The 144,179-nt window shown below is 32.9% G+C and overlaps 9 protein-coding genes across 18 annotated transcripts; 6 read left to right on the top strand and 3 right to left on the bottom strand.

Moving 5' to 3' along the window:
• Positions 1-55,220: 55,220 nt before the first annotated feature.
• Positions 55,221-80,552, top strand: LOC123715700 (proton channel OtopLc-like). 3 transcript variants are annotated; one of them, XM_045670933.1, is made up of 14 exons: positions 55,221-55,278; positions 62,211-62,311; positions 67,387-67,548; positions 68,155-68,316; positions 69,439-69,553; positions 70,233-70,335; positions 71,733-71,843; positions 75,050-75,492; positions 75,988-76,084; positions 76,741-76,913; positions 77,617-77,731; positions 78,135-78,289; positions 79,514-79,660; positions 80,366-80,552. In XM_045670933.1, the coding sequence occupies exons 2-14, from the start codon at positions 62,211-62,213 to the stop codon at positions 80,537-80,539; spliced, it is 2,058 nt and encodes a 685-aa protein (XP_045526889.1). In that variant the 5' UTR covers positions 55,221-55,278; the 3' UTR covers positions 80,540-80,552. The 3 variants fall into 3 exon arrangements, with proteins under 3 accessions (XP_045526889.1, XP_045526886.1, XP_045526888.1); XM_045670930.1 differs by lacking the exon at positions 55,221-55,278 and adding an exon at positions 59,261-59,320; XM_045670932.1 differs by lacking the exon at positions 55,221-55,278 and adding an exon at positions 61,701-61,862.
• A 6,234-nt stretch (positions 80,553-86,786) lies between these two features.
• LOC123715064 (proton channel OtopLc-like) lies at positions 86,787-95,830 on the top strand. Its single transcript, XM_045669881.1, has 10 exons — positions 86,787-86,980; positions 88,471-88,584; positions 89,512-89,629; positions 89,915-90,002; positions 90,256-90,464; positions 91,266-91,613; positions 92,090-92,293; positions 92,369-92,592; positions 95,083-95,278; positions 95,639-95,830. The coding sequence occupies exons 1-10, from the start codon at positions 86,889-86,891 to the stop codon at positions 95,828-95,830; spliced, it is 1,785 nt and encodes a 594-aa protein (XP_045525837.1). The 5' UTR covers positions 86,787-86,888.
• Positions 95,831-96,129: 299 nt separating this feature from the next.
• Positions 96,130-97,645, top strand: LOC123714871 (RING-box protein 1A). Its single transcript, XM_045669499.1, has 5 exons — positions 96,130-96,337; positions 96,448-96,475; positions 96,584-96,705; positions 97,113-97,198; positions 97,481-97,645. Exons 1-5 carry the CDS (start codon positions 96,245-96,247, stop codon positions 97,491-97,493), a joined length of 342 nt encoding a protein of 113 aa, XP_045525455.1. The 5' UTR covers positions 96,130-96,244; the 3' UTR covers positions 97,494-97,645.
• LOC123714869 (histone-lysine N-methyltransferase Suv4-20) lies at positions 97,637-102,259 on the bottom strand. Of its 3 annotated transcripts, none has more exons than XM_045669489.1 (3): positions 101,841-102,259; positions 101,186-101,515; positions 97,637-101,109 (listed from the first exon to the last, which is right to left on the bottom strand). In XM_045669489.1, exons 2-3 carry the CDS (start codon positions 101,504-101,506, stop codon positions 99,370-99,372), a joined length of 2,061 nt encoding a protein of 686 aa, XP_045525445.1. In that variant the 5' UTR covers positions 101,507-101,515; positions 101,841-102,259; the 3' UTR covers positions 97,637-99,369. The 3 variants fall into 3 exon arrangements, with proteins under 3 accessions (XP_045525445.1, XP_045525447.1, XP_045525446.1); XM_045669491.1 differs by having other exon boundaries at positions 101,858-102,259; XM_045669490.1 differs by lacking the exon at positions 101,841-102,259 and having other exon boundaries at positions 101,186-101,824.
• A 164-nt stretch (positions 102,260-102,423) lies between these two features.
• Positions 102,424-108,381, top strand: LOC123714870 (mitochondrial ornithine transporter 1). Of its 6 annotated transcripts, none has more exons than XM_045669497.1 (7): positions 102,424-102,473; positions 102,903-103,026; positions 103,098-103,342; positions 103,981-104,127; positions 104,682-104,814; positions 106,819-107,016; positions 108,212-108,381. In XM_045669497.1, the coding sequence occupies exons 2-7, from the start codon at positions 102,957-102,959 to the stop codon at positions 108,331-108,333; spliced, it is 915 nt and encodes a 304-aa protein (XP_045525453.1). In that variant the 5' UTR covers positions 102,424-102,473; positions 102,903-102,956; the 3' UTR covers positions 108,334-108,381. The 6 variants fall into 6 exon arrangements, with proteins under 6 accessions (XP_045525453.1, XP_045525450.1, XP_045525451.1 ...); XM_045669494.1 differs by lacking the exon at positions 102,424-102,473 and adding an exon at positions 102,564-102,677; XM_045669495.1 differs by lacking the exon at positions 102,424-102,473 and adding an exon at positions 102,564-102,792 and having other exon boundaries at positions 102,929-103,026.
• Positions 108,382-108,995: 614 nt separating this feature from the next.
• On the top strand, positions 108,996-109,908 carry LOC123715063. Its single transcript, XM_045669880.1, has 2 exons — positions 108,996-109,339; positions 109,677-109,908. The coding sequence occupies exons 1-2, from the start codon at positions 109,041-109,043 to the stop codon at positions 109,906-109,908; spliced, it is 531 nt and encodes a 176-aa protein (XP_045525836.1). The 5' UTR covers positions 108,996-109,040.
• A 632-nt stretch (positions 109,909-110,540) lies between these two features.
• LOC123714823 (S-phase kinase-associated protein 1) lies at positions 110,541-112,080 on the bottom strand. The gene is made up of 2 exons (XM_045669387.1): positions 111,881-112,080; positions 110,541-111,795 (listed from the first exon to the last, which is right to left on the bottom strand). Exon 2 carries the CDS (start codon positions 111,793-111,795, stop codon positions 111,307-111,309), a length of 489 nt encoding a protein of 162 aa, XP_045525343.1. The 5' UTR covers positions 111,881-112,080; the 3' UTR covers positions 110,541-111,306.
• Positions 112,081-114,660: 2,580 nt separating this feature from the next.
• On the bottom strand, positions 114,661-116,540 carry LOC123714822 (transmembrane reductase CYB561D2-like). The gene is made up of 2 exons (XM_045669386.1): positions 115,884-116,540; positions 114,661-115,807 (listed from the first exon to the last, which is right to left on the bottom strand). The coding sequence occupies exons 1-2, from the start codon at positions 116,064-116,066 to the stop codon at positions 115,286-115,288; spliced, it is 705 nt and encodes a 234-aa protein (XP_045525342.1). The 5' UTR covers positions 116,067-116,540; the 3' UTR covers positions 114,661-115,285.
• A 1,694-nt stretch (positions 116,541-118,234) lies between these two features.
• Positions 118,235-138,490, top strand: LOC123714821. Its single transcript, XM_045669384.1, has 8 exons — positions 118,235-118,655; positions 125,986-126,198; positions 128,202-128,380; positions 131,698-131,835; positions 134,400-134,535; positions 135,134-135,226; positions 135,615-135,729; positions 136,496-138,490. Exons 1-8 carry the CDS (start codon positions 118,645-118,647, stop codon positions 136,625-136,627), a joined length of 1,017 nt encoding a protein of 338 aa, XP_045525340.1. The 5' UTR covers positions 118,235-118,644; the 3' UTR covers positions 136,628-138,490.
• The last annotated feature ends 5,689 nt before the right edge of the window (positions 138,491-144,179 follow it).

Below are 144,179 nucleotides of genomic sequence, written 5' to 3'. Positions count from 1 at the left end.
GTACAATGTTTTAAAACGATTTTATTGATTTTTTTGCTTACAACAGACAACAAATTTTGTACATATTTTTTCTTTATCAACGCAAAGAATAGGAAATTGATAATAGTGTTATTTTTTACTATAAAAGATATTGTCCGATTATGAATCATTCACCACACAAACAATACTCGCAATTCCTCATATTATTGTCACTACTGAATGTTTTGTGATTTGAAAAATATATAGTGATATGGAAATAGAGACCACTATTTTTAAGACGAAAATATATTATTTCTAAATAACTTCCAACCCTCGTCCTATCTCTATATTATTTGTGATAAAATTTGTGATTTTTACCGCAATAGATTCAATAAATCAAACTGGCTCACTAAAAGCTAAAAGATCTTTACCGGAAGATTCAATATTACGTTAGCTGACGTATTGCCTTACAATTTTGTTATAGCTTCAACTAAACTGCTGTATTGATTTTGATAACATTCTCAGAGGATGCACAACGTATTAAAAAAAAATAACTGGTGACTATGGGCCTCAGATTTTTGTATCTGTTTAATGATCATTTGTCAATCAAATACGCCCCCTGTGTCTGACACACGCGGTCGTCTTTTCGGTCTAGGGCAAGCCGGTTTCAATCACTATTTGAGTGAATAATAAATTTGCACATAGACAGAAGGTCCATTAATGCACAGCCGAGGATCCAACCTACGACCTTAGGGATGAGAGTCGCACGCTGAAGCAACTAGGCCAACACTGCTCTATACACAGACTGTTGTAATACACAATTCTAGGCCTTTGAACGAATATTTCTGCATCAGTGCCATAGTTTTTCGTATAAGTCAAGCAGATTACTACTACCTTTCTTTACCACACACAAAACACATATCGAAAATTTATTTCTAAGAAGTGCTGGTTTCCTTGGGGTCTCCTTCCTCCATCACACATCAATCCTCCAATTAACCTTTTATCAATGAGTCGATTGTCCTTTCAATTGTTGTTAAAATATTATAGCGTGTTTAATAATTAAAAGGATTTTATAATACTAGTCTAAACGAGTAAAAAAACTATATAATTTAATTTATTTTAGTTTAAAGTTGATGTATGTATCAATATGCACTACAAAGAAACAAAAAACGTACTGGAGACGTAATGGGTACGTAAAATTTCATTCACTAACACTTGTTTGTGTAGTTTCTTCCAAGCAATTAGTAAATAAAATACTAAAGTGAAAGTGTAATTGCTGAACACATTATTATAAATATATAATACTCACAAATTAATTTTTTTATGATATTCTTAACCTTAAAATAATTAATTATTGATATATACAAAATTACAACAAATTTAAATAGGTCTCTGTGGCAGTATACCTTTATTCGTTGAGCGTGGAAGCATCAGCACCAGGTTACAATACTTTCTTCTTCTTCAAAGTTCTTATAAAACAAATGTGTCCCAAACTTTTTTGTTCGGTAATTTTTATATTTAATATATGTGTACAAATATCTTTCTTTAGAAATTTTGTATATTTTAGTTGGTGAGTATGAATAAAAAATAGTTGTGTACATTTAACATTAACCCCAAAACTTAACCATGTCAATAACAAAATATCTTTTCACAACCCTCTTTGTTCAACACATGCTCACCTTAATTTGGTTAAATGATCACAGAGTTTCTACTTCAATTGATTTCGTTGTAATTGTTATTTACAATCTTCAAAGACGTGTCTATAACTAACCAAATTGTTTAACAATATAACGCTTTAACATTAAAAAAATCAATAATTTGTTTTGGGTCGATAAATATTATTATTGTTCGCTTAAACCCTCAACATTTAGATAAAACGTTGCCTAAATAGGTAAATACAACCTTTTAGTTGATATATGTACTCTTTTAGGCGTGAATTATCTTTAAATTCCAAAAAATAAATACAGAGACACTTAAAATATATGAAAATTAATAAAAATACCATTTAGCATTGATGGCCAAAGCGTGCGACTCCCAACAGTGGTCATGAGTTCGAGTTTCGACAGTGTGCCAAATTTTTCTATGTGCGTGACAAGTGACACGATAAATATATATCGTATATGACATATATAAAAAACAACATATTAACATGTAACCCGTGTGATAGGACTGGTGACCCCAGAACTGGTACTTTCCTCGCTCAACGAATAAAAATCGCGATACATCGAGGAAACGTAGTCAGAGTTAAAAGTACACTGCCACAGGGACCAAACTTTTTAATTTTCTTTATATTAATTTTTAATTATTATTATGTAGGTTATAAATATTTTATACAATATGATTCGAGGTAGAGTGAGACACTACTCTCATACCTTATACAAGTTCAAAAAGTGTTTGTTTATTATATAGAAGTTATTAATCTCAGAATGACTTCTCAGGCTAGACGGTGATCAAAGATGCGTCGCCGCTCGCCCGGAAAATTGCCCTACCCAATGAATATTATTAGCCTCTTCAATAGTTCCGTGTAGTTTATTCATGGTATGAAAACTTGTTAAAAATTGAAGGTAAATTGTCTCGGCAATTTTATTATTAAACAATACAATAACCCATTTTATACCGCTTCCTAGGTAAAAAAATAATTTATATATTTTAATAGCTGAAAGAAAACAATTTTCTAACCGGATTCAAGCTATTTGTAATAATATAAACTTATAAATACATAAATAAATACAGATAACACAACTTTATCTACAGCTGTGATACTTTTGACATTCAACACTTTTTGTCTTCAGTCACCGTGACCACGCACGCTGTAAAACACGCGAAACGTTGGAAAAATTTTAATTTAACATTATGTAAAATAATTATAAGTTTATAATAATACAAATAGCTTCAATCCGATTAAAAATATTTTTCTTTCAATGTGTAAAAGTTTTGTTAACCAAAGACAATATTATTTTACTAGCTATATAAGGGGATTGAGTTTGATTAATGTTTCTACATTTGTACTACAATCAATTTATAACTAATCTCGTAAATATAAATGAATGAGTCCCACCTAATGTTAATATGTAACATATAGTACTTGAACGACGCTGTATAGGGAAATCATTAACTAATATCCTATAAAAGTCTACGACAAGATGCGCTACTACGACGTAGCATCCCGTAGCACATTAAGCAAATTTCCCTTGATGTTGGCAAAATTATAATTAAGCAAAGGCGCTTTATGAGTTCACCGCTTAATCCGTGAGTGGTATAGCAGGCCACGCTTCGCCGGTCATATTTAGAGATATGTGACGATCCAACGAATGCCCACTGAACCGAGAGAGGATGAGAGTTATTAGGTACACTTTCAGGTGATCTCTCGAGTGAGAGAATCGCCCGGTCTCCATACGACCTGGTTCCCATTGACAATCGTGACGCTATAAAATTACATTTGTATTCGACGGTATTGTTAAAAGTCATAATTTCTATTTATAATATAAAGTTGGGCTGTTAATTCGATTTTTATGGATATTTTTAGTTGCATAGTAATCCGACATGATTCCGAAAGAGACCGAACCTGGCACTGTTTATGTTCAGCGTAATTTCTTCAACGTTTAGCTGAATGTTATGTATTTTTTTTCTTATTACTAAAGAATAATTGTAAACTGTAATTAAATCACATAAGATGTTTAATACATACTAATTTTTTTTTCAAGTTAAAAACAAAGTTTGAATAATATTTTGTTAAACAAGTATTATTTGAGGATTTTAACTACAAAAAACAAGCTTATACAATAAAAAAACACCTTACAACCCTGCGTCTTGGTCTTAGATTTCAGCATCGGTTCGTGACCTGTTTTTTTTTTAAATAGGCAAGTAGGTGATCAGACTTCTGTGCCTAACACACGCGTCTACTTTTTCGGTCTAGTGCATTGCTCACAACGTTTTCCTTCACCGTACGTCACCACATAGACAAAAAAGTCTATTGGAACACAGCCGGTGCTAGAACTTATGACCTCAGAGGTCAATAACCCCCGCTGAAGCCACTATACAAATTCCATCAAATATACCGGTATCGCCGATAATAAAGATTGTCTATTGATTTTTAATAAGCTGATGATTTGCCACATCCATTCAATGAAATCTGTCGGTTCTCAGCTCATCCATTCGTATCGCCCCTGTGATGTTATTCATATCAAACGTTTAGAGGGCATTAACTGATTGTCGTTATGTATATTTTGTTTAACAAGTAGCCATATAAACGCCGTGCTTACACGTAAACCACAGTAGATAGACATTATATCACCGAATTTTAGTTTTAAACAATAGTAGAAATATATAAATAGCTTTCCAGTAGTAGAAAATAGTGGAATGGATAAAAAAATCAGTTGCTTTGTTGAAAGACTTAGATCGTTATTTAAAATATTTCCCTTATTATTAAAGTAATCAGTCAGTATAATTGCACCCTTTTCCCAAATTCTCTTTCATTTCTTTCTTTTCAATTGTGTATACGTCGTGATGGTAAGTGACAGACATATGTAGCGTTTGACAGATTTTTGTTTTATAAATAAAAGGGTTTTCTGAGAAAATGCTAAATTTATGGGAACAGACATTTTCTTAATATTTACAAAGATGCTGTCTGTCATAATTACGTAAAAATCTCAACGATTAAATCTTTCATATTATTATACACAGTTTATTATTATATATTTTAACGCAACCAATCAACTTTTAACAAGTGTATAAAATTCCAAATTATAAAATATCGTAACGGCTGTAGGCTTCCAAATCTTACGAAAAAAGGATTTCCATTTTATATTCAAATTTAAGTTTAAAAGATATTGAAATTAAAAAAAAAAACTTCAAATTAGGTGAGCCACCTGCCAGCTTGCTCTGTGTTCTAGAAAAAAAAGTACATACAAATCCTTAATAATAAAAATTAAGTCCTCTCAATATAAATAATTTTTGTGTATATATGTACTTTCACGTGTTTCATTTAGATGTTTCTTCTAAAACGTACGCATTTGTCTAGCAGTGGTTCTATTACAAACAACAAAACTTAAGGGCTACATGTTAAAAAGACGCTTTAATTTGGCGCCTGTTTAGTACCAGCGATCCTAGAGCTGGTGGCTGACTGGCTTTCCTCGCGTAACGAATAAGTATCTCAATACAGCGATTGTACGAAAACTAAATTTGTTTTAGTTTCCTATGTATCCGTTTTTAATTGTTTTATGTAGGCTAAGAATATTGTATATACTCTATATTTTACTATACAAATTGTAATTAATTATAATTGTCATTTTATATCTAGGTTCGATGTATATTACAAAATTAGCCTAATGAATATGTACGTAGCGAAACAAGCAATTGCGTCGCGTAGTGAAAATTAATTAGTCACATCGTTGTCACAAAGCATGTATCGGAGGCTGCAGCGGAACTAGGCTTCGTTGGCCTTTAAATCAATATCCGGTTGGTCGTGGGCGCGGTTTGCCTTCAGTAGAATAAAATTAACTATGCCCTTAAGGACCTTAGCGTAGTTATTTGCGCGTCACTCTACTGAAAACGCGTCGAAAAAGCAATCTATCTGCATAACTAAAAACTGTGTATATATTTAACAATTTTATGGAAAGAATTGACATCATCACCGTTATAATTATTTCATTTATACGTATCATAGGTTATTCAGATTTGAGAATTTTTTGACATTACAGTCTCGATATGTGTTCCCAACATATTGTTCTTAACGTATAAACGGCCTTTATACGTTATACATTTAGTTTTGTTTGTTGCTTCTATTAAAGTTAAGATCAATTCGGGAACGAGCGCTACTTGTGGTGACTAGTCGTGTCTAAATTAGCAGTGATGTCACTAACTTCAACCAGACCCTTTGTACGTTTGATCGACTTTTGGTCATTCATGAAATTGCATGCCCCATTTTATTGTACTCATTATCTAAATATGTACATTAATATATGTATTAATAATTTGATGATGATAAGAATTGACTATAGGACTGATATGTAATTGTAACTTCCATTCAAAATTCTACGTTCTATGTCTTAAAACTCGTCGAAAGATGACTGAAGACTCATATATTGCTAAATTAATAATATCCTAAATATTAAAGCAACTTTTACAGTCTTAAAAATCGCATACCTTAACTATCGGTTACTTTCGGTGTTTCATTAAAAGTTTTGTACTTAACAGAAGTCAATATTGCGGTTTATATTGAAACTTAAAGTTTGAACTCCAATAACATTTTAGACATCTGTAGTTTTTGCCAATTATTATTATTTTTACAGTTTTATTTCACGTATAAGTTATGAAAACAGACTTTAAAAACACCGAATAAGGAGGCTATGTTGTTTTTAATAAAGATAAAGATGAATTTCTTAATTTTTAACTATTCTCGTAATAATTTTTTTCAACTTTTTTATTATTACATAATTTTTCTTTTCTTCGCAAAGTAACTGTTGTGGATACACGTGTGCACAGCAGGCACAACTATAACGCACACACATTACACACTTAAAATGTACGTTATTCATATTATTTATTATCATATTTTTCTTTTTTTATTATTATTATTTTGTGTATATTCGGTGTGCGCGTTTCGTTAGTTATAAATGTTACGTATATGTCAATTTGTACAGAATAATTAGTTTTTAAAAGTCAACATTTGATACAGATATCTAAAGTATTCTAATTTCAAAATAATATTTTGGAAGATTAATATAACTATATAAAATATCTAATAAATAATTTGCTACACCATGAAGTTGTCGTATATAGTATAAATGTATCGTTACACAAAGTATATACTGTATCAATTTTTATTACATTTGTCATATCACGGAGACAGTCTCGCGATATAAATCGCAACATAGGTGTATAAGTATCCTAAGAAAACTTTACAAGCTTAGAATTATTTAAACGTATAATACTTTTGTTTTAGTGGACTTTAATATCAAAATTTTAAATTAAGATTGTAATCTAATTAAAATATTGTCAAGATCCAACCACTTCGGTAGATATGAAATTAGCGTTACAATTCATCATCTTTTAAGATATGATTTTTCCAAATTTGGTCTGTACCTAGGAGTTCCGGAAACTCTCTTTCGGATTCTTCACGAATTAAACAGTACTTATCCGGGGCTGGATATTCAGTAGAGGATCCATTTTAAAGAAAGCATTGTTAAGTCCTATCTCAACAAAAAACATTTATTTTTTCAATTAAAATTACTAGGATTTTCATTTTATTTTGATTTTCTTATAATTTTTTGTAACACTTGTTTACCCAAATTGTCATACACATGTTTTGTAGATATAGCATTATGTATGATGTGACAAACCTTAATAAATAAAAAAATCTGCTTGTTTTTAATGAGCAGGTTGGGCTAGTGGCTTCGAGCTGTGCACCAATGGACTTACTTTCTATATGCGCATTTAACATTCGCTAGAACGGTTTAGGAAAACTTCGTGAACAAAACCGGCTTGCCTTAGACCTAAAAAGTCAGGCACAGAAGGCTGATTACCTACTTGCCTATAAGATTAACAAATGATCATGAAACAGTTACAGAAATCTGAGGCCTGGACCTAAAAAGGTTGTAGTGCCATTGATTATTCTAATGAGCAGGTACGTAGTTAGGTATCTATTTGTTATTATTTAAGAAAAATAATGATCGTAATAGGTTTCGCCAGACCATAAATAAGTGAGGGAAAGTGTGAAAGCAAGCGACGTGAGAGCATATGTCGGTGTAATGAAGATTTGAGGATAATCGAAAAAGCGGCAGACGATTTATTTGCAGCGCGACCGGTCGGATAATAATGCCTTTAACGGTGCTTCCGGGCGCAAAAGACGTGTTTAATAACGATCCACTACTCTCCTTTGTTTTTATATCTTTTAATTAATATTTCATTTTTAAAATTATATTGCACTGAATAAGATATATGTTGGATATCATTGTAATTATCTTTATGTTTTGTTATAGAAACTAAATTCGAAATTTAAATCAGTTAATTAGAAATAATAATAATAATCATGCTATAGAACAAACTGAATTGAAAATTCAAATTTAGAGCATTCCTTTTCTACTTGTTTGTAATTTGTGATACTTAACCACTGTGACATCTGTATGTCAAAATCTAATACGTTTGACATATGTAGTTTAATCTATAGGTAATTATATCGTTATACTAGATAGACGAAGTCACGTGTGTTAGGGTTTTATAGAACGTAAAGTAAACTAGGCATCACTCGTAACAGTGGTTACGCCTCCGAGTCCTGTTTGCCCCTTGATAGAGTTCAACCCTTAAGTGTTTTCAGATATTTAAATGCATATGATGTTAAATTAAGTCCATAATCATTTGTTTATTTATACAGCATACGTAGTACTAAGGAAATACAAGTAAAAAAACTGTTGAAGACAGACAAAACCATTGGAATTAGTGAATAAGAGTGAATCTTAAGTACTAAACAGTTGTAAGTCGAACAATATAACACAGGAGCAAGTGTCTTCCTCTTAATACAGACTGTAAGTAGTGTTATTGGTCACTTTCTTATGTTAAATATCGTTTAGAAAATTAGATTAGTTTTAAATTACTCATTAGTTAGGCTAGACCTGAGGATCCTTACGTGCGGCCCACGCACTACATTGTGTGTGTATTCGAAAATTTATTAAATTATTTGGAATTACAATTTAAGCTTTTCATTATATGTTTAGTTACTTTATATCATTAACAAGAAAACATATGATTGGTATCATTTATGTTCTATTATATTTTTATTAAATAAATAGTATAATAGGCTAGGAAACATTAGATCGCTTAATTGTGCCTTTGTGTATGCACAAACATATATAAAAGATACTTCATTAAATACAAAAAACCGAAACATAATATCACTAAATTAAAGGTAATAAAAACTTCATATTCATTTAAAAACTACAAATGAAAACAAAAATTCATTTCAATGTTCAATCAACTACCATATTGCTTTCAAACAACACGGTCGCACAGAGAACAATATTTACTCGACGGAATATATTTGAGATCAAAATATTTACATAATTCAAACGGCCGTCGGAATGATTCTAGTTCTGTATTACACAAAATGAACGGATCCCAAGATCCCACTTACAAATTGAACCCGAGGTATTATTCTCAACTTATTTAACTCCGAAAATGAACGATATCTAACTGACCGACTGACAAAAAGACTGAGTGAATAACATTTAAGATAATAATAATAATTTATTTAAATAAGAGAATACTGATACATTTTAGTCAGTACTGTATTTTTGTTAATAAATAAAATTCTGTCTCGTAAGTGTGGACTTATAATTGAATGTAAATTATTTTGGGGAAAATGATGAAAGTAAAATTTTACGATGCGCGCGCACACCGTCCCAAAAAACCCGTCACCCTAAAGCATAACTACACTTTAAAATAAGAAATCTCCATTTCTTTAATTATGTAAAAATATTTTTTTTCTTATATTTAAATAAACTTTATTTAACTATTAAACTCTATATGTATTGAATACCTTTTTTATAGTATTAGTGTCGTTTTATCTACAAACGTAAAATAAGTCGTTATCTCGTTACGTCAAAAAGTATAACTTCTAACGCGTGTACATAAGAAAGTAGTTTTTACTTATATATTTTAAGAACTAATACAAATGACATTTAAACCTATTGCTCAAATTTAAATCTTCTGTAAATCTTAATATTAACTTCACTTCATAATTAAAAAAACGTTACAAAACAGTGAAGTTTTTAAAGAGCCTTCTTCAAAGGTTGCTGTGCATTCTGTAGCTAAAATTAATAATTTATTTCAATTTGATAACACTGTTTCATTTTAGTTAGTAAGTACAACTTAAAGACTAATTTTGGTATCAACATCAACGACAAATAAACATTAAATAAATAAACAGGCAACATTTGCCTCCCAGATCTGACAAGCGTACGCAAAAACAATTTCCAACTGAGTACAGTCATCTATTGTACTGAATGAATCGCAATCTGCGTAAAAGTGAAAGAGTTTTTTACGCCTGATCTCTGGGCAAAAATGCCCGAATCACTGCAAAAACGTCCATCATCCAGAATGTTCTTTTTTTTTAGGTAAGTAAGTAACATATTGATTGGATAATCTTGTCTTATGGTACGATTATAAATAAGTTTACGGGCGAAACAGTTTGAAGCAGTGTTGGCCTAGTGGCCATAATAATTAATAATCACGGCTGTGCATCAATCTACTTTTACGTCTTTATGACATTCGCTCCGCTCATAAGAAATCCGGCCTGAGACTCGAAAAGTCGACGGCGTGTGTCAGACACAGAAGGCTGTTCACCTAATTGCCAATTAGAGAAAATATTATATAACTTCTACACCTGTAGAAATCTGAGGCCTAGAGGTTGTAGCGCCACAGGTTTTTTTAATTGACGAAACACGCCTTAATCCTTAAATTTTGTTTATAAAACAGGGGACAAAGGGACAGGAGGCTCACCTGATGTTAACTGATACCACGGCCCATGGACACTTACACCGAAGAAGGCGGCAAGGCGTTGCCGGCCTTTATCTTTCTATCGTCTTTTGTTTATTTTTATTATTACCGTTTCCTTCAAAAAGAATAGGCTTCACTAGGAAACTTGATTCGAGAAATTACTGATTATACTTTTCTGTATCAATTTGTATCAAAAGTTTTTAATTTAAATTAAATTTACTGAATATCGAAATGTATAGAATAAGGATTCACCGGGCGCTCTGGGCCGTATGGAGCGCGCATACTAATTTGTGGTCGTTCAAGAAGCATTCAAATAGGAGGCAGAGCAAGCTTACGGGATATGTGAGGCGGGACCCAAGATTTAGTTTACAACTTAGATTACGAACGCTACTGTGGTCAAGAATTAAACAAGTCACCTAATGGAACACACGTACAAACAATCCAATTATACCTTTATGGTTGGGATTATAAAACCATTTCAATATATATTGTAACACTATACACAAAAACAGTGGTCCTTCCTGTCGGGACTCCGAGTTCATATTTATATCCCGAGTGTGTCCTTTCGCTCTTACAGGTATACATTATAAAGTGAAACATATGTCAGGCACAGAAGACTGACAGGCTGGTTATAGTATTGTCTTTTGTCAACATAGCTTTTACACATTTAAAGAAAACACTTATTATTTTACATAATTTTAAATTTCACCACGCACGCTCTAAAGCACGCGAAACGTCGGAAACATAGCTAATACATAGCTTCAATCCGGTAAAAAAGTGTTTTCTTTGACTTGTTGGTTTTAAAATAGAAGAGATTTAGAATCATAACCATTATTATTATTATTTAAACTAACGACAATACTCGTACAAACCAAAACATTAACACATTTTTTAATTAGCGCAAGAAAAGACGGATTGCCTCTGGCCAATTTACAAAAATCCTATCCCGAGAATAAATTTGCACTTTAATCTCGGACGACTCCATAAACAAATAATTAGAATTGTAAATTGAGTGATTCATGATTTAGTACGCCCTTTTTATTTGAAAATTTGAGTTTAGATATTATTAAGAAATTAGCGACTCGCCCCAGCAAGGGCTTAATATACTTTTGTCACGTTATCGAATAATAATTATATATACATTATTATAAAATACTGCCATCACCTGTATCATTACATTGGCGGTTTTACGTGAGAATCGGTCGGAATATGTAACACAAAAACATTATCTCAATTCAAACAAATTCCAGACACTATTTTCGAGTAAACTTCACTATATTATTCGAGATATAAACATTCCTCTATACGAATGAAAACAACCCTAAAACTTCGAAAGAATATTCTATGATTATAACAGAAAGCAATACAAACAGATAGATAACTCATTAACGAAGGAAGTACCTGTTGCTACCTCACGCGGCCTACATCCGTGCACGGAAGCTAAAAGCTCATTTTCTTTTTATATGCATTTATGTTTCAGATTAAAAGATCCAATCGCCGCCTGCCGCTGAAGCTCGGTTAAGTCCGGAAGGCTTCGCTGTATAACGACGAATCATTGGTCAACAGCGGAGGGTGTGAGTGATGACGCGCTCGAGGTAAGTTTCCGCGATGGGGATACCAGTTGCGTTCGGAGGGTTGAAGAGTGCAGTCTTGCCACGCTCGCCCTAACGCCGCCTTAGGGGTAAGTGAAAATTTTATTCGATTAAAAAGCAATTTCTTTGAAGTCGCTCGACGATTTACAGCTAAATTTTAAATCGTGTGCTGGGTTTTCAGAAGTGTTGAAACTTAATTATATTGATTTAGGCATTAAAATCTTTTAAAAACTTTTTACGTTGTAAATAAAGTATAAAATACGTGGTGTTTTGTGTTAAAAATCTAATCTTCTTAAATGTATGATGTAGAATTTAATTTAAATTTTAGATATAAAAAGACAAATAAATCAAAATCTTTATGTCTAAAAGTATTTAAATCCTATCAATAAAAGAGCTTAAATAACTAATTCTCGTCTCAATGTATAAATCCCTTCAAATACGATTTACTCACGTCTGCCCATATGCCGTGTATGAATGCAACAGGTATGTCGCAGTAGCTTAAAGCCGCTATAATAGTGTTTGCGGACTAAAAAATATTTAAGAATAGATTAAAACTTTTTTTATAAAGGATAACATATTTAGCGTATTAATTTTTATATAATTAACAATATAAAATTTCAAAAAAAATCATGAAAAGAGCGGTTTTTAAATTTTTTGTGTAATATATGTGTTATTACGTTCTATTGACATGTGATGTTTATAGATACTTTATATATTTGCCGAAATTAAATAGATTTATAATACGTCGAAATATCTTGAAGCATGTTCCAATTTATAATATTACACAATAGTAATTATAATAATAAGTACAGTTTCATATTTTAACAGGATTTTCTACATAAGAATAATGTTAAGTTTTCATTTTTTTTTTAAAAATTGCAATAAATTTCCTAAAACTTGATATGGCATCTTTATGATTGCTTTTTTATTAAATAATTTTAAATTTAACATACCTTAAATAAGTGAATTATACTGAAATAAATAAGTAATAATAAAAATAACAAAACGGTTTTCAATAAATACTTAAAAGTTCGGTAATATATATTGGAAATATGTATTGATAATTAAAACAAAAATTATTTTAGTTTATCCATTTAATGAAGGAAAATCAAGAAAAAAAGTATTATATATTGACTTCAATGTATAAAAGTGTTATATATAAAATTGTATATATCCAAATAATCGCAAACCTCAGATAATTAAACCTCATTAATTAACGTTAAAATTGGTTGTTTTAGTTTCCTATTCAAATGAAAGTGAACCTTATATTTCCAAAACAGCTTAAGTAACCGTTAAGGATTCTGATTTGACTTAGAGGTGTGGGTAAAAACATAACAATTTTATCTCGTTGTTAAAGATTTTCATACGTTTTCGTAATGGCCTTATTATAGTAAGTGCCTATTGCAAATGCCAACAAAGGAAAATGCGGGCTTCATACCATCGGTCCACTCATCAAAGTAATGAAACCGTATTCATACCACTCCAATACTAGCATTTCAAACACACATAAGTAGCTAATTAACTTTGTCCTAACAATATCCTGGTTCAAAAAATGTATTTATTTTAAAATATTGTTTGATTAGTTGTAAGACTAATGGTACCATGTACCACTGACTAATTGTTATATTAGGGTCACAAGACAGGATCTCGCTTGTGTGGGGACTAGCGATAGATGAATTTTGTCACAACCTATTTGCCATTAATAAAGTTTTTATTATTATTATATGCCGCAAACTTATATACAAATAATTAGCGCAATATTTTTTAAAAATAACAATTTTTCAATTGTTCTTTATTTTATTCAGCTTAAAGCTTCCGCCATTTTCCACGTGCCTCGTGTACTTTGCCATAACTTTGCTATATGTTAAGCAGTAAACGTTATACATATTTCAATTTACATAAAATCATACAGAAACGTAAAAACCATACATAAACACGCCTTCCTCAAGAATATTTCTTCAGGGGATAACCGATATCCTTTTCAACAGATGCAACATTTCATAATATGTAAGAATTATACAATTTTATATTAACTTCACAAAGTTAGAAGCGTAACGAAAAAGTTTGATTGCTTTTAAAACCACACAGAAATCGTCAAAACTCATTAAAAGTAATTCGAATCAAACATAAATCATGTTATTGAGATATTGCTAATTCATGTAAAGTTGTTTAGATTATTTATTTCAAATTAAACAAACGGGTGTAGTTAATGAATTTTCTGAAATTAACAATTATTGAATAGGTCGCTTAAAATCTTCCCACGAAATCCACAGGCAGAGATCTGCGTGCTGATGCTACTGTATTTACAACCTTCTATTTATTATTTCCTTATATCTAAGTGTTCAGAGAAGTTGTTCGGACTAGTAGCTTCAGCTGAGTTTCGTTATCGGACGTAAAGGCAAAATACAAAATAACAACCGTATCACCTCGACGTCCGTCGTTCTACAACTGCGTTTCTTGAGCCAATTTTTGCCACCACCTCTATGTGGAATCAGCTACCCACTGATGGTCCTTAAAATATAAAAAAACGTTCCAATTCTCAATTAGTGTCCAAGGGCGGCGGTATCACTTAACATCAAGTGTGCCTTCCGCCCGTTTGCCTTCTATTACAATAAAAAATGTAGTTGTCTTAATATTTTAAAGATCTCTACAGATATCGGTTGCTGATAACTGCTGGCACAATACTAACGACCTAACTTTTTAGCTTTATTATCTAAATTGTTTAAATACTAGTTTATTATCAGTCATTATTTAAATTTACTTTAAACAAGATTCAAACATTTAAAATTCAATTTATTGAATCTTATTAGCAAATTTCGAATCAATCAATATTCCTCATATTAAGTAATTAACACTTGATTTTTACGATGAGAAAATCGTAATGTAGTATGTCCTAAAATCATTAAATTTATTTAACATAATTAGCCCCCGTTATAGATTACTCCAATGCGGTGGCTTACATCACATACAAAACAATATATACACATAAAAAACAACAATTTAACAATAATAATGGAACTGACATAAACCAAACCTTTTGTCAGTTCATTCAATGGACAATAAAAAAGTCTATTAATCTATACACTTCACTAATTATTTCCATACACTGTGTCATGAGTGTTAACCTTAACTATAAAGAAAACTGTACACAAAGAGTGTTACACTACTAGATTATTACGGTTATCACACTCTGGTTAATAGGTCTTGATCATATCTCTCTGACAATGTGATTGATTGGATCGAGTATTCAATGCATCGACACGTAGGTTGTGTCCAACGGATGGACGTCTATGACGCCTCACGTGGACGTCACACAAAATTTTGATAGCCATTTTGCAATTGTGGACAATCCCTCGGAGAACTGAATGTGGCCTATTGAATATTCTTTAGACACCGTTGATGGCTGTGTAATATTCATACCGTCTCTGGGTCCTTCCATAGAGGCTTCACAATACCAGTTTGAACATAATTTCATGTAGACAATACAAAATGAAAACATTTCAATTTTAAAGGCTTAAATTAACAGTGAAGCTAAAAAATTAAGTGTTCTCTAAAGCTCGTCTAACGCTTTTCTTAATACATTCTTACTGTATGTATGGTTGAAAAAATATATATTTATAATAAATTTATCTTTATAGTTAATATTAATGGGTAAGATGCAATGGAATCTCATGTTATACCTACAGTCTACGTACACCTATTCTCTTATAAACAATACAATTAATTACTAATTACACATTTTTTATTGATAATGATTAAATCTTATTACACTCGCTTAACAGCATATGTGTATGTTAAGTGATACAATAAAAAGTTTTTGGTCAAAATAGTGTTACCGTGTACAAGTGAATTTTAGTTGCAAAGTTAAAAATACTGAAGATTTAATACACAATTCCCGTTTCATTAAACAGATTGTAGATGACACCTTAAGCGGATCAAGTTTAACTGTTCATAGATAATAGTTATAATTGATTTATATCATTGGTAAATATAACAATGTTCAAACACAAACATAACTTCAATTAGCGTGGGTGTAGGGGATATATTTGGAGTGTTCACGAAGTTTTCGCTTTTCTGGGCGTAAACATTAACTAAATATTAATCATTGATCATTTAGTATTAATTCTAAAAAAAGAATTGTTGTAGCAAGTGCCCATTTCATACCTAATCCGCATCCGCACCCTTAGAACTAAAAACATAGTTTTTTTTCATTTTTATAATTGAAAAAGTTGTCATATATTTTAGAAAAGATAGCTTCTAACGTATACTATTAATATAGTATTATGTATAATTTTAACTTCAATAAATGAGTACTGTAAAATGTACCACGGAAGGGTTTCTGGCTCTACCGTGAACATTGGCATGTCCACTATTTTTTTATTTTAATAAACACATTATTAAATAGTAATTACACATAGAAACAGTAATTATATAGTCTTTTAATGAGTATTATTTTAAATATACTGTAGTGATATATTATGTAAAAAATAGGGTCTGAATCGAAAAATAAAAATGCAATACAACGCCAAACGCACGCAGATAAGGAAATTGTAATATACCATAGACTTAAAAATATTGGCGATATCTATGAAAAAATAATCTTTGAAATTTACATATTACTGTTGTCTTTGTAATTTGTCTGCTTAATTTGTAAACTAAATTATCGTTTGCTAACTTGTACGCTACTAGTAAGAGAAAATACTTACGACATTTTAGTCATTGCAATTTTTAAAAACATCACATATTCATAATATTAATTACCTTATTGCATATCTTTAAAGACCCCACGATAAACTCTCGTCCTACCAGGAATACATAAGTGTACTATCAAACTTAGATAACGCTACGACCAATACTGCCTTCAGGCTACAGGGAAGCCGGCCTCGGTTACATTTTATAAAGTCTCCAGACAAAATAACGATTATGAGCGTACGGGCTTATTATCGACAGGGCTTAACTAGGTTTAGAATATCCTTGTGGGGCCTTTTGTCGAACTTTAAAAACTTGGTACTGTAACTGTAATGTTTAAATTAACATTTTTCGAAGGATGAACAAAGTACGAGTTATTTTTCTACACTAAGTCATTAAAGGCAAAATACCTAGCATTTTGCAGAAGTAGACCTGGCCGCAGACCAACGTCTTGGAATTTATTACTATTTAATCAAAGTTATAAAATTTTATCTCAATTTACACACCCAAAGTGACATCTGACAGGTCACGTTTATATGTTATATTTATATTCTACATTTTTGCAATAAAACGTTTCTTTATTTTGTATTTATAACACATCTTAAATATAGTCCATAACCTATATATACTACTACATAACCTTGTAAAAAGAGGTCCTTGTGTAAAGGCTCCAGCAAGAGCCGGGCCTCGGGCGTTCTCCTTAAACCTCCCCGAAGTTCGTCCCTGATTATCGGCCGCTTAACTTTGTAAGTCTGCCACAATTACTACCGCTTAATAAGAAGGAAATATCGAGGTTTTTAACAACGTAAGTTTCCAAATCTTTGCGAGTTAAAGTTTTAAGTTAATATGTCTGGAATGGTTCTAGTACTCATAACCAAATATTAGAGAGATTTGGTACAAAATATTCCTCAACTGAATAAAAAAATTAAAGGAATTGAATTATCTTATTGTTATAATCATAAATTAAACACGGATTAATTCAGTAGTGAGCACTGTTGGCCTAGCTTCAACGTGCGACTCGCGTCCCCGAGATCGTAGGTTCGATCTCCGGCTGTGCACCAATGCGCATGTAACATCCGCTCGAACGGTTAAGGATACAATCGTCAGAAAAGCGCCACGTCATATTACAAAGGCGACGGCGAGTGTCATGCATGACTGAACACCTACTTGCCTATTAGATTGACAAATGATGAAATCTGAGACCCAGACCTTAAAAGGTTGTAGCGCTACTGATTTTATTATTTTCATTTCATTAGAGTAAAATAAAACTAAAGAAATTAATGTTATTAAAATATAATAAAAAAATGACAATATAACACATACAGAATAATGTTAAACTTATAAAATCAGTACAAAATTGTATCCTTATCTGAGAATTGTACACCTTATACTTTGCAATCACTATGCAAGCCACTCTAACAACAATATTCGAGAAATTAACTATCAAAGCTTCGTTAAAATAAGTAATAGTGGTATCGAAGATACCCTGATTGTCTGAAGACGATCCCTTTGGCTAACGAGCAGATCTGAGCCACCCCTTTGTATTGTTGTCACCGCAATCCTGCCGCAGATCCCCTTGCACCGGCTATGATTGTCTAAATATCCCCTCGCTTACCTACTTACCTATTTTATAACGCTTCAAATAATATTATCCGTTAAACTCCTTTAACGGTTATTAACGTAATATTAACATTACTCGAAGACAATCTCGACAGTTATAACCTTTTCTATCAAATTCTCTTTACGCTGTGATTAAGGTGATTTAGTTAAATAAATAAATAAAACTAGGTTTTCTTTATAATATTACGTGTATATTTTGAATTAATAATCTTAAAGAAGGAATATAAGAATCTGTATGAAGTAGGTTCTTAGTGTGGTGCAGTTTTCATTGTCCACGTAGATCCTTTATTGTCTGTGGAACCAAATAACCTTTTATAACTGAGTTTTATATCAAAAGACGCTTATAGTCGTTTATAAAATAGTAATAAAACTCGTGTATTGTATATTAAATTCTCTTAACAGTACCCATAAACAATATTTAACATGAATTTTATTTGTGTATCTATGTCAACAGTTTTTCCGCCAAAATTGGCGGCAAAACTGTCAGTTTTGACAGTGTTATCTGTGAACTAGTTCACGATAATTGTTTAAATTATGTGTTATTTTTATGTTAATTTTTAATGCACATGAAGTACTGTATTGTAAACAAATATTATACAATAAAATAGTGTTAAAATATTTTTATTATCATATTTTCTCGACACGACTGATGGCCACAACTTTTTTTTATTACTTTTTGTTTCGCTGTCGTTTTGATATAACACTATCTTAGACACACGTTTTTTCAACATGTTTTAAAACGCCTTCGTGAGTAAAACTTTCTGTGATTCTGTTTAAGGTGAGTAATTGTTTCCCTATGCCGACGACTGACAATTATGTGTATTTTTTCGTTCGTTACAAAGTTTGAGACAAGGATATATTAAGCTATGTACTCAGGGTTTATTATTTATTGTTATAATCATGTATCACCGAATAAAAGTTGGCGATTAAAAAGAGCCACTTCACGCCCTCAATTTGGGTATTGCTAGTAAATTTAATTGTTCCAATTTAATATTGTGTTGTTCATAAGTGGACATAATAAGAAATATTATTAAATAACTTTTGATGTTATTTAAACAAAAGACAGGAGATATGTTTTCTAAAAATTTTCTTATTTATTCAATTAAATTTAACAAAAGTCTAACAAGCTCAATATTTTATGCACAGCAATTTCGAATTATTTACATGCATATTGGAGTAGAAAAGTTAAATGAACCATAGAGTACAGAATTGAAACTGGCGGAAGTAATGCCCCTACGTCCATTACAAAGTAGCAAATTGTCTATGAAGAAACGTCAAACTATGTTCACTGTTTGAAATGTATTCACGAGCATCGTACATCTTTTCCCAAATGAAAATCAGCAGAATATAAAACCTTTTTTCTCTTTAATCAATATTCAATTCTTGTTTATTTTGAGATATAAAATTTATTAACCTATATTAATTTTATTAAAATAGATTAATTTTTTACCAATATTCGATAAATTGCTTATATAGGAATTATTTAACTTCATTTCATTCGATTTAATGGTTCCATTTAGATTTTTAATTCATTCATTAGAAGACTAACGTCGCGGTCCTTGTATTTTTGTATGGTTTTAATGATTAAGGTAATATTTATAATGCTTTATACGTTATAATATAATTAACCAACACACAAATATATAGTATTTACAATATCCTTATTCTACAAAGTAATAACAATAATTAAAATTAAAACAAATTAATTGTTTGACACCTGTGGCAGTGTACCTTTAACGCTGGCAGCATTTCCTTACTGTATTGCAGTTATTCATTGAGCGAGGAAAGATCATCCTTACTAGGTGCCAACTCTCTACAAAGTCAACTATGCCCAAGAGTCACTACTCCAAAGGGTACAAGTTAGGTATTCATTCATGACATTATTATCTATATTTCTATAAGAAATATACGACCTATATTAAGACCGCATGCTTCTTATATTAATAATCTATACTGTCATTGAATTATATATATTTATATATATAACAAACGGCAAACGGGCAGGAGGCTTACGCGATGTTAATTAATGGATCAATGCCAGAGGGCTCGCTAGTACGTGGCCTTTTAAGGATTGGTACCCTTTTTTCTTGAAGGACCTTAAGTCGAATTAGAATATTCATGCAACATCTATACATAAATGATAAAACGCTTCAATGCAAACATTATATATTTTCTATTCATTTAATACAGTTTCAAAATATTTAGCGTAGGTAAAATAAATACTGTTTTGTAAAAATAAAAGCTTTTTCAACCCCTTTCAGTAGTCTCATCCCAAAGCGTTCAACCATGCGCCAGTCGCTGCCACACGGTCGGTTGCCTCGCAAAGTGAAAGTTTTTGCACGCCGATAAATATGAATATTCCACTGGAATTACTCATTACAATCTTCATGTATTAAAAGTTAATTGAGTTAATTATATTGTTTATTTAAAAAGGATTAACGGTAACCGTTAATTAGTAAATTATCACCTACATATTTAGGGAGTAACACAGTGCGTATGTATGTATGTTGCATGAATTAAAAATCGTTTTAAAATACACTAGCGAGCTGGGCTACTACTCATTTTGTGCGTCCCGTAGGCATTACACATGATTTTTTGTCTAAAATACCAAAAAGGTTACATAAGCTTTTAATCCAAAGTAATCCTTCGTCACTACGAGTCGTCGTTATCGACGTTTATACGTAAACAAATAATAAAATATAATGTCGTTTCGAAAGTGGGTAGAGACCTCGGTCTCTGTGACTCTTCACTTGCTACGATTTTGACATACCTCCGCTCTGTCAATCTCTTAAACTTATTATAATGTCGCTAATATGATTATTTTGAATAAGCTACTTACCGAACGTTATATAATAATAAAAGTTATAAAAATTGTTTATAACTTTTAACAAGTACAAATTATTGTGTGTGTTACAAAGTATTGTACTGTTAGTATGTTACAAAGACAAGACACGTGCTAATATTGTTAGTAATAATGAAGCCCATTTAATTTCTAATCATGATAAACAAAAGATAATATACAGCTTAGATTTATTACATTTTCTACATTATTTTATTTCTCTTGTCATACTATATATCCTTAGCTACCTTCAGTACCGTCGATCGGTACACCTTTACGGGTACCGGTCTCCTACAGCCAATATTGTTATAGAATATGTATTTCTGTTACAACTTAAAAAAACATAAACATTTATATCACTTTGCACCGACCATTAAAAGTCTACAACACAAGATAAAATACAAAAAAAATGAATGAAACGGAAGTAATTTAACAAATAACACTCATATTATACGTTATAAATGATGTGAACATCAACAAATAAGTCAGTGGTGTTACGTTTTTTTTTGAGGCCTGCACCTCAATTTTCTGTATCTGCTTTATGATCATTTGTCAATCTAATAGGCAAGTAGGTGATCAGCCTATGAGAGGAGTTGCACCCTCAAGCCACTGCTCAATTTACACAAAACCTTAATTGATCTGCATCCAATAGATATATGTATTTCTACAAAAAGCTTTTGTAATTAAAACAATTTGATTCTATATATAATATGTATTTATTATATATAGAATATTATATTCATATAAAATAAATAGTACAAACGTCGACCCAATTTGATATTGAAACGTGCTATTAACCGGGACCCTTCGACAGCACAATAAAAATGATTTATAGAGTGAGATCGTTTACTGAAGAATATGATACGATTCTATTTATTGGGAAACAGGTAATAAAAATCAGAAATCTGATAGCGGTGATTAATTTCAAACGATTGAAAGGGTAATTTTTAATATTAATTTTGTATCGACAGTATATGTTTCATTCGGACACTTTAAAATAATACATTCAATTGTTAACCTCCTTTTTTGAAATCTAAAACCGAGCAGTGTTTGTAACTAGACCTTAACTCAGAGGTAGTGCGTTTAAACCCCGTTGTAAACCGATTAATACTCATACTATCGGTATTTATCTCAAAAACGAATGTTATAGAACAGATATTACGTATGAAGAAAAACACTGTTTGAACGGATTAAAGCTATGTATTATTTTTAAAACTTATAGTTATTTACATAATTTTTAAATTTTTTCCGACGTTTCGCGTACTTTTCAGTGTGCGTGGTCACGGTGACTGAAGACGAGCCTTTCGTCTTAAGTTAAAAAATAATACATAGCTTTAATCCATTCAAAAAAGGTTTTTTTTTAAATGTGTAAAGGCTATTTTAACAAAAGACAATACTAGATATTACGTTTTAAAAGTTTTATTGTTTACCAAAATAATAACTGCAATAACGAAACAACTTTTTATACATTTTCTACTCGAAGGTTTCTTGTATGACTCAAAAAAAATCAATTTATTGTATTCAATAAAAAGTAACATTATTAATTTTCATCATTAAAATTTAAACAATCTTTACTGAAATAATATATAATATAACTCTACTCGCATCTATTGAGTAATTTAACTCAATCAAAAGCTTATTCCTCCATACATTAGAATAAAAAAGGCTGATTTTAATGTAACGTAACAAGAAGACAAAAGTTCGTCAGTATACTACATTATTGGCCACATATTTGCGGCGTAGCGAGGCGGCGAGCCGACGTTGAACAAACTAATCTGAAAATTACACGCACCCTTCACTATGAAGCTAACTGTACAAGCAAATTTACTAGCCATTATAGTCTAGAATAAATTGTTTGTCATTGGCAAGTTTGGTAATTTGTTTTCATTCATGATGTAGCTTAATAAATATGTAATCTCTCTCAGCTCAGAAAACTCAGCTGCAGCTGCAGGTAGCAGCTGAGTTTTATCATCGGCATCATGAGCATTTTCTAAAGCAGTTTTTGCCGCGCTTCTTCTGTGTGATCATGGGGGCGGTATCGCTTAACATCAGATGAGCCTCCTGCCCCCTGTGATATAAAAAATGTAAAAGAGCAGTTTTACGCAACGAGCAGTTTCTGCAAAACCGAGATTGGCTTGAAATGTTTGGCTTACTTCACTGATTCGGTATCTTAAACTAATTATGAAAATACAAGAACAATTATAATTGTATTGTTATAAAACATAATATAATTATAATTAAATATAATGTTACACTGCCACAGGGACCTTTTAAATTTGTTCTTATTTTCTTTTTAATAATATTGATTTATTTTTATTATTACTTTGTAGGTTAAAAACGAGTAAATATTGTTAAATTGTACAATAGTTTTATAATATTTTTACAATAATATAAAAGTAATTACGCATTTTCCCTAAGCACGTCTGAAGAGTGGATAATATAGAGATGAAAAGTGCAATGGCAAACAGTTTCATTCTCTCATAAAATATTTATTTAATAAAATCCGATGTTGCCACAAAGTAGAAAATCCTCAGCAAGGTAACATTAATTTCTACCAAGCAATAAACGGATGTCTTCACTGCTGCCCGTACGGTTGCTCTTTAACGCACAACGATAAATTTTCCTATAAAAACAAGAAAAAGTATTCACGGCAAAATAAACCTTGGAGAAACTAAATAAAACACAATCCTCCTTGAAAATCCCATAACGTTTATGAACGCAAACGAGGAAATAATATACTTTGATATGATTTTCTTTTAGTTTGCGATGAGATAAATATTAATCCTGCTTTGTGTACATCAGACTGTGTTTTTATTATACTCTCTATCTTCTTATGAGACGGCAACTCATGTCTGAGCGTCGTGGTTTGCAAGGGAACACCTGGAGCGGAGAATCTATTTCCACAGGTTTCTGTCCAGTGCCTCTTACTTGATCAATCCATTTGATGGCGAACGGCAACGTGATCTGCCTTCTGTGTGACCAACCACGATCAGTTTCTCCAAGTTCTCATCGCCTCTGTGAATTGTATGGCTGAAATAAGATACAACTCATAAGGGCATAAGGTAGTCATGCGAGTCCTTCAGCGGAGTCTGTCAGGATGTATGATGTAATGTGTTAAAATTCTCAAAAGTAGGGTTTCATTCAGTTTTCCTGGTAACTTAAGGTACAGGTTAATCAAAAATGAAATTCATTTAGGAAACAATATAATCAAGATACAATAAAAATATGAATCACAGTCGTAATCATTAATAATAAAAGAAATTAAAATAAATAATATCAAAACATCAAGATTACATTCTCATAGACAGCATACTCTTTAAATGGAGTATGTTTCGACATCGGAACTTTTATAGTAACTTTAAAGTATGTCGTTTATTTATACATATAATAAACAAAACTTTGATAAAAGTTTCGTTATCAATATACAAAATAACCCTCTTTATTCCAAGCAGTCTCAGTTCACCTCAGCTCTGACCCCGCTCCGCAAAATTGTAAGCGAGCTTTATTCAATTAAATTTGGCGACATTATAACAGTTTTAGCCGGGTCGTCTCGAGTTAATATAACATTATGACAAGCTCGTTAATTTCGTAATCAAAATATTTGATGTATTTTTTTATGAGATGCCCGCGGCTTCGTCATAATATTGTGTTGCATCTATATATATTAATAAAATCACGTCATTCGATTGACCAGTTGCAATAATTATTTAAATGTTATTTTTATTTAATTCGTCAATAATCGATATTATATATATCAACAAACAAAAACAAAAAGAAAAAATAAAATGCACTAGCGCTCACACTAAATCCCTGTTTTGTGGTCAGCTAGTCTCATTAATTTGACTTGTTAACGGTATTTGATATAAGAATTACTTTACACTTACTTTTTATAATCAAACTATTGTCACACAATAAGAATATTTTCAGTTTCAGTATAGGACATGTTGAGATGGGAAAGAACATACAACAAAGGTCCTTTGTTATTGGCATTAGTCAAGCAATGTTTCGCAATTTTATTTTAAAGTGACACAAACTTTTTAAGCTTAAACAATAAATTAAAGTAGACACATAATTTATAAACAACAGTATGTTATTTTAATTAAAAAACTTGTTTGCATACACAATATTAATTTCAATATACAATTAACTTAGGCGATGAAAATTCCCATGGCTTCGTTGATTAGATGGCTCGTGTTGTTGAATTAACAGATATACAAAACCACATTTAGCATTATAACAAACAATTGATCAATCCATTTATTGTTCAAATTGAACACCCACTGTTTTCTATGGTTTATAATTGGAACAGAAGGCTGTAAACGATTTATATATTTATTTATAAGTCCAACATGTACGCTTAAAATATACAAAACAATAACTTAACAATTTTTACATACATACACTTTATATGCGAGAAAATAAAAATTTGGAACTAGCAAGGAAAAAAATAAACACAAGCAAAATAAAACTAAATAAAAACTTAAAGCTCATTTAGAGATAAACAAAGTTACGGTAAGTTGGAAGTTGTAAAATACATCAATATTTATTGTCTTTTGTTAAAAAGCTTTTACACATTAAGAAAAACACTTTTTGAACGGATTAAAGCTGTGTATTATTATTAAAAACTTATAATTATTTACATAATTCTAAATTTTAATTTTTTTCCGATGTTTCGCGTGCTTTTCAGCGTGCGTGGTCACCATGACATATATCAACTCTTGACCAAAAAGCACCAAAAATTTACGTTTCTTTATACATTACACAGACTACAAAGCTCTGCCCTGGGTTTATTGTCTATTATTTCGTTGTACTTTTACGTTTCTGAGAGCCGGTAAAAAAACACGAAGCCCTCGGACCCTGGTAGCTACATTAGGGAAATTGTTTATTCAGGCTAGTGAAATCTTATTGACCTAGCCATTAAACCGTAGATTTTTGTCGTGATTCAGTTCTGTTCAAACCACTATAATGGGCTCGATTTTCTAAGACAATCTTCTATCTCTAATACTTATGGACTTTAACGTTTTTAATTCTCGTAAAACTACTTGGTAATATCCTTTATAGTAATACAGCTTATTACCGAGTGTACACAGTTTGTTACCTACAGGCTTAGAGAAATTTTATCCAGAAACTGTACAAATTGGTAATACCGATTCCCTCGTGGGCTCAGAGGGGCTCTTTAATGTTCATAGCAAAATCCAAAAGGCTGTTAAAAAAGCGATAGCTTTTACGTAAATTACCGTGTACAATGAGGCGTACTGGACAATTGTTACAATTTGCAGATATGTGGCTCGGACTAGACACAATCGATTTCGATTTCCCTGCCACACCCGCCATAAAAGTTTCAGGATACGTTAAGCAGCGTTCGCACTGGCAGGTGGATTGCCAAGGCCCTAAAGTCTAGCAAGCATTTTAGTGACTTGAACATGTGACATAGTTGGCGAGCGGGCTTTTACTAGGGGCGGAATCGCTAGACATCTAACCTTTCAAGAAAACTCTAGATGCTACGTTCGTGGTCACACAGTGGGTATGTATCCTTAGGCTTCTGCGCAATTGCCTGTAATAGTCCCGAGCATTATCTGGCGCCATCTATTGAGAAGGGCTTTACTGGAAAATCCCGTTCATAGTAAAACTAATATTCTTGCAGCATATTTTCAATGCAAATGCCTTATTGGCTTTACGCTCATATACCTCGTAAGCCTCATAACTGTTATATACGGGTGGTAACAATTTAACCACCTCTTTATTTTTCTATTACGATAATGTATAATTATTATAATATTTAACCTACACAAAGTCGCGGTCAAATTAAAAAAGTTTGTTAACTTTTATATTAAAGAATCTTTATTGGGAACTTTTACTTTTAATTTTTGGCCATTTTATTAAAATGTTCCAATTTTGATGTCTCACAATAACATTATTTAATAAATATATTAGATAATTTAAAAAACATAGCACTATTTGCGCAAAAATATAACAGACACTAACCTCAAAATTGTTATCGCTATTGGAAGACACAAATTACCATCACAGGTGAGACGTCTCTCGTAATAAAAATACTCCAAGACTAAGTGAAAATACTAATTATAGTGATGAGGTAGCTGCAAACTTTAGCCGAGCACCGACTCTAAGCTGTCACCACGTAGATGCTCTTCTATAGAATTAGCGATATCCTTAATCTACGTTTTCAAGAGGGTGAAGCAGACAATTACAGAAGGCAATCGTCTCATCCGCATTTGCTCATGAAAATATAAGCTTTTGACCGTAGCAACTCTCTCATTATAGCAGACCGGGGCGGTGAAACGGTTGGCGACAAACGATATTTATACATTAGAAATGTCTATAAAGACTTAGGCAAAATTACAAAGTACTGTTAAAAACTTAGTAGAAACATATCAAATCGTTTATACAATCGCATTTTTTAATGATTATAATTTTTGATTGTATCAAGAGGACAGGTATTACGGAATATTTTTAATTGAAACATATTAAATAGGACTCATTAGAAAATTCACTAATGACATGGACTCATAAGGATAGCTTGTTAATTAGTTATGCATTATATAAATATATATTTTACTTCCTATTATAATAGCCGCTTTATACCTAATGACATTTAACTAAAATTTAATAAAAATATTAATCAATTCGCAAATCAACAAAATATGTTCTGTGAAAATTGTCTAATTGCCAGGCCAAGAATTCGTTGCCCATTCGATTTATAGAACATACAAAAAGTATTTTATCTCCGACTTCTTAATATTGTCTATTAGAAATCTATGTTTTTTAGTCTTATAGTCGCGGCGAAAGCCCTCCAACTCGGAGAGTGGTAATGCGCCGTAATATCAATATAGTGGGTGGAAACGACTACCTCCTCGGGTAGGTGTCGTTGGCGGATTCTTCATTATTAAGAATGTTGACTATCCTCTAATCGATTACCACCTAACACACGTATATTTTTAATTGTTTATTATATTAAACCATTATCATTTATACATTATTTACATTGTTTTATTTATGTACTAGCGAAGCGTACAGACGTTGCATTACATGATTCAAGCTGTTAGGATATTAAACAAAGTATTAAAAATACCTGCAGCACCATCTTTCGGGCTTGTTTGTGAATCTAAACCATCGAGTGATCCACCCAAACGCATACAAAAAAAATATTCAACTCGGTCCATCCGTTTAAGAAGAGTTCAGTGACATACACACGTACAGTAGAATTATATATATATGTAAGCTATCCTATCTTTTAAGTTGCATCAAACTGCATACGGTGTGCAAATTTGATTGAAATCGGTTAAGTAGTTTAGTCGTATTATATAAATGTCATGAATTAACATCACTTTTAATACATTCGTTACTCATGTGTCAGTTATGTGTCGGCTATATTATTATAAAACAAGTAATATTCCCAGGATAATTGGTTAAGACGGTAAATTAAATCAAATTTAACTTAAACCTAATCGAAACCTGAATATGAACGAAAAGATGAATATTATGAAAACCAAAAAATACCAAATCCACTTGTGTTCGTTGTCCCGGTTATATTGTTTGCCTATTTAAATATATGTAAGTGATTTTCCCCTATAAAAGGGTGATAAAAGCTTGCAATGTCAACACGTATAAAAGTAATCTCGATTTTCCTTTTCTTTTACGATATTTGCATTAATATTTAAAAGTACTTTATTCTATTATTATAAAGCGACAATCACGAATGATTACTTTAATAATTTTCTAATATGTTCTTTCTTTATAGATAAAAACAATATGACATTTCCTTTACGGTTAGAGCCAATGGTGAACCATGCAAAGAAAATTGCACAGCCTTAAAATGCGTCAACACTCGCTAAGCCGAGATGCCATCGCTTCTTCTTAATGGCGTGCCTGTCTCGAAAAACCCTGAATGATACGTCAACTTGCTGCCTCCACACCACTATTCTTGTCTTTGTGCATTAGGGATGTTGAGATCCATAATTGTCATTATTTGGTCAGACCAACGGATAGGCGATCGACCCAGACTTCTGCCATCACTCCTCTCTATCATTAGCAACTTGTCGAGACTATTTGGATCTTGATGCTAGCATAGCTCCTTTAAAATAAATACTTACAATATACATTAGTTATGAATGAAACCGCATTTCCACAGACTAACACAAAAGACAATATCTGATTGTACTAGATGAACTGTCACATTGACAGCAGACAGGAAGCCAGTTGCTACATTGTATACGCTGTGTCCTATTTAATAATGCGAGAAAATTATTAACAAAAGGCTATTTGACAGTATGCAAAATAAACTATTCTCTGTATTAAACATGGATTTTACTTGTAACTTGTTAATAATAATTAAATATAAATCAGTGGCGCTACAGCTTTTTTAGGTCTAGGTGTCAAATTTTTGTGTCTATTTCATGATTCTAAGGTCTAAGGCAAGCCGGTTTCTACATGATGTTTTCCCTCACCGTTCGAGAGAATGTTAGATGCAGATAAAGAAAGAAAGTCCATTGGTGCTGAGGAACGAACCTAAGACCTCAACCCTGGATGAGAGTCACGCTGAAGCCACTAGGCCAACACTGCTTTTATAATCATTACTTTATCAAAAAAACTTTTATACGTCAGTCACTTGACACAAAACGGTGACACAGATTATTATAAAATAATTATAAATATTATTCAAGATAACGTAACACAGTTGTTTATATTTTTTTTTACACCAGTCTAATTTAAATACTGTCTTGGGGTTAAATTTCATCGGAGATTGTTTTTGACGGACATGTAATATATTATATATTTGTGGTATTTGGTAATGACAATTAACATGTTGACGTTTATCTATGTTAATACAGGCATAGTACGACACAGATGATAGAGTGCGACGCCATTTAAAATTATTAATGTTTAATTTAAAACCAAATAAATAACAGAATACAAAATAACATTTTATAGGTTTGATAGTCACTAATAAGTAATCCAAAATGGTTTTTAAATCTATTCTACAAAGCTTTTGTATACTCTCTTATTATTATTAATACCGGTTTTTAGAATTTATGGCTATATAGTTTGATCACAGGCCGCGAACACACTTGGGCAGTGACCTGACAGATGGCCAGTCAAGAAATCTTTTTCGGTAAGTGAACAGACATTGGACTGTTATTAAGACTTATTATCAAAAGAATAAGCTAAATAAAATAATTTTCAAACGTAATGCAGGCGGTGAGGCCTACAATAGGATTGCATGTACCCTCGTTCTAGTTGTGCGCTCAACAATTGCACACCCTGAGACTACAAAGGTGTCAAGGTTTACGCTTCATTAAAAATTATATAAAATGTACAAAACATAGACTGTATTTAAACTTGTAGTTTATTTTTGATTTGTATTGATCATCTGTTTAACTTTCAGTATTCTACCCATGGACATTTTTTAATTGAATTTTTTGATCATTACGTACTGTACGAGCCAAGGCTGTACATTTTGCTCACTCAGGCTTTCTTAGTTTATAAGCGTGATGATCCCTATGTACGTGCCAAGGTTCGTACATTCTTGCTCATTTACAAGCTTGACAAATTCCTATGTTTGTACGTGCCATGGCTGTACATATCGATCACTTATAAGCGTGACGATTTCCAAAATCGTCGGAGTTACACCCCGAGAGCATAGCCAGACGTAGGCACTCTCTTTGACTGTTAAATTGTATTCATTCGGTATATAGCAATTAGCACGTCATTATTTCGCTCATATTCTATTGTAACACGCGAGTGGTAAATATAGAGTAAATCAATAAATCTCTATTATTTGAAGCATCCCGTTGACCCAGGAACCGTACATTTTGGTCCTTCGAGCTATCCGGGAATAGCGGGTCTTTCGCGTTCAGTTGATCGCGTTCGCGTTTTACTCCGTTTTCCTGAAGATCGGCGCCGTGGAAAAACATCCTACTGCTGGTTCGTTGGGTCATCAAGCAAATCAAATACCATCATCCGCATCAATAGAAAAGAGGAGAGCAACGTTTTCAAGGATCCAGACTAGTCCAAATATATCGGCGTCCTTTCAACCTAGTACAAGGCGACAATCTTCAACGGAGAGAGGTAAACTGCAGTAAGCCCTCTCCCAAATTTTTTCAAGAATCCAGACGGGTCAAAATATATCGGCGTCCTTTCAACCTAGAACAAGGCGACGGACGTCAATCTTCAACATAGAGAGGCAAGCGACAGCGCTCGGTACAGTAAGTCCTCTCCAATTGTTTAAAGCACAGAATGTATCCTGGAGGTACAAGCATTTACAGAGAAGCGTAGCAGAGAAGCAAGCAAAGGGTCTAGGAGGTCCTTTTAAAAGATAATAAACAATCCCGTATCCGTCAACACGGTGTGGCGGAAGACGTCGGGTAGTAATCTACACGCAACATAACAAGAAGAGGAAAGCAGCCATTGCAGTAGGTAAGTCCTTTCCATTTGTTTTGAGCACTATAATTCTGAGAATTATCTCATTTATTCTGAGCATTTTATCAGGCAGAAGCGAATGGTAACGCATTGTTACTACGTATTTTATAAAACATTCGTTTAAGAATTTACTAAGTATATTATATATAAACTAGTTAATAATATATACCATAATGGAGAATTTGTTCCAAGCTTCTTTCACTGACAGCCTGAAATCCTTCAGGTATTCAAAAAAAACCGAAGAGTTGCTTCGTAAACAAGCAGCTTTATTTAGGTCCTTTGATAGTATGTTAGAACTATCTAATGGATACTCGTCATTGGATAAATATGATCTTGAAGAAGCCCTAGAAATATTAAAATTCCGATGGGGGTTAATCTTTAAAACCCATATCGAAATAGATGCTGATCTTGGAGGCTCCAACACGGAGTATCAGAATAAATTTTACGAGCAGGAAGCTATATATAGGCACCATAGAAGAGAGATAAATCTCAAATTGCATTCTAAAAGCCTACAGAAGAATTTTCTAGAAATTCATATGGAATCACCGGTACTTAGGGATTCACATAATTCAAAAAATTCATTATATGCCTTGGAAATGGCTAATAATCAAACCGGACAAGACATAATTTCAAAACAACAGCGACCTTCATCAAAATGTAGCATCAGCAAAAAATCGCTGTCGACGCATTTCAATAAACGAGGAAATGAAAATAAAATACAATATTGTCAATTATGCAACTTATCTAACCATGGCCTGTTTAATTGTCAATCATTTTTAGCAAAACATTTTAATGACAGGGTTGATACAATTTTAAGATTGCAGCTTTGCACAAATTGTTTATTTAAACATGAAGTGGAAGTTTGCTTCTCGCATAAAAGATGCATGATTTGTTCTCAAAAACATAACACGATCCTGCACGATGCACTATTTAATTTAAATTTAAATTATTCTACTACGCAAGAAGAGCAATCATTTCAATATAAAATGGAAAATAAAAATTCTTCGTCTTCGGCAAGGGTGAAAGAAATAGCAGGAAATGGTGACAAGCACAGTACTTATGCAGATATTGGCCAAGGAGGAGAATTATCCAAATTAGTAAGGAGCGTAGTACAATCGTTATCTTCAGAGAGCATAGAACATCACAGCTTCATTTCCGGGGTAGGAGAGACCTTTCACAAAAGTACGGATCAAATTACGCTACTCTCTACTAAGGAGAAAACTGGTAGTAAATTACCTATGGATAAGCACAGTACTTATGCAGATATTGGTCAAGGAGGAGAATTATCCAAATTAGTAAAGAGCGTAGTACAATCGTTTACTTCAGATAGCATGGAGCATCATGGCATCATTTCCGGGGCAGAAGGGGGTCCCTTACAACATAATACAGGTCAACTTACAATGACCAGTTGTTCAGTTCATAATAATAACCCCAATGTGAGTACCAAAAAGAACATTGATGGTAAATTATCCATTGAATCTATTAGCAAGCCGACATGGCAACCCATAGAGCAGCAAACGCAACTTGATTGTAAAGTAAGCGAAGAAGATAAATCACATCGCGTTAATGTGGGTATCAAGAGAATGAAATGCTTACAAGTCAAGCAAGAAACAGAAGATAAACAAAACTTGTCTTCATCCATGTCTTCTACGATTAATAAAAACCGAAATCGCAGCTTAGTATTATCTAAACCTTTGTTGGAAGCACCGATTAAAGTGCCTACGGGGGCGTATTTGCAATGCAACTTAACACAAGGGTCCGACAAGGTTGTAAGAAACAATAGAATCATAACTAGAAACAGTAATAGGAAACGTTCGCATGGATCAAAAAAGGTGGTACACAAATTAAATGTTTTGCCTATCAATAAAGGCAAGAAATATATTAAGCAACAAGCATTCGTGAAAAAGCAGAAGGTTCGAAGTAAAAAAGGAGTTAAAAATAGAAAGGAATTTACAGGAAGGTCAAAAAGAAAGGTCAGAAAGAGTGATATCTTTCGTAAAAGGGGAAGATTGCGAAGCGTTATCGCTCCGCACTATCGCAGGTTCACCGATTCAGGATTTCATAAAAGTAACATACAGCAAACTTATTCAGTAATGCAATCCTATGAGTCCAATATGAGTAACCAAAGGAAAAGAAAGAAAAGCACCATCTATAAAATTATACTTAAAATTCCTTTAAGCATAAATAAATACAGTTCCATTTATGTATAACATACATCGTCGAAACTTTACATTCAATATTGAGTGAAAGTTATTATTACATATTTAATTTTATAACGTGAAAAAGGATGAATAATATAATATCATAAACAATACATGGAATGCCAGTTCAGCAAAATATCATATGTTAGCTAGTGGATTGACCTACTGTGAAAGACGTCAAATACAATGAATAATATTATGTAGATATCAAATTACCGAGGTACGGTTGCATTTTATAACAATTATATTTAACCTAGGTCATGGTTTCAATCAACAACACAGTAATGTACTTTTATGCTCATGATAGTTCTCAGAATGTGCTCAAGACAGGTAGTGGATAGGACTTTACGATCATATAAAGATCAAGAGACGTCACGGAGCAGTAGGTGTAGCATCAGCTGAACCAGCAGCCGGTTTCGCAGTGGCGTCAGGGAGACCCACCCGGGACCGGACTCCGATATTTCTTAGTGTTAGTGATAGTGCCGTGGAATAGTATAAGAAGTGTTAACATAAGTTTAGAGACTGTTAAACATTTCCTTAAGTTAAGCATATAATGGTTTCATCTTGTAAAGCACTACATATTCATCTTGCACTTTTTGCCTGGGGGAGTATGTACGAGCCAAGGCTGTACATTTTGCTCACTCAGGCTTTCTTAGTTTATAAGCGTGATGATCCCTATGTACGTGCCAAGGTTCGTACATTCTTGCTCATTTACAAGCTTGACAAATTCCTATGTTTGTACGTGCCATGGCTGTACATATCGATCACTTATAAGCGTGACGATTTCCAAAATCGTCGGAGTTACACCCCGAGAGCATAGCCAGACGTAGGCACTCTCTTTGACTGTTAAATTGTATTCATTCGGTAATATATAAGCCTAATTCCTCATTGCTAATATATAAGCCTAATGGTTAAACGGAGGATTTTTAATCAATGTCGACTGTACAAATAAACAATCACTTTGTAATCAAACGATAACAATTGATACGAAAAATAAAACGGTCACAAATAATTCGCTTTTGTTAATTAATTATTGTAAAACGGAGAGAAAACCATAATTTAACTTAAACGTATTAAACAGTATTTACTTAAAAATAGTTTCCAATTTACAACGTAAATTGTCACGAAACATTATGAATATTAAAGTACCGCTTTTAACACGAAATTGATAAGAGATTTACTCGAATTAACTAAATGCAAAATACATTTAATAAAACTCGGCTATACCAATTTGAGTTTAATTTTGAAACCACAAATTCGGTTTGGCTCCCCAGAGCGGGGCGGCGCGGCTCTAAATTGCAATGGCATATTTTTATCCCTTTATATCGGAGATATTTAGTCCCTTCAGTCTTTGAGAGAGCTTTTGATTGTCTCTCAATGTTTTTAAGGGCAATGATCTTTTTAATAAATATTGCGTACTAGCTTGCGGTTTCACCCACTTTGTTAGTCCGGCAGTCTCATGTAATATAACCTATTGGACTATGTGACACAAAAATAATCTTACAAATGCTTGCCAAGACTTATTTGAGTTAATTTCTCATCCCCTAGATGGGGCAGAGGGCGTCCATAGTAAGTCTCCATCGCGTTTCGTCGGAAAGACTTTCGACTCCAAGTCTTTCCTATACTCTTTGCCTTATCTGCAACTGTAAAACTGCTTAAACTCATCTGAATCCCGTTCGTCAAAGAATATTTTGATATACGGGAGACATAATAGTTCGTTACGCTCACGAGGCGTTCGGTAATTAATAAGTTTTTCCGCTTTATACTCGGATAATTAATATATTTATTCAGCAAAAGATTGTGCAAGATCGCAACCGTTTTATATGTTGCTCGAAAACAAAACTAAAAATCTTGTTTTACGCTGATAAGAAGGGATGAAAAGGGTTGCAAAGATAATCGCCAAAACTGAAGACTAAATTGAGGATAAAGACAAATCATACTATAAAACCAGTGTCGAAAAATTGTATGACCACTACAATTATATAGCTCTCGAAGGCTATTGAATAATCATAACAATTCTATAAAAAAATATTATTTCTTTGTTAACCTACGCACTTTTCAAGCCCACCTAATTGCAGTTGAAATCAACTGCATAAATATGCATGAAAATATTGAAAGTGGCTACAACTGTTGATATTGGCCTCAGATCCATTAGCAGTAGCCCGATCTGGGGAGTCCACGCCAGTTTTACATTTAATAAAAATCTATATAAAAGATTCTTTGAAGTTCTCTAATACGGTCATTGTAAGTTTCAGATTGACTCTGATGAAAAATTTAATCCCTATCCTAACAAGGCTTCCGTATCATAAGCTTCGAAGCGAACTATGAAAAAAACTAAAGTATAAAGACCTTAGTTTTTAGTTGTGAGAATGTTCTAAATAAAATGAAGTTTTTACCTTAGTGTTTGACATATCGCAGTTAATTTTAAATAATAATAATACTAAATTGTTTATTTGCAAAGGTTCAGGTTCAGATTGATTACTTATAAAACCGCACAATCAACTATATAAAAATAGGCATGCAAATGACATCATAATAAGAACAGTTACGATATTTATAATTGTTGTCAAAACTTATGGACTACTCTCCCAAAATATAAAATCCTTACCTTTAAAAATTGAATCGACTTCCCCTTGAAAGCATTATGTCAAATGTCAATATAATACCGATAATTTATCAATATTTAAGATTCAGTCCAAATGACAGTTTGACGATTAAACGAGATAGGAAGAACTTACTTGACTTAATGTCCTATGACCCCTAGATGGGGTAGAGGGCGTCCACAGTGAGGCACCATCGCGTTCGGTCTTGAGCCTCGTGTTTCACCTCGCTCCATGTCTTTCCGGCTCTCTTTGCCTCGTCTGCAACTCGACATCGTCAAGGAGATTCGCTCCCAGTGCCAATCTCAGCAGCAGCAGCAGTGCAGAGCGTACTGGAAGTAATAGAGGAGGCCTACGTCCAGAGATGGACCAAATATATGAGATGATGTCAGAAATTGACAGGTTGATTTATTTATTTTCGATGGCGTGCGTCAGGCACAGAAGGGTACCCGACCGACCTACTTGCCTATTTGATTAACAAATGAAACGGATACAGAATCTGAGGGTCAGACCTAAAAAGGTTGTAGCACCATTGATTTATTTTTTAACAGCAGAGACCATAAAGGATTCGCCAAGAGAGGAGGAGCTATGAGATGGGATTTCAAGGAATTAGTTTTCGGAAGAGCGTAAGCTACAGTTATGGGCTCCCAAAAATTTGAAATCGTTTTTAGGAAGGAGTTTTAATGTTGAACAGGACGAGGTGAGCTCGTCGCTCACGAATGGGTAACCAGCCTAGCCTAGATTTATAAAATATATTTCATATATCTAATACAATATATCAAAAACACGTTGAATAGTAAGCTTACATGAATGTTATACACGAGTTGACGTTCGTGTCATTTAAATATGAATACGTCTGAAGTTAGCTACAAGCTAATAATCACAGATTTTTCCGCGCATCTGCGTTCTTTGCATCGCTGGGATGCAATCAGACTTGTTATAATGTTACATCTCATTAAATCGTTGCCTGGTTACGTTTTATGCGAGAGTATCGCTTACTCATTGATTTTATATTTAGCTTTTATTCCAAACAATAGAAGTGTTTAAAGTTGAAGCGAGATATTCAGTTTCAAAATGTACTCCAATCTAACAAGCCGTCAAAATAGCCGTCTCGGATTTCGTGTATTTTATGATATAAAAAGCGACCTCTTGAACAATAATCATAATGGTTTAGTGTATTTATATAGAACCATAAGGAATTAGAATAAATAATAGAAATATCACGCTATCTGTGAGAGAACCTAAAAAAATCGAGGAATTTCATATATGTGTAAGGAATATATAAATTGGTTTGCAGAATGGTAATGTCATAAATTAAATTAAATAAAAAAATATATTTAGTAGATTCGGTTTCAAGTTACGTTGCGTAGGCGTTATTTTATTGTAAATAAGTAGATTTAGACATCTGACTTGACTGAAGGTCAATATTATTTACTTATTTATATAAATAACACCTGTCAGGCATATATCAAGACATTAAAAAAATTATACAAAATTATGAGTAATACAACTAATATAAAAATAAATACAATAGTATAAGCTCAGTGTCTAATTCACACCCAAGGTATTGGTGATGGGTCTCCGGCTAACACTCGTTTAGCTGCAGCAAAACATTGATAGAAAAAAATAAACATAGGCATACCTAATTATTGAAATGTATATGGCTGTTATATGTACATATGATATAATGATAATTATGTCTTTATTGACTCGAATCGAAGTGTCAGTTTTATATCTTTGAACAAGTATAGGAACAAATACGTGTAGAATGATTTCGTCAACTTTTTTGCTACGCAATTCACTTACAAAGTTTGATAACAATTCTGTCATTTGTGCTTATTTTACTCGAGGAAAATTTAGGTTCTTTGTTGTAACAGAAAAGCTCATACATATTATTTAAAATTAAAGTTATTTTACATAAATCGCAAATCACAATCACAATTTTATAAAATATGTCATTGAAAACTTTACTTGTTTTGAGCGAGATTATCAAAATAAAGGTTGGCTCAGTTTCCGCACTTAGACTCTCATTAGGTCCGTTGTGCGTAAAATCCTGGCTAACAGCATATTAGCGAAAGTTATACAAAATATTTTTATGTTACTCCTTGCCGATTCTTAAATAATGTCGATATAACCAATCCAATGCATAATAATTCAGAATTAATCTAATAAAATCCTAGTAATAAATGTGAACTTATTTATATACCTTTATCTTAGAATACTGACACATGCAAAAACAGGCGTCATAGATATTTAATCTTAGATAAACGTTGCGATTCGTACAGAAAATTCTCCAATAGCAAATAAATTTAAATGTTACCAAGCACAAATAAAATAAGTAGATTGTACGCAACATCCAATAAAGTGATTTAAAGCAGAGGAAGCAAGATGATAACCCACTTACAGATCCGGCGTATTCTATTTGCCTGTAATAATCGCGATGACAATCTGATATTACATAAAAGATTTGCCCTCTTTCGATCGAAATGCGATTTTCTTCAGTTATTGCCGGTTCGTCTCGAATTTTTTCTATAGCCCGACTATGCTATAAGACATTTTTGAATATAATATTCGAGTGAATAAGAAATTTTGGCAACGCGATGAATGCATAATACTTTAGTGAGCGGATTTCGTTGAGATTAGGGGAGACAACACGTTCGCGCCATTTTGCGATACAATTGCTTACTTCTATGAATATCGTTAAATTGAGTGCGTATAAAAATAGTATTTTGTCTTATATCTTGAGGACAAGATAACTTGTTTAGATTGCTTTTGATACACTATAAATATCGGTCAATAAAGATATATAACTAAGAATGGAAATGCAATATATTAGAGTATGTTGTAGTGTTTGTACAATTATATTAAAAAAAGTACAAAATTTTTAAGATTTTTGTATCCCTTTCCTGATCATTCTTCAATCTAATAGGCAAAGTGTAGCCTGCAGTGCCTGATACATGCAGTCGACTTTTTGGGTCCGGGTCCGAGGCCGGGGATTGAACCTGTGACCTCAGGAATGAACCCACGCTGAATCCACTTGGCTTACACTGCTGTTTGTCCTATATTTGTTTCAAATCATTATTTTATCTAACGATAGAATTATGGCTTCCATCAAACGATGTATTTATTACAAGCGTGTCACTTTATCACCACTATTCAAACAAAACTAGGTTTTGGGCCTATTATTTTCTTGTCACAAGTTATGTGACAATAAATATGAGATAACTGTGAATTCGGTGTTGGCGTTAGCCGAGAATAAGTTAGTTCATTACGCAAACAAAGCGGTAGGCTCGACGGCTGTAGAGGAAACGTGCGCCGACGCCACGACAATAGTGCCGCTCGCCTTATCGTGCCAGAACGCTTCCCGTACCTGGCGCCGCCCGCCCGTATCCCGCCCTAGCGGCTTGACGTGTGAGCGTCGAACAATTGGCAAAACTCTGAGATGAAACAACAACTGCGTCAAAAACTTTTCCTAATTCAAAAATATTTTAAAGACAGGAAAATGCTTGTTAGCTCAAATATAAATTATGATTATAATGTTAATTTAATGGGGTGTAATTATGAAAAAGAATGCTTCTAATTAATTAATATTTATTATCTTTCAGGCTTCGTGTCCGGGATTCTCTTCATATTTTAGGTATCGGATTTATATGTGTTACGTTTGTTTATTCAAAAACTGTATAGTTATATTGCTACCATAAAACCATATTCAATATAAATTATTATCATTATTTATGTATTTTCTATTTTGATAGTAACTTCATAATGACACAAAAGAAAACTTATTAATATAAAATTTAAGTTAAAAACATAGTATAAACAAAACAATAAAATATAAAACTTTTTAAAAATTATAAATAATGCAATTCTTGTGAATTCAGCCAGTGTGCAACTAACTATTTCAGTCTCACCATTACCATCACTTAAACAGAGTCTCTACTCTTTGACTACAAAAAGTTTGTACGTGTATCTGTAAAGAGTAGCCTATATTCTTTTTTCTTTTTTTTTAATTTTATAGCGTAGCATTATGTGGTCTGTGAAATACTTTTCTTGATAATGTCAAATTATCGTATTCCGTTTAACTGTAAACATATGTGTCTTTGTATAAATACAAATATTTTGCTTTTAAGAATGAAAGATAGACGAAGCAGAAAATCGTGAAGAAACCGGCCTTGCTTAATAATGGACAAACATGCCAGGTGACATAATGAAACAATGATGAAACTGTTTTTTTATATTTTAGAAACTCCTTTTAAGAAACATTTCTTCCCTTCGCACCTATCAAGTCTCACATTGCGACGTTAAGAAGTAAAAGAAGATGTCAAGAAATTCATCGAAACCGTACAAAATTCGGGTTTTGCGACAATAAAACCGTGATAAATCGGTTCGTTGTCGACGAAACCTGCAAAATGTGCGGATATCACCAACAATTTTTTATTACAAAGACATCGAAGAGGGTTTTCTATAGATTATTTGTATAAGTTAATTAGTGGTTTAACATTTAACACAAAATCTTTAACAGACTATGCGATAAAGGATTTGCAGTCAGTGTAATTAATTTCCGTTTATATCGATTATAAGTTCCAATTAAATGTGTATGACCAAAAATATTTATCTATTTATAATAGTTTATATGTTCCGCGCTTGCTCTGGCAGCTAGTTTTCTCGAATATTTGCTGAAGAGGGACATTGTGAAACGTATAGGTGTAATATACTGTACTAAAAACGTATTTAGAACTGATTAATGTATAGAAAAAAGGATTTAAGGTAATTTTATAAGAATTACTTTTAATTGTATAATGTGTGACTTACTTTGACTTAATATAATAAATAAAAAATAATCAAAATGTGTTTATTCATTTCTAGTACATATGCATTACAATGTGTAAGATTTGGGAACCCTTTTAAGTACCTAAAAATACCTGTGTCAGAGTTCCCAGCTCTTCCTTAATAAACTTTATTATACATTCCTTAAAATATTTTTATATATAATTAAATTACATCTTTTATTTTATTTATTTTTGTTTTTGATTTTTCAACTGTTATTGTAATTTATACTGTAACACGCTGAGTGCATGAGTGAGTGTGTGGGTGCAAATGTGTGAGTGAGTCAGTGAGTGAATGAATAAAGTGTGTAACTACATACTAGGTCTCAGAAGAAGCTCTAACACTGCGTAGTGCGTTTGTGCCAGTCCTTTAGTCGTCCTTTAGACGGTGAGCGGGCAGATGTTAAGCAGCCTATTAATGTACCTATAAAGGTTTGACATTAATTTCGTCGTACTATATAATTTATAATTATAAAGTAGCTATTTCAACTAACTGTAACTAGCTTTTAACAACTGTCGCCGAACTGAAGAAGAAAAAGAAGAGATTCTATTAATTTTAGTTAAACAGTTAAACAATTATGGTGTACAACCATATTACAGTATTGTTGTACATCATTCTTACATGAAATTTTTATACGTTTCTTTATTCCTTCATTATTATGTACATATTAACAGTGTATATTCGCGGATGCTTGGGGTCCATGTGACTTATTCTATACAAAGCGTCCCCTCGTGAGTTGTGTACTGCGATATTTCAGGGTACTAGATTGTGAGGATGTTGCATGGATGTGGCCTTTCTGTAATATTTTTATATGCATCTGATTGTCATCCTTGTAACACGTTTTGGGAGCATAAATAAAATAAATAATTTTACTAAAAGAGATTCAAAGTATTTACACTGCCACAGGGCCAAGCTTTTTAAATTTATTTTAGTGGTAATTATTGTAAACGGTTTAATTTAGTATTTAATTAAGATTATCTAAGATACGGCTGTAATATATTAATATATTTATAAAATAATTGTTTCCTTTATTTGCACCTAGATCGAACCTTAAACTAAATTTTTCTTTAACAAATCTACCTCTGTTGAATTTTTACTTGCTTGAAGTGGTAGTGGTATTATTTTAATGTTTTTCACTTGAGCTATCATTAAATAAATACGTGGGTAATACTGAAACTTTTTTTGAATTTCAATTTTAGAACTCTTTGGTGACCTGTATTGGATACATTTGTCATTTGTTTTTGTGAATTGGCGGCAAATCTAGAACTCTTGTTACACGTAAAACTAACGCGAGAACATTTTCGGTCAATGATTTATTATGATTTTCGTTGTGGGCTTTCTCAACAACAAAGCTATGATAGGCTGCGATTAGCATTTCTTAATGAAGCCCCATCTCATGCCACTATTAACAATGGTTTATCGAGTTTAAGCGTCTACGTAACAATCTCAATGATGATCCGCGTGAGGGACGTCCTTTAACAGCGACTACTGAAGATAACATCAGCGCTGTGCGACGTATGATAAAAGAAGATAAGAAAGTGACCTATCAGCAGATACGGGCAAGCCATTGGGCATTGGTATGAGTCAAGTTAAAAAAATATTTCACGAATATTTAGGGGTCCGGAAGCATTGTACCAAATGGATTTCCCTTACTTTAACCGACGACCAGAAACATGCGAAGGGCATGGACTGATGTCGCCAAATGTAAGATAAGTTCAACGGCGGTGACTCAAATGCTGTATTTAACATCGTCACAGGTGATGAAAGCTGGATATCTTGCTACGAACCCGAAACCAAAAGACAATCAGCTCAGTGGGGGTTTCCTTTCGAAGTTTGGCCAACTAAGGTAAAGACGACTTCTTTGGTCGGAAAGGTCATTTCGCGACAGTTGTTCTAGAAGATGGAAGACAGTTACTGCAGACTGGGATGTCAATCGCTGTTTGCCTGTAGTCTTGGAAAAAATTCGACAGCAGCGCCCTCGAAGCAGGATCCTCCTTCACCACGACAATGCTTCAGCGTACTCCGCAAAACGGACTGTTGAATATTTGACTATGGCAGGTGTCGCGATAATGAGTCATCCGCCATACAGTCCTGACCTGGCGCCCTGCGACTATCATTTATTCCCAAGAACTAAATATAAAATTCGAGGTATACGCTTTACGAGCCCTGAAGATGCGGTGATAGCGTACGAAAATGCCATAGAAGAGGAAGGAATGGAAATTCTAAGGAGAATGGGCCCACTGCTTTTCTCAGTGGTTCCATCGAATGCAACGATGTGTAGAGAGGAACGGAGATTACTTCCAAAAACAATAAAAGTATTGGCAACTTTCTACATTAGGCCGTTTTTAATTTTCTAAACAGTGTTACCGAGGTATTACGTTCACTACTTCCACCGAATTGGTTGCACAAACTCAAGTTCCGCCAGAACGTGTGAGGAGTCCACGCTAACCCACTAACATGACTTTCGTTTTGAAAAACCGACTATTGATGTTGCTTGCTCAACAACTCTGGTAACACTTTCACCTGTACCGTTACAAGTAGGCAAATAACGTGGTGTTATCTGGGTATCGGAGGTCGCTGTTTTTGTTTCCTAAATAAATAATATTGAACAGGAAGGAAGAAAGATGCATCTCTGTTGAACCCCTCTTTACGTTCACCTCCTCAGAGGTTCTCTAACCTCAGATTCAAATATTTTAGACTTGACACAATAGTTTCTCATTCGGTGACTTGTAAGATGTCCTAGTGTCCTTGTATATGTTGTGGCAGTACAACTGATCACCCCTATAAACATAATATGCGGTATTTGACACGATTAAATTTCATCATTTATCCCATGCAAAATATTTATATTTACTAGTACAGAATTGCCCTTTAGGCATATAAATGAATATTTTCAAAATTGAGAGATTTAACTCTTTATACATACAAACGAGGTGTAAAACAAAATCAAGGCGATTAAAAAGAGTCGCGGAGAGTTTAATGCCAGTTCTTCTTTTACGCCCGTTCTACGCCCTTGATTTGTGAACTGGCACTAAATGTAAAATTAGAAGGATTGAATAAACATTTCTGTTTTTGACGTTCATAAGTGTACATTGTTTTACCTATATATATAAATGATTTTGAATTTGAACCAATAAATATAACGACTAAGTCTGTTCTATCTTTCTCTTCTCATCACATATAGAAAGACAAGAAACACTAATAGTAAAACTCGACGTAGTTTTTAAATAAGAAAATTTAAATACGAGAGTGGCCGATGGCTGTAATCAGCTTTTACAAACTACATCGAAAAATATGGTATCAATAGTCATAATACTGAAATGAATCAGTACATGTTTCACATTCCAAAAAGCAATTCCTGTCCGTGGTGTAATGCCAAAGGTCGCCAGGCTGCCACTTAAAAGCTTCCAGACAAGTTCGATTTAATGTAAGTTTGAACAGGATAGCCCTACACTCTACAGATATTTCAATCATTTTTCCAAGCGCTTGATTTTGAAAGTCCATAGCAAACCTGGCATCATACAGTAGCAAAAAGAGCAGGAAAGACTTGGAGCGAGGTGAAATGTGAATGTCAAGACCGAGGCCCACTGTGGTCGCCTTCTGGTCCTCCCAGTTTTCAAGTCAAGTCTAAAGTCCTCATTCCTTTTCAAAGATGAAATCATTTATTTTCAACATTTTGCTTTAATTTCCGGTTTAAGATTTTTATTTCTCATTGAGTAGGTACATTACAACATTCTCGTACATGAGAAAAATATACTAGGTAATACAATAAAAACATTAGACAATCATACAATAATTTAAATTACAATCAGATATATCAGATTATTTTTAAAATGTTATGATTTGTATGATGTTCAAAGAGAATCGTATCGGGACCAAAAGTGCAAAACAACACGATTAGCCATACAGATTATATCAACGGTTCCAAAACAAAGTCCTCAGGCGAATAGCTCCTTGGTACATTTGCAATGACTGGAGGTACCTGAATGTAGAGGACTTCACCACAATAAATAGGTAGTAGTGTTTCATCATCCGGGTTACCAATTCCGTTTACGTAAGTTATATAATACCTCCGATGACTACATAGTTGGGAAATTATCTAAATAAATAAATCAATGGCGCTACAACCTTTTTAAGTCTTGGCCTCAGATTTCTGTATCTGTTTCATGATCATTTGTTAAACTAATAGGCAAGTAGGTGATAAGCCTTCCGTGCCTGATCCACGCCGTCGACTTTTTTCTGGGATCTAAGGCAATCAAGGCAAGGTGTGGTCACGATATTTTCCTTCACCGTTCGAGCTAATGTTAAATGCGCACATAGAATTAAAATCCATTGGTGCACAGCTGGGGATCGAACCTACGACCTCAGGGATGAGAGTCGCTCGCTGAAGCCACTAGGCCAACACTGTTCAATGTTGGACAATTATCTAAAAAGCATTAAAAAATCAATAAGATTGCTGGAGCCCACGAACAACGGCTCCAACAACACGTGAACTTGTACACAAGAACAGATTGACCTCTTAATAGAGACTGTAAGCAGTAATATTAGACACTTTCTTATGTTAAATGTCATTTTTACTAAATAAGTTGACTTCCATTTATTATATGTCTTAAGTTAAGCTTAATGGTTTCTCAGGGACGAAACAATTTAAAAAATTGCTTATTTAAAAGGATTAATAACATACAATAGATTACAAAAAAATTCACCTTCATAAATAACATTTTTCCAGTAACTCCGAGTTATTCATAGAACTAGATTTTTGTATAAATCAGATCAATACATAGCTGAACGTTTTTAAATCCCAAAACACCATCCTCTTGCTGGACCAATATATGCAAGCCTTCTAAACGTAGCCGTAATAAGCTTTGAATTTCAAAAGGAGCGTACATTATTTTACAGTTACAGTATCTCTAGCGATTGCACTCGTGCGAAACCGAGGCGCTATCGATGGAAATTGTAATTAAAAGCCTATTTTCATATCTTTAAAAGTTGCAATAAGCCAAAATTCAACCTTTAGAATTAAAACTCACGACCACTCTTTACGAAGTTATTTTGAATATGGAAGTGCTTTTAATTTGACAGGTGAGTGAGCAAGCCTTACTCTCCTATTGTGTTGGAAGTATCGAAATTGAACGTCCATTTCGATAGTCCATTCCATACGTCGCTATATGGGAATCATTTCTCCTCAATTTCATTATATTCGGCGATTTTTTATCGACAGATATACCGTGATAAGTCAATTATGGGAGTTATCCTGACGTTTTACGGCCGCTTGTTCGGTTAAATGTGAATTGAACACTGCTTATAAATATATATACCATTGACTTTACAATTTCTGCGTACGTATAGTACGTAGGTACTAGGTAACATTGAAAATGTTTAGGAAATAAATACGGCTTTATGTATTTGATATTATAAAAAGTTTTCATTAGCAATGTTTCTTACTGGTCAGTTTTAAACATTTTCAGTGTTAACCATGTAGTTCAATGTTTTGGTAGGTTTTGGTTATAATTGAACAGTCTTATTAGAGTTAAGTTCAAATTCTATTTTCAATTTGAATGACACTAACTAACAAAAATTATTTCGTACATTAAACATAATTTTTACTAAATTAGGTTTGACTTTTATTAATTATAAGTCTTAAGTTAAGCTAGGTCTTAATGATTTCTTAGGGCCGAAACAATTAAAAAAATTGCTTATTTAAAATCACTAATAATGAAGAGATAATTACAATTATATATGAATCGCACATCTCTAAAAACGACTGGGACAATAGTATTTAGTATTTTTATAGGAGAGAAAAATTAGAAAAAAAAAACAGTTTAGTTTCATTTAGTACTTAGCTGTTTATACCGGAAAAGTTAACACACAAAATGAGGTAGCAAAGCAAAATATTCCATATATTCATATTTACAAAATGTTACATAATATGTTGGTATTTAGCTACTAAAAAGGCTGTCAAAAAATCATATTTAGGCGATACGACGTTCACGAGGTCATTCAGTATGTATACTATTATGCATTTTTATTATGGCTTCTAAACATTTACATATACTTTGTTAACAGTGCAGGGTTATGTTTAGTGCAGGAAGACAAGCGTTGTATATTTTAACGGTAAAATTTAGATTCAAACACTAATGCTTAATTTAACTTATAACTTTTCTTATGCTATCTTAGTTATAAAGTAACAATAATGTCTAATATTTTAAAAAAATGATTAATTATATTTTTATTTTTTTTTGTTTTCAGCCAATCAAAGTACTGTCAAATTATTCATACTATTTTGGCTTTGTCATGGCAGGTTGTTATTTATTGTTTGTTCCACGTAACGTAAAAGATGGTTATAGAATCTCCAATTACTTACTATGTATTACATAAAGTAATTAGAAAAATTTATTCTCAGGCCCTTATGTTACTATAACAGAATTTCCGGCAACGCTCCAGCGAGCTTTCTGGCAAGGTGGATGTCCATGGGCGACGATATTTCTGAACATCATATGATCCTTCTGTCCGTTTGCCTCGTATTACATCAAAAAAAATGATGGTTCCATTCCACAATGAGCAATTGTGTAGGGTCCTCGCCATTAAGTTGTGGAAAACGCTCCCCGACTCCATAAGAATGGCTACCCCCGACCTCTTTTAGAATTCTTTTTAATGAACACTTCTTAACTATATTCTTCTCTTCTTAATCGTGACTCTTGTAATTCATATATTTATTAATCTTTTGTATTTCACTAATCCGTAAGATTCGTTTTTAGTTGTTTTTTTTTTTTTCTTATTGATTCATGCGTGTGTATATATAAATTAAGTTGTAAAGGACGGTAAAGCATTTGCGAGCCTTCTGGCAATGTGCGTGTCCATGGGCATCACTAAACGTCAGGTGAGCCTCCTGCCCGTTTGCCGCCTATTACTTAAACAACCAACCCTAGTGCGGGGGCTAGCGTACTTAATTTAAACTAAATATCCTTTTTATTTTGTTATAACAAACGATTTTCTTATCTTTTTTCGATATTTTTCCAAATCTGATCATGGTGCTCTGTGCCTTAGCCGCCACCATACCTCACCACACACAGTTATATTATGTCCGAGAGTGATTACGTTCGATTACATGCGACAAAACACCTATTTTAAAAATGAACTACGCACTGGCCACGTAGTTATGGAACTTGTATTATGATTGAGATCGGTTTGTGATAAGTTAATCAGCTTGAGCCAGCAATGGCTCTGACAAATGGCTGATGGTCGAGGCCAATAATAGCTTCATATCAATGGAGATCAGGATGAATGGCGATCATTAGCTACCGCTCTCCGTGATTTGCATCAACAGGAATGACATAACATGTGGACTTTAAATTGTTATTTTTTATTTCATATAGTAGTTTTATCTTCAGTTATTTTATAAAGGGGAAATTTTGATTGTTCATTTGTTTGATTTGTTACGTTATCCCTGGTGAGCATAGGCTGAGCTCAAACTTTTAAAACTCACGATATTGAATATCACTCAGGGCGTGAAAAAGACAAAAAAAAATCCTAAATCGCGATCGCTGTGGAAACTATTGACAATAGTGCAATGTGATGTACAACAGTTTTATAAAAGACATCAATATAAACAAAGTTCGCGATACCATATGTTTAATCAAAAAATATTATTATTGCTTTTAAAAGTTGAATGTTAAACAATTAATATGTAGAAACCCTGCATCCATTTTTATTTGTATCTATTTCAAATTACAAAAAGACCAAACATGGACTGGTTTAGTTTAAAATTTTACTTTCTTTTGTAATTATTTCTTATGATGCAGAGTCGAGACTTAGTGCGTAATATGACTCCCAGAGTTTCAAATCCAATATAATCATACCCTTTGACACTTTCGGTCCCATTCATAAAGACAATTTACAACAATTAGTTTATTTATAGTTGCACATAGTATTGTCTTTTGTTAAAATAGCTTTTACACATTAAGAAAAACACTTTTTGAACGGATTAAAGCTATATATTATTTTTTAAAACTTATAGTTATTTACATAATTCTAAATTTTAAATTCGGAAACGTCGGAAAAAATCCGTTCAAAAAGTGTTTTTCTTATTTATAGTTGTTATATATAAATCGTAAGTTTACGAGTACAAGAGCGTGCTTTGAAAAGAACAAGGCAAGAAACTCTTTGTGTAGTAATTCTCATGTCACTATCGAAGACAGTGCCCGGTATTTTAAAAGGCTTACGTGGTGTCATAGGACAAACACGCAAACGAGACCCCTTTTTATGTTTAGTGGATCATCAGCCGTAGACCTACCTATGACTGCACTATGTAAATTTAGAATCAATTTAACATCTTTTCTATTGATGTACTTGGTTATCTATATGAATAAAGTTATTTTTAGTTTGAGTATGTAGATACAGCCATAGGTACTTTGGTACCTATGGCATATATATGTATGTATGTGTTGATTTACATAACATATACAGTCAAAACGATTTACGATGACATCATTGAGAGAAACACACCTGTTATATTGACCAAAATCAAAGGTCTCGTCTGGATTCTATTATCTATTATTAGATACTTGATAACAACGTCATCGGTTGTTACGACTATCGGTTTTTACGACCAAATATCATAGATTTTGACGGGATTTTGAATGCCTATAACTGTGTCGGTTCAACACGTCAATAAGTAAACAATTGCGTGTTAAATCATTTATAACGAAAATTATCTGATAATCTTGCTAGGTTGTACTTTGAATATACTGTGATTACAGTGCTTTGGAATGATTATGTACTAATAATCATGAAGTGTTTTTTGTGGATTAATTACGATGCATTTGTATGCTTGACTTGGATAAAACTTTTTAACCGATATAAAGATTTGATATTAGTTATATAGAGATGTCATATGAAAATAATATTGTATATTATTTGATATAAAGATCAAAATAATTTGTCAGCATTTAATTGCCATGTCTTGTCTAAATAAATCAGTAGGTACAAACTCAAAATAACTTTATTCATATACCAAGTATACTTTTATATGAACGTCAACAGAAAAGATGTTAAATTGATTCTTAATTTACATTTACTGCTAGTTCGCAAGTCAAGGGCGTAGAGCGGGCAAGAAGGACTGGCAACAAACTTTCCGCCACAAGTGTACATACATACAAATTGTTTGAACTGGAACAAATCAATCCCAAAGATTAGGATCATTTAAATATTCGTCAAATTAAAAAAAAAACCGTAATTATTATTTGAAGTCTAAAGAGTTGAGGTCTGAGCTAGATTAGAGCCAGTCTTCAACTCTTACAAAGTCCGGAACGTTGGTTTCCAGCTAGGCTTGGGTAGTTCGTGCCTTGTGACCAGGTCCAGAATTCTACTTTAAAGACAACGGTGTATTGCTGAGAGGTTTCGCAACAGGACCCAAGACTGTATTTTTATACACTTTGGCTGAAGTTTTCCCTCCTATTTCACAAAAATGAAGTGTTGGTACTCCAGACACGTACGACAGTTACTCCAACCAAACCATCACTGACGCAGGATGGTGACCACGTTGTACCTTTCCGACTACTTGCTTCTTTAGAATCCTGTGCTTTTACATGCGTATCACGACAGAAGCTGTTTTGATCGATCCCTTTTCTTCAATTGTAAATATTGATTTAGGGCATGTCCTGTATATCGACGGTAAGCACCAAGTGTTAGGTCTTGATTTATAATAGGCGGCAGAGTCCTAGCGGAAATCTTTATTTCTGGTGATAAGATTTTTTGCTTCCTTCGACGAATTCTGGCTTTAAAAGCATTATTAATTAGCGTATGTAGTTCCAACAGCACGAGGCCTCCCTGATCTTTTCTGGTCTTCGACAGATGAAGTGTTGGAGTATCTGTTGATAGTACGATATACGAATATACGGCTGATACCAAGCTTTTGAAGTGTCTGGACGGCTCCATACACACTTTTTGCAATCCGATTTTCTTTACCCCATTCCATATTGTAATATGATAATGAAAAAAATATATGAAATGGCGGAAAATTTAAAGAAGTTTTTGAAATAATATAAGTGTTCTTAATTCAAAATAATTAAAAAGATGAAAAACAAAAAAGTTTTTATGTAACAAACAGTATTTATGGCCAGACTAGTTATAAATATATATATATCTATTTCACTATTAAATACTACTGAATAAATTATATATGAATATCTTAACATTTAACCAAATGATAAAGATTAAAAATGTATTTCGACATAAGTATTTGTTAGTTATATCTCTCGTTATAGCAATTACGCGCAATCTCCACATATTTCGTATTCAGGCGCTTATTCATTAAGTAGTGGGCGTATGCTGAGCCCATAGACACGTGTGTCTCTGCTGATTTACGTGAATGCAGAGCCGTCGTCCAATTTCGCGAGCTAAATTGTTCATAACGGAAGTTCATATCCGGACGTCGGGCCGCTCTACGCTCGGGGCGAGATTAGGCGGTAATTACCATTTCCCGTGACACAGGACGCAGACGGAGCGAGGCTTCTCAGGAACGAGGCTTGAGCGGCATAAAAATGCACTTCTTATCAATTAAGATTATGAATTGTTTATTTGAAGTAAACAGGTTTTATTATATCGAATGATGACTTAAAATGTTTTAATTTGTTTCCGTTTTTATGTTTTTAGATGGGGCTTTACATTATTATGAATATTTGTTGTAAAATTAATTAGCTTACCTTCAATTTATATTTTTTTATAATCAAATAATCAGTAAATAACAAAACAGTTACATACATTTGATGGCAAGACTATGAGATGTAACGCCGCGGCTTTGTCCCAAATTTCAATAACATCCTCTATTATATTTATATAAACTTAATGAAGTTATAACAGGTTCCGAAATAATGATAGAACATATAATTTTAATGTAAATAAGTGACCGATCTTGTGCGTAGAAACAATTTTTTTGTAAATAAAATGTAAAATTCCGCACTTCTCTGTTAACTGACAACCCACTCACAAACTTAATTGAAAGTGAGTAATAACATTACGGTAGATGCGTGGGCTTATAATTGGTCATTTCAAATGATATACACCTAGAATACTAAACATAGGTTTTAAAAATAAAAAAGCCTTTATTCGAGTACCACATTACACATTACATTAAGTCTCTGTCGTTATGTCTAACTACTTAGTACTCGACCTCCAACAGAGTGAAGACATCATTTGCTAGTCTCGCATTCTCGCCATTTTCCAATCATTTTCCTTTTATTCCATCTCCTTAGGTTTCTGGTGGGCATCCTCTCTTTTTTTCTTCCCACTGGGCCATTTAAACAAATGGTCTTTTTTCTCTCTAGTACTCAAAAATTTCTCTCCCCTTTGAAATATAAATAAAATCACTAGCGTCCTGAAATATATTAGATAATATTAAATTTTCAATAGAATTCATGCTGTATAGTTATATTAATCAGAGACTTGTTTGTAAATGTTATCATAATTTAACGCGCATTATTTTTTTTCTATTATTATTTTCAGGTTTTATAAATTATACGTGTACTAAATTAAAAAGTGTATGTTTTAGTTTCGTGTGTGTTGCCAAACTGAGAAAATGGTACCCTATTTTTGGAGGTTTACTGGCAGAGGTGATGCGCGGCAGAAAGTGCTTTAAAAATCGTTGTGATGTGAAACGCTAAGCGTTGCCGTGATATGTGGTAGAAGATGATGAGAGAGATCGTTACAGAAAGCTGAAGGATCCCGAGCCGAAGCCCATCTAAAATACCAGGGAAGTCGACGATTCGAACCACCGCACGATAATGGTAATCAAATGTATATCTATAAAATTAAATAGTTTAGATGTGACATTCGTCTGACAAATGTTGCTGTAAATAATCGAGAATAGTACAGCATTTGTATTAAGATTCCATTACTTCCTGTATGTGAAAACCGAACGTCTATATGATCCATATATACAAAATTGAAAGCAAAATATGAAAATATCTACAAGAAAAACTGATTATATGCGTCGTCGTCGAGCGCTTCAAAATGATTGAATAAGTGAGCGACTCCCTAATGAAACATATTGAACCAGTATTAAATCACTTAGGCGTGTGCGCTTCTGCACTCGCTTTTTGGGCCATGTCAACAGCGTAGGTGAACCGTGCAAATATTGTTACAGAGTTTCATTTTAAGAGACAATAAATTGAATTAATCCTGGCAACTTTGAACTCAATAAAAATTGCAATATGCATGTGCTTTGAAGAATATTCGATTAGAATATTGAGGCTTTGGTCTTTGTTTTCATCATATGTAATATCATTTTTGACGTTTCCTGGATTCTTTCGTTTGTGTTACTTTGCGTTGATTGACATTATTAAACACTAACAATAACAAACTATTCTTTTAATTACGGATTATAAAAAAATCTACTTCAATCAATAGAACAGTTTTAGTTGTAAAAAACTTATTATATTTTTTTTTTAAAGAAACTTGACTGTATCTACCGAGGGATGCAACACGGCTGTGGGTGCCTGCATGTTGCGACACGATGTATTTAAAAAATTGTTACGCCATGGCTATCATAGTATTATATAATACGATAATCATCACCTTCCCAGAAGTTATCGATCACTGCCGCCGATTAGATTTTTTAAGGCACAGTGGCTTTATGAGATTATTTATACCATAAGTTTGTCAAAACAATTATAAAAAACTCAACTTATTATTATGACATTTGCTTACCTATTTTTATACGGCTGATTGTGCGTTTTTTTATAATTAATTAATCCATTTATTTATGTACTATTGTCGCAAACTGAAATAGGTTTAAAATAAGGAACACGCCATGACTTGCTTTACTACTAATGGACATTAAATATAACCCAGAGGTAAGAGTTGATTACTAACAATAACATTTTAAAATAAAATCATACACAGAAATGTATCCTTCAAACGTGGTTGCAGCGTGGTCTGGACAGCAAAGCCCTTTGAAAGTTCCAAAGCTGCGTCAAAAAATCCACCCCTATAGTTCGGAACTTGTCAACGGCGAATAAGCTGAAATTTTTAAACCAATCCATTTTGAACGTAAAACAAACCGTATAATGTAAACTCCCGCCCTCTCGATGTCACACCGGAAGTGCAGCTAAGCTATTATCATATAAATTGAGTTGTATAGAAAAATCAAACACAAACACAACTATAAACTAATAATGAAATGCTTCCGTTATAAAAAAAATTCATACAACAAATATCTATATGTTTTATAGTGGAATTACAGTTACATAAGAACACAATGGCGAATTCGGATAGCGGTTAAAATATGTTACTAATCGTTTAAACAAAAGATAATATGTATTATATAATACAATTTACTAAGAATTAACAAGAAAATATGTATTTTGTGCTTCTAACAAATAAACTCAAAAAGTCCGGATTGATATCAAAAATTCTTTCACCATTAGAATGCTAAAATTATGGAATTTATTAAGTCCTAAAACAACATGTTAACAACAAATATACAAGAAAATATGACTTCATAAATTTTACCTTCCTACGTATTACTTTAATTTTATAAACCCAAAACTAAATAGAAATCTCATTAAGAGATACACAAAATTACAGTAAGTAGAAAGGTTGTTTATTGTTATGTTGAAAATTTATAACAATTAATTTATCGATGTCAGAATTAAGTTGAGTGAGCGAGATAGCCTAATTAGTATGACATGGGCAATCTTTTTTTTAAATGTATGTCCAGCTGTGTGATATTTATTATTTTTACGGTTTCCATGCCAAATGCAGTTTCTGTATGAAAGATATACTATTTAAAAAACCATGAAACCCACGTTAAGATATAGCAATTAAGAATGAAAATGTATATTGCAGGAAACTATTAAAACAACAATGTTAGTAAATCATTTAATTTAAAATCGTGCAGCAATAATTGTTCATATAATTAGCGCTTATGTTGACGTGATGTTTGTCCCAAAAACCAGTAGTAATGTGTTGTGTTGATCTGAGTGTACTTATTTCTTGGGTCTTGATTTGAGTAGACAGACGAAAAGGTAAGGATTTTTTCAGTACAATAATTCTATAAAGAGAACGCTGTCTAAATGTTATTCAAATCCTGATGTTTTTGAACAATGCGCGCAATTTCAGACCATTACAATAATCTATATATATAAGAATCCCTATTTCCCTTGGTAATATGAAGGGCTGGACCGATTTCGCTAATTCGAAGAAATATTCATAGTTACGACAACGTCTGTCGGGTCCGCTAGTAGTTTTTAAATTAATTTCGTGGTGAAGGTTCCTCCAAAAGAGAGTATACAAAAAAACTCACTTGCGAGCCTTCTAGCTATGTCCATCACTTGACATCAGATGAGCCTCCTGCGCGTTTGACCCTTGTTATGGGCCCATTTATAGGTTCGGCTTACAGTCTTAGCAAAGGAGGTTCTATGTATGCCCGACTAATAGAACCCGTTGAAGAAAACATCCCTGATAAATCAATATGATAGGCACAGCGGGCTAAAAAAATTAATTTGTAGTACCTTTGATAGTTACTATTGGTTGAAATTGTGAAAATTTGATATCTGCTGTGTCTTTCAATTGCAATTAAAAGAGCAATTTTATCTTATTTTATTCGCGTGTCCGGCGCAGAATGTAGGTATAGACACAGAAACGTGCATGCCTTATGCCCTATAGGTAAAGTGGCTTCATTATTATATATTCGTCCGTATTGTATACGCGTTAAAAAAAATAACAACCAAATCTCTGCTTTATATTATCTTTTGAATTTGAAAAATCAAAAACTGAAGCAGGTATCACCCACCGCATAGTATGGAACCTATTCAAGATTTTTGCTTTTATCTGCTCTGTTTCTTCTGTCAATGCATGACTTGATAACAGAACACCATCACTTGTTCTTGAATCAAAAATTAAATTAAAAAGTTGTACACTTGAAAACTGATCAATTGTTATAAGCATTCCTCTTAAGGTGAGATTCAAAGTCGAAACTTAGTGCAAAGTACGTCTCCCGTATCTCAATATTGTACTATTACTCTTATTATTATTACTTCTAAGAAACTGCAAACGTTAATTACGCTTTATCACTGTATATTATATATTTAATCTATATACCCACAAGCAAAACTAACTCTAAAACCATTGTGGTCATCACAATGGTTTTAGACTGGCACTTGTTTATTGTGAAATCCTATTCCTAAGGTCATCAGTTTTTAAAACAAAACATATTCGTACTAAAAAATAAAATGCGATATAAAACACAACATATGTAACTTGACAGTTCTAGAATCGACTCGAACAGTAGTTCAAATAGAGATTTTAAATATATTTAAGATGTAATAGGTCCCCATATATACCATTTCACGATAGTAACCCATATATTTATTTATCAAATGTAATAATTGTAAGTTGAAAACTTTTATATGCGTATGTCGTGTTCTTAGGCAGGACTGTTATGGTTACATTTATATAAACCATAGCGGTTTCCTAATATATACATACATGATTTTATTATATCATTCTGTAGTTTCAGTTTGGTAGAAAACTATGATCGACTTTTGACATCTTGATCTATATAAAACTAAAAGTATACCTATACATTATAATACCTAAACAACTAAATATGTTTGCCTAAGATTATGTATCATTTATTGACTTATTGCACATAATTTACGATAATACTACTCAAGCCTCATTTATTCACACACTGTAAAAAAATTAAACTGTTATAATTCTAAGGACCTTTTATATACAATCCTCCAATTGGCTCCATCCTATCATGAGTATCTTCTCCACCAACTTCTTTAAACTCGACAGCCCACCGTGGAAGAGGAATACCTCTACTTCTTTTCCCTGGTGGCCATTTGCGCCTCTCTTTATCCAGCTGCCATTGTTCATAATTTTCGATATACTTGTAAAATATTTTTTTTATATATCCTTAAAATGCAGCAACATACAACTTCCATTTACCTGTCATAAAAGCAATAAAATAATGTTTGCATGGATATCACGTTAGTGATAACGGGTGCAAATTAAGAGCGATCACGACATACTAAAACGATTTCTACGTAGAATTTGGCTTTTATTGAATATTGTACAATAATCATGATAAAACCAGTTATAGATATTTTAACAAACCTTACTGCTTCTTCATGATTTATTTATTTACTTATTGAAGTACATAACTTTTCCACTGTATATATTAAAAGCTATCTATTCTAATACATGACAATTATGGTGATCACAAATTTTACAAGAAATTATAAAATTTATCTTATTTATATTATCAAAAAAAATATACTACATACACTTCCAATTTTAGGTTTTTTTTCTAGATTATTGCTAACAATGCAGATTAGGTGCCAGATAGTATATCAAAGTTTTTTTTAAATTGATCAGGCTGCTACTAATATATCAAGCGCTGGATAAGTAGTGTTTATTCTGTTGTATTCGCGAGGTGCCTGAACTCCCAGGTTCATTTTTACAGACGGAATTTAAATGGAATGATATGTTTTTCAACCCTCGTGCGTATTTTCTTAGATGTCCTTTAGTTTCGAATAGGTAGTGCTTGTGTAGGCCAGTACCTACATAAGTATAGATACTAAAAACGAAAGACAATATCATAAAGAAGATGTATTTGTATGTAATGGTAACTCTAAAGTTGTGGCGCTACAGCCTCAAAGTGACCTCTAATTTCTTGATCAGTTTTGTGATAAACTATCGTCTACTTCTGGTAATTAAATACATATTAAGGATTTATTTAATTATTTATTAATACTTCGTTGCATACAGATATATGATACAGTTGAAATAATGAAATTAAACGGAGGGTAACTGGTGGCATTATCGATTTTGAGCGATCTCCTTCAGGCGACAAATATGAAAAAAATATTTAGATTATAGAAATATTAGGACAAACGCAAGAAGTACAAAAATACATAAGAATTGATAAAACATATGTCAAAAGTCAACAGCGCCAAAAGGGGCATATGAAACACGCCAATTTTAAATCAGTTTCACATCAGTTACTACGAAAGTTAAGAATACGATGTGAACAAGTAATGTTTGTATAGTAGAGATTTAAAGAGAGATAAAGATGGAGCCAAGGAAGTGAATTCCATATACCACATATATATACATATATATTCCAGAGACCTTAAAGGAATCGCCAAGAAAGATCCAGATCCCTTCTCACTCTTCCAAGGATATAGATTTCGGAAGAGCGTAAGCTATGGTTATGGGCTCCCAAAAATTTGAAATCTTATATAACATTCGTATAATATTATATAACATTCGTGTGAGTGTTATTTAATATTATCTTTGTGAAATACCTTGTCAAGTATTTACAATATTCCTAACCATAGCGTTCTTCCTGATTGTTCATCAACATCACACGATATGATTGAAATTATATACGATCGAATTAACGCGAACGAAACCGAGCATAGCTAGCATGAAATAATATGCTGCTATAAACAACTGACAAATCCAGCGATTTACAATCCTTCTTACCGCTGAGATTATCATGTATCTTCATGTAAAGATTCAAACAATGAAATAGCAGAAAACTTGTTATAAAAATACTCGCTTATCGAGGTGATACGGATGGACATTCCTCCACGTCAGTATATACATACTTGGTTTAATTTCACAGTCTGAATTCTAGCCTATTGGTGTGTCCGGTGTCCGAAGTGCAATATTAAGGGTTACGATATCAGTGATACGTATTTAAAGAATGTATTTTGGCATCGTTAGAGACGATAACAAGCGGCCGGATGGGATGGAGTTGGTCCCTTGGAAGATGGGACGGGCTTTGGTATGGGATGCTACTTGTGTGGACATGTTAAGCTAAAGCTGGGGCGGCCGCAGAGCAGGCGGAAAATAATAAAACATAAGAGCCATCCATCTTCGACTTTGTTCCCTTTGGAGTAGAGACTCTTGGGCCGTGGGGTTCAAGTGTACAGGCGCTAATTAAAGATTTAAGTTGGCGCCTGGTAGATACTACCAATGACCCCAGAGCTGGTGTTTCCCTCGCTCATCAAATAAGCATCACAATACAGCGAGGAAATGCTGTCGTTAAAGGTACACTGCCACAGGGACCAAATTATTTAAATTTTCTTTTTATAAATTTTTAGTTTTTTTTTATTATACTGTAGGAAAAAAAATTAAATACCGTATATTTGATACTGTTTTAATAAACGATGATTTGCTTTAAAAACTATTTGCATACGACGTCGCTATTCTTATTACAGCCCCGCTGTTGAGGCCAAGACCAAGGACTCTTCGGTTATTTTAAGCAATAATAGAATCATATCGAAATACATTTCAAGTATTCGTTTGATACCTTATCTTCTGTAAAATATCTGTGACATATCGCTAACTTAAATATTTGTTAGCGGCTTTTTGTTTACGTGAATCACAGTAAGTGCAGCGACAGAGCATCAGGTGCGATACATTCGAGCAAATATTTTATGAAAATACTGAGAATGTGTAGGGATGAGCCCTACTATCGATGTTCTGCTTGCCAAAGACTAAGACTTTAATAGTCAAACGTTTCTATCACGTTTACAACTTTGGCATTTGCATAGTAAAATATATTTTCACTTTCACTTCTATCGTAACTGTAATAAGAGAGATATATATTAGATATTTAAAAAAATAATAACTATTTTACAAAAAAAATACAGCAATTTCATTGCTTCTATTATAACTTTTAATAATCATTTTGTATATGTTAATTATTTTTAAATTGCAGCACTAGAACCATTAGTTTTGACTTAATTACAAATGCTTTAACAATGTTCGTGTATTGCAATATAGCAATACTTTGGCCATTAAACTTTTTACTGTAAATAAATAAATGATTTATTAAACAAGTTTAAACAGACTATGGCTTCATTTGCAGTTAGGACATAGGATGTGTTAGGCAAAACAAATCTGTCATACGTTCACAGACTATCAAAATACATACAGTCTAAAAAAGCAAATCTGTCAAATGTAAATAAAGCTCTTTATAAAAATGTCGGCCCGTAGCAAATTCAATTTGTATTTTAATATCCAAATATTAAAAACCTATGCGAAATATAATAAAAACAAGAACAAAACAGAAGGACAAGTGTTGTCCACAGACTAAGCGATATAAATATATTTTAGTTTTAAAAATAATTATAGATATCTTGAACAATGTTGGTAGACATGACTAAAGAGGGTGTCGCGTCGCCGCATCCTACAGCCAAACGGTAAACACTTTGCCGTAATCTCGAGATGAGAAAACTTTCAGTTCTCTTAATTCAGAAACTTATTCAAGAACCTAACAACCTTAGCGGACCGCCTGGCGGACGCAACGCAAACAAACTTACTCTTTAATCTCTGTCTCTATTAGAATAAACATTTAAAAATTATAATTTTCACGTAAAACTTTTCGATTGTTTTGTTTTGTCTTGTCTATTAAGGCTTCTATAGTATGAATACGTTTTTATTCGTGTTGCCTCTTTTGCATATGTATTTTTAATGTTATATATTCGTTTATTAGATAATTTAAAAAAGATTATATATTAATATAATATTATCCTGCGCAGATATTAGAGTATTAAATTTTGTCCTATATCCTATTTGCTAGAATCTTTCCAAACTTGACACATAATTTATGGGATTCACTACTTTTGCATAGGAAATAATACAATGAGGAATTATATGAGATATCTAGTAGAATGGTATTTGATTTTTTTTGTATATGTTTATTAATAATAATAATAATTAATTGCAAGAATATGGTAGAAAAAGGTGGTACGTTAGTACGTTTGTAAGTTTGCATATTCTGCCACAGACAATGGCGCGCAAATTTGTCTTTAAAGGAGTTTTACATTGTACATTGTCATATTAAAATTGGACAAATTTTATATAGTCTGTATCATACATATATCAAACGTAATTAAATTTATATCAACTACAGTATTTCACGCAACTAATCATTTATTGAGTAATACATGTTTTCCATAATAATGTGGATTTTTAAAGACTCTAGTCGGATGTTTTTTTTAATTATTTTGGTAAATTTCTGTAAACCTTAATAGCCATACAAAAGGTGTTTTCCTAAGTAGTTCAAGATTGATTTTTGGCACACCCAAATTTCTTGCATATCAGTATTCCTACAGCCACTTATACATTACACACAAAGACAAAAAAGGGAATTCAAACAAACATAAACACACATTATATATTATTTACATTTACGGATTTGACTACTGGACACTTCACTATGAACACTAATCACTTAATGAGTATACTTAATGTATATAAGATAAAAAAGCCGCTAAGTTACCGCAAGATGTTTGTCATAGTTTTAAAATGCGAATATAATGTATGATAAGGTATCACTGGTATGTTGACATTAGCTTAGCACTAGCAGATTAGTTGACAGCCTCTTAAACGAGATCAGTTCAAACGCGCCTTTAGTGCCGACACGACACTGGGCGCGTACGGAAAATGTAAAAAATACATTTGAAGCAGTTTGAATGTGCCCTGCCAATTCAATTACGAACGGTGAACGCTTCTGTATCTCGTTGAAGATTAGGGCAATGAAAAAATATTGCAGGAAAAAATCTAACAAACACTTAATAGACAGGTATCTATTTATTGTCAGGAATTATTTAGTTTTGCTGTAACAATATTGATATCGATTTATAAATTTAACTTGTGTTTTTAAGTGTTTAATAAATAAAAAAAACTAAAGAATAAATCAACGAGTTTGTGATTAATGAATCATCTATGGATTTTAAATGGATACATAACAAACTTCTGCTATCTAAAATAAACTATACGTTTGTCTTTGAAAATATATTTTAAAGCTATTTAAAAGATAATAGATTTAACTAATGTTTGTCGTAATGTCCTGCAACCGAAAACATTTTGAATAATAGCCTCTATTGTTTCTTAAAATTCGGCCTTTTAGTAAAACGTATATGCTCCGCAGATGAGTCCAAGTAAACGCTCACTTGGTGATCAGAGCGAATCGCGACCGACCATCACTGTGACCGACATGGACACTGTACACGAGGAGAACGACAATGACAGGTATTTTTTTTAAATTTGTTATTTAAAAATTGAGTAAGACGTAATTATGTCTGTAATTTAAAAATGGAACAAAGACGTTTGTATTTATTTTATTTAAAAATTGATCAAATGTCATCAGGATTCATTTAATTTTTATCATTTTTGTTAGCAGTTAGCAGCAGGTTGAAAAGTGTCTAACCGTTCTTTATCTCAATAAAATTAAAGTGTCCCTTTTAAAACCTGTATGACTAATTTAAACATTAAATATAGTCAGTATCTTGCCAAAAAAATATATAGTCTAGTTATAGTTCTCATAGACTCGGTATCTCTTAATGAAAGCCTTTAAAATGTTCGTAATAAGTTATAGATTCCAAAAGGAAAATGACAATGCAAAGTATAATGTGTGCTATTTCTACAATCTCTGATCTAGAACGTTAGCTTTACCACTTTATAGTCCAGTTAGTCTAGAACGTTCTAGAACACACGGAACGGGAACACTCGTTTTATACAACAACCAAATGTCAATGTGGCAAGAGGAGGATGTACTGTACTCATAATTAAAACCAGTACCTCTGGCACATAAAGACAAATAAGTCACGGAAACGCTGAATTGTTTGTTTCAGACAACGTGATTGTTGAAAAGAAATGTCTTATTAATTAAAATAATATAAATTGAGATTGAGATTGAAATATAAATTATGTAACATACACAATGTAGGCGAAATCTTATTGTGTTTCATGAATTCTTTCTCAACTTAAACTGCTCTGATTGCTTGATTTTAACTTTCTCACATGTCTCTTTTCATCACAGCATTAACACTGTTTGACAGTAAGAAACAGAGTACCATAGTTGTTACAAGAGTGGCGGAGAGTTTCTTGCCTGTTTTTCTCTTCCGTTCTACGCACTTGATTTGAGAACTCGCAGTAAATGTAAAATTATAAGCATTTAATATATATTCTTTTTTTGACGTTCATAAGTGAACATTGTGTTACCTATATGAATAAATGTTTTTTGACTTTGTAGTGGAATAACACTGTTATTACGAGTAACTTAATAATAACAACAAAATATATTGTAAAAGGCTCTATCTATAAAGCGATGGAAACTTAATTAAAGTTTCTTTGAAACGTCTTTTGTACCAGGGCCGCAGATAACAGAAGATCAAGCGCACGCATATCGTTCGCTTAAATAATGCAAGATTAATATACGCTATAAAATTGTTGAACTTAACAAAATATTAAGGTTAGTGTTTGGCAGTGTCAGAACCCCCCCCCCCCCTCGCCCCGTGAATAATAAATAAATAAATAACGCGCCATAACGATTTACTGTACATTGTGAGGTACAGAAATGTATATTAGTAATAAATATACATAAAAATTCAAGCGTGTTAGACACTAAACCGTGTTTCGGTTACGCAACATATTTGCCCATAAAGTTAACAAAACAATAAATGTTCCAATGTGGCAGAGACGAGACATAAATATAACAAACTAAATCAGGTCTGCGCCTCAGGTTTCTGTATCTGTTTCATGATCTGATACGCAAGTAGGTGATCAGCCTCCGTCGAGTTTTTCTGTACAAGGCACGATTCCTCACGATGTTATCCTTCACCTTCACCTTCAGCGAATTTAACAATCGCACTTAGAAATAAATTGCGTTAGTGCACAGCCGGGGATTGAACTTTCGATCACAGGGATGAGGGTCGAAGCTGAGGCCAACACTGCTCCTACATAAATATACAAAGCCAAATAATTTGTATTTCAAAGTTATAATTTAAATATTTTATGGTTTAAAAAATCACTATGCCTGAAACGCATTAATATTCACGCAAAAATTCAATATATAGTTGACAGAACATTGAATTATATAACCATATATTATAGTCAATGGATGCAGAAAGCCAGTGTAGCTTTGAGGGATATTTCCTGGAAAAGATTTGAAAGATTTTCCACTCGATACTGTATACTTTACCAATATTTTCTTCTTCATTTTCTTTTGCAAGCATATAGTAATATTACGATAATAATAAATCAATTTGTTTATAAAAAGTGTATTTTTACTATAAATATATAAATAAATAAACATTAGGGACTCTAGGACCTAAATAAATTAGTGTATTAATTTTATAATTATAAATGTCTTCATGAAGTAACTGTTAGTTTAATTCTCAATTAGCTTTGTCGATTAGATATACTTAAGTCATTTAAAGTTTTTATAAATCAATGTAACACCGTTAGTTAGTTTCACATACGGGTTTTCTGTATAATAAAACTAAGTTAATATAAATGAGAGGTATTGCAAATCGGGCTTATTTTTTATTTATTTATTGAAGTTTACCACATCATACATATATGTATATGTATAGCGTGTGGGCCTGGGTATCCGGAAGCTATATCCAGGATGCTCCCTTCCCTGGGTTCGGATGTCGCCTGTCAATATAATAAAAAGGAATCCAATAATCGATGAGACTAAAACTAGCACTGACCATCAACGGAGGCGTATCTCACTCCAAACACTGGATCGTTCAATGATGAATCAAAAATAAGTAAATGCTATACAGTATGCGATATATATTTAGTTAACACCCTTGCGCCATTACGCCGGGATACCACCTACCATCTCCGTTTCGTGTGTCAAAGTCAAATCGACAATTGTCATCCTTCTTTGACTGACACCGATTTAGCGCGAACATAGAGTATATGTTATAAGCAATTTTTTCCATTTTAGTAAACAAATGTTCATAAAATACTATAATAAAAATAAAAAAACTCAAAAAAAATTACTAGCAAAACAGCGGATTAGATACGAGGCACTTAAATGCTTTCTTTGAATTCGATCAACCCACTACCGAATTTATCCAGCTCCGGAAAGTACTGTTTAATCCCGTATAATCGCGGAGAATTCGAAAAAAGGGTTGATTTTCGTAGACGAAATTTGGAAAATTCTACTGATTTTAAATAAATAAGGAATTAATGAGAATACCAAGCTAAAATGTTTATAAATATTAATTGTTATATGTCAGCGTTAAAAAGTTTAGATTCTTCATAGACAATAAAAGGTTAAATTTCATAACAATACAGATGCTTTCATAGAAAATCGAGTACACAAAATTGAATACGTTATGGAAAATGTGAATGTGTAGATTTCGGTGCACAACGCTTCGGAAATATTTATGACATTTGATAGACTCCTTTGTGAGAGTTAATACGAGCTGTTGGCTTGTTGTGCTTTAAAAATCAACATTCATTTCAAATATTTTACAATACTCGCTAACCAGAAAACGTTTTGTCTTGTAACTGATTACGCTGAAGGATGAAAGCTAATGGTAATATGTATTTTTTTTACATTGAACCACCATTATTAACTCAACATAAAATAACTTTATTCATATAGGTACACAAGTAAACTTATGACTGTCAGATAAGAAGATAAATTATTTTTAAATTTACATTTACTACCAGTGCAAGTCAAGGTCGTAGACCGGGCTAGAAGAACTGGCAGGAAACTTTTCGCCACTCTTTTTAATCGCCAAGTTTTGAGTCGTACAATTTTTTTGAACTGGAGCATATCAATCCCAAGGATTAGGATCTTTTAAGTATTCGTCAAATTTATAAGAAGCTTCATTGATTAATTTACGTTTAACGAGGGCTTTTCGCTTGGGAGTTTTTTGTAAAAACAAATACAATTTCCATATAAGGAGTGGTTTATCTGGAGCCTGGTTGGTCGTACACTCAAATTGGCTCTGTTTCGAGTATTATACTAGTAAAATGCACTATTTGTTTTAAAATTGTTTATACTTTTTGTGTAGTGTCATATATCTGTTTACTTAGGCTATTAAGATATTGAATCTACACAGAAATTTATTAAAAATAAGCTAATGTATTTCAGAGCAGTTATATTCTGAAACTAGAATTAAATGTATTAAGATTAGTTACTTCAAAAATTAAGAAAACAAATAATTGAATAATTATATATATTGAACACAATTACGCAATCAACTATAATGGAATAGTATTCATTTAACTGGAATGCACTATATAAAGTGATAACAGTCTTTATATAAACTTCAGTTAAAGAAACCAATTATACTTCCACGTAACTTGGAATAGCGGTAACATTTCAATATTCTGAATGAGAAAAAATAACAATAAATTATATAATAAAAGAGATAATTAATAATAATAATTTTTGGTGTATCATTTTGGAAATATTTTATTCCTTATGTGGACGTAGACCTTCTCCAGTCTCCTCCAGTACGCCCTGCGCTGGCCTTTCTGTGTCCACTGGCAGCGAACCTCCTCGACAATATCGTCAGTCCACCTTGTCGGTGGGCGACCGTGCGGTATTTTGTTCTTACCAGGTGGTCTCGGCTCCATGTGTATAGACAGGTAGCACTGAATGAAGACATTTCTTTTCAGTACTATAAACATCATTACTACAAATATTAAGAAAACTATGCTATCGTTGGTTTTGCCGTTAGACGGGATTTTTGGGCTGTATCGAAATTGGCATAACAATATTCTACAATATTTTTATAATATACTAAGTATTGAATAATCAGTAAGCGGTGCGATCCTTATCAGTCAAACAGAAGCTTGCCCTAACCAAAATACATTATTAAAATTTTAGATTAGATATGAAGTTAATCTCCAAAACTAGATATTTAAAAAAACATAAAGCTTTATAAATATAGAGAAATTATTTTATAACATTAACTAGGATATACACTTAGTTGTAGCTTTTGTTGTTGGAGTCTTAAACCATTAAGCATTTCTTTTTATGTCAGTTCCATACATAATTATTATCAAGACCTGTTTATATACTAAACTGTGTATATATTACTCGTGTTTGTTATAGATCTCCGAAACGGATGAACCGATTTTAATGTACTTTTTGTGTATTTACGATAGTAGAATAGAACGTATATATAGGAAGTAATACTTACTTCCTAAGTTGGGTGACCCATACTTTTTTTTATTTTTTATCACAATTTTTTATTTCTTCCATCAATCCTTTTTTAATAGCAATATTTATACGTCCAAAATTCACATGGCAATACAGTGTTTGCAGGTAGTTAATTGTATATATTTTTCAGTGACGAATCGTCATACTCCGATGTGGCACGACTCAGGGAGCGTACACACGCAGTCGTGGGTCCAGCCGTCGAACCACTTATCCAAAGCTCCCATTCACAACCAAACAGTCGAAGAATGTCTAGTGATGCTGATATAAAATTAGCGACAAATCTTAATACAAGGTACGAATCTAGGAGTGGAACTCACAGACACAAATCACACACTCTGAAGGGTATAATGACCTGAAAATTATGAAAAATATCAATATTATGCATACAACATAGCGCTAAATAACCTGCATTATGAGCACACCCCATTTACACACACTCGCGTATATACACACACATTCAGTCACAACATAGCCGATATAGGTATTACTTAGTTAAACTTAATTAATATTTTTATCGATATTTTTCCCTTTGTAAATGTTTCAAACATACATAATGTTAATAAATCCTAATCATCCTTACGTAATTTTTTAGTATAATTGTTGTTTGTTATATATAATTCATGTTAGCTGTATGACGAAATTCGTACAATTGAATTTCAATTAAAAATTAGATTCCATCTTAAGTCAGTTATAAAAGAGCCTATTTTTAATAGTGTTTTTTTTTGTCGTTTCCGTTCACGTTGTCTTGATCTAAGATACAAAATATATTGTAGTTGGTTTGTGTCTTTAACAGTAATAAATAATAATTTAAATTATTAATCTGTTATTATTAATTTCTACGAAAATCAGATTACATTTTCAAGTCCAACGTAACTATAGAAATTTTAATCCGTTATAGACGTCCGTCTGCTATAATAGCCGCATTCAGGAGACCGTCACAAGCGCTGGCATTATGTGCCGCGACACAACGGCGGTTCCTGTCAGAGCTGCAACCTCATTCACGGAACTCAATGGCATCCACACACGACCACCCACTGTCTGCTGCAGAAATATTAGGACAGTAAGTTTATTTCTGTTTAATATTTATGTAATATGTAATATTTTATCCTTATTCATATGAATATCAATTTATAATATTAATAAATGTGTCCTTTTGTTGTCTTGAATAACTTGTGTGCGACACTATTGTAAAAAAAACCTTCTGATCATGAATATAATAAATTAATTCATTAAAAAAACATTCGAAAAGTATTATTAGTAGTATTATCATTATGATTAGTAAAACTGCATTATTAACTATAATAAAAAATTGCCTGTATTCGAGTACTACATTAGATTACATAAAGTCCATGTTACACACAAAGACTCCTCTAAATTCATCTCCATGTCATGGTAAAATATCGCCACAATCCCGTCCCATTATTATATCTCTAAAATAATATTTATGGATATCCCTGTAGTATAATTGGTGGCAGTAATAATTATTACAAATAATAATGACAAAAAACTATAAAAAAATATTTTTAAACGTAAACGTACGTCTGTGTCTATAAGATAAAAACGGGACATCAATATTTAATTCGCTATCTGCAATTTACTTTCGTCGAATATATTTTGACCAATTACATTATGGACTAGCGAAATTAAAATAATGAATTTCAACATGTACATAAACATGTCCCAGTAGTGATTGTATTTTAGGTTTCACTAAACAAATAAAACGGGGTTTTTAATTCTAAGAGAACATTAACATTGTCGTCCCGCAATCAGTCCCAAGGTCCAAAATCAGCTGCATTTTCCAAATTCTGTCTGCAAATCCAACCTAGGAGTTCAAGCACCTCGTTCGAATATAACAGGATATACTACTTATATATAGCTTGATATATTTGGTGAGCTGATCAATTTTTAACAAATCATTATATACATAAACTGAATATATAGCATTATAATATGTGATGTCAACTTCAATATTCGTTTGCCGATCCCCACAAAGGCCCTTTTCTCCCACTCTTGACCAAACCTTCCCTGCAACAAGTTTTGTATCGTCTGTCTTCGTTCCTTTATTCAGTTTTTGGGAGCCAACACATTCAAGTGTTATTCCACTTCTCAGCAAGGTGTCCCAGTTAAATTAACACAATTAACTTAAGATCTCTAATATGATATTTTTAATATTTTGTTCTAGTGAAGCGTTAAGCAAAGCGCTATCCGCACTCTACGCGAAGTTATTAGTTGTTCTCGGTCTAGCTTTTCCTGTTACTGAAGTTATTGCAAATGGCGTCCCAGACGCCTACTACCAGGTAAAGATCCATATTGAATACTAGGTCAGAACTTCCCACATATTTAATATAAACATTCTAATAATAATATATAGGCTTTTAACTACTGTAAGATGTTTCTATGTTTATTTATATTGCATTCCTACAGCTACTATATATAATAAAAACAATTATAATTAACATATAGCCAAGATAGAATACATAACGTAAACAAAAAGGTTCAAATATTACAGACTATTAAAAAGAAAAATTATTTAATACAATTATACTAGGTACCTCATTTGGCTTTGTTGTGTGATAGTGTAATTATGAGGCTGTATAGTATGCTCACGAAGATAGTGATTTTGCGCTCTGGCTGTTCTTTATACTACTTTTTAACATATTCTACGATAACTGAAACAAATCATGGCATGTAATTCATTTGACAAAAATAGATGATGGTATATCACCGGATTAAAGTATACGATTCTAAGTTGAATTTAAAAATAAAATGACCAATACCAAACCACAAAAACCCCATAAGTATGCTTATGTGGCAGGGGCTAGACGCGTCTCTTTTATTAATCATTTTTTCCTGTGATCAGCGAAGACAAAACCGAACCTTTTACAATAAGTCACGAGATTACTTAAAACCTAGTTTCAAAACCATAAATCATAAAATGTATATATAATATGCTAATAACAAATATTTCTCTTACAGGGATTCTATTTATACTTATACTTAGTATCTTTACTGTTCGTGATATTCCAATATGTGAATCTGATGCGTCAGAAAGCGGTTACGATGATAATTCAAGATCACGGTAATATTATTTCATATAACCTTTCAGCAATAGCGCGGAGTTGGCCTACTGGCGTGCGTTACATGCCTAAGGTCGTAGGTTCGATCCCTGGCGGATGGTCATGAATTGTAGGGCCACAGATTTATTATTTTATGCAGTATTGGCAGAGGTACGGCTGTGCACCAATGGACTTTCTGCCTATGTTCACATTGAACACTCGCTCGTATCCCATGAAATGTAGTCTATATGTATATAATAAAGTCTGTTCCGCGTTAGGAAGAGATATACGTGAATTAATAAAAAACACTCGCTCGTATGTTGAAGGTAAACGTTACCAGGAAACTGGCCAGCCTTAGTCTTTTAGTTCTACTTTATTATAAAAAATGACACGAAATAGATAGAATATATCAAGGTTGACTGGCGCTGACTTTTTCAGTTCTTATTTATATGCAAGTGTTCGCCTGAGATCCAAAATTGGTATAAATATTTATTTATACACTTTTTGCACTGCCGACTTGGCTACAATTAATAATTAAACAATTTTATGAGATGATTTCCGGTCCGTCAGCATCCTGCCCATTGAATAAAGAAACTAGATTCATTACAATTTACAAAATATAACAAAAATCTTAAGCGCAATTAGCCGTAATTTGCGTAACAAAATGCGACATTAAAAACACATCTCCTTTGCATAATTGCTTCAGCCAAGAATACCATCTTATGTATCCAACCAGCGTTCTGCCATTTGAATTGTCATTAAATTAAATGGTGGTCTCCACTTTCATTAACGCTGGTAGCAGACGACCGTGTAAGACTCATATATATTTAAAGACTGATTAGGGTTAGACCAATAATTAAACCGATTTCTCAATTTCATGCCAGGAATTCTGCTAAGCAGCCAAACAATAAAAAAAGAGCTATTATATCCTCTGGATAATGTTTTCCATTGTTTTCGTGAGTTACGCATACGCGCGGAACGACTGCCTCGTGGTAGAGAGTTATGTGGTACTAAAACCCCACGCCGCCACCAGCAATCGCCTGACAGGACACAGTAACAGTGTAGTACGCATAAAAATTAATAATCTTATATTGAAAGCATTCCTCAGATTCTATAATTTTATACTGATAGCGCTCTGAAACACTAATCTACGCGGACAGTGAATTTTGGCCTTAACCAACGTAAATATATGTGTGAGAAATGTGAAAGGTCACTAACTCGCAGCGGCTCCAAATGTTTTATAACCGCTGCTATGGCGAGGAAGTCTCTGACTAGCAACGAAAGTAGACCAACGGTGTACAGCCACGGAACGAACCAATATTCAAAAACGGCCGCTTTTCGTTGAACGAAGGCATTAAGAAAACGATTACTTAGTGTTATTGTTTTGATTAAAAAACATTAATCAAGATCAATCTTTCAGGTGTGGTAGAAAAAGAGGAGAGGAATGGTAAAGCCACTCCAAACGAGAAGGTTAAACAAAAGGAGGTGATAACTCGATATGGCAGCTTTTATTTACGATTGGGAGCTATTGGTTAGTATAGACTTATTGAATCAAAATCAAAAGTTTTTATTTCAAATAGGCCTTTGCAGGCTCTTATGAAACGTCTAGTTGCACGGTTCCAAAAAGTGGGTCTCATTGAGAATAACCGGCAAGAAACTCCATGGACACTCTTTTCAACAATGGTTTAGCTTACAAAGACTCGGTTACAATAGTAATAATCGGCTGAGAAGTTTATATAATGCAAGGTATACAGAGATTCTATACAATGCAAAAGAAAATTGAGTTTTTACTATTAGTGTAAAATGAGATACACACACTTGCACAGCGCAAGTTGCCAGGGAAGCCGCACATGCAGAGATGAATTAGCGCCATACATCTTTATCATCAACAGAGATCTTTATCAGAAACAGAAAAGAAGGAAACAAATTATACAACTTATTATTAATGTGTGGCGGGCCCAAAAATAATGCTTATAATAAATAAAATATGTTTATTATGGAACATAAGATACAAGTATCGCTTATTCACGTCATTAAATTTAAATAGGTAGACATTCCTACTCATCGGCAAAGAAGACAGTGGATGTAGAGAGAGAAAAAATCGGCGTAAATAACTCTCGGTACTCTTTTAAAATAGCAAATCATCAAACAACTTATTTTAAAACAAATATCGCAAATTAATTAGAAGTAGCCTGTCTAACACTAGTCCCAGGCCCTTTTATCAACTAGATAATCGTTAACTTTGTAGTAAGCCTTTTTACACAGATTTTCTTTAATGCCTTTAGAGCCTCTGAGATTTTATTAAAGAAGAGTATCTCTTTTCCCAAAAATATCGACTCATCATTATATTATTTGGTTTACGCTACATCTCAACTCAGAATTGTAACCTAAGGAACAGCTCTTCGTTCACGCATAAAAGAAAACACTAATCTGAATGTGTCTTGAATAACAGTTACAATTCAAGGTGAGGTTTTTTGAAGTTAAATTAATTATTTAGTTCTGCTCGTATTTATAACGTTTTATAACGTTACAGAACATTTGAACCCTCAAAGCACTTACGATAAAAGCTTTAAAAATATAGTTATAATTAAAATTATGATAACATACGCGTGTATAAAAAATTGCGATAAATTATAAACGATTCATATTTAGCACTCAAAGACCAATATATCCGGTAATTGTTATTCTATTATTAATTTATGATTAATTCTCATACAAATAAAAACTAAAAGAAATTTGAAAAGTTTGGTCCCTATCCCTTTAATGCTGGCAGCATTTTCTAGATGTACAGCAGAATTTATTCGTTGAGCGAGGGAAGCACCAGCTCTGTGGTCACCGGTACTATCTACCAGGCGCCAACTTAAATCATTAATTAGCGCCTGCTCACTTGAACCCCACGGTCAGAGTACTCAGAATTAGAATTAAATTAATTTATTACAAAAATACATACATTATCCTGAAAGACTATGCACATACGATAATGTCGACAAACATTAAATAAAATATAATAGTACATAATATACACAATATCGCTACTGTGAATTCACTTTGCGAACATATAAATATGTCAATAGTGTCGGAGACAGAATTCAGTAGGCGAAACGTTCTGTGTAACGGGGATCTGTGCAACAGACTCGTTCTTACCCTTGGTATGGCAAATCACCTAGGCCTTCACCGTCGCATATATCCCATAGTTACTAAGAAACCAAGTTCTTGGAGTACACATGGGTTGCACACTACACCCCTCGCGACTTTCAGTACGTAGTAGGCCAACTGTAAGTCCTGTCATGGTTACCAATTTATTGTTCCCACCATCCCTAAGACAAATAATGTTGGGTACATTAAAGGCTAGTAGGGATAGACGCCAGTAAATACACTGAACAACATAAGAATAAACATTTATAATTTAAGTGAACTGACGTGCAAACTAATTCAAACGAACACTGATCGACGTTGATATCATTCGGCTCTTTCACACGTCGCAACCGCGAGTTCACGTGTGGCCACTAGAAACACGCCACCTTGTTTTCTTCCATCCGTCCGGTCGCATCTTAGGATTTGATACCTCGCGGGCACAATTTCCGCATCTTTAATAGAATCATTACATACCGTTTATGTTATCGCCACTATATCGACGTTCAGTGCTTCAATATCCATTATAACCTTATTTAACTTGATGTGTATGCCATGTAGCATATTGATAATAAAAAGAAAACTTATACCGTTACCTCTGTTTAATTTTTTGGCTTCCGAAACCAAAACCAGTGACTGCACTCGCCCAAAGGCCATATTTCCGTTGAATATAACTTTTTATACACCGATTCCTATACAGTTACAATAAAGGAGGCTTATTCCTTTGCTTTTTTGGAATTAGTCTTAATAACTTTATGTCCCCTTCCATGCCGCATATTCCTTTTATATAAGATGTAAATTTTTCCTCCGTAGTATCTAAACATAATCGCCAGATATGAAGGTGCATCTTTCTTTGAGTAGCCCGTATTTCTAATGATTCCACACTTCTTCCTCGAAGTACTTCAGGATTTCTTACATTGAGTACCGTTTGCGAAGCACTGGGAATCTGATATGCTGTTTTCGTAATTTGGTTACTAACTCTCAAATCGTCAGCCGCTTCGCTTACCAACGCTGGTTTCTTTGCCTCTTTTTAGAGAGATGTGTGTGGGTAGCGATCTTGCTACCCTTAGCAATTTTTTAATATTGTTTCAAGTAACTTCGGCATAATTATGCTAACGTATCTTCTTTTTGTTTATACCAACACTTTCCGAAGCACAACACTACCTGTGCGTGTTCATGCTCATGATGTGATACTGCGATGTTTTGCACCCTTTTTTTCCTGAAGCTTGAAGTATTTTGAGTTTCTTCAACTCCATTTGTGTGGACAGACATACTTCCTGCATATGCTTAAGTGCCTTTGCTTGGTTATCCCATTGCTTTAGAACTTCAAATCTAAAATCCCAGAATACGACAATAAAATAAAATCGTGTTCTGGTCTCTCAAACACCTCGTATGCTGCATTAGGTCGGGCCCCTCTTATTTGGTTTTTGAGTCCGAAGATATTTGAATCGGAGATGTATCCTCTCTTTCTTCACCACAACCGAAGTAACTACGTCTAGATATTTCGAAATTAGAAAAAAGTTAACTGAGAGAACACAAAAAAACGCGTGCGTACTAAACGGATGACGTTAGTTTAATTGTTTCTCTATTATAATTATATTTCAGCGTTCGGCATCGGTTCAATGGTATACAGCGGCTTAGAACTCGGCGAGTACTTCGAGATAACACATGGATGCCGTTCTGTTCTCTCGGCGATGACTCCGGCCCTTCGTATGGCTCTGACTCTCGCTCAAATGCAGTTTATATTCTTCACCAACAAGGACATAGAGTCCGGCAGCAATAAATTGATTCAGAGATTCGGTTTTATGCACATGATAGCCGCGAACCTCTGCGAATGGCTGTACGTACTTGTTGCGGAGACAAAGCATGAAATGCATCATCTAGAGAGCTCTCTATCGAAGAATAGCGCGGAAAATATAACAGAAATGGCATGCCGGAGATCTAATATTATGGGAGCGTTGGTACAAAACGCTTCCCCATTCCTATTTCCTTGCACGATTGAATATTCCCTCATTTGCGCTGTTATTTTATATGAAATGTGGAAAGAGGTGATTGCTTTTTACTATATATTGTTGGTATTTTTACAATTCATATTTACTTTACGTTGTAGTCTATTAAATTCAATTATTTAGTCAAAATAGCAGTCAAAATGTGTTAAATCAGTTTTAGGCTCTTAATTGTTGCTTTTTTTTTTGTTTTATTATAATATATATATAAACTATGAGTACAGAAAACATCAAAAACCACTAAAGGGTTTATGCTTAGTGCCTGAAGGTCTAGTCAAAGTACAAATTTAAATTCCTTTAGAACTTAAGTTAAAAAGAAACACAATTAATTAGCTGAGCCGTTAGCCCCCTGTACTATAATAAATATTATTGACGTAATTAATGCTTTGGTTGAAAAGTTACTGATGTCCCAATTTAGAAACACTGAACCCATTCAAACATTTTTTTATTAATACAATGAAAACATATAAGAAAAGAATTTAAATATAGTATATGTTAACATTGACGAGTTAATCTTACACATTGATGTATTTTTAGGTGAAGAGCACGCCAGAAGATTTTGAAAAGAAAAGTAATTATGAAAAAAAGTCGCGAAACAATTCCGTTACACCCGAGAAAATTTTGCAACAGTTTGGTAATTATCGGAAACAAAATATTTTGTGCATTCTTTATTAACTTTTGACAACAACACAGATTTTAAACTATATTTTAAATTTAAGTTTTAGCATTTATTTCGAAATTTGTTTTTCTTATTTTGAATATTACCAAATCTGACATTATAATAGCAATTTAGTGTGTCCTACAGCTGCTAGACATAATACTCCTTGCTGTAATATCATCGCCAGTGAGTGTTCACTGTCAGCTCTTTACTCTTTCACCGACTCGGAGCAATGGCATTAGCAGCACGAGTAGCAAGTCAAGTGGTCTATATACATACTCACGCAGTCATATTCTACTCCAGCCCCTGTCGGAGGTTTGAGGGCATAAGAAATGATCACATTGTCTAATCACACCAGCACACATACTGTTCCTTAGAGGGAAGGGGTCTTCCTTGACAACTTGTAATAATAATTTTCGGTCTCATCCGGGATTCGAACCAAAGACATGCAGAATAAACGACTAGACAAAATGGACAGTTAAACTTACTTAACGTTTTTGACATACAGAAGGGTGAGATTCAAATTCGTAGAAGAGCGAACCATACTACTGTCGAGATATTCCTCCAACAGTTCCGTTCCAAGACGGGGTGTAGTAAAACGCTGGAAAATCTATAATGCTTATTTTTTTTAGCTGGCATGCTTGGTGTTAGTTCACCACATGGAAGCAGGAATGCACTCCATAACTTCTCAGTAGACTGTTCTCACGCTCATAGGGGACTATTCGCTGGCATCCTTGTTATAGTCCTGACAATCATATCTTTGATCATGTTCTTTGTTTTGGCTAATAACAGTGATACTGTTAATGTAAGTATGTTTGTATTTACGTGAGGTCTAATGCCGGGTCCATAGAAAAAGAGAAAAGTACTAATTCAGTATTGATTTTTGTCTATAGAAAACGTTTATCCGACAATGAAACCTCAGGGCTTCGTCCTAACACATTGAATGTGTTACGAAGACTGAAGGCTGTTGAGGTGGTTACATCTCTGCCATTTTAATTTGTATTTATTAATACATAAAAAATTGGAAAAAATAAACTCAAGAACTACTGACACATTTTTAAAAATTCTTTCATATTTGCAATATGACGATATTCCTAAATAGGCGATGTTTATTTCCAAAATATAAAATTTTAGGATGATTGACTAAAACCCGGCATATGGCGTATAACCGGAGGTTTGATGGAGAGACTTTGATCTACACTAAAACAATAATTGTGAAAAGGTTTTGGGTCTTTCCTGGGTGATACAAGCACCAAATGTTTCAAAAAAGAGCATACTCCTGCCTCAAAATGTTAATCCAAATGCTGTTGCCCTTTTTGGGCGTCTTGAAGGGTCATTTCTATCTCCATTATTAAAAAAACTAATTAGCCTTAAAAATAAACAATCCCGGAAGATTCCGGAATACAAACTTATACCTTAGATTTAGTAATTATACATGAGAATATAACTCAAATAAGATTAGCAACACAACAATTTCCAAAAACTATTTCAGAATTATTTTTCCACAGGACGCCATATTCGAAGTAAACATTTGCGAGTTGATTCTATATACGCTCTCAATTTTGGCGACAGTAATCGCTCTAAAACAAATGAGGGCATTACCATACAAACGAAAATCGCAAGGTATGTATTTGCTACGCTTATATTTAAACATTCCGTTCACAAAATTATTTATATACTTATTTGCTTAATTTTTAATAGTAACAATAGTTACTTAATTTTCTCCAGAGGCATCTCGAAAAAAGATCTGTCAACTGTGTTTGCCTATAAGTACTTGTCACATTAAATCTTGTATTTTGTTTTCTTGAGTGCCAATATAGCAGTGTGCCGAGCGTCGGCAATGTATTGTAAATAAATAAATCAATCAATCAATAGTATGAATAACTGATTTTGGCAAAGTCTTACACTTAGACGCAATACTTCGCTTTGGTAGGCACATAGCCTGATCTATAAATTAATAAATAGAAACCGAAAAATTGTCCTCACTTTGTAGTCGTTCTAAGTATATAATTATGGTATCTTTCAGCGGTTCTTGGCTTAGACACATCGCTTCTAATTTTGGCCCAGTCGGGAATGTTTGTCTACTGTATGTTCAGTTTGATTGGCTGTCACCACACCATGGATAAAAAAAATAGCTCTGGGCTTACTGGATTCTTCTCGGAGTTTCTTTCTTTAAATCAGGTATATAATATCTTTCTCTTTAACGCACACTAATTACGTCGTGACGTAAATAGTATTCTGTTCTGCACATATATAATAATATTGTTTATTTCGCACACACCGATATTTAAGTACTTATGTCATATATATTATATCTTTAAAAGAGGAAGATGAATGTGTGATTTATAAACAATTATTCAAAAAAAATATAAATTGAATACTTTTCGTCGAAATTTTATTTCTATTGGGAATTATTATACAGAATTGAATTAGGTACAGATTACATACAATGCAACTGTGGTCATCAAATGATTATCGTCGAAACTGTAATTATTTCGTATTGGTTAGAAGAGAAAGGAATGACCCGTCCACAAGTGAACACTAGCATTTAAAATAATAAAGAACCTTTACATAAACTTATTTTTAGTCTTACGGCTTACGCTCTTCCAAAAACTATATCCTTGAAATCCCATCACATAATTCTTCCGCTCTTGGCGAACCCTTGAAAGTCTCTGTAGTTTGACCATGGAATTCACTTCCCCTCCCTATTCGCTTAGCTCCTTCTCTATCTTCCTTTAAATCTCTACTGTACAAACATTATCTGTGCACATCGTATACCTAACCTTGGTACCGTGAAACTGATCTAAAATTATCGTGATTCATGTGCACTTTTTGTTTTTCATATTGTGTCCTTTTTAGTTTAGTTTCTGTTGTTTGTTCCTATATTAGTTTTGTCTAAATAACTTTATGTATTATGTATTTCTGCACTTCCTGCGTGCCTTATTTAAATTTTTTTTTCCTTTTTTTCACAACGTTGCCTGGAAGAGATCTCACGAAAGCGATAGGCCGTCAATTGCCCTCCTTTTCGTTTAATTACGTGCAACGAAGTAAATAAATAAACTCTGTAGTATATTCTGCAAATATGCCAGGCAGAATCATTACATGAGTCAGTGTAGTTTTTATGTATTTTTCTTCTAAACAAACATCCACAGCTATACTGTTAAAAGTGCTAACTACTGAGGGTTAAAATTCAGGGTGAGATTACAAAATGCTCAATGCTCGACTTTAAATCTTACCCTATCATAGTCAGCTAGGACCAACCTTCTGAAAAAGTCACATATGGTTTTTATTATCCATTGATTAAACAGACTACTCTTTTATTTGTACCTATAGTAATTAGTTACTTTCTTGTTTTTTCTCTTACGATTGGATAGTGCTTTGTTTTAAATAAATAAATATTTACAGACAACCCTACAATCTTTATTTATAATCGACGCTTGGTGGCGCAGGAGCAATACCTCAGAACAACGAAGAAACAAACCAGGCAGACAGCTGGTCACATTCCTTCTGGTTGCTAATATGGCTATGTGGACAATCAATACATTAGAAAAGGTTTGTTGGGAAATATTAAGGCCATTATTTCATATACAATTAATTTTATTTTGTCGTTGAATGATCCTGTTAATAGTTTTGTCGGATTTACAATAAAACAGTCATGAAAAATGTCTTCAAAGATTCCCCTCTAACTCAACTACAACTCAACTACTAGTGAGTTTTGTGCTGCTATACTCTACGGGTTACTCGATGGCGAGGAAGTTGGATGGATCTGGTGTGGCGTCTTATTTAGTGCTTATGTCCTTTTCTCACGTATATAGGATTTATATATATATATATAATTCAATTTTTCATAAGTATCTGATTGTCCTCATTATACCATGATCTCATTAAGACAAGACTTGACTAACCTAACCTAACCATTTACAATAAAACAAAACACGGAATTTCCAAGCTCTCAGTTCTTCACGATAACGACTCCACAAGGAAATAGTCATCGTGGAGTCTTGTTTTACATCATTAATCAACACGCTGGTTTTCGTTCAGACATATAGTTAAATGTTTTTGACGCTGCTTTATTAAAAGCGAAATGCTAGCGACTTGATGGAATATCGACATTAAATTTTCTAGAAATTCAATTAACTCTCTGATTTAACTACTTTATATATATTTTATATGTCTAACTGAAAAAAACACCTTATGTACAGGTATCTAATATTCATTCAATGATAAATAGTTTGAACCTAATTAAATATTTTACAGAATCGCGCCGAATTCAGACCAGCTCATCTAGAATTCTATGGACCCTGGGCGTGGACGATCATAACACACGTCTCTATGCCACTAGCCATATTCTACAGATTCCACTCAACGATATGCCTCTTCGAAATATGGAAGAACAGCTTCAAAAATAAACCTCTATTTTTAAATGTTTAAATATTTCTTGGAATAATAAAAATTTCTTACAACTTGTCATTTGTGTCTCAATGTATACAAAATGAAGACAAAATGCGGCCTATTTAACATAAATTTCACAGTTTATAAAATATTTGGATACAAAGGGAAACCATGATAATTGTAATCACCGTGTAAAAGAATATTATTAAGAACGTTTGTAACACTTTTACGCCTCAATCTATAACAATTAGAGGAATTTTGGTAGATTGAGGAAGTCTTAGTGTTCCAAGCGTTTTTGTGTATTTTAAAGCACTGCTTGGAAAAGCTTCACGAGCTACACTGTTCGTGGGCCGATCCGGTTTACCGAGGTGTCAAATGATATTATCATCTGAAAACTATCAGGATATTAATTGAAAATCTAGTATTACTCATAGATGTCATCTAAATATTTGAAGAAAAGAAAATGTCGCCGTTAGCCTGAAGGCCCTTGACAGATAAGCACTGACTGTTTGGCGAGCATAGCTCTGTCTGAATTGAGAACCTTTTCATCGGATTTCAGAAACTGTGTGTGACAGGCGTAAGAACCTTCACGACTGATTTCCTACAAAAAAACACCCTTAATTTAACGGCTATAATAACCAGCACGTTGATTTAGACAGCCATCGTAAAGTTGACCTAGACATTTTCTATCTTGCTGTGATGAACCACATCTGAATTATACAATTTCCCATGACTCTGGCGCTTAGATATGTTAGCTTTGAGGGCCGCTGTGTTGCGTTATCATTGTGTCATCAAGTATCAGTCTGCGAAAGGATTGATATTTTATAGAACCAACGTACTCAAATCTATTCCATAGTCATTCCAATAGGACTTTTATGACTACCGTGAAATCGGTACGCTTGCGTTGGCCAAACAGAACCTTAATAAAACAATTTTAGAATTTCGTCCATGTTGATTTGTTAAAACAGACTAGACAGCCAGTTTGATAGATGCTTCAATAAATCTCCGCTATCAGCCCTCAAAGTTCGGCTGTCCCTATAAAAGACAGTCAATCATAGAAACGATAACACACATGGGTAAGAAAAGCATTCTTAGCATTAGTTATTTAATACGTTTAATATTCTATGTTTTAATAAAAAAAACACTTTTGGCTTATCCGAAATAATTGTTTTGCTCGAAATTATGCAGTTATGCTATACCACTAATAAATGAAGGTACTCTCAAAAATGTATCGTTCATAGTTTCAAAATAGTTTTAGTTGAAGTTGGGGTTTTATTTAGCTCTATAAAAATATTATATATTGCCATATAATAAGGGACATCGTACATTTACGTTCACGCTTATATCTTTATTTACAGTATTTGTAGAAAGCTTTCTACGGCGTAGCTATACTGTTGAATGGTTTGGTAAAGTTAGCCGCCTTGTGTACAATATATTTTTTATATCAACAGGAAAATCTTACAAGTCACCAAGTTTCTAAATGCCGATCGTGGTGAATCGTTTAACACATACAACACGACAAACAAATAACAATATAAATACTCCTTGGCTTAATCCCCGCGTCATTTAATGCATTTATGCTATGAGAATCGGATATTTTTGTTATATCTATAGAAAAAGGTAGGCAGGTTTTAATCAACCTAATTTATTATTTCTCTCTCGAAACACGAGTTTAATATTTTTGAAACTATGATTGGTAAATTTTTCTATAACAATAAAATAATAGATTGCCTCCATTATTGACAGAACCTTAATTTGTTAGTGGCATAGGATGGTTTGACTGGACAAAACAATTATTTCGGTTAAGCCAAAAGTGTTTTTTTTTTAAATAAAATTTAAGAAAAATAAACTTTTTAATCGTTTTTATGCTTGACGTCAATAAATGATTATTTCACTTTGTTCTTTTGTAAGGACCGCCGAACTTTGAGAGCTGATAGAGGAGGTTTTATTGAATGGGCAGAAGGGCTCGCTTGATGTTAACTGATGCCGCCATCCATAAACATCACATTGCCAAAAGGCTCGCAGAGGTGCGTAAGCTCGTGAGAGGCCGACCTTTTAAGAATTGTTACGCTCTTTTCTTGAAGGATCCTCAAGTCAAATTGGTTTTGAAATACTTCAGTGGGAAACAGTTTCCACATAGTGGTGGTGCCCGGCAAAAACTGCCTTAAATAATGCTCTGTTGTGGAACGACCGATGTCGGGGTGATACGGGTGGAATTTCGCATTGTGCCTCGACGTTCAATGATGAAACTCAGCTGCAGGTTCATCCAAACAACTCGTATCTCACTCGAGACGCCACGAGTACTATTGCGACACCTCCGCCATACACGTCATTAATCCTTCGAGCCGTTTTTGCAGCACTGGTGTCGCGAAGGAACTCATACTCGAATATTACGCGATATTTCATGTTTTCACAGGACCCTGGACTTCAATTGAGGTAACATCGAGAACATTTATAAATTTCAGAAACGTAACATGAGAAAATGATATAGTGTTATCTGATATTCAACATCTCAGCGTCATATCTAAATAGCGGTCGCATCTGAAAGATTGACACGATAATCACCATTTAGTAGTTTTTATCAGTAACTAAAACACTTGAGATACAATACGAACTACTTGTTAACGTGTTTAAAAATTAAAATGGAGGAGATTGTGACAGATATTATTTGGTATGTATTACTCTTCCTTTAGCGATGCTGCCTGGTTATTGTGTGAATTATCGGGTTCGTTTGAATTTGTCACTTAATATACTTTAAAGCTCATCTGCTACTATAAAAAATAATAAAATAGTATATATGTCAATATTGTAACAAACACAATACACTAACTAAAACAAAAAAACATCTTGTTAATGTATGTGTATAAGATTGATGGCACACCATTGGAGGAGGTTCAGGAAATTAGACTTCGGTGTTATTATTGACAGAAAATTAAGGTTTATATAAACGGAATGCAGATTGTTTTGGTTGTACGACTAAAACATTTTTTTTTATAACGCAGTTTAGTACAGGATTTTCTCATAGCTGTCTATGAGCGACTTAAGAAACTTAATATGAAATCACTGTACGATCGGAGATCTTTAGCCGGTGTTACGATCTTATATAAATTGCTAAATAATCAAATAAAGAGAGATGACAAGACATTAACACTGTCGTCTCTTACTCATTCCCAAGGTCTAAAATCAGCAAAATGTTGAGCTCTCTTTCGAATTCTTCGCGATAATAATGGATTAAACTGTACTTAACCGAAGTTACTAAACCGGATATATTCGGTAGTGAGCTTATCAATTTAAAATAAAGCATTGTTAAGTGCCTATGTCGTAGCTAATCCGCTGCTGTGCTGGTATTCTTTTATGCTTAACAAAAAATTCTGGTCTTTTTATATTATCTTGTAAGTATTTTAATTGAATTTTTTTGTAACATTAATTTTTACCCAAATTGTCATACATTTTAGACAAAGGAGTTTATAACATATTCCGTAGATATAGTATTTATGATGTGGTAAACTTGTACAAACAAATAAACTCAACTGGAACCATGAATTATGAGTTCCTGCTCAAACTAATAAATTATATTTATTATTACAGCCATATTCAAAATAAAATAAAGACGAATATATAGTTATAACTCCTGCCCGTTTGCTCCCTGTTCGATTAAAATACATATACATAGGACAGAACTTTCAAGCATGTAATAAAACCAATATATAAAACTGCTAAGGCAAACATTATAAGCACTTATAGTCCTTAATTAAAATAACTTTAGTGACGTAAAACCCTCTGCGAGCTACGAGCACCGGCAGCCGCATTTGCATCATCCTCTACGCCAAACATCAACTACACTAGAAAGAAGAATTCGCCACAGTAGGTAAGTTATGAATAATACTTGTAGAATTGGAAAAGTTTCTTATCTGTGGCATATATATGACCGCAGTTCTTTTACAAATGTAATTAAAAAAAGTTTACTCATTGTAAAATATATAACTGATGCAATCATTTGACTATAAACATTTTCTAATGCAAATCTATCGGGATTAATAGCAACAAATATACATAATTCTTAGGGTAAGATGCAGAATCCAGACTTAAATCTTAGTATAATACACAATACTACACGTTGGACGTACGGGAGTATTTGATAGTAGATATTCAGTCTCACTCTTCGTTTGATATTTGTGGCACCGCACAACTTCTAAGTCTCCCCTGTCTTCGGCAAGCCTCTGCGCCTGGGTGTTGGTCAGACCCACAACGGGTTTTACTTGATCGGTTCAGCCAATAGGGGTTAGGCTCGAGGTCTGATGCCCTACACTCTGCTAGTCACGATTACTTTTTCTAAACATTCTGGACCTCTGCGTGTTACATGTCCAAAAATACTTAGGATGCGTTAGTAAAGTGTCGAAAGTGTTTTTACTTGTAACCGTAATAGTATGGACACGTTTGTTTCCTTAGCTATCCAGGGAATCTTTATCATCCAAATCCAACACCACATTTAGAAAGCATCTATTTTTCTCCTTCCAGATATCCGTTTTGTCCAGGATACAGTATATATATTGTAGCTTAAGGCAATTGGGCAGGAGGCTCATCTGATGTTATCTGCCACCCATGGACACTCGCATTGCCATAAGGCTCGCAAGTGCGGCCTTTAAAATATGATAGTGGAAATAAGATAGCATTTTATTTCCACTTTTCACCTTCCTTTCCACCAATTTTTAGATTCTAAGATCAAATACCAGATTCTCCAATGGGCTTGTCGAATTATCAATCTCTGTGTGTTACTTTTTTGATTCCCTCTTTAGGCAGAGACATTGTATCTCTATGCGTTTGCACTATGGATAGTTTTCTGAAGAGTTTTTTAAGTTGATCACACCTGCCTGGTTTCAACACTGTACAAGCCGTATTAACTCCAGATTTCATCCGCATCACCTTGATGGCTGGTAGTGTTCCACGGCCCGCTTCATCTTGTTTTGTAAACTAGCGAACTAAGAAATCAAGTCCCCGTGAAGTGCCTTGGGAGATACGACCTCCAATTATTTGAAAAGAGAACATACTCCTACTTCAAAAGCCATAGATTTAGTGGGTGCGTTACCCACTTAAATAGGTGTCCATGGGCTGCAATGACTACCGTTTATGGGAGTCCCTTAGGCCCATTAGATCCTCCCTTCTTTCTATCCTATAAAAAGTAGAACCTAAAATACTTAGAAGAAACAAACATTTGTATCTTTAAATTTGTTTATAGGTACTTTAATAACATGATTAGTCTATTATTCGATTTTTAAACAATTATTACAAGTCATGATTAAAACCTGCATGAAAAATATAGTCATTACTGTTTAAGTTTCGAACGCCAAATCAACGATCATAGAACCCTATAATAATAAAAAATCATAGACACGATTGAAAAAAATCTAGACATGTGCGGTATTTAAAAACGCAGACAGGTTTTATTTTTCTTATCAATTATGGTCGATCGAGTCCAAGGATAGCTTAGAGTTAGACATCTAATTAATCGCGCAGTACAAGATGCGGGGGTGAAGTGGGGGGTCACACGGCTCGTTAGGAGGACTGAATGTGACACCGGCTGCTAATTATTCTTTGGCTTATTTTATGTGGACATTTATTCAATAGATTTAAATTTAGAATTATTTATGTTAGTAATATGTATGTGTAAGCTTTTAAAACATTGTTGTATACATAATAATATTAACACCTAACTACATTGTAACAATAACACTGTTGTTTTAATTATTTATGATTGGATTGTCTGGAACAAACTGCTTTTAGCAATAAGACTGCCCGATTTTCATCCATTGCGTTCATTCATTTAATTTTAATTTTCTATCTTTTGTATTATTGTGATGTAAATAAAGTGTTATTATTATTATATTCTCTTTATATTGTTTTGGATTAATTGCGCATACGAAGAAATCCTATTTTGCACAGCCGGAATTAGAACGCATGACCTCGGGTGCGTGTGTATTTAACTAGGCTAAGTATAGCAAAACTACACAACATAGTCAATAAATCAGTCATTCACTAGATTACAGCCTAATCTTATTAAGTTAGAAAATCTATCGATTAATCTATGTTATGATATGTTATCTGTTAAATATTAAAGTAGTAATGCGGAAGAATAAATACAAATTGAATTAACACATTAAAAGGATAATAACTGCGTTCAGAGATAATATTAAAAATAAGAATGTCCACTTGACCACTTCACACCCTGAGGCTTACTAATGTACAAGTAATAAGCACATACGCGATTGTAAATATGACGTGCGCACAGTTCAGTGTTCACGTCACATGTGATCGGATCTCGTAAAAAAATATTCTAAATTCAATTTACAAATTCAAAATAATTGCCATAGCGAAAACTGTGACGTAATCTATGGCGAAGAAAAGGGATAATTTAAATCGTAGTCTAAGTAAAGAATGGCGGGAAAGAGCTGAACCGCTGGTACCCGTGCCTGAAGATGAAAGGTGAGTCGGAAGTCTTCATTAAAACGGTCCTGTTTTAGATTTTCCTATGTAATTAATATGTTCTTTAGTTTATTCCTTGCTTTAGACTTGCAATTTTGTAGTTCGTATTGTCTTTTCTAGTTTAATTGTTGTTCAAAATGGCGTTCCAATTTGACTGTCACAATTTCAATACTTTCGTGACTCACAATGGAATTTTAAGTGTGAATCATCAGTAGACAAAATTTATGAAGCTGTTGTCCAAAATTTGTAAATCTAAGGATTATATTTAGTGTATGTTTGTCCACTTATAACTTATCAACGGTTCATGGTTGCTATCATCAAACACAATATTTCAGATATAAGAACATTTATCACAGTAATTAAGTTTACTAGACAAATTATCACGCTTTACATTGAACCACTAACACTAACAAGAGACCAGAAACATTAAGTTCTACATGGGTTATATAACAATCATATTGACTTGAATTTCTTAAAATATTAAACTTAAATATATTGTAAAACTGGACATACTGAGCTGTTTCATAATTCTATTTTGGTACAAGTTATGCTGAAAATCGGCATCCGTACGACTTACGATGCGGAAATCTGTAGATGAACATAGGGGTACAGCGGCAATAAGCAAACTGACCAGAATATGGCAAAACAGTAACGTGTCGAAGGGTTGTCGATATTTTCCTTATTTTTGTACGGATTAAAGCCCTGGTCAATTCGTGAAGCAGACCGAGAAAAGATCCGGCATTCGAGATGTGGTGTTGGAAGAGAATGTTTTAAATAACAAGGACTGCAATAATAACCAATAAGTCAATTCTCAACCAACCAAAGATCACCTCAAGACTATCAACTATAATTTACAAACGGGTGCTTAGCTAATTGTTTATTTTATTGCCAAGAGAGAACCGAATAGCCTCAACGAGCTGGTGGGGGGAGTGATGGACGGAGAAGACAGGGTCGATCACCTACCCGTTGGTGTGACCAAATTAAGACTAATTTTATTATACAGAGAGTGAATTATATGTTTAATATATACTTTATTTTATTTACATATATATATATATGTCGGAGAATGAATATTTTGAAATTCCCGCCACTCTGAAGTTAGTCGTAGAATGTGGTGTGGTATGGTAAGGTAGACTGTCAACGTTGACAATTGACAATGCCTAGTCTGTGTGATCTACCAAATGTCAGTGTCGCGACTGTTTCGTGGCAGTAAGTGAATTCTTTAGTCACTTGAGTTTCGAACGTCGCCTGCGCCGGACGTGCGCACTGACTGTGTTATAATGTCGGACGACGGTAGTAACACCAATTTTGCAATTATTAATCGCGTTGAATCTGCGACATATATATATAATATACGTATTATAAATCTATAAAATAAAGAGTACGCGGGCTTCGATTTATTCCATATAATCTCCAAACGCGTATTTTCGAAAGAAATCGAATAGATTTAAGATCACCTTAAACACATGCATCTATTTAATCATTTTCAGAGACCACACACCACATTTCTTGCCCCGACTGAGTATAGTGCTGCCTAGGAGTAGCAGTTCCAGTGTTGAACAGATTCCAGCAGAGCCCCGCCCACCTCGGTTGTCTCATGGAGAGTAAGTAACCAAGACAAAGACTTAACATCGGGGTAATTCGACCAACTGAGTGCCGTTTTGTGCTACCTATGAAGAATATTTGTACGTTGTGTATTAAAATATTTTTAATATTGTGAAATAGTAGTAAATCTAAAAGTGGGTATAGTAAGTTTTAATGTCCAGCTCACTCACTTCAACTCTTAATTGAAGTCCTCGTAACTGGTTCTTCAAGTGAGTTTGTACCAAAGGCGATTTTACTTGATATTAAGTGATACCGCCGCCCATTGATATTCAATACCAGGATACGCGAGTGCATTGGCCTTTTAAGAATTGAAGGATTCTAAGCCGAATTAGTCGGAAATACTTCAATGGGCTGGGTCTAACGAACAACGCACTTTATCAGTCTCCTCTTAGACCTCTGCAACGACACTGCGAGCTAGCCGCGTTACTTCCGAGTGGAAACGCAGATAAAATTACGGATATTGGAAGTAACCTCTCCCGTCTTAACTGTATACGAAAATAATTGAATATCTAATTATACACATTTTTTTAATCAATTAACTTGATGACATGCCTATTTTTATATGGCTGCCATTACGATTAAGTTATTTATAATTGTTGTCAAAACTTATGGTCTAAATACACTCATAAAGACCTTGAAGGTATTACACGGCAGTAATCTATAACTAGTATAGTTATAGTTATCAATAGTTTGATAGCCGATGAACCAAAAGAAAAAAGGTTTTACTGAATTAATTTACACCATAAAGGTTTTATATCAATTCAAATAATAAACGGACAATTCCTGTATAATATGTTCCAAGCAAATTTACACACAGCAAAATATTTACGCTGCAAACAATTTATCTAAAATGCATTCTAATTTAGTGTTTAATGATTACATTTGCCACATTTCACTAATTAGCTCAATATCTCATTTAATTACAGCGAATCAATGACCGTTGTGCTCTCTGCATTTTATGCTAAACTATTGATTGTAATGGGCTTAGCTCTGCCAGTAACAAGTACAATACAGAACGAATTGAACACGAATATTTCATCAGATGTAAGTTAAAAATATATCTCTACATTAACCGTTTTTACTCCGTCAGTAGTACAAGACTATGGTCTTACTTTTGGAGGCAAGGGTTGTTTGAGAAAAGATCGAAATTTTACACCAAAGACGCCTGAATGTCATATATATGGTCAGATATGTAGACATCGCTTTTTTTCTATTAGTTGTTTCGTTTTTTAATAAGAGAATATTTTGTTCAACTCAAACCGATGAATCGAACACGGGACGGACGTATGTTTTGTGTTTTATAATTTATTTATTAATATTTTTTTTTAGGTATTCACTATATATTTATACTCTACAAGTATGCTTTTCCTGGCATACACTTTTTACCACCTTCGAATAGCCAAACGAGGAAGAGACGGTAATGTACATTGTTTATTTATACACAATAATTTTATATGAAAGCATTTAGTACTTATTTTAAACGCCATTTACGACAAATGCAGCAGTGTTGGCTGATGCTGAGGTCGTAGGTTCGTTACCCGGCCGTGCACCAATAGACTTTCTTTCTACGTGCGCTTTTACCATTCGCATGACCCAAAAAGTCGATGGCGTGTGTCAGGCTTTTACCACACAAACAATTGCACAACGGTGACCATATATTTACCTTTCAGATAACTTGAAACGTATACGTTACGGAAGCTTTTACCTACATATGGGTGTGGCGGGATTCAGCGTGGGGTCCATAATTTATTCGTGCCTACAATTTGGGGAGTACTTTGATCTTTCAGGCGATTGTCAACTGATCATTGTCGCTTTAAAACCGGCCTTACGCATACTCTTCATGGTTGGACAGACAATATTTATTTTCTCATACACAGACGTAAGTTTTAAAACAATAAATTATATTTGAAGACATATATATTAAAATTGAAAGCTTGAGTAGTAGATACAAATAATAAAATTTAATATTTGCTTGGCTCCTTCTCGATCTTCCTTTAAATTTCTTCTGTATAAACACCTGTCCACATCGTATCCCTAACTTTATTACTAACTACTAACTGACGTGAGACTTATCTTAAATTATCCTAAATATATAGATTTATGTGTCTTTTTACTTTCTATTTTTAATGTATCACCTTTTTGGTAGTTTGTTTTTTTTGTTTCTGTTTAGTTTCGTCTTAATAAATGTGTATAACATGTATTTTTGCACTACTTGCCTATCTTTATTTAATACATTTTTTTTTCTTTACTCACAGCAGTTGCCTGGAAGAGATCGCTCCTTTTGATTTAATTATGTCAAATTATTATTATTTTTCTTATATATTGTAGTGTAACGAAGTGTAAATAAATAAATAAATTTAAAAGAAATCTATAGAAGACTTCAATTCTGGCTGTAGCTCTGGGTCAGCTGCAACTGACTGCCTGGCACCTTTGGTAGTATACATTTGTACCCCGCGGCCCAAACGTCTTTTGAATTTTTACCGTTTATAATTGTCCGCCAGCCCAACCACGCCCGCTTTTGTCCTTGGCCGAGTGATGTTTGACGGGGCCAACGTGTCCAAATTTAATCCTCCAATCCATCAAAGCCATCCCATCCGGCCGCTTATCATGGTTCCTCGATGCCTATGTGCTCCAAAACACGCTTCAACGTGTTATCTTCGGCTTTACTCTTTTTTTTCAGATATTAGATCCAATGCGAGGTGTGGTTCTAGACAGATTTGGTCTTATGCACTTAATAGCTACAAATGTATGCGAATGGCTGAACGTGGTGATACAAGAAACAAGAGATGATATCGTCGCGGTCGCCTATAATAAACCCGCATTCCTGAGACAAACGAATGTGACAACTTACTCAACAACCAATGGGACAAACATAACTACAGTTTGGACCTGCAATGTCTCTGATATGATAACACCACTCATACGATCGATGAACCCGTATTTAAGACCTTGTGGAGTTGAATACAGCCTTCTGTGCTCAATTATTATAATGGTTATATGGAATGACATTTGCACTGTGCCAGGATCGGTAAGAATTTTATTTTATAGAAAAGGGTGTAACTCTAATGACTATTTAATACGAATGTTGGTACAATACTGATCTATATTAAAACATCAATACATTTGTATTAATCATGTAGGCACAGTATTTAGGGTTACCTATGAATAAGTGATACCCATGGGCACTTCTACTACCTAAAGAAGAAAAAGTAGAAGGCTCGTGTTGTCCGCCTTTTAAAGAAAGGAGTCCATGGGGAGTTTCCACAGGATTTTTTAGGATTAATACCTGCAGCTGAGTTTCATCATCGGACGACGAGGCAGTATACGCAATTCCACCCGTATCACCTCAACGACCGTCGTTCCACAACTTAGGATCGGAGGAGGACTATGTGGAAGCAGCTGCCCACTAAACTATTTCCGTACCAATTCTTAAAAGGCCGGAAACACACTCGCGAGCCCTCTAGCATTAAGAGTGTTCATAAAACTTACAACTACATTTTCTAGAAAACTGCTAAAGTCTCAAACAGTGGCATAGACAACAGATGTTGTGGTCGAGTTAAATCGAATTTACATTTCTCTGTGGACTGTGGAAGTGCTCATAAGGGACTATTTATGGGTGTAGCAACACTAGCTGGGACTATTGTCAGCCTGATGCTCTTCAATGGACTCTTTCAGAAGAAGGAACACGTGGAACTTGCCTTGTTACAGGTACACCGTACCTTGAACTTAAGTAGTTTCATTTTAATATCGAATTTACTAACATACGATAATTTTACTTTTCAGATCAACATCTGGGAGACAATTTTATTCGTGATAATGACGCTTTCGTCCGTAGCCTGCCTTTATAGAATGCGTTCTTTGGCTATGCGACAAGTAATCACCGCACTGCCGCTAGAGCACGCGATGTTGCTCGTTACACAATGCGGTGTTTATCTATATTATTTATTTCAAATTATTGGCGCTGTATTTCACTTACATCAGTACCCCGAATCAAGAAGAGCTACTAGGTAAGAATTTATACCATTGAAACAGCACCCGTACTGTGTTACTTCCAATAGCGAAAGAGCTCCGTAGGACAATCAAACTAGACAAAATAAAACTAGTCATATAGTTTTTTTTTTTAATAAATAGTAGTCTTTTTTAGAATAGTGTTTTTTTTTAATCTAGTCGCACGGTCGTCACACATCAAATCAAATCGATGTGTACAAAATATTGTAAAAAGTATTTGAAACGTATGGAGGTACCCTCCTTTTTTATTTATTTGTTTATCTATATGTATAATAGAATTCAGATTGAGGCCTCCCTAGTAAGTCAGAGACCTGTGGCAGGAAAGCTTCGCTCTTCTTTAAATTTACAATGTTTCATCAAGGGTATCCAACATAATTGGTTTTAAAACCATTTTACAACCAACATTTTACTCCATATGAAACTACCTTTTGGAAGGGATTTTTTTCTACTAGTTTTTTATTTTATTTTACATGTAATTTTGACTTTCGAGGGCCTAATTGAAATGAATGTTTTGACTTGGCTTGACTTGAAGCTTCGATGTCGAGTTTCTGTACTGCGAGATCCCAAGACGTCAGTGCATATTGAGAGACTAACAAAACTCTTGTCACTCGACGGAGGAGTAAGACTAGTCCTGATGATCGCTAGAGTGTTGAAAGTATAAGCGATCAAAATCTGACTCAGCATAAACCAAGAAAAAACCGAGTATCTCCACATGAAACGTTACAAGAGTAGGAGTCATCGGCCAAGTGATATTAAGGTGGTGGTGAATGCTACCTATACAGGACAGCTAAATTTCGGTATTTGGGTTGAACCGTAAAAGATAACAACAGTAAAGAAAACGAAATTGACATCCGAATTCAAATACTATGTGATACAGCACTGCACGAGGTCTTGGTATTCAAGCTTCTAAGCAGAAAATTCGTATACACAACTGGTATATTGAGAGAACTACTGAAATGACATACAAAACGTCGGAGTCGCTTTAAGAAGTTGCAGGCTACCGATGCAGACTTCTTAAATCCAGTGGCGCTAATACACTATAAGGGCTCAATGCTGCTGTTACATTTATTATTTATTAGATGCTGTATTAAGGCTGATTCCTTCTATACCAGGCAGAAACGAGATGTACGTTAAACGAAGGTTTTGACATAAAACAATGTCAAAACTTGAGCTTAGTCTATGCCAAGAGAAATCGGTGCCTCGAGCGCGACTAAGCTGCGAATCTGGTGCCGAGAAACGGACAATCGTGTAGTTAAAAATACAGATAATGTAAATTTAACACTTTCAATAATTAATGTATATGCTTATAAGTTTAAAGTTTTTTCTCTTTATTCAGAAAAAAACTACTAATTACCATCGTGCTGTCGTGACTGTAAATCTAACCCTTACAGTCAGTTTCCTTGTCATGTTTTCCTTCATAGTACGAACAAGCTAAACAAAAACATTAAACTATAGCCTGTTAGCCTCAAGTAGTTAAAGAATTTGTTCCATTCAATTATTTTCAGAGTGACACGCGTGATAGATTAATATCACTATTTTAATACCTTCATGTAGAAAGTTGCCAATACTTTTATTGTTTTTCGAAATAATCTCCGTTCCTCTGTACATTTCGTCGCATTCGATGGAACCACTGAGAAAAGCAGTGGGCCTATTCTTCCTAAGGGGTATCTTCTATAGCATTTACGTACGCTACCACCGCATCTTTAGGGTTTTTGCGAATACTTCGAATTTTATCTTTAGTTCTTTGGTAAAAATGAAAAACACAGGGCGCCGGGACTACATGGCGGATGATTCATTATCTTGACACATGCCTTAGTCAAATATTAACCAGTCCATGCGAAGGTGTTTCTGGTCGTCGGTTAAAGTATCGGGAATCCAGGTGGTACAAAGCTTCCTGTAGCCTAAATGTTCGTGTAATATTTTTTGAACTTGACTCATACCAATGCCTAGGCTTCCTCGTATCTGCTGATAGGTCACTCTCTTATTTTCCTTTATGAGGCGTCGCACAGCACTGATGTTATCTTCAGTAGTCGCTGTTAAAGGACTTCCCTAACGCGGATCATTATTGAGATTGCTACGTCCACGCTTAAATAAATAAAATGTAAATAGTTGCACGAGATGGGGATTCATTAAGAAATGCTAATCGCAACCTAACATAGCTTTGTTGTTGATTAAGCTCACAACGAAAGTCATAATAAATCATTGACCGAAAATTTTCTCCCGTTAGATTCATTTTCACGTGTAACAAGAGATTTAGATTTGCCGCCAATTCACAAAAACAAATGACAAATGAATGCAATTTACTACATTAGGTTACCAAAGAGTTCTAAAATTGTAATTAAAAAAAAGTTTTCATTAACAATGTTTCTAACTGGCCGTTCTAAACATTTTCCGTGTTACCCACGTATATCTACAGTCTATATACCACTGAGTTGTGAAAATATGCTTGCAAACTTAATGCTTGTACGCAATTATTATTTAAATTCCAGAATAATATCTCCACTATGTGCAATTATACAAAGCTCTTGCCAGACCCTTCTAATCCTGGATGCATGGTCTCGACGGTGCACAAATTACAAAAGGCGACTTGGGAGACAATTGGTGACATTCCTCTTGGTGGGAAACTTCGCGCTGTGGCTACTTAATCGTGTTAAAAATGCAAGAGCTGAGTTTCACCCTTTACAGGTAAATATGATAAATTTACCTGTAAAGGGTACCTTTATCTATAAATTACTTTTTTTATTACAGTAAGGAGAAATAATCTTTTAGTTAAAATTATAATCGTTTAATTTAAATACTATGGATCCTATAGGTTTGCATTTCATTTGATAGCAAGCGCATTCGTCGAATTTAGTTTATAATTTAATTGGCGAGTCTAATAAGTTGGACTCATATACGGTCCCTTTACATTTAAACACTCTTACCTATGTTGCGGAGATTATTTGATATTTCCCGTAATTAAAACATTGAAAAATGTGATTCAAAGAAAAACATATTATGATAAATATAATATTTTATATAATAATTATGTCTGCATTGTTTTAGATGCAATTTTATGGAGTTTGGGCTTGGACTCTCATCACCCATGTCTCCGTTCCACTTTTAGTATGCTACCGATTTCAAGCGACTGTATGCTTTTATGAAATATGGAAAAATTCGTACAAGAGAAGAAAAAATACAGAATTGGACAATATTATAATTACTGATGATATTGAATTAAAAAACCACGTGGCATAATCTTTGTTTTATTTGAATTCCTTATCCATTGATTAAGGATTTAAGTCACACTTCATCCTTAATCAATGAAATCATGAAAGTCATGAATTTTTATATAGTTTTGTTAACGTTTAACAGTTTCTGGGGAATCTTTGAGAATATTTTTACATTAAACATGATTCTACTCATGAGAGTAAGAGTCATCCCAGTGATCCAAAATATAATGTCAATTGCAAAAGTTTTACTTCAATATATTTATCAATGTCACAAAACTATATTATATTGAATGTCACATTAGTCAATGTCACTTTTGTCAGGTTGACATCCCAAGTATCCGACCGCATCAACAATCTCAATCATACAAATTACAAAAATTGTAGTTTTCATACTTACTTTAACAATTTTTGATAAAAAATAAGGTATTTCGAAAATTTAATGGCTTCCGCAATGGATGTTGACGAGGAAGAGGTAGAAATGGCGTCATCAAGTAGTAGTAAAGGTGATAAAAAAAGATTCGAAGTGAAAAAGGTAATTTATTGCTATATCATCTTTTTCCGAGGGACCAGGCGCGTGAAATAATTATGTTTTTATTAAAAACATTCTTTTTATAAACTAAAGACAGAAATTTTGATTTTCAGTGGAATGCCGTTGCCCTTTGGGCTTGGGGTATGTATTTTTCTTCATAATAAACAAGCTTAACCTAACATCAAACAAAGCAACCGAAACAACATGTCGATTTTCAAAATATTTAATATATTTTTTTTGTTTTTGTAGATATTGTGGTGGATAACTGTGCAATTTGCCGTAACCATATTATGGATCTCTGTATAGAATGTCAGGCCAATCAAGCATCTGCCACAAGCGAGGAATGTACTGTTGCTTGGGGAGTATGCAATGTGAGTATAATATTAATACATACGGCTACATATTAATAATTGCAGAGCAGTGTTGGTCTAGTGAGTTTAGCGTGCGAACCTCATCCCTGAGGTCGTAATGACGATCCCCGGCTGTGCACCAATGGATTTTCTTTCTATGTGCAAATTTAACATTCGCTCAAACTAAAACATCGTGAGGAAACCGCCTTGCCTCGTCTTGAGGTCTATTCCCCAAAATAAAAATCGACGGCAGGCATTAGGCACAGAAGACTGATCACCTACTTGCCTATTAGATTAACAAATGATCATGAAACAGATAAAGAAATCTGAGGCCCAGACCTAAAAAGGTTGTAGCGCCATTGATTAAATTTATTTACATATTAATAATAACATCAAATTATGTATTTCACTTTAAAAAAAATTTTCAGCATGCCTTCCATTTTCATTGCATTTCTCGTTGGTTGAAAACTAGACAAGTGTGCCCCTTGGACAACAGAGAATGGGAGTTCCAAAAGTAAGTGACAGCTTATTATAATACTGAAATATAAACTTCAAACAGTTTACTTCACATATACATAGACTAAAGCCTACGAATTTATTTTGAAAGTGCTGAAGTTGAAATAGCACAGTTGATGTAAACAATATTGAGTTTTCTTAAAATAATTACTTGTAATAATATATTACCATAGCATAAGTAGTAAAAAATTCTTGACATTTATTTGATAAATTGCAATTTAATTTCTATAAACTTTAATCAGCTGTTTACCTTGCTAATCTATTAATTTTCTATTTTCAGGTATGGTCATTGAAGCCTCACTCATACCATAAACCACATTTGTCATACTATTATCTTTCAACATGTTTTAAGATACCAATAAATTAATGTCAAGGTCATTATTACTATTACTAAACTGTAACAAAATATAATATTGGTGAATAAAAAAATAGCAAATCAGCCTGATACGTAATGTTTATTTTAAAGTACATAACTCTGTACACTTTTACAATCATTAAGTTCTGCATGCACAAAACAATATTAACCAGGTTAAAGCCTACCTTAATAATACATAGACCTGTGCCAATGTCTAAAACAACACTTTTATTGATGAAAATCACAGTTAAGGCAGTTGAATGTAAACACTTAATACTATCATTGCCATGAAATCCAAAATAAATCACAATACACGGATTTGAGGCATTTTATTACATTAAGACATGTCCAATAACAAATAGGATAACAGAAATTGTCTGTTACCAAGTTTCTATTCAAATGTAGATTCCTTGCTATAATAATTACTATTCCGTTTGGGAATATCACATAACTAGTTCCATTAAAGTTACCACTATTTTTTACATTTATACAATTTCAACATACTCAATTAAATGTAAATGATGCGCATTACTGATTTTGAAAAAATCACACAATATTCAACATTGTTATCCTCATTATAATTACAAGCATAAAAGTCTGAAGTAAAAGTGTAACCAATTAATATTAACTGAATAGGAAGCACCTAGTCCTAAATAAATTTTTTATAAGGTAATGAAAACTTTTCATAAAACCTTGGACAAATGTTACAAGCAACTATGATCAAAATGTAATAACTCACCTAGAAGAAACACAATTGACATATAAAACCCCAGCAACTAATACTATGTATCATTTGTTCAATATATAACATGAATTAGAAGCTATTGTTAAGACCCAAGCCAAGTTTCAGTTAAATATTGTTAAAAACAAGTCCTAATATGGTTACAATAGTTTTAAATACAGAATGAATATAAAATAGATACTGTGAACAACAATTATTCAAATTCAGTTGTGATTCATATAAACTGCATTTATATCTGAATATCATAAATATTATGAACTATGCATCATTTACTTTTAATATTATATAGACAATACATTTTTCTACTTATTTTAACCTAAAATGTGTAGCCAGCATCATGATATTATGAATTAATATAAACTCCTTATTTATTTCAAAAAGGTAATCTTTTACAGATTTGGTCAAAAAACGATCTTGTATAGCAAAAGACTTTTAAGTAATGAAAGTAATATTTTCTCTTATGAAGATAATACTGTACTGGTGATTGTTCCAAAATCTTGTCAAAACAATAATGAAGCCACAAACTAGCCTAACTAAAAACTATGCATTTCAATAATGCTAGCATAATTACAATGTTTGTTTGTTCCATTATTACATCATTAATATATAATACAAAAAATCAATTTACATGTTTAGCTCTAAACTACACAATATATTTAATTTGATCAATGTATCATAGTGTACATAAGATAAAATACATTCAATTCATGGAATGAAGATAATGAATAATGAAAGGTAAACTAGGAAAATCTTTATTACCCTTTTAGACAAATTTGAACAATTATGACCAGCAAGTTTAGATGTTGCATTATTGCTGATCAATACTTAAACTTACAATTTGATTTCAAGATAATAAAAAGTTTATTAAGTGTATCATCAAGGAGTTTGTGCCAATATGCCTTATGATTTCATCACTTCATGAAATAAATTAATTAACGCCTATCACATAGCATTTGAGTCCAAATCTAACATTAAATAAATAGTACACAAAATAACCCTAGTCAGTTGAGAAAATTAAACTAATAATTGGATATAAAGCGGTGGAGATATAACGACATGAGGGTTGCGCCTGTCAGTCTGCCGTTATGGCTGGAGGTATGTCAATAGTTCGACTCTCGTTACCGAAAATTAGCCGTAAGCGTTTCATTGGAGGCAGAGGACGGATAGGACTATGTTTACGATGCCTCTCTTTTGAACGTCGGCGCTTTTTGATACGACGTGCTGTCTCGGGGTCTACACCTTCTAAGCGTAATACTTCATACTCAGGCGGTTCACTTGTACTCCCACAGTCCATAACTTCTTCAACTACTGGACTTCGTTTTACCCGCAATGTTAACTTCAAGCCCCTACGTGGAGGAGTGCATGGGCATTCACTGCTCTTACTTGTATTCTCTGCAACCCATGGTGGACCAGACTCTGCTTGTTTTTTACTCTCTTCAGTCCTATTTGAATTATCTTTGAGTTGTTGTTTGTTATTATTTTCATTAGGTTCACTAGGTTTAACATTTTCTATTAAATCACACTTCTCAGTTTCAGTTTTAATATGTTCCTCAACGTTTATGCATGTATTATCTTCTATTGGTGTTTCACTAACTTCAATTGTTTCTATTTTCACTGGAATTGATGTTTCTATTGGTAGTGGTGGAGATTCCATGGTATCACATTCACTTTTTATATTGAAAAGTCTAGGTTCTGTCAAAGTGTTATATTTTTGGTCTGGAGGTTCCACTTTAATATGTTTATTTTCTTCCAATGTAGGAAGATTAGGTTCTGTTTTAGGGGCCATATGATTCCTTGCCAACTTAGCTTCTGAACTACTTTTTGAACTGTTTCTAGTTTTAGAACAAGTTGGTTGTGAGGTTGAGTTATCCATTAGGCGTTTATGACTTCTTAATACAATACCAGAGTGGGAATCATTACTACTCCGTGAGCTTGTTATACTGCAGCATCTTGAGTATTCTGTTTGATTTTGAGAACTGGCACTTTGAGCTGTTGTACCATTCATAGCTCGACTGCTATCCCTGCGCCGTCTCAGTCTCTCACTTCTACTAGAAACAGATGATTCCCTACTGCCTTGTGTTTCTTTCTGATCTGATCCATCAACTACATCAGCTATGCATCCTTGTGCAATTAAAAGTTCAGCATCATACTTTGTTAAACCCTTTTGCTTCATCTCTTTCATACTAAGAGGAGAGACTATATTAGGAAGCTGCCGATTAGCTATTCGAGATTTGTCATTACTTTTGCCATTAACTGGTTTCTGTACTAATTTAGCCTTTGTTCTATTTATTCTATTATCTGTTTCTCTAAATCTATATCTTGTACCTTGATCATCTTCATGTGGATTTTGAACAGAAAAAGCTCCTTTACCTCGTCTCTCACATGTTTCACATTCACAATAACAATTGCCATTTCCAAAAAAATCTTCACCATAGAAACAAGTAATCTCTTCTCCAACATCTATATCCCTTAAAACTCTAACAAATGCTTTGCCTCTATCAGTAGCTTCAAATGTGCAAGTTGGTCTACAATCATGATTTATATAAGCAGCTGGACCAAGCCATAACTGGGCACAATTTTTCCTACAACTATACATAACTGAAAAATCATTTTTGCCTGGATGCAAAAGTTGCTTTTCTTCATCCTCTGTCATCTCAGCAATACATCCCACTAAAAAATCAATCCTTTCATGTTTGTAAAACTTTTTTGTTGTTGATATTTTTGCTCCAACACGGCCTTCCATAGAATATCTATAACATGGTTCAATAACAAAGCCTGCTTTTTTGTCAAATACTCGAAGATAACGGTATATCTGAAAATAAAAAAAACATAAGAATTTCATTTATTCACAAAAATACAATGAAATATTTGAATCTGGTAAAACATACATGTTCTCTCAGTTTATTTTGTTGATGTTTGTTTTTACTAAAATGCCTTGGCATCCAATCTCCATTAGCTAACTTTGAATAGGCTTTATTATAATCTTGGGTTTGAATAAACTCTTTAATTATCTTCTTCAATTCTTCCTTATTTGTTTTTAGTGGCCTGTATCGAATATTCATTTTATGGGTTGAAAAGCCTAGGTAGGGATCCACTATAAGCGCGGTCGCCAAGTCATCGTACTCGGACAGCTCCCTAGGTGTCATACCCATTGGCTGCATTTTGTGGAGCACTTGCCTCCCTGGATAAGAAGTGGATCCAACAACCATTCTGAACACCTAAACAAAGACGCCAACATTAAAATGCGTCAATTATTTTCATAAAGAATTTTATTCACCATAAATCTATAATTAGGCGTCATTTCGTAATCTTGAAGCATGCATACTCATGAACACAATTTGTTTTACTAGAAACAAATTTCAAATTTTATATACATTTTTAAAAAAATAAAATTCCTGAGGCGCAAACATGGCCGCCGGACACAAAACTAAAACTGAGACACGTCAAATATTTTCGGTATTTTTCTCTTTAATTAGACGCACAACAGCATTTTAGATATTAAAATCTATTAAAACACACACTTCTTTATTTACGAACACTTACTTAAGTTATTAAATTACTTTAAAACCATGATTATTTCCACAATCAAAATCAACTAAATTATCACTTCACAATGAAAGTATTACTAGGTTATTATATTATTCTTGATATTAATAAATTATAAGTTTGGCGTGTATGATTGTATTAACATGATAACGGTAAAATAAATTGTTTTTCTAAGTGAAAAACTCAAAAGAAACTCTGAAAAACAACCATTCCCCATGTTTTCGTTAACTTCATCATATAAAACTTCATTGGATAAGCGTATTTATGAAGACTATAGACCACCAATGGATACACAGGAATTGTATTATTTTTAGACTATTTATGCTGCTTTAGATTTATAGCAAAGAAAATTGATGCAAATATTTTAATATAATTTATTTTGAAATGTTATCTTAAGAGTAAACTCAATTTCTAACTTTAGTTTAACTGAACATATAGTCTGTTTATATTTCGATTTTTCGATCTGTAAATTGATGCTGTGTTATGTGTAAGCTACGACCTAAAAGTTTTTTTTTTAATTTTTAGTTTACTATCTATCTATTCTATTTTATGATTGGCAGATTAACATAATCAAAAATATTGAAGATGAAAATAGGTTGTTGGTTGGTTGTTGAATAAGGGATTAAAATTGTAAGTGATCTGACATTTTTGTTATTTAACTCTGTGAAGAAAAATCTTAGTCGTAGTCTGTGTAACTGATAAGCGTTATCAGATTCAGAAATCAGTTATCCCCATCAATCAGATTTACTAATATTGTTTTAAACTTCATATAATTAGTCTATGAAAGGTTGTGAAGTTGATAACCAGTGGAATTATTACTATAATTATTACTTAGTAAGCACAAACTTATAGAAACAGGTTTTTTTATATTCTTGACTATATCATTATTTTATATTTAAATATTATCAAGATTTAAAATATTCATTTAATCAGGAATTGTATTCAAAAGGTATAGCAATAATAATTTAAAAAATCTAATCACTCTTTATCATAAGGAAATCGTTTTATCTGTTCGCGTAATTTTTATTTATACCTTGCTTCATGTTTTTAAATTTCCAGATTATAATTATTTGCAAACTTTTCAAAACACAGAATTAAGTAATAGACAGGAACATGGCACACTCAACAGGGTCTGGAAACACTATAAAAAGCGGTTTGATTGATTTTACGGCTGGTTCTCTCGGTAAATATAATCTCTTAATTCCTCCAACTTAGTTTCAACTCACACATTGAGTTTAAAACTGAATATTCCAGGTGGGGTAGCTGTAGTTTATGTTGGCCAGCCATTGGATACAGTAAAAGTTAAAATGCAAACATTTCCACACCTATACAATGGTATGGTAGACTGTTTGAAACAGACATTTAAAAATGATGGTGTTGTAAGAGGTTTATATGCTGGAACAACTCCTGCTATAATGGCTAATGTAGCAGAAAATTCAGTTTTGTTTGCTGCCTATGGATACTGCCAAAAATTTGTTTGTAAACTCACTGGCACAGAGGTAACTATAGCAATATTTTATAAATTTATGATGCAATCTAGCTTTTATTATGCAATTGACACTTATTAAAACAAAACGCCAGTGTCCATTACAATTTAGGATGTTTTGTTTTGTGAACTTTACATATTCCTGATTGTTTTGTTTTATTATTTTACAATAAAATATGTAGCTGTAATAACTATCTTTAGTAAATGCAATAAATTATTCTAAATTTTAAGAGGTCAAGATTAGTTTGTTGCCTTGTTAATATGACCTTTAAAGCAAGATTTTCCTATATCTAGGTCTAAGTTTTTATTTAAACCATTGTAGTCTCTCTCTCTTTGTTATTTTTATAAACATACCTTGTGTCTTCTATGGAAACATGTCTGAAAACACTTAAAAGTTTTATTTTTAACTTAACTATGAGAAATAATATTTTAAATTCAAGCATATTCTACCTATTCTTAAAATAATATGTTTATTACATTATTTGTCAATATTATCTCTAAAAATTATATCTCATGTTGAAATTATTAATATGCCTATTTTTATCCAAAAAAAATCATATAACATTTGGTAACACACACAGCATTACTAGCCAAAAAATCTAACTCTGTTATCACCATACTATTCATACAATTTTTTTTATTTTTTTTTAGAAAGTAGAGCAACTATCCACCATGGGCAATGCCTCAGCTGGGTTCTTGGCTGCCTTCTTCTCATCATTTACCCTCTGTCCTACAGAACTGATCAAGTGCCAGCTGCAAGCGATGAGAGAAGTTAATGTGCAGGGTTCACAAACAGTTGTATGATGCTTCTTACTTCTTTGGGTATTTTGAGTACATTATATTTAATTGGCCATTTCTTATGGATCTTATTACTTACAATTATGCCTATGGTATAGGGTACAAAGTTGTCTGTATTTATTTGATATAATTAATGTTATTATCTTTGCTTTTAATTAATGCATTACTAGAATACTAAATAACTGGTTAATAACTTTAGAGATAAATTTATAAAGCTACCCACTGAAGTATTTCCGAACCAATTCGACTTAGGGTCCTTCAAGAAAAGAGCGTACCAATTCTTGAAAGGCCGGCAACGCACTTGCGAGCCTTCTGGCAATGTGAGTGTCCATGGGCGGCGGTATCGCTTCACATCAGTTGAGCCTCTTGCCCGTGAGCCTCTTGCCCGTTTGCCTGCTATTACATAAAAAAAAACAGCATTTGAAATTGTTCCTCTTCTCTTCCATTTAGGAGGAACCAGTTTACATTATATAGATAAATATGATATGAGTTCTAAAGCTAATCCATAAAAATACAGAGCAATCTTTTTTATTCATATTAAAAAAATATTTCAGATGAAGATAACACCGTTGCAATTAACACAACAGATATTTAAGGAATATGGTATTCAAGGACTTTTTAGAGGTTTAGTGCCAACAATAATGAGGGAAATGCCAGGGTATTTCTTCTTCTTTGGGGGATATGAAGGTACCTATATTTTTTTAATATTACAAACTATCAGATCTCTAGAACTAAAATTATTTTAAATGGTATGTTATATTTTTTTACAACTGTTACTAATCCATTGGGTTGTTTGTTAAAATAAACCTTAAATTTTTTTTTTCTATAACGTTATCTTTTAATTGTGATGATGAGAGAGTGAGTGCTTGCTTAAACAAAACATTTTAAGAACCTTTAACCGTTAAGTAGTAGAAGAGAGTATCTATGATTCCCTGATTTCGTTGTTATGTGAATTTCTAGATTCAATAAAATCATCATTTTTGAACAGAGAATAAAACTAGTCTAAAAGAATGCAAAGATTTTAAATTTCCGTTGTTTTTTAATTGTTTCCGGTTTTTTTATATATAACTAAGCTGTTAGATAAGCAACGATTACATAAAATAGTAAAACTTTAATCTTTTTCTACGCGTGAACATAATTTAACAGATATATATATCAGATATAAAATATTCAGAATGATTTAGGTTTTATGGACGGAGCTCTGAGAAGTACAATTTGTAATTTGATAAATAATGAGATCATTAAGTTCTGTACAAATAAGATAATAGTTATAATGATACGTACCGAGATTATGATAAACAATCTTCACAATATTAAAACTTGTTCATTTGACCTAGAATTTAATCATTATCATTTAATAATGCCAATTATTTCATGGCTTGTTCAATGCTAGAATAATTTATAAGCTATTTTTCGTGTTGCAATTTTTTGCTGAAATATAATTAACACAAATTGCATTTTTTTCCCGCCGGTTTATGTTTAACATTTAAAGGACACTTTGAAATGTACTCTTATTTTGTCAAATCTGCATAAGTACCAAATGTCCTATAACCATAGAGCCGAGTTGGCCTAGTGGCTTCAGGTCTCTCGTCTCGTCGCCGGTTCGATCCTCGTCTGTGGACGAATGGACCTCCTATATATGTGCGCGCATTTAATAATCGTTAAAAATCGACGGCGTGTGTCAAACACGGGAGATTGATCACCTACTTGCCCATTAGATTAACAAATGATGTTCTTGAAACATATATAGAAACCTCGTATAGATATATATGCTCGGACCTAAAAAGGTTTCAGCGTGACTGGTTTAATTTTTAATAATTAATATATTTTTTGTTTTAACCATAAAACAGATACTTCTCACCAACTTAAAACAACATATACATACTTATTTTTAAAGACATGTGACGCGCATGGTCACGCCCTGAATTTCTATGCAGAGAAAAATTTCAATCTAATTCTTAATAAAAAAAAAATTGATTTGTAATTAATTTTCTTGAAATTTTTAAACGAACTAACTTTACATGTCTGTAGAATTGTAAACTACAAATGTAATTGCTTAAAATTCGTAGATTTTTAACAGTAAAAAATAAATAAGTATTTGCCGCCTAGAGTCTGTGCGGAACGAACTGGCGTACGACATCGTCATTTATGAGAATATCTTTAAAAATAGTAGTAGCTTCCATAATTATTGTACTCGTAATAACGACAAAGTTAGCACACCAACCACAAGGCTGCATAAAACGAGAAATTCTTTCCACAGCATTTGTATACGTTTAAAAAAAAATTTTATAGAGGACAAATCTTTGTTTTTAATTTATTTTATTATTATGAATTAACGATTAATTACTTAAGATGTCATGCGGAACATGGTGTTATAGTTGCAGCTCCTTACAAACATTGTGTAAAACAAAAAACTTGGCGATTAAAAAGAGTGGCGGAGAGTTTATTGCCAGTTCTTCTCTTCCGTTCTAAGCCCTTGATTTGAGAACTGGCAGTAAATGTAAAATAAGAAGCATTCCACATGTATTTATTTTTTGACGTTCATAAGTGTACCTACATTGTGTTACCTATACAAATAAATGATTTTGATTGATTGATCGAAGAATAATGACGTAACATTCGATTCTCTTTTCGAAAGACGTTATTCCATTATAAAAAATCGCCTATATGGGAATTACAATTTTATTATAGGTACGAGAGAGTTTCTAGCTAAGCCGGGTCAGTCGAAGGACGACATCGGTTTCCTAAAGACGATGGTAGCTGGTGCAGTGGGTGGCTGTGTTCTATGGACCGTAATATTTCCATCTGACGTCATCAAATCTCGGATACAGATATCGAACAAGAAACAAAAATTCCTTACAGTTGGAATGGATATTGTGAGAAATGAAGGTAAATTGTCAAAATAGAATACTAAAACATATTGTATTATTTAGCGACACATCACACTTTGATAAATTATTCATTACGGCACAGGTTAGAGATCAATTCCACGATGTTAGTATCACCAAGTTTTCACAAAATTTTGATAGGACGACGTTATTTCTATAAATATAATTAAGTCTATACAAAAATAAAACTAATCTTCAGTAGTCGCCTCAACGTTGTAGTCGATCCGATTAGTTCCTATCTCTTACCAACTTCATTCACCCTGGGTGAGTGTGATTAATTTGTCCATCTGTGGGTCTTACAACCTGCACACGTGCCAGCCTCTATCAGCTGCCTAGCATAGTGTCTTAATAGTTTTGTTGCTACCAGATATTTTTAGTCCTGCCATCTTCTCTGTTTTTCTCTGACAAGCTATTGTCTTTCTTCAACCTTTTTAGAGCAAGTCTGGCCTTACATCTATGTACAAGGCTTTTTACTTTACTCCATATGAATCTCTGGTTTTTTATGTTCTCCATTATACTCCAGCATAAAATGTCGGAAACCCAAGTAACTCCTATTTTTCTATAGAATTTTTAACTGACGCTATTTCTAGCCTAGATGTCTATTTATCTACAGAAAGGAGCTGTATAGAAATTACTAAATTGTTACACCATGTTTTTAAACTGTAATTTGAGAGCGGAACTGGCTGTTATCCAATAAGTATTGGTTATAAAATAATTTCTGAATACTATTTTGTTTTCTTTTTTGAAATAAATCAATTTATTTTATAACAATAATTAACTGGTTTAACATATGATGAGGAGCGTGATGTAAGGGTTGCAGGTACTGACAAAAATTTTGTAAAAAAACTAAACCTTGTATACAGGTGTTGTGTACATGAATTATTAAAAGTGAAGTGAAGTAAAAATAACGCATGTTCTTCTAAAAAAAATCATATTTTGGGTATTACTTGAAAAAAAATTTTTTTTGAGCGCTGGATAACTGTCTCATGCGGGGTCCAAGGATTATCCATCTTTTCTGGGACACGTGTATAAGATGGACGTCTTAGTTCTTTCGTTTGTTCATTAATCACCTAAATGATTTTAAATAAAATTTGCAAGCCTTTAAAAAAAGTTTAACAGTAAAAGCCGGCAACGCCTTCGTATAACTGGTGGTTATAAGGTGGCACTTAGATAATTAAAATAATGTTCAATTTCAGGGGCTCTGGCCTTATTCAACGGATTAAAACCGACACTGGTGAGGACAATACCAGCCACAGCAGTACTCTTTGTGATATATGAATACTCAAAGAAATTCATGCATCAGTCATTTGGGGACTGATTTTATTGTTACTATAATCTGTGTATAATATATGTGTGTTATAGATTTGTTAAATTGTGTTTTATTTACAAAGTTCGTTAGTTTTCGCAAAGAGAGGAAAATAAAAATTCCTTTGAACTACAAAAATATCTTTCCATAAGGAAATCTTATAAGTATAACCCTTACTTGTCCAAATACATCCATAAATTATTTAATTAGAAAAGGGTACCTCTACAAAACTTTTTAAATTTAGTTATGATTTTTGGAAGCACTGTTGGCCTAGTGTAAACGTTCGATTCTTAAAACTGAGATGGTACTATCATGTCTAGTTCTATTTACACACTTGTACGGTGAAGGAAACATCGTGTGAATACTGGCATAGACTCAAAAACTCACAGCTTGTGTCAGGCACGGTAGTCTGACAATTTGCCTGTTAGGAGTGCTGTGTAGAACAAAAAGAACTTAAGCAGATATCCGAAGCCCCTTGGATTTGGTTTTTACAGTTTTATGTGTCTGCTTCATTGATAATTTTTCTTAGCTTTGAGGTTTAAGAATACCCATAACCTTTTATACCCTAATACTTTTAACTATGAAATGTTCCATCCTTATGACGTAAAAGAACTTGTCGAGTTTTTAGAATACTTATGAAGAACCTTTTTAAAGTTAAACTGGCTGTAATTTGAAATCTGTCATAGGAACATCTGGAATTATTAATAAATACCGCTACCATGTCCAGTGATGATTTCCAAGTACAAGACGTCTACAGGTATTCAAGGAAGTCATATAAAAACAATCACATCAATAATATACATTATTCAGAAAATCGAAGAGAAAATGACTTAGATTCGCCCAGAAGTGATATTTTAAGAGTTCCTGACGCGCGCTGCAGCAGTTGCGACGATTCTGAAGGAGAAATAGCCAATATTTTGCATAAAAAATGTCCTGTTATAGCATTGGCTCAGCAACAGCTCCAAAAAATACTAGACGAAACTGACAAGTTGTTGTGTGATAATACACAATGTTGCAGGTATAATTCGTTAACAATTTGACTTCAACTTTGAAAACATGTTAATTGTTAACTTTTTTCATATACCACGCATTATGTAGGCATTAGATGCCTGCCCCAATCAAACGCTGATATACAATAGAAACGTACATAACGTATCTACTTTATATCAGCAATCAGCATATAACGTAGAGATTCTAGGATTGTAGGTTATTTATTGATATGCTTAACTGGCGGAGAAATCCCCAGAAATATTGAAATTCTCTTGTTAAAACACTTTAACCAGCTAGGACTGTGATCTTCAAATTTGTGTGACAATGAAAATTACACATTTACCTGCTTTTAACCATTATTCCAGATCTATCTATGATTTTGTGGATATATGCAGAGACGCACTCAGACACCAAAACCGATGCGTATGCGTTTTAGTTTTTCTGATTATTGCTTCATTTTTCATTGGTCTAATATTTGGTGCTGCTTCGTGCGGTACATATCTACGAAAATTTAACAGTCCTATACTTTCATGTATTGATAATTACTTTATAACTGAAAGGTATCATCAAGATGATTTAAATAGGCTTATTGTTTGAAGCAGCCATTTTGATATGTTTTACTAAGATTTATTGTAGTGTAGGTAAATAAATAATTATCATAAATTATAGTTTTTATACAGGACACAACTTTAGGTTTCTTTTTGTGTTAGAAACACTAGGATAACTGACTGTGGAACATGACTACATTTAATCCCTATTCATTACACTGGTTTTGAAAACTGAAGTTTTGTCCGAAATAAGTCATCAGGCTTTGGTTAATTAATTGTCTTCAATATTTAACAAAAGCCATTATTAATCAATATGAATTCCAAACTTTATGTAATATATTTCAACACATTCATGATATCCATAGGTATACTACTATTTAATTTACAGATGAAAATACTCATAAAGATATGTTAATGATAAAGTTTCGATCTTTAATATAAGAATATATATATATGAAAAATTATTATGCTAACATAAATTAAACAAACACATGAAATGGCTGCCAAAACACTTGCCATGTAAGAGTCCATGGGCGAAGGTATCAACATTAGGTGAGCTTCCTGGCTGTTTGCCACATGTTAGATAAAAAAAATTACACATTTTTTTTCTATGTTAGTGTAAATTTACCTTATCATTCTATAATGCATAAAAGCTTATTAATCTACACAGAATTAAAACAATATTGTTTTCAATCTTTATTAAAGTTCATTTACAATAAGCATTGAAAAACTAAGGAACAAATTTAAAGTATGTGTTGGAATCCAATCACAAATTTGTCATCATTCAATTTTTTTAAACAATCCAGTTAACACAGCTTTAGTTAAATAGAAATCCTATCATGGAAACTAAGTATATTTAAGTGGAACATATAGATTATTTAAATATAATCAGAAACTCACAATGAGCAAAAGGGGTTGTTCACATTACATAAATGTGGTATTCATAATTAAATAAATTCTCTTATGATAAGCTAAATTTATCAGAGTATCTAACATGCAGTTAACATATTACCATACCTAGTATACATCAAATACTGTCTTGGTAATTGGCTAAATATTACAAGGGATATTATGACCACAACTATACACAGAATTTATATTTTAATAATTTATTCAATTAGAATGATTAGTATTTACTTGAATAGTGAGAACTATCTCATAGGTACATAGATAAGTTTAATAGTAACAATAGTGTCAAATTGATGAATGCATTTAAAGTATGGCTAAAAAAATGTATGAGGCTTTTAATTAATATTTTGTCATCTGTAACTTTAGTCAGCACAACCTTACAATTAACTGACAATCTGTAATTTAGCCTTTAAGTAATGTGAAAGCTTGACCAAACTATTAATAATTTAACTATAGGAAATAATTTGCACATGTACATTACAAGTGTCTTTTGAGAAATTTTACAACTTTTTTAAAAACATACATCATAATCGAAACTTTACTTCTCTTCACACCACTCATTTTCTTTACGGACTTGTTCTTCCTCAGCAGCAGTAAAGTCATTCTTAATGTTAAATGTTTTTCGGATCTCCTCAGGTGTTTTGCCTTTAATCATGTTGGCTACGGTCTTGCATGTTACATCCAATAAACCCTTTATGTCTAAATAGTTGGCGGCTAAAATTAACTCAAACAATGTACCCTGATCAACTTTCAAGAAATCTGCATCCCATGACGATATGTCGTCAGTTCTCTTTTCTTTATTCTCATCATCTTCAGGTAGAGGAGGATCATCTTTATGATAAGTGGCCCATTGAATAACCTTTTTTAGAATAGCGGAGTTGACGTTGGGAAGAGGCACTATTTCTTCTTCGTCGTCGTCCATGCCCAAATCTTCTAACATAGTTTTTATCGTAACTGAGCATTTGGCTATCTCAACATCAACATCAAATATTTCAGTATCAGAAGACTGTAGTTTTATGTTCGGCATCTGAAAAAAAAACAATTTTTATAAGAAACAATGTCGATTTTCGGCGCCATCTTATAAATAAGGAAAATCATCGCAGCTTACTTACCTTTGTTAATTATGTAGTTTTTGAATCAATAAAGTGTTGTTACTATTTAGATTGTAACAGTAACTTTATATATGTCGTGGAAAAAACCGAGATTAAACTGTTTAATCGAATTTAACTAGTGCACAAAATACAAAGAATTAAACACTTGAGCATATACCAAAATTAAATATCACACTGCAATCTCCATAGATAATATTCTTTATTCCAATTTCCCCTGCTCATGTTGACAGGCTAGACAACGAATATCACGTCAATGTCTTTAATCATAGCCTTAACGTTGTCTGTGGTAACGTACGTCAATATTAGAACGGTTCCAAATCGGTAGAGAACGTTATGTTGTGATAATGTTAGACATTCAAATAAAGCAATATACTGTTAAATTATTAATCATAATACCTAAATGACCAGGTCTTCTTTCTAATTGACGTATTAATAATAAAATAATAAAATTTTATAATTATTATACAATGTGTATATGTACAAATTAAAATGATAAAGCACAAGAGCTGAACGACTTCTAAAATTAGAATTAAATCCGTTAAGCCACGATTGGTCACAATAATAATGAGTATGTAGTAAAAATATGGATAGTTCCCAATGACATTTTTTACAAGAGACGTTGCGCGAAAGAAAGGGGAAAATCTATCTAGTAGCAGAACCCCGCGCCGGCCATCCCCTGGCCCCTGCACTGCCTCACGGTAAGTAAGGCACCTTTGACGGTTGACTCTCAGACCCCAGTCGATTTGTCGATGTAGCCTGTAACCGAAATTGGTTATGTAATTTGCCCACGCGCAGGTCCCAACGCCTTATGCGCGCGTATTTATCTTAAGTTCTACGAATAAAGAAGTTGTAATTTGTATGAACCCAATATGAATTAATAAGTTATGTTAAAATAGTGGTAGTAGCTTAAGAATCTAAGAATAGAAACACCAATTAACTATAGGTTAAAAATAAATGTAAACTAATATTTGCTAACAACAAATAGAATTTTCTGAGCATCACTAAAAGTTCACAGTTAAAGTGAAGTCCCGCAAAAAAAGCAAGAACCTTAGAAACAGCAGTAAGTTTATTACCTTCATATTGTATTTAAAGACGCTTACGTTTTACTTAACAAGTATAAATAATGTATGTCATTAAATAATAATTTGCATACCCAAAATAATCGTCGTACTTGCAACATAAAGTAGATCGACTACGTATGGTTTTTACGTTAACTTTATTAACCTGAGTTAAATTTAAACAAACGTAAACCTTTTGTGTGTATTACATTCCATAGATATATTAATTATAGGCTACACTTGAGGTTTATTGAAAATTGAAATATTCATACGACACTTCTGAACATCTATAAAAGTAAACAATCGCATCCTATTAATCGTAATTGTTATGATTTCCACACAAGTCATTAGTGAACTTTACGTCCCGATTGTAGGTAAATTCTAGGCGGCGTTGCCGTTTTTCACCGCTGTCTAGTATATATGAATTTGCAAGGGTGTTAAATGTATTGACACATTTTACCTCAATTTATTTGCACGGAAAAGTGTGTTTCTTAATTATAAACGTGTTTCTTGTACGTTTACGTACGTATGTTAATATGCATATTGGCACTGATATCCTTTAAATAGAAAAATATATGTGATTACGTTTTAAACACGTTGTATAGTAAATAAGTTTATATAATAACAACAACAAATAAAATCTAGTGGTGCTACAAGTTTTTTTAGTCTCGGCTTTAGATTTCTGTAACTGATTTATGATTGTTAATTTCTAATAGAGGAAATAAGCCTGGTACACGCCCACAACTTTTTGGGTATAAGGCATACCGGTTTCCTTACTGTTATCGTTCACTGTATGAGCGATTAAATTTCGTGCACAGGAATTGCATTGTCGGCTAGCCGGGGATCGAATCTATGAACTAGAGACAAGATTCGCACGCTGAAGCTACTAGAGCAACACTTACAGGCAAAAGCTTTAATAAGCTATATTTATAATGGAATTTTATTAAATAAAACAACATAGGTGTGTACACACTTATATAGTTATTAGTAGTGAAATGTACTACACAATTGCAATAATATAGTAGGAATATTGATTTAAGCAAGTTTGATATACCCTTAATTAGACACACTTTATTATAATATGCTTAATACTAAACCCACAAAACATTAATAAAAGAATTTATTTATAAAGCATAAAATTACTTTTAAAATTTTTTGGCACATTGGAAAATGTATGTAGTATATAGTCTAACCAATCCATTACAGCACCACATTTTATTTAACATATTGAATAAGCGTCATTAAAACATTAGCATACTATGAAATAATTTACTTAAATGGAAATCCAAAAGGATACCAATAATGATAACAAATATACCCAAATTAAGACTTAAAATTATATTTAACATGTCTAGCAACAACACAGACTCATTTTAGATGACTTCATGATAACCTTGTAAATATAGAGAGCAGACATCAATTTATCAATACAAAATACATTTCTTTCTCCAATAAAGTCTACTTAAAATTACACTTAACTTTTTCAATACACTAGTATTGTTCAAATCAATATAATTTAATTTTCATACATATACATTTTTATTAAAACTACATTATAATAAATTTTAAATGTTTATCTAATAAAAAAATTGCGCTCAATATGTACGTTGAAATATATTTTTTTCATTTTGATGTTATAATTTAGTTTTTTTAATTATTTTAAAATGTAAACTTATAGTAACAATATAGTTTTATATAAAAATTTGGCAGTATATACTAATAAAAAAATTAGAAATTTTCAGTCATAAAAGTTTTTTATACAAAACATTTTTAAAAAAATCAGATCAAAGTTTATAAACTATATTACTTCATTTCAAATAATTATTCAGTAAAGATTGTATAGAGATTAAAAATAGAGTACAAAATAATGTGCCAATACTTTTTACGGTATTTTTTTTATTATTATATAGGAATCATTTTGGCTTAAGCATAGCATTTGGTAATAATTTACATTAAATAGTAATTAATTATAAATATCTGAGACTAAGTAAGTAGTAATCTAATTTAAAAAAAAACTTATGTTTCTGAAATACTGAAATGATAGGTTGAAATTGTGTTGCTAAATGCTAAGGGTAAGCATACTTAGCACTCTTTTATTGCTGGAGTCACACAACAAATAATTTTTTTATACATGTTAAAAGAGATGTAACCTTTTCTGTTACAGCATATGTTCTTTATAGCAAATAAGTGTTTAATTATTGCAATCCTATAAGCTACACTTAGAATAATGGAGGCATAACTAGTATGTCTTTTGGTAAAGAAAACAGCAAAAAAACTAAGCATAATTAAAGATTAAAGATGGAATGATAATGAATAAATTATTCTTTTAAAACATTAAAAATTTCATCTAATAGTTAGAGCTCACATATCCAAATCTTTCCTTTAGACGAAAATATACCTTTAGGGTTGGTCGTAAAATTGTCAGAGTTAGAACTATTAATACCAGTATTATTGAGAGGAACCTTAAAACCTCTCCAAAAGTCCACCAATTTGAAAAATTTCCTAAAACTATAGTTATCACTCCTAAACAAAGTGTAATTAACCCGACAGAAGCATGTATTACTTTTATGTAAATTGGTGCCAAGTAGTCTTTTAGCTTTAGACTATATAGGGTGGTGAGTCCCCCAAGACTAGTCAAAAAAGTAAAAATAATGGCAGCTAAACCAAATTTGGCATGCAAGGAGACAAAATGTGGCTTATCATTAATGATTTTATTTATCATTATTATAATAAAACCTGTCAGTATGATTGTTGCCGCAACCAGTTGAAGTACCCAGTGCCTTGCACTTCGAAGGCGTATAGGCATCCACTCTGTTGCAAAATCTCCAGGAGTGACAGCATTGACAGCACTACACATAAATATCAGCCACTGTAAGGGAAATAGAAAATAAATATTTGTTTTTCCATGTAGCATAAAATGTGTAACATTTAAATTAATTATTTACCCCCATTGACATGAGAATTGGATGAAAGGAAAACAAAGACACTCCATCGCGAAAGCAGCAATATATTATAATCCCATTAAAAATTAGGGCTGCACTATTATTAATGAGATTCATGTAGCTTGGTTTTAAATTACTAGGTGGTACAAGGTTTGTAGATTCTGATGTGCCGTCAGTCGCAGGCATATTTACGTTACCAAGACGGTCAGTGTCGAGCGGCGGTTGCAAATTGCAAACTTTTACTTAAAAATGGTAGGTGTACAACCAAACGTTTCTAAATGAGCACTTTGTTCTTTTCGAAATAAACAGTCACTAATGAAACTATCTTAGCGCGTAAAAGGTATTATTAATAATGATTAAAATATGCAGGAATGTTCCACTTCCAAGCATTCTTTATTAATTTTTCCATTGCGCATGTGAAAGCTGAAATCTACACGAGATAGTCGTTTGACCCTTATCTACTCCTGAATATTTGAAAACTATCGAATAATGGAATGATGAATTTACTTAGTCTAGTTGTTTTAGTGTTATTTAAAGACTATAAATGTTATTAAAACATATTGATTTCAGTACAAAGATAATGTATAATCTATAAATGTTATTGTAATAGAAATGAGAGATATACAATTTCGAGACTCGTCACTATTCAACCCGCCGTACGTCAACTGTCAGCACTTAGCACTGAATGAACTGAACTGAACAAAGAAAAAAGAAAATGGACTAATAAAAAATTTGCGCTCAATATGTACGTTGAAATATTTTTTTTTCATTTGGATGTTATAATTGAGTTTTTTTAATTATTTTAAAATGTAAACTTATAGTAACAATATAGTTTTATATAAAAAATTTGGCAGTATATACTAATAAAAAAATTAGAAATTTTCAGTCATAAAAGGTTTTTATACAAAACATTTTTTAAAAAATCAGATAAAAGTTTATAAACTATATTACTTCATTTCAAATAATTATTCAGTAAAGATTGTATAGATATTAAAAATAGAGTACAAAATAATGTGCCAATACTTTTTACGGTATTTTTTTATTATTATATAGGAATCATTTTGGCTTAAGCATAGCATTTGGTAATAATTTACATTAAATAGTAATTAATTATAAATATCTGAGACTAAGTAAGTAGTAATCTAATTTTTTAAAAAAAGTATGTTTCTGAATTCTATTCATAAATGATAACTGACAGTCTACCTTTTAATTATCAGTCTGTATTGTGTTACGGACAACGGTATTTTATTCAGAATTAATATAGAATATGTATAATGCTGTAAATACGAGAACAAAGAAAAAATAAAATGGACTAGAAGTATTAAAAAAGACCGTTCGTAAATTACTAAAGATATTCATCATATTATTAGATTAAATTTTATTGTTTAATTTATTTGTAAACTTATTCAGTATTTTCTTCTTTTGAGCATCTCAACTTTATTTCACTATCAAGTAAGTAATGCCAACTGGCAAAAAATATGTCCCCTAACTTAATCCCTAAATATCGACTTAAACCCCTAAATTTTTTAATAGAAACTTATGAATCGTGATTTCAAATCGGATGCAACGGAAAAAATGATAGGTAAGAGACTCGAATAAAAAAATGTGTAGGATGAAGCCGGCGAAGAATAAGCCTGAAATATACATACTTTTTTAAGTGAAAACTTCTTTAGCATCGTTGTGATTTTGAAGTCGTTGAAACAAAAAACCCACGGTAAAATGAGACAAATAAATTCGTAAGATTTAACGTGGGAGAAAATGAGATAGGAAGCATTATACAGTGTATAAGCTTTAGATTAGTATCTATTTCTTAAAAAAAGTCTAATTTATATATTATTCATTATAAAACTTTATTTTTAACGTTTTACTTCTACCACGTGTGAATTGCATACATGATTTTTTTTATTTAATGCCAAATATGAGTTGAAAATATTTTCAAGTAGTATAAAATTACTGTTGTAGTTATTCGGATGTAGTTTTACACATTTACATATATTAATTAATGATCTAATAAAATCTATTAATGACTGTATTATTTTACCTTTTATTTATCTAAATTTAGTTTTTCTTTACTCTTGAAAAATCCCCCTAAATAAACCTAAGAATTAAAATCCCTAGGAATCTGGACTCAAATTTAGGAGGAATCGTCCCCCTAAATTTGGGGAAAAACATCTCAATTTGGTATCACTGCATCAAGTCAACATACGTCACTAGCAGTGAATACCAGTCAAAACCGTTTACAACGACATCGTTTAAAACAACATAAAGGTTAAATATTGACCAAAACCAAAGGTCCCTACGGGTAAAAGGTACATAAGAACTATATTGTCGGCTCTTACGACTTACGACTATCGGTTTTTACGACCAAATATGAGTAATCCCTTCGACGTCGTTATAACAGATTTTGACGTAGTTATTGATATTTCTGTCTTTCAAATCTTCGTGGCACGGATAGAGACAGAATATATCAAGCAAGTTGAAACTTGTCGGCTTGATAAACAGGTTGTATGTTTTTTTTATTATGTCGGAAACACTGTGTCCGAGCGGTTCGCATTCAGTGATCAGTATGCACGTGCGTCTTGATTAAAGTGCAAGTTTATTGTCATTTGACTCAAACAAATGTGCCGTGTTGTGATAAGTGAATCATTTGTTTGGTTTCTACCTCTCTTCTATTATTTTATGGTAGATTAGATTGACAAAGTATCAGTGTTAAACAATTTATGAGTAGACTAAACAGTATACCGTGTTTAGTGGTTAATACAAAATGATTATACGGTAAGTTTTTAATTTATATATTATATCATAGTACATAATTTCCTGTGAATGAAAATATTACATTTACAAAATATAGTTTTAATTGAAGGTACCTAAATGAACACAACCTAATGAGTTGAAACATGTTTACATACATGTAACATGAAAAAAAATATCAATGTTTTACTAATACAAAGTTTATGAAAATATGAATTATGCTCCGGTTTATAATAGCAAATATCTCATCTAGTAAAACCGAGACATTGTGAAAAAAAAAATAGTCTTAAATCCTATTTTGTTGCTCGTAAGCCTTAATGTTTTATTGTACATTTTGAAAATAATAAATACATAGTGTAAGGGATAATCAATAAATCTCTTTTCGCTTTGTTTGACTTTTGTTTAAAAACACGAAATGTCGAAACTATAAAATTTTGATTCATCTCAGGTTTGTACTGTAGTCCATCGAATAGGTAGTGGAAGTTACCGAAATGACATAAAAATATGTCATAAAGCACAGAAGAACCAACAAGTGTAAAAATAAAATTTATATAGCTTTATAGGTTTCCATTGAGTTACGGAGGCGGTAAAATCGCATATCTTTTCAAAGATAAGATACAATATAAATGTAATTTAATTGTATTTTCAACATTTATTTATAATAAGGAAACATTGAAGAAGAAAAAAATACCTATAACATATGGATGCGTCCTAGAACACGTTTTACAGATAAAATCAAAATAAAGGGATAAAATTGAAATGTAAATAATAAGTAATAATTATTTATACAGTTATTTTTTATTCGTTACTAACAGAACTTTTACACTCGCTACCATCAACTGGTTGCGTAGATTTCGCATTTTTTTTTAATTTAAGCTTAAATAACTAGTAGTATTGTTTAATTTTCGATGTTTTTCGCGGCTTTTTGGGTAATCATATATATATTAAACATTTGTTTATATCACTCGGATCCATAGTTGAATTTCTTGTTTTAGAATAAAAAAAAATTCTTGTGAGTGTAATCCCTAAAAATAATGTCTTTACCAAGTTTTATCAATCTTGTAAGTGCTGTGATTAAACGTTGCTTCCCGTCATATATTACGCAATAATATTAATGTTGCATCATATTGAGCTTTCGCGAACCCTTTATATAGTTTACATGCGTATGCGACGCCGCTAAGCTTTTTTATTTTGTTTTCTATCCGAGGACCGAGATCCCCGTGCTTGGTACGGGCAAACCGGCGCATGATTCATGCAATAGGCATATCGGACCATCGCCGCGTGAGCTTTGTTTAACTTTAGATAAAAGCACCTTGATGTGAGATTATTTGAATGAAAATTTGTATATTGAGGCTTGGGATATTATATTTGTACTAGTTGTAAATTATAGCTGTCTTTACGAGTTATTCTATAAGAATAATAATTTATTTATAATAAAAATATATTTTCAAGAATTAAAAAAATATATATATGGTTAAAATAAATGGTCTCATGCAAATTGATCATCATAGTCAGTAACATATAGTATTACGTTTTTTTTATGCTGAGATTGGAACCTAACTAACCTTACCTAACCAACTCAGGGTATCAATACTTTCGGTCTTAATCGTCATTTAAAGCATAATGATAAAAACAAGTGTACTTTTTTTCGTACAATTTCACCGGTTTTGTGTCGCCCTTTTTTAATGACGAATTAAATATAGCTATTTAATACAAATTTGAAAAATCGTATTTAGGTCTGTTGAGTGTCTAAATCCGGAATGCGTCAATACATATTTTGTAAAAATATTACAGCTTCTATTCAAAAATATTAATGTCAAGCTTTTCGGTTATAATTATTTATAATATTTATACGAGATTATTATTATTTACTAGTTATAGAAAGTTTGTATACTAAATCAATCAATAATAAATATTCTAAATACTCATATGTAAACCCAAGGACATAGCCCTATTAATACCCTTCATAGAAACAAATCTGTTAATTTGCCTAATGCGTTTTACTAGAATCAATTTTATTTCATGCATAAATAGTTGTAATGTAATTTGGTGTTTCAGGCCTCCCACTATGTTTATGAGTATATTACGTAAGCTCAAGGTCGTATTTTAAAGATATAGCATTAACACACACAAACACATTATGATGTAAGTATGTCCACGGAGCTAGGATTTGCGATGATTGTTTTGTATTGATTAATGATTTTATTAATAAACCTTACCGTGTCTCCTAACGTACAAAATGACGAAAAAGAGATAAGCGCAAACACAGTATCAGACATAGTTTTTATAATATAATTAAATTTATATTAGATCGGTGATTACGAATAGTTCAACAAGACAATAAGTGTTATACACTATTAGTTTGGTACTAAGATATTTAATAATTCAACTAATGACAATTGTTTCTGACAACTAGCTGCTGTGGTCTCTGGCAGAATAACCAGCGCTGTGGAACTGTCTGCTCCTCAGCATAATGCTGAGCTAGGGCCAATTACAACCACAGCATACACGCATTACACAATTAAACCTTTTTCTTTAAAAACATTGTTATATCTCATTTATTTTTTTTATTTTTGATTATTGATATTTTATGTGTGTCTGTGCGTGTGTTTTGTTAGTAATAAATGTTATGTCTATGTCTAAAATATATAACTTATTAGGCTTTAACGGTTTAAAAGCTTCAATTTATACCTACAGGGGAAATTTTTAAATACTTAGTAATTCCACTTTTTTTCTCATTAGGTTGGGCTTGATTTATATAGATATCTATAAACGTTTCATAATTATGGACAATGCAAACAGGTGTCAATAACAGGTAGCGACAGGGACTCAAAATCGGGTTACGGATCTAGCAAGTTGATGACATGTTTGAACTTGTTCCAAAAAATGTTTTGTGCATTAATCTCTTACATTGTGCTTTGTATTGTTTAATTTTAAGACGATTGGAAAATGAGAATGGCTACATTTCGGTAAGTACTTTGTGTAGGTAGTGTTCGTAAAATTTATTACTAGCTATTTAGACCTTTGTCATGATTGTGTTAGGTAAAAATCCTATTAAGTTGAGGCTATTCAATTGGATAAAATCGAAATCATTTATTCATATAAGTTACACAATGAAATATATATTAAATGCTTCTAATTTTACATTTACTGCCAGTTCTCAAATCAAGGGCGTAGAACGAAGAACTGGCGATAAACTCTCCGCCACTCTTTTTAATAGCCAAGTTTTTAGTTTTACACAATGTATGTCCTTACATACATTGATTTACAGCTCCTTAGCTGAAACTATAATACCATGTTCCATATGACATCTTAAGTAATTAATAATAATAAAATAAATGGGACATCATGGGATTAGTGAGAAGATGAAGAACAAAATAGTAGTAGCACGTTAGTCTGAAGTGCTATGGTTTGGGAATAAATACAACACAAGAATAATCTTCCCCTGTAAGTAGTGTTATCGGTCACGTTACAGGTTAAATTAGGTTAGATATTAATTACTTATTAGTAAACACTGAAATTATAAACTTATAATTATTTACATAATTTTAAATTTTTCCGACGGTTCGCGTGCGTGGTCAAGGTGACTAATTAATATAAATAATTATAAGTTTATAATAATGATACATAGCTTCAATCCGTTTAAAAAGTGTTTTCTTAATGTGCAAAATCTATGTTAACAAAAGACAATACTTATTAGTCTTAAGTTGGCTGCATTGGAATGTTCTATGATGTCTCAGTGAAGAGACAATTTATAAAAAAGCAATTTGTATATGTAATAGTCAAAGTAAAATTCTGAACCCTCACAGCTGATTTGTACGTCATGTTCTTTCATCTGACCGTTAAACTTCAAAACCTGAGCATATTTTGCAATAATGTATACGCAAGTATTGTTTTATTGGATTTTTTAGCGTTATTTTTTTGTTCCTCTAAAAACATTTTTTTTTACAGAGCTGTCTTTATAATTCAAATATCGAAAGACTATTTGAAATCATGAAAAATAAATTGTAATTGAGATTAATCTGTATAAAGCATGGCTAAAAGTGTTATTGTAATAGATAGTAACAATATTTATTTTTATACGTCAGTCACGTGACACAATCCGGTCACAGATTAGTGTAATTGACGATGACGTAGCAAGCAGTAAATTATGTCTTCGTCTATCTAACCCAATATAATAGTTTTATATTGGGGACTACTTTTGATTGAAAAAATACTACGTGTGTATTTGTATTATTGAATAATAATATATTAATATATAAAAACTTGACAGTTTAAGCGTTTACTGGAACGGTACGTCATAGGGTCTAGAGACTGGTGCGACGCCATCTTGCTTAGAGAGGAATTTTGTGCGTTTTTGAAATTATGAATGTAGTTTGACTTTTTTAGCTTTAAAGTTTTTTTTACTTAACGGAATTAAAAACAACAATTTGTATAGGTTATTAGTCGCTAATAATTATTCTGAACGGGTTTTTTATAATCTTGTCAAATAGGCAACACCCAAGATCCGCAAATAGCGCACGACAGTTAATATTGAAAGAGTATTTTTTCATATTAAAAATATATAAGTGGCGCCTTCAACCTTTTTAGGTCTCAGCGGATTTCTGTGTCTGTTTCATGATCATTTGTCAATTTATTAGGCAAGTAGGTGATCAGCCTCCTGTGGCTGACACACCCATCGACTTTTTTGGGTCTAACGCAAGTCGGTTTCCTCACGATGTTTTCTATCACGTTGCCTCCGTTGGAGCGAATGGTAATTGCGCACATAGAAATAAAAACCGTAGCTGCACAGCCGGGGATCGACCCTACGATCTCTAGGGGAGGTAATTTTTCAAAAAAGTTACGGCGAACGTATGTAAGTTACGATAAACCAACGTGTAAATAAAAATAAAAATCGCGTACGCTGTAGAATCTACGTTCTTCATCTCTTATATTCCATCCTGTTCGTAAAAGTTTTTCTTATCTCAAAGACGATTTAATTGTTTTTGGTAGCCCATACCTATTTACTACGTTCTTTCGAAAACATAAATGAAATCCCATATCAAAACTCTTCCTTTGTTAGCGAATTTTAAGGTCTTTGCAGTGAGGCTATTTAATTAATTTACCGTCTCTATTAGCTTAGCTCCTTCTCTATCTCTCTTTAAATCTCTACTTTACAAACATTACTCGTCCACATCGTATACCTAACTACCATAACTTTCGTACTGACTGAGGTGAAACTGGACTATAATTATCGTGATATACTATGACTATATTCAAGTGTTTTTTTTTTAAATATTGTCCTGTTCACCTTTTACATATGTTTTAATTGCTTTGTTTTGTTCCATTAGTTTTGTCAAAATAACTATATGTCTTATGTATTTTTGCACTTCTTGTTTCTCTAATTTAATCTTTTTCGCACATTGGTTGCCTGGAATAGAGCGCTCCTAGTGATGTAATAAGACGCCATTTAATAATTTAATTAATGTAACTAAAAATAACAAACAAATATACCGTATTAACAATTTTGTTAACCTACATAGTAATATTAAAAAAAAATTAAAACAACTTTTAAAAGTTCGGTGGCAGTGTACCTTTAAAGCTGACAGCATTTCCTCCCTGTATTGCGATACTTATCCGACGCCATTTCATATTTGCTACAAAGCGTCAACAAACTCATTTACAGCCAAACACAAAAAGACAAGATTAAAGTTTCCAAGCGAATCATTTATAGGTACAAAACGTACCTAAGCTTGGAGATTGCATCATCCACCGTTTCGTAGCAGGACCGAGCAGGACACGTGTGGATTTAGTGTAAATTAAAATAGTGCAGTGAATAATCGTTGTCTGTCCTTTTCTCGCATATGTCCTCTTGTATTTCCTCTCTCAACCCACCTCTCATTATCGTTTTGCACACCTCTCTTTTCATTTTGTTCGTCAAGACGCTCTCGTTTAACCATTAATAGAAATTGTAGCATCTCACAACTGTGTAATAGCGAAGATCTTTAATCTAATTGATTAAATCTTAATTTGTATAGGATTCAAAGATACATTACTGCTACACCAAAACGACACAAGCGATTTATTATTCGAGCTTTTATAATGCAACGACCGGCGTTGGCCTAGTGGCTTGCGTGCGTCTCTCATCCCAGAGGTTGTAGTTTCGGTCTCCGGCTGGCATTTAACATTCGCTCGAACGTTGAAGGAAAATATCGTGAGAAAACCGGCTTGCCTTAATCCAAGTCGATGGCGTGTGTCGGGTGATCATGAAACACATGGAAATCTAAGGCCTTGCAATAAAATAAGGATGTAGCGCCACAGATTTTTTAAATATAATGTTAATGTTATTATTTCTTTATCAGATTATAAAAATTTTGTCTAAGACAAACTTAAAAAGTATATCCTGCTTAGTTACTAAAAATTACGATAAAGGTACTATACCCGTACGTTGTCTGAATCTATGTGTGATACATTGACCACCTAGATTCATGTACTTTAATCTTTGTCTACAATATACGCAATGTATAATAATTGTAATTAAATTGTGTGTAAATAGATAAGGTACATAGAAGATCATTCCACTATCAATATCGTACGACGCGATGCGTCAGCCTTGTGCAGCAATATTGTTTATATACCTACTTACTAAAGTAATTAGACAAATATTATATCAGAGATACTAATTTATTGATGCTAAATCAATAGTGAGAATATTTATTTTCTAATATTATTATTATATTTAATTTTAACCAATGTAATTGTAGATATGGTCTTGACGTGTATTATAACTCACTTCCTAGTTTTAAGAAAAAAATTCAGTCATCTCAGCCATAAGTCATGTAATATATACAAATACTTAAGTAAAATCTGTCCGCTATCATTTATTAGAGTCAATGTTGTGTACACCTTTTATTAGATTGGATGCTAGAATAAAACCCAATATTGTTAATTAGAAAATGTATACATGTTGGTGTTCCTTAATAAATAAATAAATAAATTATATATGTATTAGTATAATAATGTAAGTTGAGCTTTGTTTAATCCATTGTGTTTATTAACTGCGCATTATGTTGTAACGAGTTATAATGTTGACAGTGGTCAAAGTAATGACTCTGTGAGTTGTACTTGTATCGGAATAAATGAATAAAGCACACAAGTATAGGTACTAGCTCAAATTTGATTACATTTTAGTAAATTAATTAATTTTTTTAATGAAAAGATGAATTTATAACTGTCATATACTTCGGTGTGTATTTGTTAATTTGTATTTAAACAAAAAAGTGTCTTGTCATAGGTTAAATAGTTTCCAGCTTCTTGTAGGTTATGTTTGTATGAGTAAATAAATGTTTTAATATCTATAATTAAATTTTTCCAGGGCCTTGCTAGCCTGTGTGGCTAGTGGTGTTTTATATGAAGCAACTGCGCAACCAGTCGAGTGTTTCAAAGAGTGTGACACTGGATATTTCTGTGTGGAAGGAACGTACGTGTGTAAAAAATGCATCGACTGCACGGAGCTGAAACGCGAAACACCGCCAGGGGCACCGTCGTGCATCCATACTGTGGCGGATTGTGGATCTTGCCTCAAAGGGTGAGCACTTTTCAAATTATACCAATAGTTATCACTCCGTATGCATTGTGTCAAGGTATTTAATGGAGTACTTCTATGAAACTTAGTACTTCCATGGTCATCTCTAACCACATTCATACGTGTATGGATATAGCAGTGTTGGCATAGTGACTCCAGCATGCAACTCTCATCCCTGCGGTCGTAGGTTCGATCCAACTTTGCACCAATTTCTTTATATGAGCGCATTTAACGGCTTGTCATAGACCCAAAACGTCGATAGCGTATGTCAGGCATACGAGGCTGGTTGACAAATGATCATGACAGATGTCTGAAGCCCAGACCTAAAAAGGTAGTAGCGCCACTGATTTATTTATTGTATAGGCCTGTTGTAGGGCTTCCGTGCATGAACTACAGTGTAACTCTGTTTTTCTTTAACTAACGCTAATTGCGCATAAATAAATCTCAGAGCACAAATCCGTTCACATGATCTCGGGGCTGAGTCTAGCAGATTTAACCACTAACACTGGTCAGTTACCTCATCATAATTGAATTTTATTTGTTCTCTAAATGTTTGTTTTTATATTTTAATTGCAACAAAATTGTGTATTGCTACACAGTAAATCAAATCTCCTAGTTGCCATCAGGGGTTCTGGACATAATTTTATGTGTTTGTTTAATCAGTTTGTGGCAATAAATTATTATTATAAATAAAGCCCTGTTTTATATCTACATCCTTAACTTCCATTTTAAACTTTGTTTACTTATAGCTAGATGTTAGTCGTCTGTGCATATGGACCTTCTTGGTTAAAGTCCTCTTCTAACTCTTTCCAGGTGGCTTTATCTTTGTCAATAGTCTGCTATCTTTTCCTGTTATGGACTATTTAAGTCATCAGCCCACCGTCATATTGGCCTGCCCTCTCTTATTTTATAATACCTTATTATTTGATATTAATCCATTATAACGCCTAAATAAAAATTATAAACTTAATTATATAATATAAATTACTCGTTATTAACGTAGAATTTAAATATGTACCAGTAATTACTGCAATAGTAAACCACCTGTCAGCCATCTAATTGCGTAGCAAACATACATTCACCATGAATCAACATTTACACCGAGGACGCAATGCTATGGCATCGCGGTTTTTAATTCCAAGAGGAGTTCCAAGGTGACTCTTCCCACGAGTGATTCAAAAAAGTATTTATAGCAATATAGTCCTTAGGCAATTCGTCCATGGCTAATTTTGTGGGAGGCTGTCATAGCTGTCTAGTGATAACCAGCCCTCTTTCAACACCTGTCAACTCTCATTATGTATCCAATTACATATACATCAATTCAGTAATGGCGCTACAACCTTTTTAGGTCTGGGCCTCAGATATCTGTATCTGTTTCATGATCACCAATCTAATAGGCAAGTAGGTGATCAGCCTTCTGTGCCTGACGCGCACCGTCGACTTTTTGGGTCTAAGGCAAGCCGGTTTCCTCACGATGTTTTCCTTCACCGTTCGAGCTAATGTTAAATGCGCACATAGAAAGAAAATCCATTGGCGCACAGCCGGGGATGGAACCTACGACCTCAAGGATGACCTTCGCACGCTAAAGGCACTAGGTCAAAACTGCTACAATTACATATACATAGTTGGTTATAATTTTTAGCGTTTTAGAAAATTTTCTTTGTTAATTATTCGATATTATTATCTTTATTCCCTACATAATTATGGATTTAGTGTACATTGCGGATGCTTGGCGGACCCATTCCTCAATACAAAGACTCCCCTCGTGAGGGAGACTATATTGTGAGGAAGTTGCTTGGATCTTTCTGGCGCCATGGTCTCATGTCATTTTCCATATGTATATCCTCTCAATAACATACATTTCATTTATGTGATTGTCCGATACGTGCGATGTTTGAATGCAAATATAAAATAAAGTAGCAGTTTCTTATATAAATATCATACATTTTAGGAGTGATGCAATAATCTCTAAGGTAACGTGATTTACGTATGCATTTTTTTTACAGGTTGGTGCCTGACTTAGGGACAGGCATTGGTTGTGTCTCATCAGACTCCCGACCCGACGAGGGCTTGTCGGCCTACGTGTGGGCTGCAGTGGGTGTGGCTCTCGTGATTTTATTAATATTTGTGGGAATTATTGTGGTGTACGTCCTGCGAAACACCTATACATTTAAGATATTAGCATGTGAGTATAGTAAGTTTATTTATTTTAAAAAGGCACACTCACCAAATACATACAGAGAACACACGACACACAAAAATGTGCATATAACCTGTGCATCAGTGACAATAAATGATCATCACAGTACGTACGTATTTATCTCGACTTGATGCGATATTATCTTTAAGGAACAGGTTTGGTTGTAGATACAAAACAATCACGTATTACACAAAAATCTGCTAATCTGGATTCTAAGTTCACTTGCACATATTTTATTGTTTATATATTAGTCACCAACACATTGAAAATTCGATTCCGTAATCCACAAAGTAACTATATAGAGATAGAGCCTTCTAGAGATAGACGATATTGTCAAATTATAGCTTTTTATGGTATATATTTTATCAATAACTATATTTAATTAATTATTAGATGTGTATATTTGTAAGATTCCCTCTAACTTTTCTTTGGCGAACTTTAAACCGATCGACCTGCCGAAATTCGTGCCGAGAATATGTATGTTTTATGTTCTTACCGTATTAATCCGACGAGAAAAAGCTCTACAAACATTCTTAATATTACCAAAATATACATTGTGACAATTATTTTTATAATTTAATGACAATTAAAATAATTCATTGAAATTACGGACTACGGCCATGACCTACTCCAGTTCCCCCACAATGCGGTAAAAATCTTAAAAAAGCTTTCCGCGGCTGAGTAACCACCAATGTGGTTATTTACATCATTCTGTGGAATTTATATTATCGCAATTCAATTGAATTCTTATGAAAATTTATTAAAACCGATCGAGTTAAAATTGTCATTTGAAATCGATATTACAAAGATATTTATTACTGAAATATTATCTAACATTTGATTAAGAATTTATTTCTAAAGTGATTTACAGTTACATTCCTTAGGCTTTTTTCAATTGTATATCAAGTATTTCAAGAACTTTTTAATAAATATGTATTACTGTATAAACAATTTGTTTATTGATGTACTCAATTAGTTTATTTTCGAATTCAGTGGTCATAAATGTCCTGAATTTGGTGTTTCTTAAAAATTTAAATATACCTTTTGTAGAAGATTTATTAAAACAAATCTTGATCATCATCATCATCTCAGCGACTAAGAGTAAAGTTGCCAACACATTATTATAAACTGAAATAGAATAACACTTAGCTTATTAAGGCAATTAGCATAATTATTCCCATTTAGCTAGCTCAACAGAGAGATCGTAGTTTTTAATACCAGCTGTTTGCATTTCTTTGTCTGCGATTAACACTCTAAAAAATAGACCCAAGCACGACGTCAGCCTATAAGCTTGACCATGTACATATCTATAAAAATAAATCAGATACAATCTGATGTCAAGCCCCACACACTCTTAATAGGCCTGACTAGGTGTTACGTAGCGCCATTGGATTATCAGCATCACTTTGTTTGAACTCCTAATTACTTAAAGCAAAATGTTATTTTTTTCTGGTGCTAGTTTTGATTTGCGTTCTCTTGACAATTTAATTGTGAAACTGCTACTCATCAAACAGAAATCTATCACTCGATTAATGTGCAAAGTATCCTGCTTTGAAACTCCTTACATCTTGATCAGACAAGCTCAGTCTTTGATATATTCAAATCTACTTTTGGAGTATTGCATCGTAATTACCTACTTGTATATTTGAACTAGTGGACCCGACAGAAGTTTTCCTGTCTTAACTATGAGTATTCATTTTAAATTGGTATAATAACTAAAAAATATTTCAGAAACAAAGTGTTTATTATTATAATTCTTTATGATAAACAACGTTCTTTGTTTGTTTTTCTGGCGCGTATATATATAGTTTTGTTGGTGTTACGCGTACAGTGGCCATGTGAAAAACATGGATTTTCAAGATTATTGCCACAAACAATTAGTGACTGTAATTATTTTATATGTATTTTATCAATATAATAACTCCGATCGAAGCATTTGTTTGTTGTAACGATATTAATTTTTCTTACATCCTCTTTGACGATATTTGCAGCGCGCATTCTGTAAATTTTATGTCATACGCCATAAGGTTACATCAAAAAAAGTTTAAATGAAATGAAAAAAAAAAAACATTGCTATCGTAACAATAGTCAGGATTACTTAATATGGTATTTAAGTATTCTTAAATTTTCTAATTTTGCGCACAATTTTCGTAATTTTCCTTCACAAGAATATTCTCCAGATAATAACAAATACAACATAAAAATAATTAGCGCAATCAGTCCAGCACTTCACGCGTGATGCCGTGACCAAGGGAAATAGGGATTCATATATATATATATATTGAAATTTACACAACGTTTTGCTTAATCTTACTTATCTTGCTTAGTGTTATATGTAATTTTATATATTCTTTTAAATATTTATACAGGTCTCGTACTTTCCTCTCAGTAGATATAGTCTTTTTAAATCTTTCTTTAAATAATAAGGTTACCTGGAAGTAACTAGGCTTGTTAGCGATAAGATTGCCCGTTGCTTAATTAATAACTTATAACTTCTTTGTATGTTTGGGTAACGAATGTAAAAAAATAACTGAACTCCAATAAAAAAATTACTAAACGCAGCACAGTATTGATGACATCTTTTATTACATCGTATTCCAAGATTCGGCACTCTTTGTTTCTCGGTTATGTAAACAAAAATTGTAACCTGAAGCCTCTCTGATAACAATGACATGACTACAGATACCTAGTCATTTTTATTTATTCTAATGTTTATTGCAGTGATTTCTGATCACAGCTTAAAAAATTAACAGATATATACATTTTCATTATCATTCGAATGTTTTATACCGGGCTTTTTTATTTAAATGTACTGTCATTTGGGAAAGCACACTTTTTTCTGTAATAGGAGTCAAACCGGCAGGAGCCTCTACGCTCTTTCATTGAAAGACCCTAACATTAGCGGGGGTGGTTATTTAAATGTGTATAATACTATTTTTAACTAAATTTTCGAATTGGATAATATGTTGGTCTACCGCGTCTCTCTGTTTGAAGTTGATTAACTCAAAAGTATTAAAACCTTATTTTTAATTAATATTTTTTTACCAACTGCTTATTGCTGCTTCTGTCTGTATAGTATAGTTGTATGTTAAAATGTTACACCTATAAGTTAACCAATAAATAAAATATGGAACGAATTGTATGTATAAGTCATTATGGTTTCATCAAAACTGATTGAAATATAACCTTGAAAAGTTCACAAAAAAATATTTGCTAAAATACATGAAATCTTTGCGGGCCGAAGCTAAAGCAATCTAATAAATTAAAATAGCTATTGTTATGAATGAAAATATTGTTTACAGCAACGCGGACGTCCGTGCAGTCTCCATGCAACAGGAACGGCGCCCCGGCCACCGCCCCAGAGGCACCTCCGCCGCCATACAATGCTCTCTATTCACCAGTTAGGCCCTCCTCACCACCTCCGGATAGTACTCATAATGGTAAGTCTTCATGTTGTTTACACAAAAACTACATAGGTACTTATCAAAGCCAAAATCCTTTAAACTATATGCTAAAATATGACTAATAGGAAGATCTATTGAGTTATAATACATAGTATTATCTGTTGTTTAATGACAGCGGAATTACTTCGAAACTTTTTAGGATGGACTTACGACACCCTTGACGCGCACGCGCGAATGAGCAACATCCATGATGATGGGCAAAAGGGCAGTTGGCCCTCCGTCCTATAAAAGTTACACATCAGGATGTTACAAGTACGAAAGACAACATTAAAATTGCTCTTATTGTTTTATCGCTTGTTATCTATAAATATTCACTAAGCTTGCTTAGTATTATCGTTTGTTATTATTCAATGTTTAGGGAAACATACTCTGTGCAAATTTTAGTCTAGGCTGAATTACCCTTAATATATGTGATCCCAATTACCACAGTAGAACATATGCCAATTTTATATCCAAAAATACCTTCACATATATAAATACATGAAGACTGAGATACGAGATATGACTCCAGATTTTAATGAACTGATTTGGAATCATTTGAAATATATTTTAAAGATTTATGAAAACAACACTAATTTCTTGTTATCGGTCATTTAATTTGTATTTCAAAAGATAAAAGACGTCATCGCAATGCTAAGGTCGCACTTACGTCACCCCAGAGCAAATTCGTTTGAATGGACACGATTTAAACATATATTCGTAATCAGTGTCCTCAAACTAATGGTTAAATATATACAAATAAATCGTACATTTGCGCACTTTTAAAACTAAACAATCGGCCAGATGCCATCATAATAAGAACAGTTAAGATATTTATAATTGTTGTCAAATCTTAATGGGCCTTTAAAAATCTAATCACCTTTGCATTGAAAGCATTACTTGGCAGTGAACTTTAACTTCTGGAAAGGTTATTTAATAGTCACGGCGCAACAATATTTTGAAGACATTGTGGTGAATTATGTAGATGTAGATGGTACAGCCGTTGGATCCCTAGTAGATATAGACAAGTGTCTTTAAAAGATTTGAATAATTTTTATTATGCCTCACGATGTTTTCCTACTCTTGTTAATTGTCGCAAGGACAGGATTAGAAATACAAATTTAGAATTGTTTATCCAAATTGAACAAACAAAGTCATTCTTGAACATTCGATATTACGCATAAAGACTTGTGGCCTCTCGAAAATCGACACCTTATCTCCTATCCTGCAAAGGATAATAAGACTAAATGAAAGTGAATCATATGCTTTGTTGGTTTTTTACGCATTAGCAAATTTCGTATGCAATCAATGAGATGAACCAGTTTTGAGTCATCGCTATAATTATACGTGAAAAGTAACAGTTAAATTTTGTTTGAATTGTATTCATATGGTGTCTGACCTGTCTTTATTGTTTATTTAAAAATTGATACCAAATTATTAGATTGAAATGAAAATAGCCTTCAAATTGTGTTTTTCTTGTGTAATGGGTTGGGTCCTCTAAGAGGATAGCGTACTCACTACCTCAAAGGACAGCAACACACTTGCAACAAACAATCTTTGTTTTGCAGGCGGCGGTTAGAGTAAAGTACAGTTGACACGACTGCTCCTTTGTCAAAAAAAAATACACGTCATTAACGAACTTGTTTTCGAGTCATTATTATACAGACATTTTAACTTTTGTTCAAAAATTTAGTCGTTGTAATCAGTATTGGCTAAATCAGTGTTGGCTTCAACGTGCGACTGCGCATCCCTGAGATCGTAGATCCGATCCCCTGCACCAATGAAATGGCTTTCTATATGCGTATTTAAGATTCGCTCGAACATTAAAGGAAAACATCGTGAGGAAGCCTGCTTGCTTGCATAAATCCAAAAAATTGAAGGCGTGTGTCAAGCACAGGAAGCCTATGATCTACTTGCCTATTAGATTAACAAATGATCATAAAATAGATTCGGAATCTGTGGCCCAGACCTGAAAAAAAAAAACCCTGGGTTACCTGGTAAAAAAAGTTCCCTAATGTATATTAAATTAAGAATGGTTTGTTAAACCTAATTTTTAAATAACGATAATCTGGTATTTTACTTAAAATTACGTAATTTTTACTAAATTTAATATTAGGACACAAATAATTAATATACTATGTATATTCTACATAAATTGTTTTCTTATCCACTGATAAAGTCAAGATTTAAAACGACTTTCCGAGGCCGGCCTCGAACGTTCAAGAAACTTCTATCACAATCAACTGTGTCTAGGTTAATACGTTATTGTTTTACAAAATGTGTAGTGCGATGTCATGAAATTATAAGATTGTGTATATGTATTTACAGAACACTTAACAAAGTTTGTTTATGGATTTTTTGAAGTTTAGCACATCTTACATATAGCTATATCTACAGTATACGTTACAAGCTATATTTTCTAAAATATATGACAATTTTGGTAAACATAAATAGTAGCCAACATTTGTTTTATAAATGTAGTCGAAGGTTTTTCCAGTTCTCGTATCCGCTGAACATCGGGCATCATATATGATACATAAAGATAAAATTGTCATTTTCAGAGTCATGGAGCTATGTGAAGCGCGCAGGTAGTGTCCGTTTGGGCACGGAGGGACGCGAATCTGCCGGAAGTCAGGCAGCTCGCGTCTTCAACAACCCAAGTTATGTTAGAGGTGCACAACTTAATGACTTGCCCAGGTAAATTATTTATTTGTTTATAAGTAATCTTACAGCTAGCACATATTCATAATAGAAAAGACTTTGACAATATACAAAGCCAAAACAGATTAATAAACAAAATAACAGAAAAAGAAAACTGAAAAACATTAACCAAACGACAACTTAATATTATAGAGTTATAAAAAATTATATCTCCGCACATCTTTTTTGGTAAGTTGTAAAATATTAACATCCTCATATTGAAAGAAAACACTTTTCGACCGGATTGAAGCTATGTATTATTATAAAGTTCTAATTATTTTGCATAATCCAGTAAAAAAGTGTTTTCTTTCAATGTGTATAAGCTATGTTAACAAAAGACAATACAACATTCTCATAGTTTGTGTCATAACTAATAATTAGATAATAAAATTTAATGTACGCAAATATTATTTTATATAGTATTTAATAACAATCCAGTGGCTTTACAACTCCATTTGAATATTGTTCTCAGTAATAATTTTATAGTTGTCAGTCTGTACCTGACACATCGTTGATATTTCATATGTTAAATTGAGTTTATTTTTTTAAAATGACTATATTTATTCCTATATTTAAACTTCCAATTGTTATACAGTTATGACGTAACGAGTGATGATGAGAGGGTCCCGATCCCTTATGATGAGGATACAATGGAGAGCACTTGGACACCCACACCGCAAGATAATACGTGAGTATACATTTTACTTTGACCATGGGAATATGTTTGTTTTATTTAACTGCCTACTTCTTTGGAGTCAGTATATTGTTCTGTTTAGGCATCCAAGCAGTGGGTTCAGTAAATTTATATGTTTGATTACGCATTTACTTTGAATTTCTATAATTAGATTGATAAGATAAAACGTTTTTGGTATGGATCGATATAACTTCTATATCGAGAGACTTTCACTGACAAACACTTCCGCAAAGTACTTAAGATGTAAAAAATCGTAATAAATGGTCTCAATCGTCCTCGGGGTATATTGATAATGTGGGGTTCTTTTAGTCTTGAGTTAGATGAAGAGAAAGAGGTCTTGGGTTGGATTCGCTTTGAAATGTATAGATATTCTGTATTTCAGGTCTAGCGGAATATCAAACGTTGCGGGTGGAGAGTTGTCGAGTCTGTTGTCTGCCGCGAGACACAACAATCTAGTGCGCACACCACACGCTGTCACCCAATATTGCGCTGCACAGGTAACTTTCAAACATTTAAAACCATGTTCTAGTACTGTTTCAGCAGTTTACGCCTATTGGCTTTTTTTTAAATTAGGATCTAAAAGCATTTGGAACACAAAATGTTATTGAAAACGTGATATTAATAAAAATACATTTATTGGAACATTTATTTTGGTATGTAACATGTTCTGTGGTTATGCACAGAACATTGTAGCAAACAAATAATATTTTTTATTTTTTTATTTTTTAGTCAAGTCAGTTGTCAGACTAAAATATTTCTGACAGTTTACATTGATTATTGATCTATTTATTAAATACATAATTTATTTATTTCTAAAAAACAAATATTTCTTAGTATATATAGTAGTAAAACAAATAGTATTTTTAACCTATATAGTAATAACGATAATAAAAAATTGATCATAAAAAAATTGAAACAAACTCGCAAAGTTTGGTTCCCTGTGGTAGTCATTAATACAGTGCTACTGAAACCACTGGCAGAATTTCCTCGCTGTATGTATTGCGATTATTCGTTGAGCGAGGAAAAGACCAGCTCTGTGGTCACCTGTACTAAATAGTACCGGTACCTGCTAAATAGCAGGCGCCAAATTTGATTTAATTAGATTTTTACTCATACAAGATTCATAGTATCTTTTGCAGTAACTTTACTAGCATAAATCTTCCTTTGGAACAAGTGAACTTCATAGATTTCAATATGTACTTCGATACCAGGCCAAGCAATATTAAAAAAAGAAAATAAAATATGTATGTCAAATCATTCCAGGACTCGAACAACAACCGCGGTACAGGAGACGCCATGGGTGGCGAGGGTCCCTCCAGCAGCGGACCTTCCTTCATCATCAACGTCGTTCAGAGCATCAACGCGGTGCAACAGCAGAACGACGTCAAGTTATAGTTATTTAATTTAGACTTTCGTTTCTCTTTTTCAAACCTCTGATGAAATGTTGATAATTTGCTCAATACTAAATAAAATCCCTCCTTGGCAAGTTGGTTAAATTAAAAGGATTACGAATATTAAATGTTTATAAATGTCACCGTTGGTCGTATGGGTTTGTTTTTCTGGGATTTATAATTTTCGGGTTGGAGGGAAGGCCTACCGGCACCAAAAAAAAAACTTGTCTATGATTATAATAAATGAATTTTTATCAGGGGTCTGAAATATATTTGTCTATTTTCTACGTACGCTCAACGATGGTACCATTACTGTCAATTATTTTGTTGTATTGTAAATTATACCTTAATTCAAAGATATGTTACAATTCACGAAATGCAAAGTTCAAATCTGTTTAAAAGATGCATTTATTTGAGATTTTTCGCATTTACTTCTCGATTACTGCCAAGTTTGATGTTTTGCAGGAAAAAAAAATAAAAAAAAATATAATGAATAATTTAGTTTTAAAATAGTATATACCCTAATTATACAGTTGCCATTTTTAAATTTTCATTTTATTCTCAGTGTCGCCAGTGTCGAAAAAATTAGTGTTAAATTTTTTCACTTACGTATAAATAAGAATTTGGGTGTATACTAATAACTTATTTAGCATGTGATTTTATTTGTTATAATTATTGTTAATTTCGCATCGTTACTTAAGGTAAAATAGGCTACTCTTATAGAAGAGTAGAAATTAAATAGCTAAGCTAGAACAATTTCTGGAAATGTTATGTTTAAGCAAAATTCGATTCGATTAAATTTTATAAGTCTGTTGATTTTTAAAATTGGTGAATTATTTTGATATTTTAGTCCCGTAGATCTAGTTTGACAAAGTATTTAATGCTAACTTAAATAAATGTCAATGTCAAAACTCTTTGCCTTCCGCGCTTATTACAAATATTTGCCGAAGAAGTTAGTGTTTAATACTTTGGACTGAAGGAGTGTCTACAATAGCTACGATTCCAAGACAAATTGGTATTTTATTATTTTGGTAGAAATTACTTTGGTAGAACTTATTTTGGTAGATCCCGGGCTTTCTGCATAATAGATTATATATTAGTTTTATTGCTCAAGTCTGCGCTCAAGTGTGCGTGATTTTACCATTTTAGGATTGGTGAGAGTGGATCTGAGTTAGATCTCATTAAATAATGTCTTCCTAATTAAGATTAACAGGTGCAAATATTAAAATCGTTCTTCCATTTAAAATTGTATGAATTAAAGCGCTAAGTTTACTATTACGTAATTTGTTCAAGGTTAGAAGGCTTCTGTGTACGGGCAAGCTTTTATATTTATGTAAAGTTTTCCACGTTTACCCTTACAGGGAATATCCTCAACTTATTTAGGAAGTTCTATATTATCGATGTTCATAATGCTTCTGGGTATTGCCAAGTCTTTTTTAAACAAATAAGTTTTCCATTTTTATGTACTGTCTTGTTTACACTTGAGTTACTTAGTGTAAACATAACAAAAAGTAGTATATTTTTAGACAAAAAAAGACTTGGCAGTACCTAGGAACATTATGTACATCGATAATGTAGAACTTCCCAAATGAGTTGAGGAAATTCTCTGTAAGGCTTTAATGTCTCGTGGAAAACAACGATACGAAAACGAACGATAAGAAATTCTCATTTTTAACATAATTAATGAAAATCAAGTGCCTTAACCCGATGAACTGGCTGTGATGCACTTATTATGAAGCATTTTTATTGTTATTTTTTTTTATGTAAAAATTTTCCTTATAGTAAATAAAGTTGACCAATGCCTCTAGTCAGGTCAAATTGTGTAAAATTCGAGGAATGTTTTTACTTAATAAAGGATTTTTTTATTGATAAAGTGTTTTCTTAAATTTAACTTGTATGATTATAAATAAATCAGTTGTGCTGCCCTTTTATGTCTCTCTTTTATTGTCGGTTTCAATTAGGTTGATCAGCTGCCTGTGCCTAACACGTTTTTTGGGTCTGAAGCAAACCGCTTTCTACATAATAGAATAAAACTTTATTGGTGCACAGCCGGGGATCGATCGACCTCAGGGATAAAAGTCGCACGCTGAGGCCACAAATTGTAGACGAGCCCAAGAGGGGAATTCGGTATTTCCTACAGCGTGGCAGATTAATATACAGGGATAGCTTGGACCCAGTGAAGTACCTCCACCAAATATGAGCCCCATATATATGGCCACCGTCAAGGATAAAGGATCGGATTAGTAAAAAAAAATCATCAGATATTCTTCAGCGCGTCAGATTTAAGTAGGGCGAATTAATTACATGCTAAAAAGTATTTTTTTTTACTAATCTGACAATTTGCAAGTGACGTAAAGAAAGGGGTGGGCTACAAAGTTGTAAAAGCTGGTTTCTTTTTTATTTTGAAGGAAATAATTCTAGAATGACCAAAAATATTTAATTTGACTAGTTCCACAAGCCGAAGTAAGAAAAATTTTAATACGTGCAGCATTAGCTTAACAATATTAACATAAAGTGTGTATTTTGTGGTGAAACTACTTTGCAAAAATCAATTACATTTACATTAGAAACAGAAAATATTACAATATTATAACTTTATAAATATTTTAGAATATCGCCGAGGTAAGCCGGTTCTTCTGGTTAATGATTTATTAAAGCATTTTTTTAAATTATTATATAATAAATACAAGTTCTACTTGAACAACAAACACTTTTTGCCATTTCCCGAGCTTATCAAATCAATTAAGTTTAATGATTTAAAATAAAAATTCAAACATCAGATTAGGCGAATCATGTCTAGGACATAAAGATGAATCGTTTATAACTTAATCTGACGCGCTTGAGTATTTCAAAATGGCGATTTTTTTTGCACATTCTAATAACTGAGCTATATCTAATAGATGAGCTCGTTTTTTTAGGTTCACTTAACATCCCCTTAGAAAATCTGACGCGCTCGATTAATTTTTTTTTCATTTTCAACCCTTACGTACGACCACCACGCTAACAATCAGATTGACATACGTACATTAATAAAAATACGTAGGACATGAATGCTATCAATGTCTGACGCGCTCGAGTATGTCCATGGCAGTGTTTTTTTTACATTATTACAAAGGTATAAATCATATAACATGTTTTTCATCTTATTATCTTCGCAACTCAATAGGTCTCTACGGCCCTCGAGTAAATCCCCATTTAGCATCGTGGGCTACTACTACAAGACCAACACACTGCATTAGCATGATTTCAACGATATTTGAAACTAAACAAAAGGTTTTCATAAAAAATAATAAACTCGTGAATTTCGTCGGTTTAATGCAAAATATTAGTGCGTAATACAGGCTTTGTTAGCGGCGAATTACATACGGTACCCTAAAGAAGATCGCTGACGTCGCGGCACGTGTATGATCAATGTGCCGGCTTCGAGGAATCATTCTGCTGTTTCAACATTTACCGCATTTTATAAATTATAATTCAATAAAATATGTTAGCATTATATTCGTATCTAGCATCGATAACGGATGTAGTTTTTGTAACCTAATTATAACTTAATTAATAAAGCAGTTATATAATTATTGGTTTTTTTTGGGAGTCCGTGCTGCCGAATTCGTAATTGGCGCACTATGTAGGATAGTTTCGGGGCTACTACGATCGTTATAAAGAAGATATCCGGGGTCTAGATTCGACACCGCGCGCGGTCGTTCTAGCTGTCGCTCTCAAGCGTTCACCGAAGCATCAAAGATCTCTAAGAAGCAGCCGGGGCGTACTCAAACTTCAGTGCAACTCAAAGAAAACCAGAGAAGTCGACGAGTACATTGAATTATTTTTCCATCAGTGTTGCTTTCCCCTCGTCACAATTTTCCATCCTATGAAAAATAGTCCTGTGTCCTCCAGGCATAAAATTCGTAGGGGTAGTTTAGTAGACTTGAATCGTCAATTAAGTGAAGGCTCGAATCGCCCTTCAGTAGGTTTAAATAATTTTCCTGAGAGCTTGAATTAAATTTAAGTAATTTAGAATATAAAATGGATCCTGATACAGTGTATAAGGCCCTTCACCCAGTTCCTGAATTTGATGGGAACCCACATATTCTTCCTAGATTTATTAGGATTTGTGATCAGATCGTAATTCAATGCGTGAAAGACGAGTTAGGATACGAATTATCGAATTTATGTGTTATCAATGGCATCTTAAATAAAATTACTGGTCCAGCAGCTCGTAAAATAAACTCAAACGGAATTCCTGAAAATTGGTTAGGAATTAGGAATACTTTAATCAATAATTTTTCTGACCAAAGGGATGAGACCGCTCTTTACAATGACTTAGCATTAGCGACACAATCTAACGAGACTCCGCAGGAATTTTATGACAAATGCCAAAATCTTTTTAGTACTATAATGTCTTATGTATCGTTACACGAGACGTTAGAGACAACTATAGAAGCCAAAAGAGTTTTATATCGTAAGTTAACTTTACAAGCATTTGTAAGAGGTTTAAAAGATCCTCTCGGGTCCCGTATAAGGTGTATGAGACCTGAAACAATTGAGAAGGCTTTGGAATTTGTTCAAGATGCACTTAATGTCATGTATTTGCAACAGCGAAATAATTTAGCAACAGATCTAAGAAAACCATCATCATCATTGACACCACACAACTCACACCAACAACTTACACAGCCTAGATTTCCTCCTATAAATAATAATTTTAATCCTTCTAAATTTTTACCAGGACCAAGTTGGCAAAAACCTAATTTTAATCCTCAATTTAATAATCATCAGCGCATGCCTATGCATCCAACACGTACTCAGCAAATTTTCCGAGCACCGTTGCCTAACCATAACAGTGGTTTTAGGATACCTTACAGATATCCTTCACAAAATAATTCTGGCCCTAAGCCTATGAGTGGGGTGAGTCATTTTGTGACAAAACCATTACCACCTAAAATTCCTGGTCATGATTGGCAGAAATGTGGCAATCCTCCTCCATCAAATTACTTTAAGTCCAGAGAAATTAATTTTAATGAATTTTATGATTATGATGACTATGAATACGATAATAATTATGTTGACTATAATTATTGTAATACTGATTATGACTATAATGGACAATACGTTAATTGTGACTATGACTATAATGAGTACTATGAACATCGAGACTTACCACCAGTAGAGGATGTTCGCTATGATATACCTAGTACTAGTAAAGCCAGTAGAGATATTCGACCGAAACATTCCAATGGTAGAAAAGGTCAGGATATTCAACAGAGCCAACAAAAATCCGCACCAGAATAGAGTTAAATATACAGTCAAAAAAAGAATTACCTTACATTAAAATTAATAATCCACCATTAAAATTTCTTATTGATACAGGAGCAAATCAATCATTTATAAGCCCTGAAGCAGTGGATAAGTATTTTCATAATATTCCGAAAACGCATGATCCTTTTGAAGTAACTAATTCTAGAGTAACAAGCATTCATGAACATTCAATATATATTCCTAGTTTTTCTGAATTTAATGATTGTAAAAATATTAAACTATTTATCTATAAATTTCATAATTATTTTGATGGTTTAATAGGATTAGATTTGTTAGAAAATTGTAGAATTGATTTCAGAGATGATGTATTAATTCCTGAGAATGCAAAAATTCCTTTATTACGTTATCAATGTAAGAAATACAAAGATCAAATAATACCAGCAAAATCATCTCGTTTAGTTGGTATTCCGATACATAATGACGATGGTGACGTATTTATACCAGAACAATTAATAAGTAAATGTATTATCCATGAATGTATTACTAATGTGACTGATCAGACGTATAGTAGAAGTCGAAAACATGACGGACGAAGACACAGTTATTCCAATGAAGACTTATGACGAAACCCCAGTATACACCAAAAGATATCGATATCCTTTTGTACACCGTCAAGAAGTTAGGGAACAGATAAATAAAATGCTTGAACAAGGTATCATACGACCCTCTGACTCTGCTTGGTGCTCACCCAGTTGGGTAGTCCCAAAGAAAGCTGATGCTTCTGGTAGACAGAAATTAGGTAGATGTCAGTATTTCACGACTCTTGACCTTGCATCTGGCTTTTACCAAGTCGAAGTGAATCCCGAAGACATATCGAAGACCGCATTTAACGTAGAACACGGTCATTTTGAATTTCTACGTATGCCAATGGGACTTAAGAATTCACCTTCGACATTTCAGCGTGTAACGGATAACATCCTTAAGGGTTTATAAAATGAGATATGTCTAGTGTATCTTGATGACATCATAGTCTTTAGTACATCTTTGCAAGAACACATAATTAATTTAGAAAAAGTATTTGATAGATTGAGAGAGTCCAATTTCAAGATCCAGATGGACAAATCTGAATTTTTGAAACTTGAAACAGCTTACCTTGGTCATATTATCAGTAATGAAGGTATTAAACCGAATCCTGATAAAATTAGAGCCATAGAAAATTATCCTTTACCTAAAACAACAAAAGAAATTGAACAATTTTTAGCACTATTCGGTTATTATAGGAAATTCATACCTGATTTTGCACGACTGACGAAACCAATGACTAAATGTCTTAAAAAGACTAACAAAATAACTTTAGATTCTGATTATATAAAATGTTTTGAGAAATGCAAATCCTTACTAACTAACGATCCTATACTACAATATCCCGACTTCAATAAAGAGTTCATTCTGACAACAGACGCCTCCAATGTAGCTTTAGGAGCAGTACTCTCACAAGGCACAGTAGGCTCTGACAAACCGATCTGCTATGCTTCTAGAACATTAAGTGATAGTGAATCAAATTACAGTACAATCGAGAAAGAACTTTTGGCAATAGTATGGGCAACTAAGTATTTTAGACCCTATTTGTTTGGTAGGAAATTCAAAATTATAACTGACCATAAACCACTCCAGTGGATTATGAATTTGAAGGAACCGAACTCGAGACTGACACGATGGCGACTGAAATTAAGTGAATTTGACTATACTATGATTTATAAAAAAGGAAAGTTTAATACTAACGCTGACGCTTTATCCCGTGTACAAATTAATAATGAGGAAATATAATCACTTCTCAAAGAATGTGGTATAGATGTGTCTGTAAGACCTAAACCACCAGGATCTACTACTGCAACAGCACATACATCCGCTGAAAATCCTATTCTTGAAATACCCATCACAGATGAACCTCTGAACAAATTCCATAGACAGGTTTGCTTGACTATAGTAGGTGACATTAAAAGAAGACCGCATGTAACCAAACCCTTTGATACCCACACACGTACACATATACAAGTTTCAGAATCTTCATTAGAACAAGACGTTATAAATGCAGTAAAAGAATTCATGAATCCTAAAATAAAGACTGCCATTAAAATAACTCCACCATTAGGTATGTATTCGATATTTCCAATTTTACAAAATAACTTTAAATGTAATTCTATGCATCTGGTTTTAGTAAAAACCGAGCTAGAAGGTGTTAAAGAGTACTTACGGCAGCAAGAAATAATTAAACACTATCATAAAGGAAAAACTAACCA

The sequence above is a fragment of the Pieris brassicae genome, chromosome 10, assembly GCF_905147105.1.
Source record: "Pieris brassicae chromosome 10, ilPieBrab1.1, whole genome shotgun sequence".
NCBI lineage: Eukaryota > Metazoa > Arthropoda > Insecta > Lepidoptera > Pieridae > Pieris > Pieris brassicae.
Note: the sequence above shows the minus strand (reverse complement) of the source record. Positions and strands in the feature narration are given on the sequence as shown.

Excerpts from the sequence above, each read along its gene's own strand:
- LOC123715700 (XM_045670930.1), top strand. Across the intron at positions 70,336-71,732 it reads GATGATAATTCAAGATCACG|GTGTGGTAGAAAAAGAGGAG; the intron begins GTAATATTATTT and ends TCAATCTTTCAG. Across the intron at positions 77,732-78,134 it reads ATACAAACGAAAATCGCAAG|CGGTTCTTGGCTTAGACACA; the intron begins GTATGTATTTGC and ends GGTATCTTTCAG.
- LOC123715064 (XM_045669881.1), top strand. The coding sequence starts at position 86,889 with ATGGCGAAGAAAAGGGATAATTTAAATCGTAGTCTAAGTAAAGAATGG. Across the intron at positions 88,585-89,511 it reads CCTCGGTTGTCTCATGGAGA|CGAATCAATGACCGTTGTGC; the intron begins GTAAGTAACCAA and ends ATTTAATTACAG. Across the intron at positions 91,614-92,089 it reads TTTGCACTGTGCCAGGATCG|AAAACTGCTAAAGTCTCAAA; the intron begins GTAAGAATTTTA and ends TACATTTTCTAG.
- LOC123714871 (XM_045669499.1), top strand. The coding sequence starts at position 96,245 with ATGGCTTCCGCAATGGATGTTGACGAGGAAGAGGTAGAAATGGCGTCA. Across the intron at positions 96,476-96,583 it reads CGTTGCCCTTTGGGCTTGGG|ATATTGTGGTGGATAACTGT; the intron begins GTATGTATTTTT and ends TTGTTTTTGTAG. Across the intron at positions 96,706-97,112 it reads TTGCTTGGGGAGTATGCAAT|CATGCCTTCCATTTTCATTG; the intron begins GTGAGTATAATA and ends AAAAATTTTCAG.
- LOC123714869 (XM_045669489.1), bottom strand. The coding sequence starts at position 101,506 with ATGGTTGTTGGATCCACTTCTTATCCAGGGAGGCAAGTGCTCCACAAA. Across the intron at positions 101,110-101,185 it reads AAAATAAACTGAGAGAACAT|ATATACCGTTATCTTCGAGT; the intron begins GTATGTTTTACC and ends TTTTATTTTCAG.
- LOC123714870 (XM_045669497.1), top strand. The coding sequence starts at position 102,957 with ATGGCACACTCAACAGGGTCTGGAAACACTATAAAAAGCGGTTTGATT. Across the intron at positions 103,343-103,980 it reads GTAAACTCACTGGCACAGAG|AAAGTAGAGCAACTATCCAC; the intron begins GTAACTATAGCA and ends ATTTTTTTTTAG. Across the intron at positions 104,128-104,681 it reads TGCAGGGTTCACAAACAGTT|ATGAAGATAACACCGTTGCA; the intron begins GTATGATGCTTC and ends AAAATATTTCAG.
- LOC123715063 (XM_045669880.1), top strand. The coding sequence starts at position 109,041 with ATGTCCAGTGATGATTTCCAAGTACAAGACGTCTACAGGTATTCAAGG. Across the intron at positions 109,340-109,676 it reads GATAATACACAATGTTGCAG|ATCTATCTATGATTTTGTGG; the intron begins GTATAATTCGTT and ends CCATTATTCCAG.
- LOC123714823 (XM_045669387.1), bottom strand. The coding sequence starts at position 111,795 with ATGCCGAACATAAAACTACAGTCTTCTGATACTGAAATATTTGATGTT.
- LOC123714822 (XM_045669386.1), bottom strand. The coding sequence starts at position 116,066 with ATGCCTGCGACTGACGGCACATCAGAATCTACAAACCTTGTACCACCT. Across the intron at positions 115,808-115,883 it reads CAATTCTCATGTCAATGGGG|TGGCTGATATTTATGTGTAG; the intron begins GTAAATAATTAA and ends TTTCCCTTACAG.
- LOC123714821 (XM_045669384.1), top strand. Across the intron at positions 126,199-128,201 it reads TGTGGATCTTGCCTCAAAGG|GTTGGTGCCTGACTTAGGGA; the intron begins GTGAGCACTTTT and ends TTTTTTTTACAG. Across the intron at positions 134,536-135,133 it reads CAACTTAATGACTTGCCCAG|TTATGACGTAACGAGTGATG; the intron begins GTAAATTATTTA and ends ATTGTTATACAG.